Genomic DNA, 143,535 nt, shown 5'->3' with positions numbered 1-143,535 from the left:
TATGGTAAAATGAGAACATAAGCAATTTTTCAGTAATAGTGTGGCTGTGACACTTGTATTTTTATGTCTGATTTTGTAAGCAAGTAGTTTTGAAGTGAGGTGAAACTTGGGGTATACAACACAAGTCAGACTCCTGAAAGGGGTACAGTAGTCTGGAATGGTTGAGAGCCAATGAATTAGGGCATATCTTATAGAAACACTTCCAAACTGGCTTTAAAAATGGTCAGTGATGGAGAATCCACCACCCTTGGTAAGTTGTTCCGATGGTTAACTGCCTTCACTGTTAAAAATTAGGACATTAATTCTAGTCTGAATTCATCTAGCTTCAGCTTCCAGACATGGCTGCTGAGCTATAAACAATGTGCATTGTTTGTAACCGAATTGTCTCTTGCTTTTGCCCAGGATTTTTGTGCCTCTCTCTTTCACTGACGGTTATTAAACATGCAGAGTTGACACCTATTTAGTTAGTTATGTGTGTTCAAAATTCTGTGTATCCACCTCTGTGGTGAGTTGTAACTTTCGCTGGTTTGTGTGTGTGTGTCTGTAAGTCAGATAGCCTGAGAGAGGATTATTCCCTTGTATTTTCAATTTTTTAAATGCGCCAATCTGATGTACGTGTACTGACAGAATCCTGTTGAATAAATACATCACTGCTGGGATTCTAGTATGTGAGACTGGTTCACAGCTATAAATAGAGGTGGTTTATAACCTTGGCAAACCTTTCTGAAGTCTCCCTCCCTGTTTGGAGGAGCGGGAGGCTGTTTGTGCCACATTTACCCTGGGCAGACTTGTCAGCAGCACTTTCAGGTCATTCTGGCAAGAGTCCTGCCAATGGGCTGATGTACGGCCCATTGAACGACTGTAAAACAATTTCAAACTGTCCAATTCTATTGACAGCAGCAACTCCCCCACTGGGGACGAAACCCTATTAATGAAACCAAGAGCTCATTTCCTGCCAGCATGTCACATGAGCAAACAGTAGCAGGACACATTTTCTCTCTCTCACACAGTTTGTCTTTCTCTCATGCACAGACACAAACAAATCTATCTAATCTATCTATCTATCTATCTATCCCACCACTGCAGTGTCCAAGCAATAAACTGGTAAGATGCATCTGCCTGGCACTGTCCAATCAAATGTAGATTTGAGAGCAGATTCAGGTCTTTGCCCTTCCTGGGTTCTGAGGTAGGTCTGGTTTTCTTCTTTTCTCACTTGCTCACTCACAACTTGCACTAAGGGCCATCTCCAAAAGGCCACACCCTTAGGAAGCTTTTAGCTGAAGATACCAGCCTCTCAAAGGCAATATTAGTAGTAGTAGCAGAAGTAGTATCACTCTTTCAAGGATATAATTTTTCTGGGGAACTAGACTTTTTGCCACAGTCACTCGATGTAAAAACAGCCAAAAATGTGTGCCAGTGGGAGAGTGCCCTCCCAATAACAAAAAGTAAGGTTCAAAAAATTAAAAATGAGGGTCACGCCCCATTATTTTTCCTCCTTTACATCAAAAGGTTTGGATCTTCCTTGTCGCTCTTCCCTCAGGAGGAGGCAGTGTGTCTGATCTGTGATTGACAGGCATCATGTGTCCAATGTGTTACATTTTGATCTCTTTTGCTGTGTCTCTGTCTCTTCTTTGTTCTTCAGGTTCTGATACCACCATCATCACTGTGGCAGCTCAGATGGATTATTATTCCTCCTGTAATGTCTCTCCTCTCCACGTTGCATGGCCATTGTCCTCCTCATGTTTCCTCCCCAAATCTGCTATTCTTCCCCCCCTCCCCCCACTACCAGGGGCGGCTCTAGGCACCAGCAAAGCAAGCATGTGCTTGGGGCAGCCCATTTGCAGGGGCGGCAGGGATCCAGCATGGGAGCTGAGAGCCAACAGGGGGCCCTGGGAGCTGTAGTTCCTTGGTTAGCTCCCTGCCTATAGAGCCAGCCCTGGAGCAGGGAAAGAACTACATTTTCCAGCATTCCCCTGGCCACTACCAACAGGAAAGGGGGAGGGAGTGAGGAAGCTGAAACCTCATGCTGCAGGCTGCTATGAATGGAGAGCTGCACTGTGAGTAGGGATTCCATATTTTAACATTCAAAAAATAGGACACTCCACGGGGAGGGAGGGTAGCCCCACCCTGCCTCCATCCACTCCCTCCGACTGCCCCCCACAGAAACCCCAACCCATCCAACCCCCTTGCTCCCTGTCCCCTGATCACCCCCTCCTGGGACCCCTGCCCCTAACTGCCCCCCAGGACCCCACCCCCTAGCTAAGCCCCACTGGTCCTTGTCCCCTGATTGCCCCCTTCCAGGACCCCACCCCCTATCTAAGCCCCAATGGTCCTTGTCCCCAACTGCCCCCTCCTGAGACCCCCCCAACTTCCCCCCTAGGACCCCACCCCCTACCTGTCCCCTGACAAACCCCTGGAACTCCCATGCCTATCCAACTGCTCCCTGTCCCTTGACTGCCCCCCCCCGGAACCCCCTACCCCTTCTCCAACCCCCCAGCCCCCTTACCGTGCCACTCAGACCAGCTTGTCTGGCTTCGCGCAGCGCCAGACACGCTACTGCATACATGCTGCCGTGCTCCCCTGCGGAGCCACAGGCCCCCCTCCCCTCCCCCCCAGCACCTGCCTTCCAGATTTGAACACCTCAAAATTCAGGAGTGCTCAAGCTCAGTTTGGGCAGCTGTTACTTCATTTCTCCCAAATCAAATATACTGATCCACTGTAACTTGCTGTAGAAAAAGTAGGATAAAATTGAGCAAGAAATGCTTCCCAGTGGGTATTAGGACTGGAATTGCTATTTTCAACAGCCATTGCCCTTTTTGTTTGTTTGTTTAAAAGGAAGACAGTGATATTGCATTGGCAAATTCCCCATAGAAAGAAAGAGTGGAACAAAAGAATAATAAAGGCACCTCAACTTTTCCTCATTTATGTAGGACAGTCTTATAATATGCATCCAGATATCCTCCAATCACACAAGCTGAAAATTGTTCCACTTTACTGCAGTTCTGTAACCATATGGGAACCAATCCTGTCTGTGTTCTGTGCACATCTAAAATTCCTGCTGAATGACCTGCCCTGGGAGCGAGTTACCAGTGACCCAGGGCTGTGGCGGAAGGAGGGTGCAGGTGTGGGGGGGGGGTGAGCCCAGGGCTGGGGCGGCAGGAGGTGTGTGTGGGGGCAATGGTGGGGGGGTAGGGGGAACCCAGAGCTGGGGCAGCAGGGTGGGTGTGTGTTTGTGGGGGAGAGCCCAGGGCTGGGGCGGCAGGGGGGTGCGGGTCAGGGGGAGAGAGCACAGGGCTGGGGAGGCAGGGGGGTGCGGGTGGTAGAGAAGAGCCCAGGGCTGGGGCAGCAGGGGGGTGCGGCGAGGAGCCCAGTGCTGGGACGGGGGGCAGCCAAAATTTTTTTGCTTGGGGCGGCAAAAAACCTAGAGCCGGCCCTGCCCACTACTCCCCTCTCCCATCCTCTTTTCCCACATCCAAGTGCTCGCGAGGTTCGATTCCAACAGCCAGTGTTTCACATTCAGGCCTTCTCTACACTAGGAGGGTTTTGCCAGTGTGGTTATACCCAGGGAACCAACACAAGTTATACCAGTGGTTCTCAAACTTTTGTACTGGTGACCCCTTTCACATAGCAAGCCTCTGAGTGCAACCCCCCTTATTAATTGCATATGCTTTATCTATTTAACACCATTATAAATGCTGGAGGCAAAGCAGGGTTTGGGGTGGAGGCTGACAGTTCGCGACCCCCCATGTAATAACCTCACGACACCCTGAGGGGTCCTGACCTGCAGATTGAGAACCCCTGAATTATACCAATATAACCATGCTTATACCAGTAAAACAGCATCTTTGCTAGAGCTTTTATCAGCATAGTTACATTGGTAACAAAAATCACATCCCATCCTGGCATAGCTGACATGGCAAAACTTTTAAGTGCAGACAAGTGTAGGGCGGTTCGGCCGGGGCTTGTCCCTCTCCGGGGCAGCAGGGAGCCAGTCCGCCTCGCTACTTGGGTCAGGTGTGTCGGGGAATTAGCTTGGCTTTGCGGCAAACAGTCAGCAGCTCCGGCCCACTGGCAGGGGCTGAGCAACCAGTTCAATAGTACCAAGCCCTGGCCCTGGGTCAGGGCGGGACAACAAATAGTCAGTAGCTCAGGCCCTCAGGCAGGGGCTGAGCAAACAGGTTCAATATTAGCAGGCCCAGGTCCTGGGTCAGGGCAGGGCGACAAACAGTCAATAGCTCAGGCCCTCAGGCAGGGTTTGAGCAAACAGGTTCAATATTGTCAGGGTGGGGCAACAAACAGTCAGTAGCTCAGGCCCTCAGGCAGGGGCTGAGCAAACAGGTTCAAGAGCAAATCCCCAGGCTCCTGGCTTTGAGCAGCCAGGGAGAGGGGGAGACTGCCACCCGCGAGTTGGGTGGCAGGGGGGATGTAGGCCCTCCCACTCCACTGTGTCCCAGCCCGGGGCCCTAGCAGCTGCAGAAGACCCTGACAATGCGGCTGCTATGTCAGTGCGGATCCTGACCACAACACACTGACATTGGCTCCGGCAGTGTTGCAGCCAGACTCGGGTGGGCTGCCCCCGGGCTACTTCCCACCTCCCCCTCTAGAGGTACCTGGGTCCGGACGGCGTCCTCCATGGCGTCACACACCATGGGCTCCTCGTGGTAGCTGGCAAGCATTTGGTTTGGCAGTTCCTCAGGGTAATGGGCGAGCAGTAGGCTTGGTAGCGTCTCTGGGTTCGGGCTAGCATCAGGCGTTGGCTTGTCTGGCCAGTCCGCCGTTCGGCCGCCGATCGCCGTGGTCTCCGCACTGGGAGCTACACCACAGGCGTCTGGTCTCTCCGGTGGCTGAGCTTCAAGTGAGCTCTGGGCTTTTATACTTCCTGTCCTGTGCCTTGACCTCTGAGGGTCGGGCGCAGGGTTTGCTGGCTCCGCCCACTTTGGTGTCCAGGGAGGCTCATCCACCTCCCAGGAGGCGGGGAGCCCAGACCGCCTCGCTACACACACACCCCCTTAAGTCTGGCTCCCGCTCGTTGGGGCCAGACTCTTCCATACCTCCCAGGCGGGACAGGAAGTCAGCATTAGCGTGGTCCTTGCCTGCCTTATGGTGAACTGTAAAGGCATAGGGCTGGAGCGCTAGGTACCACCACTGTATTCTCATATTATTGTCTTTCATTTTATTCATCCACTGAAGCGGGGCATGGTCGGTGACTAGGGTGAACGGGGCTCCAAGAAGGTAGTAACGTAGGGCATCACAAGCCCATTTCACTGCCAGGGCCTCCTTCTCCACCAGCGCATAGTTCTTCTCCTGCGGAAACAATTTCCAGCTGATATATAAGACCGGATGGTCTTCCCCATCAATCTCTTGGGACATGACGGTGCCTAGTCCTACCTCCGAGGCATCAGTTTGGAGGATGAAGTCTCTGTTGAAATTTGGGCTGTAGAGGACCGGTTCACGGCAAAGACTCTTTTTGAGTTCCTGAAAAGCATCTTTGCATTCCGGGGTCCAAACCACACGCCGAGGGCTGTCCTTGGTTAAAAGGCTGGTCAAAGGAGCAGCGATAGATGCAAAATGGGGAATGAAACACCGATAATAGCCAGCGAGGCCCAAGAACTGTCGTACCTGACGCTTTGTGGTGGGAGGCGGGCAGGCCGCCAGGGCCTGGACTTTTCCCACGAGGGGCTTCACTTGTCCGTTCCCTATGGTGTAGCCCAGATAAGTAGTCTCTTGCCATCCAATGCGGCATTTTTTTGGGTGGGCTGTCAACCCGGAAGCCCGCAGGGATCTCAGGACTGCCGCTACCCATACCAAATGATCCCCCCAGTGGCGGCTGTAGATGACCACATCGTCCAGGTAGGTGGCCGCAAAGTCTCAATGGGGTTGGAGGACATGGTCCATCAGCCACTGAAATGTGGCTGGGGCCCCATGGAGGCCGAAGGGCATCTGGGTGAATTGATACAGACCTGTTGGGGTGGCAAACGCGGTCTTCTCCCTCGAAGCGGGGTCAAGGGGGATCTGCCAGTAGCCCTTGCTGAGGTCAAGTGTGGTGAGGAAACAAGCCTCCCCTAACCGGCCAAGCAGCTCATCTACGCCCGGCATAGGATATGCGTCAAATTTGGAAATGGCGTTGATGCGTCGGAAGTCGATGCAGAAGCCCCGCATCCCATCGGGCTTGGGTACTAGCACTATCGGACTACGCCATTCACTCTGTGAGAGTTCAATTATGCCTGGCTCTAGCATGGCTTGTACCTCTTCTCAACAATCTGCTCCATGTGGTGTGGCAAGGGCCTGGTCGTTTCTCGGATCACTACCTCAGGTTCTGTCTGAATGGTATGATAAATCAGGGTTGTGTAACCCGGCTGGCCGGTGAAGGTTCGTGGGAATGCCTGTAGGAGACACCGGGCTTGCTTGCGTTGTTCGTCCGTGAGGGTCTCCGTGAGCTGGGGCCCCTCGTTGTCTTGGGTTAGGGCGGCATGGGGGTCCAGTTCTGGCTCCGGCGGGTAAGGGTTCATTAATAAGCCCTCGCATTCCTGCCAGGGCTTCAGGAGGTTGACATGGTACCGCTAGGTTTTCTTACGTCGGTCTGGTTGGTTAACCTCATAGGTGACGGGTCCCACCTTCCGTACCACCTCATAGGGGCCCTGCCAGCTGGGACTCGCTCGAGGGCAGGAGAAGCAGGACCCGGTCCCCAGGTTTAAAATGGTGGCTCTGTGTGTCTCGGTTATAGGTTTGTGCTTGAGCCTCCTGGGCAACCCTTAAGTTTTCCCGGGCGAGCGCCCCGGCCTGAGTGAGGCGTTCCTGGAGCTGGAGGACATACTTCAAGAGGCTCTGGGTTGGTGATGGAGCTTGTTCCCAGTTTTTGCGCTTCAGGTCAAGCAACCCCCGTGGGTGGCGGCCTGTCATAACTATAAAGGGAAGGGTAACAGTTCTCCTGTGTACAGTACTATAAAATCCCTCCTGGCCAGAGACTCCAAAATCCTTTTACCTGTAAAGGGTTAAGAAGCTCGGGTAACCTGGCTGACACCTGACCCAAAGGACCAATAAGGGGACAAGATACTTTCAAATCTTGGGGGGGGGGGGAAGGCTTTTGTTTGTGCTCTTTGTTTAAGGGGTCGTTCGCTCTTGGGACTGAGAGGGACCAGACATCAATCCAGGTTCTCCCCATCTTTCTAAACAAGTCTCTCATATTTCAAACTTGTAAGTAAAAAGCCAGGCAAGGCGTCTTAGTTTTACTTTGTTTTCTCAACTTGTAAATGTACCTTTTACTAGAGTGTTTATCTTTGTTTGCTGTACTTTGAACCTGAGACTAGAGGGGGGTCCTCTGAGCTCTTTAAGTTTGATTACCCTGTAAAGTTATTTTCCATCCTGATTTTACAGAGATGATTTTTACCTTTTTCTTTAATTAAAAGCCTTCTTTTTAAGAACCTGATTGATTTTTCCTTGTTTTTAGATCCAAGGGAGTTGGATCTGTATTCACCAGGGAATTGGTGAAAGGTTTCTCAAAGCTTCCCAGGGAAGGGAATTAGCTTGTGGGAATGGTGGCAGCGGACCAGATCTAAGCTGGTAGTTAAGCTTAGAAGTCTTCATGCAGGCCCCCACACTTGTACCCTAAAGTTCAAAGTGGGGATACATCCTTGACATGGTGGCATAGCGGTGGGAAACATTTTAAACCCAAAAGCCAGTAAGATTTTTTTTTCCTTCTAGCTGCTTGGAAAGCAGAGCTGAAGGTAGATGCATATCTTATCTCTTCTTGCCTGAAGGCAGAGGTGTTAAGTTTTTTTAACAAGAGCCTTTGTTAAGAGAAGGGTTCAATTAATGAGCAAACGACTGGTAAAAGGAATTTACAAGCTGAATTGTTTTTTTTCTTTTTTCTTTTTACATCCTCGGGAGTAGCTAGTTAGAAAGTCTCTGTTAACTCAGCAGCACTCAGCAGCAGCCTGAGCTAAGTGCATCCCAGTTTCAGTCAACTGCAGAGGGGTGTGACCCAGCACAAGAAAACAGGAAAATGACTACCAAAGAAGTAGCTAACAAAATAGAACTGGCCAAACTAGAAGCAGAAGAAAATGAAAGAAAACATCAGAGACTGCTTCAATTAAAAAAACTCGAGACAGAGCAGAAAGAAAGAGAAGAGAAAGCCAAAGAGGGGGCCCACAAGAGAGAGATGGAGCTGGAAAAAGCCAAAGAGGAGGCGAGAGAAAAAGAGATGGAGGAGAGAGAAAAAGAAAGGAAGCATGAACTGGAAGTAGCAAGGGCTAGGCAGGATGCACCAGCCCATCCTAGCAACTCCTCTCCAGGTACCACTTCCCATCCCAGAAAATTCCCCACCTACAAGGCAGGCGATGATACTGAGGCCTTCTTAGAAAATTTTGAAAGGGCCTGCCTTGGATACAGCATCACTCCAGACCAGTACATGGTAGAGCTGAGGCCGCAGCTCAGTGGACCCTTAGCAGAGGTGGTGGCTGAAATGCCTAAGGAACACATGAACAGTTATGAACTTTTTAAAAACAAGGCCAGACTCAGAATGGGGCTAACACCCGAGCATGCCCGTCGGCGGTTCAGAGCCCTAAGTTGGAAACCAGACGTGTCATTTACCCAGCATGCCTACCAGTTTGACAAAAATTGTGATGCCTGGGTATCAGGAGCAAATGTTAAATCTCTGGAAGATCTGGTTTCCCTAGTAAAAATGGAGCAGTTTTTAGAGGGTGTTCCTGAGGAAATAGAAAGGTACATCCTAGATGGGAAGCCCAAAACTGTAACCGAGGCGGGGGAGATTGGAGCCAAATGGGTGGAGGTGGCAGAAAAGAAAAAAACTAGTAGCAGTTGGAGCGAATACCAGAAGGGGCAAGCCGAAACAAAACCTTACCACCGGGGACAACCCAAGGCCCCACCCACATCCCAAGGGAAACCCCAGACGCCTTCTCACCCCACCACACCAGTCTCCATCAACCAACATCGCCCCGGTGATACCTTAGCAGGGCGATGTTTTAAATGTAATGAACTGGGGCATATAAAGGCTCACTGCCCCAAGAACCCCAACCGATTACAGTTCATTACACCCCAATCACACCAAAGATCCCCAGACCCAGATGCCTCTCTCATACCCTCGGAGCGAAGGGAAACCTTGAGAGTGGGCGGAAAGAAGGTTATCGCTTGGAGGGACACTGGGGCACAAGTGTCAACTATCCACCAATCCCTAGTGGACCCCAAACTCATCAACCCGGAGGCTCCAGTGACCATTCAACCCTTCGTGTCACAGTCTGTAACCTTGCCTACAGCCAAGTTGCATGTCCAGTACAAGGGCTGGTCAGGAATGTGGACTTTTGCAGTCTATGACAATTATCCCATCCCCATGCTGCTGGGGGAAGACTTGGCCAACCATGTGAAGCTAGCCAAGAGGGTGGGAATAGTCACCCGCAGCCAGGCTAAGCAAGCTTTCACCCCCATCCCTGTTCCTGAGCCGTCCACCAGGGCCCCGTCTGTGTTACCAGAGACCCAAACAAAGGTGGTGGAACCGGATCCCCTGCCAACGACTGCAACAGCCGTAGTGGATCCAATCCCAGAGACCCAGCCAAAGCCAGTCCCAGAACCGGAACTGGCAACGCAGCCAGCACCAGAACCATTGCCAGCACTGAATCCAGCACTTACAAACCCGTCTACAACTCCAACGCCAGAGGGCACCAGTGAGCCTGAACTGGCGGAAGCAGCAGATAACCCTACCCAAGAGGCTCAGCCAGAGCCTGAAATACCACATAGTGCACCAGCGGACAGCGGTTCACAGTCAATGGAAACAGCCCCAGCACCTGCATCGCTTCCAGAGGGGCCAAGCCCCAGTCCACAGTCCAAGGAGGAACTGATGTCTCCAGCATCAAGGGAACAGTTCCAGGCCGAGCAGGAAGAAGATGACAGCCTTCAGAAAGCTTGGGCGGTGGCACGGAGCACCAAACTGCCTCTCAGCTCTTCTAACCGATCCCGGTTTGTTGTAGAACAAGGACTTTTATACAAGGAGACTCTTTCTGGTGGGCACCAGGAAGACTGGCATCCTCAAAGACAGTTGGTAGTTCCCACTAAGTATCGGGTAAAGCTCTTGAGCTTAGCCCATGATCATCCCAGTGGCCATTCTGGGGTGAACAGAACCAAAGACCGGTTGGGGAAGTCCTTCCACTGGGAGGGAATGGGCAAGGACGTTGCTAATTATGTCCGGTCTTGTGAGGTGTGCCAACGAGTGGGAAAGCCCCAAAACCAGGTTAAAGCCCCTCTCCAGCCACTACCCATAATTGAGGTCCCATTTCAGCGAGTAGCTGTGGATATTCTGGGTCTTTTCCCAAAGAAGACACCCAGAGGAAAGCAGTACGTACTGACTTTCATGGATTTTGCTACCCGATGGACGGAAGTTGTACCCTTAAGCAACACCAGGGCTAAAAGTGTGTGCCAGGCATTAGCAGACATTTTTGCCAGGGTAGGGTGGCCCTCCGACATCCTTACAGATTCGGGAACTAATTTCCTGGCAGGGACCATGAAAAACCTGTGGGAAGCTCATGGGGTGAATCACTTGGTTGCCAACCCTCATCACCATCAAACCAATGGTCTGGTGGAGAGGTTTAATGGAACTTTGGGGGCCATGATACGTAAATTCGTAAATGAACACTCCAATGATTCGGACCTAGTGTTGCAGCAGTTGCTTTTTGCCTACAGGGCTGTACCACATCCCAATTTAGGGTTTTCACCATTTGAACTTGTGTATGGCCGCGAGGTTAAGGGGCCATTACAGTTGGTGAAGCAGCAATGGGAGGGGTTTACGCCTTCTCCAGGAACTAACATTCTAGACTTTGTAAGCAACCTACAAAGCACCCTCCGACACTCTTTAGCCCTTGCTAAAGAAAACCTAAAGGATGCTCAGGAAGAGCAAAAGGCCTGGTATAATAAACATTCCAGAGAACGGTCCTTCAAAGTAGGAGACCAAGTCATGGTCTTAAAGGCGCTCCAGGCCCATAAAATGGAAGCGTCGTGGGAAGGACCATTCACGGTCCAGGAGCGCCTAGGAGCTGTTAACTATCTCATAGCCTCCCCCACCTCCAACATAAAGCCTAAGGTATGCCATGTTAATTCTCTTAAGCCCTTTTATTCCAGAGAATTAAACGTTTGCCAGTTTACAGCCCAGGAAACAGATGACGCGGAGTGGCCTGAAGGTGTCTACTACGAAGGAAAAAAGGATGGTGGCGTGGAAGAGGTGAACCTCTCCACGACACTTGGACGTCTGCAGCGACAGCAGATCAAGGAGCTGTGCACAAGCTTTGCACCAATTTTCTCAGCCACTCCAGGACGGACCGAACGGGCATACCACTCCATTGACACAGGTAATGCTCACCCAATTAGAACCCCACCCTACCGGGAGTCACCTCATGCCCAAACTGCTATACAAAGGGAGATCCAGGACATGCTACAGATGGGTATAATCCGCCCCTCTAATAGTGCATGGGCATCTCCAGTGGTTCTAGTTCCCAAACCAGATGGGGAAATACGCTTTTGCGTGGACTACCGTAAGCTAAATGCTGTAACTCGTCCTGACAACTATCCAATGCCATGCACAGATGAGCAATTGGAAAAATTGGGACATGCCCAATTCATCTCTACTTTAGACTTAACAAAAGGGTACTGGCAAGTACCACTAGATGAACCCGCTAAGGAAAGGTCAGCCTTCGTCACCCAGGCAGGGGTGTATGAATTCAATGTACTCCCTTTCGGGTTGCGAAATGCACCCGCCACCTTCCAAAGACTTGTAGATGGTCTCCTAGCGGGATTGGGAGAATCTGCAGTTGCCTACCTCGATGATGTGGCCATTTTTTCTGATTCATGGACAGAACACCTGGAGCACCTGGAAAAAGTCTTCGAGCGCATCCGGCAGGCAGGACTAACTGTTAAGGCTAAAAAGTGTCAAATAGGCCAAAACAGAGTGACGTACCTGGGGCACCAGGTGGGTCAAGGAACTATAAATCCCCTACAGGCCAAAGTGGATGCTAACCAAAAGTGGCCGGTTCCAAAGTCCGGTATGTCTACACCCAGCCGCTAGTTCAGCGGCTGGCAATCGAAGTTCTGGGTTCGACTTATCGCGTCTTGTCTGGACACGATAAGTCGAACCAGGAAGTGCTCGCCGTCGACTGCGGTACTCCAGCTAGACGAGAGGAGTACCGCGGAGTCGACGGGGGAGCCTGCCTGCCGCGTGTGGACCGAGGTAAGTTCGAACTAAGGTACTTCGAACTTCAGCTATGTTATTCACGTAGCTGAAGTTGCATACCTTAGTTCGATTTGGGGGTTTAGTGTAGACCAAGCCTCTAAGGCCTGGTCTACACTACGAGTTTAGGTCGACTTTAGCCGCGTTAAATCGAATTAAGCCTGGACACGTTCACACGACGAAGCCCTTTCTTTTGACTTAAAGGGCCCTTTAAACCGGTTTCTTTACTCCACCTCCGACGAGGGGATTAGCGATAAAATCGGCCTTAGGGGGTCGGAATTGGGGTAGTGTGGACGGAATTCGACGTTATTGGCCTCCGGGAGCTATCCCACAGTGCTTCATTGTGACCGCTCTGGACAGCACTCTCAACTCAGATGCACTGGCCAGGTAGACAGGAAAAGCCCCGGGAACGTTTGAATTTCATTTCCTGTTTGCTCAGCGTGGAGAGCACAGGTGACCACGCAGAGCTCATCAGCACAGGTAACCATGATGGAGTCCCAGGATCGCAAAAGAGCTCCAGCATGGACAGAACGGGAGGTAGGGGATCTGCTCGCCATATGGGGAGACGAATCACTGCTGGCTGAACTCCGAAGCAGTAAACGAAATGGCAAAATATTAGAAAAGGTCTCCAAGGCCATGAAGGACAGAGGCCATAACAGGGACGCACAGCAGTGCCGCGTGAAAATTAAGGAGCTAAGGCAAGCCTACCACAAAGCCAGAGAAGCAAACAGAAGGTCCGGGGCAGAGCCGCAAACATGCCGCTTCTACGCGGAGCTGCATGCCATTCTGGGGGTGCAGCCACCACTACCCCAACCGTGTGCTATGACTCCCTCACTGGAGAAACACACAGGGAAGCGGGTTCGGGGTACGAGGAAGATGAGGATGGAGAAAATGTAGATAGCTCACAGCCGCAAGGAAGCGGAGAAACCGGTTTCCCCAACAGCCAGGATATGTTTATCACCCTGGACCTGGAACCAGTAACCCCCGAACTCACCCAAGGCGTGCTCCCAGACCCTGAGGGCACACAGGGGACCTGTGGTGAGTGTACCTTTGTAAATATTACACATGGTTTAAAAGCAAGCATGTTTAATGATTAATGATTAATTTGCCCTGGCAATCGCGGCCAGTACAGCTACTGGAAAAGTCTGTAAACGTGTATGGGGATGGAGCGGAAATCCTCCAGGGACATCTCCAGAAAAGTCTCCTGGATGTACTCCCAAAGCCTTTGCAAAAGGTTTCTGGGGAGGGCTGCCTTATCCCGTCCGCCATGTTAGGACACTTTACCACGCCAGGCCAGTAGCCCGTAGTCTGGAATCATTGCATAACAAAGCATGGCAGCGTATGGTCCCAGTGTTTGCTGGCATGCAGACAACATCCATTCCTTATCGCTCTTTGTTATCCTCAGGAGAGTGATATCATTCACGGTCACCTGGTTGAAATGGGTCAATTTTATTAAGGGGACATTCAGAGGTGCCCCTTCCTGCTCTGCTGAACAGAAATATTCCCCGCTGTTAGCCACGCGGTGGGGGGGGGAGGGGTGAAGTGATCATCCCAGAGAATTGGGTGTGTGGGGGAGGGGAGTTAGTTGGGTTTGTGCTGCATGTTAATCCTGAAACCGCAGCCCCTCCTTTTACATTGCAAACCCATTTTAAATGGCCAACCCAACGGGTGCTTGGTATGGGAAATGAGAGCACTACTGTTTGAAACCATTCCCACATGTTAAGAAGGTTAAAAAAGCCAAAAGACTGTCTTACCATGGCTGCCTGCAAGCTGAAATCTGTGGCCTGGCACTGCGTGAGTGATCTCTTACACCAAACCGGCAGGCCCTCAATATAAGAGGAAAAATGCGACCTTGTAAAGAAAGCACATGTGCTGTGTAATGTGAACAGCAAAATTTAACGTGAAAGAGTGTACCCATTGTTCTCTAAAATGTGTCTTTTTTAACCACCTTTCCCTTCTCCTCCACCAGCTGCAAATGTTTCTCCTTCACAGAGGCTAGTGAAGATTAGAAAGAGAAAACGTAGGACGCGTGATGACATGTTCACAGAGCTATAGATGTCCTCCCACGCTGACAGAGCACAGCAGAATGCGTGGAGGCAGTCAATGACTGATTACAGAAAAGCACAATATGAACGAGAGGAGAGGTGGCGTGCTGAATCGCGGGATGAACAGAGCAAGTTGCGGGCTGAAGATGATAGGTGGCGTCAGCTTGCAGACAGAAGGCAAGAGTCGATGCTCCGGCTGCTGGAGCATCAAACTGATATGCTCCAGCGTATGGTTGAGCTGCAGGAAAGGCAGCAGGAGCAGAGACCGCTGCTACAGCCCCTGTGTAACCAACAGCCCTCCTCCCCAAGTTCCATAGCCTCCTCACCCAGACGCCCAAGAACACGGTGGGGGGGCCTCCGGCCACCCAGTCACTCCACCCCAGATGATTGCCCTAGCATCAGAAGGCTGGCCTTCAATAAGAGTTAAAGTTTTAAACTGCAGTGTGTCCTTTTCCTTCCCTCCTCCCCCATGCATCCCAGGCTACCTTTGCAATTATCCCCCTAGTTGTGTGATGAATTAATAAAGAATGCATGAATGTGAAGTAACAATGACTTTATTGCCTCTGCAAGCGGTGCTCGAAGGGGGAAGGGGAGGGTGGGGTGGTTGGCTTACAGGGAAGTAGAGTGAACCGGGTGGGGGGGGGTGGAGGGTTCATCAAGGAGAAAAAAACAGAAGTTTCACACCGTAGCCTGGCCAGTCACAAAACTCGTTTTCAAAGCTTCTCTGATGCGCACCGCGCCATGCTGTGCTCCTCTAACCGCCCTGGTGTCTGGCTGCGCGTAATCAGCGGCCAGGCGATTTGCCTCAACCTCCCACCCCGCCATAAATGTCTCCCCCTTACTCTCACAGATATTGTGGATCGCACAGCAAGCAGCAATAACAATGGGGATATTCTTTTTGCTAAGGTCTGAGCGAGTCAGTAAGCTGCGCCAGCGCACTTTTAAATGTCCAAATGCACATTCCACCACCATTCGGCACTTGCTCAGCCTGTAGTTGAACAGCTCCTGACTACTGTCCAGGCTGCCTGTGTACGGCTTCATGAGCCATGGCATTAAGGGGTAGGCTGGGTCCCCAAGGATCATGATAGGCATTTCAACATCCCCAATGGTTATTTTCTGGTCCGGGAAGAAAGTCCCTTCCTCCAGCTTTCGAAACAGAGCAGAGTGCCTGAAGACGCGAGCATCATGTACCTTTCCCGGCCATCCCACGTTGATGTTGGTGAAACGTCCCTTGTGATCCACCAGGGCTTGCAGCAGCATTGAAAAGTACCCCTTGCAGTTTATGTACTCGGTGGCTTGGTGCTCCGGTGCCACGATAGGGATATGGGTTCCGTCTATGGCCCCACCACAGTTTGGGAATCCCATTGCAGCAAAGCCATCCACTATGTCCTGCACGTTTCCCAGAGTCACTACCCTTGATATCACCAGGTCTTTCATTGCCCTGGCAACTTGGATCACAGCAGCCCCCACAGTAGATTTGCCCACTCCAAATTGATTCCCGACTGACCGGTAGCTGTCTGGCGTTGCAAGCTTCCACAGGGCTATCGCCACTCGCTTCTCAACTGTGAGGGCTGCTCTCATCCTGGTATTCTGGCGCTTCAGGGCAGGGGAAAGCAAGTCACAAAGTTCCATGAAAGTGCCCTTACACATGCGAAAGTTTCGCAGCCACTGGGAATCGTCCCACACCTGCAGCACGATGCGGTCCCACCAGTCTGTGCTTGTTTCCCGGGCCCAGAATCGGCATTCCACGCCATGAACCTGCCCCAGTAACACCATGATTACCACATTGCTGGGGCCTGTGCCTTGTGAGAGGTCTACGTCCATGTCAATTTCCTCATCACTCTCATCGCCGCGCTGCAATCGCCTCCTCGGCTGGTTTTGCTTTGGCATGTTCTGGCTCTGCATATACTCCAGGACAATGCGCGTGGTGTTCATAGTGCTCATAATTGCCGCGGTGATCTGAGCGGGCTCCATGATCCCAGTGCTAGCTATGGCGTCTGGTCTGAAAAAAGGCGCGAAACTAGTATCTGACGGACCAGGGGAAGGAGGGAGGGAGGGAGGGAGGGGCGAGTGACGACATGGCGTACAGGTACAGGGAATTAAAATCAACAAAGGTGGCTGTGCATCAGGGAGAAACACAAACAACTGTCAACCCAGAATTCCAATGTGCGGCGGAGACTGCGGGAACTGTGGGATAGCTACCCATAGTGCAATGCTCCGGAAGTCGACGCTAGCCTCGGTACTGTGGACGCGGTCCGCCGACTAGAGCACTTAGAGCATTTTATGTGGGGACACACACAATCGGCTGTATACAACCGATTTCTATAAAACCGGCTTCTATTAATTCGACCTAATTTCGTAGTGTAGACATACCCAAAGAAACAGGTCCAATCCTTCTTAGGCTTGGCCGGATATTATAGGCGATTTGTACCACACTACAGCCAAATCGCCACCCCGCTGACAGACCTAACCAGAAAGAAACAGCCAAATGCAGTTCAGTGGACTGATGAGTGTCAAAAGGCCTTTAACCAGCTTAAGGCAACACTCATGTCTGACCCTGTGCTAAGGGCCCCAGACTTTGACAAACCGTTCCTAGTAACCACAGATGCGTCCGAGCGAGGCGTGGGAGCAGTTTTAATGCAGGAAGGACCGGATCAAGAATTCCATCCTGTCGTGTTTCTCAGCAAGAAACTGTCTGAGAGGGAAAGCCACTGGTCAATCAGCGAAAAGGAATGCTACGCCATTGTGTACGCGCTGGAAAAGCTACGCCCATATGTTTGGGGACGGCGTTTCCAACTACAAACAGACCATGCTGCGCTACAGTGGCTTCATACCACCAAGGGGAATAACAAAAAACTTCTTTGGTGGAGTTTAGGTCTCCAAGATTTTGATTTTGAAATACAACACATTTCAGGAGCTTCTAACAAAGTGGCTGATGCACTCTCCCGGGAAAGTTTCCCAGAGTCAACTGGTTAAAAATTGTTCTTGGACTGGAACATATTGTTAGTTTTTATATAATCAGTAGTATGTCTAAAGGTACATGTGTCTTATTAACTCTCTTTTCTCCTAGAGCTCCAGGAAGAAATCACAGCCAGTGTGGAACCGGACGTCCAACACTATCTGTGATTTGGGGGGCGTGTCATAACTATAAAGGGAAGGGTAACAGTTCTCCTGTGTACAGTACTATAAAATCCCTCCTGGCCAGAGACTCCAAAATCCTTTTACCTGTAAAGGGTTAAGAAGCTCGGGTAACCTGGCTGACGCCTGACCCAAAGGACCAATAAGGGGACAAGATACTTTCAAATCTTGGGGGGGGGGGGAAGGCTTTTGTTTGTGCTCTTTGTTTAAGGGGTCGTTCGCTCTTGGGACTGAGAGGGACCAGACATCAATCCAGGTTCTCCCCATCTTTCTAAACAAGTCTCTCATATTTCAAACTTGTAAGTAAAAAGCCAGGCAAGGCGTCTTAGTTTTACTTTGTTTTCTCAACTTGTAAATGTACCTTTTACTAGAGTGTTTATCTTTGTTTGCTGTACTTTGAACCTGAGACTAGAGGGGGGTCCTCTGAGCTCTTTAAGTTTGATTACCCTGTAAAGTTATTTTCCATCCTGATTTTACAGAGATGATTTTTACCTTTTTCTTTAATTAAAAGCCTTCTTTTTAAGAACCTGATTGATTTTTCCTTGTTTTTAGATCCAAGGGAGTTGGATCTGTACTCACCAGGAGTTGGTGAAAGGAAGGAGGGGGGAAGGGTCAATTTCTCCTTGTTTTAAGATCCAAGGGCTTTGGATCTGTATTCACCAGGGAATTGGTGAAAGGTTTCTCAAAGCTTCCCAGGGAAGGGAATTAGCTTGTGGGAATGGTGGCAGCGGACCAGATCTAAGCTGGTAGTTAAGCTTAGAAGTCTTCATGCAGGCCCCCACACTTGTACCCTAAAGTTCAAAGTGGGGATATAGCCTTGACACGGCCATACAACAACTCAAAAGGGGAAAACTTCGTAGAGGCCTGGGGCACCTCCCGGATCTCCAGGAGCAAAGGCGGGAGTAGCTGGTCCCATTGGCTTAGTTCATCTGGGGGAAATTTGCGCAACATGTCTTTTAGAGTACGGTTAAACCATTCAACCAAACCGTGGATGGTAGATAGAGGTGCGCAACTGCTTGGTCCCCAGGAGCCTACACACCTGCCGCAGCAGTTGGGAGGTAAAGTTGGTGCCCTGGTCCGTGAGGATCTCCCGGGGCAGGCCTACATGAGCAAAGACTTTTACGAGCTCGCCCGCAAAGGTTTGGGCGGTGATGCTCCGCAGCGGTACTGCCTCCGGGAAACGGGTAGCATAATCTACTAGGACCAACACCTACTGAAACCCTGCGGTGCTTTTCGGGAGGGGCCCCACCAGGTCCATGGCCACGCGTTCGAAGGACTATGGGCTTGGGGACCAACAGGGCCTTGGGTGTCCGCGGGGGTGCGGCTGGCTGGCACTCTGGACAGGAGTTACAATAGCTCCTTACTTCCTGATGCATGCCGGGCCAGAAGAAGCGTGTCAGTATCCGGGCTAGAGTCTTCTTGTGGCCCAAGTGCCCAGCAGCAGGGATGTCATGAGCGAGTTTCATTACTGCCCGCCAGTGACAACGAGGCATGAGTAGTTGGCTCTGGGGTTCTCCAGTGCGCGGGTCCCGTTCTACCCGATAGAGCCGGTCCTGTCGCAGTTCGAAGTGTGGCCACTGCTTCGCCCGGTGCGGGTCAATTATGGCCCCATCGACCGTGGCTAGTTGCTCGTAAGCATGACTGAGAGTGGGATCTGCCCTTTGGTCATGACAAAAGTCAGTGTGAAGCAGGGGTTCAGCAGCAGCTTCTGGAGGGGAGTCCTCTGGCTCTTCTTCCGGTCCGTTGGGGTCTGGTGCCTCCTCCCCCTCTGACTGGGTCTCAGGGAGGCTTCCTTCCAGTACTGGGGTAGTGGTGGGCCTCTCGTCGGCATTGAAGCGGAGGACTTCCGGAAAGTCTGGCCAGTCCCGCCCCAGGATCACCGGGTAGGCGAGCCGAGGAGCCAGGCCGACCACCATCGATCGTGTGACCCCATCCACGGGGAGATGGACTTGGGCACTGGGGTAGGTTCGTACGTCACCGTGAATGCATTGTAGACAGATCGTTCCCAGGCGTGGGGCAGCCTGGAGGCCTAGGCTTTGGCGAACCAGCGTCTGGCCACAGCCTGAATCAATTAGGGCCAAGGTTGGGCAATCCCCGACAACCACTGGCACCGTAATCTTGGCAGCTTGTGGGCGTCGGGCGGGGGCTTCTCCCATGCAGACCTGGCCGAAGCTGCAATCCATCTCGGCGCAGTCTCGCTGTAAATGGCCATATTTCCCACAGGAAAAACAGGGTCCAATATCCGAGCGCCCAGGCCGGGACAGTGTTCCCACCTGGCCCCTGGGAAGGCTTCGGTTGGCCCCTCGGCAGGTTGGGGTCAGGGCTCCAGGCCCCGTGACGGATTTTGTGGCTCGCTCCGGGTGGCCCCCTTTTCTCTGGGTTAGGGCGCCCCGGTCCTGGCGGGGCAGCTCGAGTGATCGGTCCCACTGTTTCTTCGGCAGCGAGGAAATCCTCCATCAGTGTGATGGCAGCAGTTAAGGTCGTAGGCTGATGGCGGAGGATCCAGGCCCTCCCTCGCGATGGGAGTATATGGACGAATTGCTCCAGAATAATCTGTTTAACGAGCTCATCTGGGGATCGCGTTTTGGGTTGTAGCCACCGCTTGCAGGCTTCCCTTAACTCTTGGGCCACCACCCGGATCGGGCCCCCGTAGGGTAGACCAAGCTCTGGAACTGCTGTCGGAAGGTCTCCGGGTTAACGTCCAAGGCATCTAAGATTGCCGTCTTTACCCGGGTGTAGTCCCAAGCGCGTCCGTGGACAGGCCCCGATATACGGTTTGGGCGGTCCCGGTCAGATATGGGGCCAAAATAGTAGGCCATTGGTCTTGGGCCCAGCCTGCGACTAATGCCACCCTTTCAAAAATTACCAGAAAAGCTTCTGGGTTGTCGTGGGGGCCCATCTTTGTCAACCGGATGGGAGGGGCTAGGCTGGGTGGTCCAGTGGCACCCGCAGGCTGGGGCTCCGCAGGACGGCGCAGCAAAGTCGCCAACTGCTGCAGGCATTGCTGCTGGTGGTCCCAGTTCTGGCATCCCAGCTCCAAAATCAGCTGTTGCTGTTGGGTCCCGAGCTGCTGGACCAGCAGCTGCTGCTGCTGGAGCAAAGTGGCCTGCTGCTGTTGTTGGCTTTCGGCTAAGAACTTAATAAGCTTGTCCATATCCGTGGTCGCTCAGGCACGCTCCACCGCAGATCCCTTCTCACAAGGATCGAGGGATCAGGGCCCCCATTCTCCACCACGTGTAGTGCGGTTCGGCTGGGGCTCGTCCCCCTCCGGGGAGGCAGGGAGCCAGACTGCCTCGCTACTTGGGTCAGGTGTGTCGGGGAATTAGCTTGGCTGTGCGGCAAACAGTCAGCAGCTCCGGCCCTCAGGCAGGGGTTGAGCAAACAGGTTCAATATTAGCAAGCCCAGGCCCTGGGTCAGGGCGGGGCGACAAACAGTCAGTAGCTCAGGCCTGTTGCCCGCCTAAGGGGCTCGAGGGGACATCAAAGGTCCGTGGCCCGGTGTGCTTAGCACCAATAAAGACACCGAGGGGAGAAAGCAAGCCAAGTTTATTTCAGAGCTCTGAAATGGCACTAGGAGACCAGCATGTCTCAAATCCAGTGCAACAAATACAAATAACTTTTACCTTTTATACCCCAAACTGTTTCTGTGTAAGCCTTTGTCTGGCTATTCCCCCACCCCTCCCTTCCAGACAACTGTTACAATAAGCTCTACATAAGCTTGTGAGAAAACTTTCCCAGTCTCTGCGACCTTGAGTTAGACACCTGTAAACTAACTACCCCTCTGTTCCCTCCTCCTTATCTCTATTATTTCTGCTAGTGTGAGTGAAACTGCAGCCATCTGCTAGAAATGCTGACCAATACATTTCTGCTTCAGCCTGCTACAGAGCATGTAAAGCAGTAAACACAGAAGTAGGTGAGAGTTCACAAGATGGAGTTTGGGGGTTCAGATAGGCCCAGAGCAAGAGAGTTTCATCGACACTTTGGTCTTCCGCTCTCCCGAGTTACCTGGTAGCTATGCCTAGTGGACCCCAACAATCCCTCCTTTGAGAACACTCAGCAAACCTTTGTCAGAGTTTTCTCATACTCTAAAGACAAAATGCGATTAAGCTCCATGCAATCAGGATTATCAATAAGAGGGTATAAAGGAACCTCTGGGGAGGGGGAGGTACAAATCTTACATATGAGCACTTTACAGCAAATGAGCAAAAGAACAAGAACAAAACATATCACCACACCTGTGAGCAAGATGCGAACAATGCTTCCCCCTATATCCTCTAGTTCCCCTAAACCAGGTATCCAACCCCAAAGGGAATCCAAAATAGTGGGTTCCCCTTCCTGGGCCTTCCACTGGTTAAAGGCCCGTTCAGCTGACAAGATGTGCTTGTTAATGTCCTGTGAAAACTCTGGGACATAGGTATAACACTCTTCTCCAATAAGGGCACAGACCCCGCCTCGTGAGGCTAACACATAATCTAGGGCCTGACGGTTCTGCAAAGCCAGCAGTCGAAGCTGGTACAGCTCAGAACTTATGCTTTTCTCTATGGCTAGGGTATCATTGGCAAACTGGGTGAGAAATTTAGACAGTCTTCTGTAAAGTTGGGTTAGTCGTCCCACCCCATAGGAAGGGAGGGCTATCATCCCAAACCTGTCTCCTTCACTGATGGGTTCTAAGGTAGCTCTCAAGGACCGATAGTACCTGGGACGACCTGAGGGAGCCTTGGGTAGAATGCGGAGGGGAGGAGCAAGATAGCCTTTGTAACAGCTACCATGTCGACCATTAGGAAGCCATTTGTAGGCACTAGTACCACAAACCCAGATACCCAGAAGACAAAAAGAATTATTGACACTAAACAAGTCAAAAAATAACAAGACCAAATACATAGGCCAGGTCGGCCTTCTGTGAGAAAATAAAACCAATGCTCAGGGTTTTCGCGGGGAGTATGCTGTGACTGTTCAGAAAGATCACAACGCATTTCCAGTGACCCTTACTGTCTTTTGAATAGCAGCTTAAGTCCCAAATCGTTGTTAGCAGTCTTCTCCGCAGGCTGGACAGTCCACTGTTTAGGAGCGGGCACTGCTTTCAGTCGGGAGTGATGAATCCAGTTCTTGTGTCCTTCGACCTTTGCCACTGTATGGGTGACAAGCAGGACGGTGTGGGGTCCCTTCCACTTCTCTTGGAGAGGCTCGTCCTTCCAGGTCCGCACGAGAACGGAGTCACCAGGCTGCAGGGAGTGGACCCGGACATCCAGCAGAAGAGGCTGTGAATCTTTGATGTACCTGTGAAGAAAAGAAAGAACAGCAGACAGAGGGCACATGTACTGAGACAAGAAACCATACCCCACTTCCCATTCCCCTGCCAGAACTGGGGTACCATTCATAGGCCATGCCCTTCCAAACATAATCTCGAAGGGACTAAGCCCTATCCTACCCTTAGGGAGAGCACGAATGCGAAGTAACACAAGGGGCAAGGCATCAGGCCACTTAAGAGAGGCCTCCTGACAGACCTTTGAGAGGTGTCGCTTGAGCATCTGATTTGTGCGTTCCACTACTCCACTGGCTTGTGGTCGCCAGGGTGTGTGGAGTTTCCAGGGGATTTGCAGAGCACTTGATATCTTTTGAACAATTTGAGATGTGAAGTGTGTTCCATTATCAGATTCCATCCACTGGGGAAGGCCGAAGCGAGGAATGATTTCCTTGACAAACTTAAGAGCCACTGTTTTGGCAGTGTTGTTGCAACATGGGAAGGCTTCAGGCCATCCGCTGAATCGATCCACTAAGACAAGAAGGTACCTGTACCCTTGGGTCCTGGGAAACTCAGTAAAGTCTCAGAGTAGCAGCCGTGTTAGTCTGTATCCGCAAAAATAACAGGAGTACTTGTGGCACCTTAGAGACTAACAAATTTATTAGAGCATAAGCTTTCGTGGGCTACAACCCACTTCTTCGGATGCATATAGAGTGAAACCTTTTCACTCTATATGCATCCGAAGAAGTGGGTTGTAGCCCACGAAAGCTTATGCTCTAATAAATTTGTTAGTCTCTAAGGTGCCACAAGTACTCCTGTTATTTTTTCAGTAAAGTCTATTTGCCACACCAATCCTGGGCCTGGGGTAGGTTCCAGGGTGGCTGGTGGCACTGCTACTCCTGGTCGTGGGTTATTCTTTTGGCAGATTAAACATTCAGCCTGTACCTGTGATGCTAGGGGTTTAAGTCCAGAGGTTAGAAAATATTTATTCATGAGCTGGGTAAGAGCCTCTCTGCCTGCGTGTGTGGTTTGATGCAGTTCCTGCAACACTGGTCGAATCAAGCCCTTGGGCAGGAGGATTTTTCCCTCTGTGGAATAAAGCCATCCCTCCTTTTCTTGGAGACCGAGACTGTCAGCCAGGTTTCTGTCCTCTTGGGAGTACTGAGGGGCTGCAAGTTCACCCACTGATGGGATGAGGGCATGCATTTGGGCATTCTCCTCTGTTGGTGATTTCAGGGTAGCAGCTCGCTTAGCTTCCCTGTCTGCTCTGGCATTGCCCCTGGTTACATCTTGATCTTCCCTTTGATGGGCTTTGCAATGCACCACTGCTACTGCTGAGGGGAATTGTACTGCTTCTAAAAGCCAGAGAATTTGAGACCCATGCTTGACCGGAGAGCCTTGGGCTGTTAGCATTCCCCTTTGCTTCCACAAACCAGCGTGAGCATGCAATACCCCAAAAGCATACTTTGAATCAGTAAAGATATTAACCCGTTTGTCTTTTGCCAGCTCGAGGGCACGGGTTAGGGCCACTAGTTCAGCAAGCTGGGCAGATGTTCCTGCCGGTAAACTCTCAGCTTCCACGGTATCATGAAGAGACACAATAGCATAACCAGCCCTCCTTTGCCCATCCACAACAGTACTACTTCCATCTGTATACCATTCCAAGTCAGCATTTGGGAGTGGCTGATCTTTTAGATCTGGGCGGCTAGAATACTGAACATCTATGATTTCTAGACAGTCATGTTCCTGCTTTTCTCTCTCTGGTAGCAGTGTAGCTGGATTAAGGGAGGGACAGATCTGCAGGGTGACTTCAGGATTCTCTAACAGCTTCGCCTGGTACCGAGCAACCCGAGCCTGTGTGAGCCAAAGACCACCCTTAGTGTCCAGCAAGGCTCGGACCATATGGGGAACATACACTTGCACAGTTCCTCCCAGTGTCAGTTTTCAGCTTCCTCAAGCACAAGAGCAGTAGCTGCGACCGCCCTCAAACAGACTGGCCATCCCTTTGAAACTTGATCCAGTTGTTTAGAAAAGTATGCCACAGGACGCTTCCAGGCACCTAATAGCTGGGTAAGCATTCCCAAAGCTACCCCTTTTCGTTCATGCACATACAGTTGGAACGGTTTAGATATATCGGGCAAGCCAAGGGCTGGAGCTTCCATTAGCTTCCTTTTCAAGATCTTAAATGCCCTGTCCGCTTCTGGGGACCAGTGAAAGGGGTCTTGATCCGCTCCCTTAACACATTCATACAGAGGTTTAGCCCACAGTCCAAACTCTGGAATCCATATTCTGCAAAAACCTGCCATGCCCAGGAATGCCCTAAGCCGTTTACGGTTGCTGGGGATGGGAACTTGGCAGATAGCCTCCTTTCTTTCGTTTGAGAGCTGTCTCTCCCTGCCTGATGTGAGATCCCAGATTCAGTCTTCACGGCTGAGGATGTTAGGGAGATTCCCAAACCTGAGCTGGCTTTTGTAGGTGACAAATCTGAGGAACTGTCACAGATTGAAGTATCACTAGAGGAGGTTTTGGAATTAATTGATAAACTCAACATTAACAAGTCACCGGGACCAGATGGCATTCACCCAAGAGTTCTGAAAGAACTCAAATGTGAAGTTGCGGAACTATTAACTAAGGTTTGTAACCTGTCCTTTAAATCGGCTTCGGTACCCAATGACTGGAAGTTAGCTAATGTAACGCCAATATTTAAAAAGGGCTCTAGGGGTGATCCCGGCAATTACAGACCGGTAAGTCTAACGTTGGTACCGGGCAAATTAGTTGAAACAATAGTAAAGAACAAAATTGTCAGACACATAGAAAAACATAAACTCTTGAGCAATAGTCAACATGGTTTCTGTAAAGGGAAATCGTGTCTTACTAATCTATTAGAGTTCTTTGAAGGGGTCAACAAACATGTGGACAAGGGGGATCCGGTGGACATAGTGTACTTAGATTTCCAGAAAGCCTTTGACAAGGTCCCTCACCAAAGGCTCTTACGTAAATTAAGCTGTCATGGGATAAAAGGGAAGGTCCTTTCATGGATTGAGAACTGGTTAAAGGACAGGGAACAAAGGGTAGGAATTAATGGTAAATTCTCAGAATGGAGAGGGGTAACTAGTGGTGTTCCCCAAGGGTCAGTCCTAGGACCTATCCTATTCAATTTATTCATAAATGATCTGGAGAAAGGGGTAAACAGTGAGGTGGCAAAGTTTGCAGATGATACTAAACTACTCAAGATAGTTAAGACCAAAGCAGATTGTGAAGAACTTCAAAAAGATCTCACAAAACTAAGTGATTGGGCAACAAAATGGCAAATGAAATTTAATGTGGATAAATGTAAAGTAATGCACATTGGAAAAAATAACCCCAACTATACATACAACATGATGGGGGCTAATTTAGCTACAACGAGTCAGGAAAAAGATCTTGGCGTCATCGTGGATAGTTCTCTAAAGATGTCCACGCAGTGTGCAGAGGCGGTCAAAAAAGCAAACAGGATGTTAGGAATCATTAAAAAGGGGATAGAGAATAAGACTGAGAATATATTATTGCCCTTATATAAATCCATGGTTCGCCCACATCTCGAATACTGTGTACAGATGTGGTCTCCTCACCTCAAAAAAGATATTCTAGCACTAGAAAAGGTTCAGAAAAGAGCAACTAAAATGATTAAGGGTTTAGAGAGGGTCCCATATGAGGAAAGATTAAAGAGGCTAGGACTCTTCAGTTTGGAAAAGAGAAGACTAAGGGGGGACATGATAGAGGTATATAAAATCATGAGTGATGTTGAGAAAGTGGATAAGGAAAAGTTATTTACTTATTCCCATAACACAAGAACTAGGGGTCACCAAAAGAAATTAATAGGCAGCAGGTTTAAAACAAATAAAAGGAAGTTCTTCTTCACGCAGCGCACAGTCAACTTGTGGAACTCCTTACCTGAGGAGGTTGTGAAGGCTAGGACTATAACAATGTTTAAAAGGGGACTGGATAAATTCATGGTGGCTAAGTCCATAAATGGCTATTAGCCAGGATGGGTAAGAATGGTGTCCCTAGCCTCTGTTCGTCAGAGGATGGAGATGGATGGCAGGAGAGAGATCACTTGATCATTGCCTGTTAGGTTCACTCCCTCTGGGGCACCTGGCATTGGCCACTGTCGGTAGACAGATACTGGGCTAGATGGACCTTTGGTCTGACCCAGTACGGCCTTTCTTATGTTCTTATGTTCTTATGTTCTTATTGAACCTCTGTAAGAGCAATTTGGGCTTTGCTTTGAGATACCCTGTATCCTCGCAGTCCAATAAAGTTTAGGAGACTCACAGTAGCTCTGAGACAAGGGATTAGACCCACAGCAGCAATTAACAAGTCATCTACATATTGCAGCAGGAGGGCTCTGTCTGAATTATCCCACTCCTCCAAGTCTCTGGCCAAAGCCTGGCCGAACAGAGTGGGGGAATTTTTAAATCCTTGAGCCAATACTGTTCAGCAAAGCTGCTTTTTAACCCTTCTGTTGTCTTCATTATGCCTTGCAGTATTTTGCTGATCTCACAGTTGCTTGGGCACATTCAGGCCCCCCTTTCTCTTGGTTGTCAGCCAAGTCTTAGCTGTGTACACTGTCCTTGGATGAGCCTGCTAGCTGTATTTTCCTCTCAGTTAACTCATTCTGTGCTTTTTCCTCTTCTCCCTTTCTCAGCTTCTTCTAACTTCCAAAGGAACCTTCCACTCTTCACTTATACACCTTTCCTCCAACCATTAACACATACACATTGCCATCATACACCTTTCCAGTAACATAACTGCTGTGCAGAGCTTTGAAGCAACAAACCAGGATGAGCACACTCACTTCTGAGGATTCCACTCTGTACAACCTCTGGAGTCCAATAGCTTTCCCTTTTAAACCTTAAATGCCTTCCCCGTGCCTTCTCCTTAGCCTTAGCTATAACCTGATTCCGCTCCACTTCAGACAACAGGGTTCTCATAAGTATATTGCAGTCATCCCAGTCAGGCTTATGGCTAGCTAGACAACCTTCAAAGATTTCTTGTGTTCCTGGATGGGCTACCACACTCTCAGTAATCAACGGATACAATCCCACGGGGGGGGGGGGTACTCTCTAAAGCCTGTGGGGGTGGAGGAGCCGAAGGGGACACCGATTCTGGCATTACAACAGTGGGAGGGTTCTGGGGTTTAGCAGCCAATACTACCGAGCCTGTCGGAGTCAAATGGCACTTGAGCAAAATATCAGTCCTATTTCTTAACACCATAAACGTATATGCATAGAGATGTTCATTCCATTTACCTGTTCTCTGACAAAACAAAAGCAACTGAAGGATCGTGTTGTAATTAAGTGATCCTTCCGGTGGCCACCTTTCTTGGCACTCCAGCTGGTACTGAGGCCAATCAACTGTACAGAACCTTTTCAATTTACTTTTAATCAACTGATCAGATCCAAACACTTTCCAGTTCACCAGAATGCATTCTAAGGGTGTACACTGTACCCTGCCGGCTGTACTCTGTCCCTGCCCCATACTGAGGGAGACTCTGGGCGTCCCCAAGTCACAACAGGCAGACACTGGGCGTCCCCAGGTCAAGACAGATAAAGTCCCCACTGGACTGTTCCTACCTTATCCAAGGGTCCGGTTCTGTACCGTCGCCCTATCCACGGGACCGGTTCCACACCGTCGCCCGCAGCTGCTTCTCCACTGTCTGTGTGCGTTGCACCGTTGTGCCCTCCGGGGTCGAACAAACCACGTCTCTGCTGAGGCCCCCGATGAAGTCACCGGTGAGCGCTCTGGGCGTCGGTCGTCGTCGTAATCCGTCGGCCACCAGGAGGAATCCGGGCAAGGCTAAATTTCAGCCTCGAGCCCACCCAGGGACGCCAAAACTGTTGCCCGCCTAAGGGGCTCGAGGGGACATCAAAGGTCCATGGCCCGGTGTGCTTAGCACCAATAAAGACAACGAGGGGAGAAAGCAAGCCAAGTTTATTTCAGAGCTCTGAAATGGCACTAGGAGACCAGCATGTCTCAAATCCAGTGCAACAAATACAAATAACTTTTACCTTTTATACCCCAAACTGTTTCTGTGTAAGCCTTTGTCTGGCTATTCCCCCACCCCTCCCTTCCAGACAACTGTTACAATAAGCTCTACATAAGCTTGTGAGAAAACTTTCCCAGTCTCTGCGACCTTGAGTTAGACGCCTGTAAACTAACTACCCCTCTGTTCCCTCCTCCTTATCTCTATTATTTCTGCTAGTGTGAGTGAAACTGCAGCCATCTGCTAGAAACGCTGACCAATACATTTCTGCTTCAGCCTGCTACAGAGCATGTAAAGCAGTAAACACAGAAGTAGGTGAGAGTTCACAAGATGGAGTTTGGGGGTTCAGATAGGCCCAGAGCAAGAGAGTTTCATCGACACTTTGGTCTTCCGCTCTCCCGAGTTACCTGGTAGCTATGCCTAGTGGACCCCAACAATCCCTCCTTTGAGAACACTCAGCAAACCTTTGTCAAGAATGCCCCAGAAATACCCAGCATCCCATTGCAAACCATGCTTTCTGTAATGCCATTGTCCGACGGAAGCTGTGATATCTTTAGTGGGATACAATAGGGGTTGTGCCAACTGAACTGTATCACTTTTAATTCATGTAAAACCTGTATGTATACCAGCCTGAAATTCAGTTTGGCTTAAATCTGATCCTGATCAACCTAAATTAAACTGAAATTAGCCTGGTTTAAACCAAAATAAGAGTGACCACACACCCTTCTGCAGCCGCTTAACTAGACCTCTTTAAAATTACTCTTAGGGCTTGGCTACACTTGCAAGTTAGAGCGCGTTAAAGCAGCCCCAAGCACCCTAACTCCCGACGCGTCCACACTGGCAAGGCACGTAGAGTGCCCGGACTCTGCAGCTGGAGCGTTCCTGGTAATCCACCTCCACGAGAAGCATAAAGCTTGCTGCGCCCTGGCTGAAACGCCCGGGCGTCAGTGTGAATGAGGTGTTGCATGACTGCGCTGTGATTGGCCTCCAGAAATGTCCCATAATCCCCCGAAGTCAAGTGGCCACTCTTGTCATTGTTTTGGAATCGGCCTTTCACTTTGCTCCGCTCTGTTTGTGCTGCTGGCAGTGGCGTGAAGGTGCTTAAGAACTCCCACTCTTTGACACAGATAATTTCCTGGGAGAATTGTTCCCCAGGGCTCAGAGGAGCTGTGGGGGCAAATAGCATCAATTGTGTGTTGAGAATAGTGGGTGACTGAAGATAAAATTGCTGGCTGCTGATCTTTTTGACAGGCTTTTGTTTTAAAGCTCTGTGTGGGGCCTTGCAGTGTGGCTGGGAATTTGTGAGTGACTGAAAATGAGAGGGCAGAACCTGGCCATGAGCTGTATTAACCCCTGAGGCCAAGTACATAGGTGAAGATTATAGGAGATGTCCTGTGGTAGGGATAGGAAGGAACCCAGACTCTGAGAGTCTCTGAAGAGAAGCAACAGAGGGTCCTGTGGCACCTTTAAGACTAACAGAAGTATTGGGAGCATAAGCTTTCGTGGGTAAGAACCTCACTTCTTCAGATGCAAGTAATGGAAATCTCCAGAGGCAGGTATAAATCAGTGTGGAGATAACGAGGTTAGTTCAATCAGGGAGGGTGAGGTGCTCTGCTAGCAGTAGAGGTGTGAACACCAAGGGAGGAGAAACTGCTTCTGTAGTTGGATAGCCATTCACAGTCTTTGTTTAATCCTGATCTGATGGTGTCAAATTTGCAAATGAACTGGAGCTCAGCAGTTTCTCTTTGGAGTCTGGTCCTGAAGTTTTTTTGCTGTAAGATGGCTACCTTAACATCTGCTATTGTGTGGCCAGGGAGGTTAAAGTGTTCTCCTACAGGTTTTTGTATATTGCCATTCCTGATATCTGACTTGTGTCCATTTATCCTCTTGCGTAGTGACTGTCCAGTTTGGCCAATGTACATAGCAGAGGGGCAATGGACACAAGTCAGATATCAGGAATGGCAATATACAAAAACCTGTAGGAGAACACTTTAACCTCCCTGGCCACACAATAGCAGATGTTAAGGTAGCCATCTTACAGCAAAAAAACTTCAGGACCAGACTCCAAAGAGAAACTGCTGAGCTCCAGTTCATTTGCAAATTTGACACCATCAGATCAGGATTAAACAAAGACTGTGAATGGCTATCCAACTACAGAAGCAGTTTCTCCTCCCTTGGTGTTCACACCTCTACTGCTAGCAGAGCACCTCACCCTCCCTGATTGAACTAACCTCGTTATCTCCACACTGATTTATACCTGCCTCTGGAGATTTCCATTACTTGCATCTGAAGAAGTGAGGTTCTTACCCACGAAAGCTTATGCTCCCAATACTTCTGTTAGTCTTAAAGGTGCCACAGGACCCTCTGTTGCTTTTTACAGATTCAGACTAACACGGCTACCCCTCTGATATCTGAAGAGAAGAGGACAGCAGGGTCCAGTGGAAATTAGGAGCCTGACAGTAGCTTACTGTGTGACTTCAGGCAAGACTGTCTCTGTGCCTAAATGTTCCTGTCTGTAAACTGGTATTAATGATTCTTGTCCACCTTTGTGAAGGGCATTAAGATCTATGGACAAAATAAGCACTAAGTGTTAGTAGAGCTGAGACCCAGATTCCTGTCGACTGCCAACCACTGAACAGCACAGCTCAGGAGAGCAGAGGCAAGGAGGCACAAGAAGCTGAAGCCTGGTTTACACCTAAAACTAAGGTTGCTTTAGCTATGTCGCTCGGGTGTGAAAAATCCCCCTGCTGAGAGACGCAGTTCCGGTGACCTAACCCCCAGTTTAGACACTGCTAGTTTGAGGGAAGAATTCTTCCATTGACCTTGCTACCGCCCATAGATGTGGATTCTGTGGGTGCTCAGGGGCTCAAGTACCCAGAGAGAAAAAATAGGGGTGCTCAGCACCCCCAGGGCTGTATGGAGCTGCTAATCTGGTGGCCCTGGAGCTGGCCACCAATCAGCTGTTCAGAAGCTGGCCCTGTGCCCCCATCAGCTCTTCAGTGGCTGCCCCACCCATCAGGTGTTGAGCAGGGCTGCCCCGCTACTCGCTCCTTACTGCCCCCTCCTCCCCTCACTGCCCTTAAGGCAGGATGGGGCAGAAAGGAGTGAGCTGCGGGTGGGAGGTGCTTGGGGAGGAGGAGGGAAGTCTTGGGGAAGTGTGCAGAGCTGGGGCGGGAAGAGGTGGAGTGGGGGTCTTGGGGGAGGGGGCAGAGCTGGTGTGGGGCATCCACCCGCAAAACCAGAAGTCAGCACCTATGCTACTGCCTCCTGAGGGGGTGGACTAACTACAGCTCTGGAAAAACCTCTTCTGTCACTGTAGCAACAGTGGCGTAGCTAGGGTTGCAGCTGAGGAGGAGCGGCGGAGAAAAAAAGTGCCGGTCCTTCGGTGGCATTTCGGCGGCCCTGCAGATGCGCCAAAATGCCGCCGAAAGACGGAGCGGCACATGCGCAGGGCCGCCCCGCTTCCCCATCCGGAGCGCAGTCTGGGGCACCAAGACCCCCGGACAAGTTCTCAGGGCAAGAGTCCCGGCCGGAGCGCGGGGATCACGCGGCCCCGCTGCGCCGGCTGGAGCGCCGGGAGCCCACGGCCCCATTCCGCCGGCCGCCCAGAGCGCCGGGAGCCAGCAGGCCAGCCTGCGGCCCCATTTGTGGCCGCCCGGCATGGCGGGAGCCAGCCCACGGCCCCGTTCTGCCAGCCGCCTGGAGCGCCAGGAGGCAGGAGCCAGCAGGCCAGCCTGCGAAAAAAAGAAAAGAAAAACCTGGAAGCAGCCGAGGAGGAGGGGGGGTGCCCAGGTGGGCGGGGGTCAGTGCACCGCTGCTGTTGCTACTCACTTCATCAACAACAAAAGAAGTCTCCTCCCCCGACTGGAACTCGTCCATCTTTCCTGCGGCTCGGACCGCAGCCGCTCACGCCGCCAGCCTGTAGCGAACGCCCCGTCCCCGTCCCCGTCCCCTGATAATGGCGGAGGAGTTATCAGGGGACGGGGACGGGGCATTCGCTACAGGCTGGCGGCGTGAGCGGCTGCGGTCCGAGCTGGAGGAAAGATGGACGAGTTCCAGTCGGGGGAGGAGACTTCTTTTGTTGTTGATGCAGTGAGTAGCAAGAGGGAGGAGACAGCGGAAGGACCCAGAAGTGGCGCCGAGTAAGTATGAAAATTAAAAAGGCGCCACTTTTGGGGAATTTGGTCAGGGGAAGCGGCCGCTTCACCTGAACCTCCCTAGCCACGCTACTACAAGTGTCTATGCTACAGCAGTGCAGCTGCAGTGCTTGTAGAGGAGGCATACGCTGATAGCTCTGAGACTTCTCTAATTTATGCGTATGGCTGGGCAAACTCCAAGAACGAGAGAAACACACAGGTTGGCACAAACCCACCCTGGGCCCCCACCTCCATTCTTGTGCTGAGCAGAGCTTGGGATGAGCTGATAATCAAGCCCAGCTGGTCTAATCATGGTGAAAAATGTAGGCAGCTTGGCTCAGAGCTGAGCTGAAAACCTTAGAAAGTCTTTAGTCTGAGGCAATTGCTGCCAGGTGTGTGGTGCTTAGTATCCCAGCCTCTGAAGTTTGTGGGATATGTCTGCACTTAAAATGCTACAGCGACACAGCTGCAGCGCTTCAGTGTTGATACTACCTATGCCGACGGGAGGGATTCTCCTGTCCCCTCTCACCTCCCCGAGAGGCAATAGCTTGGTGGATGGAAGAATTCTTCCATTGACCTAGCACTGTGTATTCGGGGATTTACTTCGGGTTAATTTAGTCACTCAGGGGTGTGGGTTCTTCATACCCCTGAGTTGACATAGTTATGCTGACCTAATTTTCTAGTGTAGACCAGGCCTTGGGGTGTGTGGATTTTTCACACCCCTGAGAGATGTAGCTATGTCAAAGCAAATTTTCTGTGTACATCAGCTCTAGAGCTGGTCATGCTAACAGCAGCAGCAACCAATTCATTCAAGGCACATGACCCTTTCTGTTGTTCACAAATTATCCATGACGAGGCTTAAGTTTGTATGCCTTTTTATTATTTTAAAATCATTTAACTAATTGTTTATGCAAATCAGTTTCAAACTAATAGGTTGTTCACAAGCTCTTTTACCATTATTACTGCATCGAATGTCGATTTATTCATAACTTGCTCTCTGCACTGTGTGACTGTTCACCCAGGTCATGTGGTATGTTATTGCTCCCTGGTTGGGTAACACCCCAATCCACAAAGAGCTTTGCAGGTGGCTACCTGAGCACGTCTGTTGCAAATACACGCTTGCATGAGTATTTGAAACACTTTTGGCAAGCGCTTTAGTGAATGAAAATTCACTCACATGAATGTCTGTGGAGGACAACTAATAAAGGGGTTCCAAATGCCATCCATCAAAGTAAATTCTTACACTCAGGCATGTTCCCCAATGCATTCTGTATTATTGGTGCTGGCCTAGTCAGAACCAGGCACGGCACATTCCTCCCCTGCCCTCTTCTCTTCTCGATCCCACTTTCCTTTGGGTTGGACAATATAGATTTACCCAGTTTGACACCATGTTGTGGAGAGTCCTTGCTGCCCTGGAATCCAGTGTCCTGGACATCCACAGTGTGTTAATTTTTGTTATAACACAGGTGTTCCTCTCCAGCTCCTTTCTCATTCCTTCAGCAAGAGCAGCTGCTTTGTGCTCTGCTTTCTCTGCACATCTGTGAAGAATATCACTTGGGCAGATGCCTGTGCCGTTCCCAGTAAAGGGACTGCCTCTCACATGAAGTTTGCACAGCGCACGTCATTGCCATTTCTGTTACCGTTATTTAATATTTATATTGTGGTAGCACCCAGAGGCCCCAATCAGGATTGTGCAAGGAGCTGTACAAATACATAGAAAGACGTAGGCCATGCCCCAAAGCGTTTACAATCTACAGCCTCAGTTCACCAAGGTACTTAAGCACCTGCCTACCTTGAAACATGTGAGTACTCACATTGACTTCAGTGGGACTACCTGTGTGCTTAAAGTTAGACACATGCTTAAACACCTTGCTGAACTAGGGCTTGAGAGGGCAAGTGACATGGGTCAGGAGAGAGGGGGCCAATAAATACATACAGTTTATATATGATTTCATTGTTGTAGGGGTCATGTCAGAGATGGGTCTTGAGGAGGGATCTGAAGACCCATAGGGAACTGCAATGAACTGTCCTATGGAATGGAGTATTCATGAAGTCGGTGAGCCTGAAGCCTCGCTGCAGAACTGGCTTTATGTTAATTTTTGATTTGAGAGCTGGAGGACTAGGGGCTGGGTACAGGCTTCCCACCAAACATGCTATTTGCACGCACTGTGAACTACCACCGTTGGCCACTTCTCGTCCAACCTGGTTTTGCCCATGGAAGTAAACCTTGCCTACCTAACACAGTATCACCTCCCAGGCGACTAGGGATCTCCTTAAATCAAGACACTGAGACTCAACAGCAAGGTGTATAAGTGATGAGATTCAAAGGTAATAACAGCACCTAGCTCTTACATCAAGCTTTTCAGCCCTACGTCCCTGTAATGAGGCTGAGTGGCCTCCCTCCGAGCAGGAGAGTGAGGCACTATTACACGCCCCTTGGAGGGCAAGGCCTAGACCACCCCGCCCCCCTTGCCGGAAGGACCGGGGCGGGGCCGGAAGTATAAAAGGCCGGCCCTACAGTTCAGTTGGGGGAGAGCCTGCTCCGGAGGAGGACGCTTGGCCTGTTCTCCAGAGGCCCCGAGAGGAACAGGCGCGTGGCTGTTCCCGATCCCCAGACGTAGTCGACAATTGGCACGGAGTACCTGCTGCGGTTTACCCTGAAGAGCCGGAAGAGGCCTGGAGCCCGCAGGTACCAAACCCCGGGGAGGCAGAAAGTAGCCCGGGGCAGCCACGTAGCAGCCGGCTGTGGAGCCCGGCGTGGCTCAGTTGGCGTGTTGCGGCTGGATCGCTGCCGACACAGGTGCAGCCAATCCTGCCCCTGCCAGGGCCCTGGGCTGGGAGGCGGTGGAGTAGGGTGGGCCCGCGTCCCTCAGCCATCCCACCCCGGGTGTCTGACCCCCTACACGGTGCAAGGAGGCTCTAGCTCAGGACCGGAGCTCCCTTACCACTCTCCTTTAAAGACTGATTGTTTGCTGGCTGCCTGAGCTCCACTCAGGCTAAAGCCAGCCCCTTAGAGACTGTTTGTTTGCTGGCTGCCTGAGCCCCACCCAGGCCAAAGCCAACCCCTTAGAGACTGTGTTTCAGGGCTGCCTACTTGAGCTACTTAAGCCCAGGCTAAAGCCTGGTAGGGACTGTTAATCACGCAGCCCTATTGGGAGGCTCTTGCTGGTCTGACAAACTCTGGCCCCGACCCGACAGGACGAGCCTGAGTGGCCTCCCTTGAACCAGGAGAGCGAGGCACCATTACAGACCCCAAGCACTTTACAAATGGGGTTAGCCTTATTATCACCACTTTACAGATGGGGAAATCGAGGTACAGGGAACGATGTGACTTGCTCAAAGTCACTCAGCAGAGCCGGGACTAGAACCCAGTTGTCCTGAGTCCCAGTCTAGTGGGGCCAAATTCTGATCTCCCCTATGCCAGTACAAACTAGGAATAATTCCAGCGGAGTTATCCCAGTGTGAGAGAAGAACTATTCCCCTTTTCTGCTCTGCTTGTATCCACACTGTACTAACTAAACGCCCACAGTTCAGAGCCAGCCTGCGCTGGGCTGACTCTAAAACTTGGGATGGATTCCTTTGACTGTAGGGAACACAGATTCCTTGTTGGTTGTTTAAAGTCCTGGTTGGAGTAGAGAGGAGAGATCCCCAGGACATTACGTGTAGTATTCTTTTCCTTTAATCTTATCAAATGCCAATCTAATTAAGGGGTTGGTATGTCCCATCCCAAACCAACATAGCGACTATTGGCAGGTCTTGTAGAGCAAACTCTCCAGTGCATGTGTGTCTGTGCATGTGTTTTAAAGAGTCCTCTCTGAAATAACTATTTACATTTCAGATTGGCTTTCTGCAGTGCTGGTCCATCTCCATTTCCTGGTTGAAAGGAAGAGTTGGTGTCACTCCTCTGATCACACCACGAGCAGTACAGAGCAGTCAGTATCCCTGTTGCTCGGCTGGGACACCCTGCACAAGGTAAAAGAAATGGTTCTTGACTTCCCCTATCCCTATAAAGAGGCCAGGAGGGTGGACGAGTGACTGATGCAGGGACTCCATGCCAGAGGGAGAGGGGCTGTGTGTCTGGGGTAGCCAGAGCAGGTGGCTGAGGGAATTGCTTAGGCAAGGCAGGAAGAGCCGATGAGGGAAGGACGAGGACGACTGGTTGGGCAACTGCTTTTAGAGCCGCTCAAACCAGGGAGATGGCGTCTAATCCCCTGAATGACCCTGGGATGGGCTGATTGGCAGGAGCCTGTCAGCAGAAGCAGTTTGCTGTCATACCCGCTCCACCTCTCTCCTTACGTGTGAGGCTGGTGGTAGGAGAGGAGCTGGTAAGGAGGCATGATGCCGCTCCCGGGCAGGGAAAGGAGACGATCAGCATCCGGGGAGAAAACCAGGCAGTGCCCTAAGGGAGGCCAGGCTGGCGAGCAGAGACATGACGCTCACCTGCCTACTCCTGGCAGGAAGCCCTGGCGAACTCCTGCTGGTTTGTGAGTGTTTGGGGAGAGAGCCGGAGGAGTGGGGCCAGTGAGTCTCTGACAGTCTGCACAGCTCGGAGTCTCACCCTCTCAGGGCCTACCTCAGCTCAGATCAAGTGCCCTTCCCTCAGGATGCACTGCGGGGGAGCCAGGGCCTCAGATCCAGCCTTCTGCTTCAACAGCAAATGCTGCACATTAAGGTTTAGCATTTGGCTGGCAGAGGCCGGGCCTTACCAGCACATCTGTGGGCTCTTCTCCCCTTTCCCATTCTCTGCACAGGCAGGCAGAGGGTTCCCTGTCTTCAGCCTGGCCAGCTCCTTATATCAGCTCTGGCACTGGCATCTGTCTCCTTTGCCCAGTGGCCAAGAATGGCCTGTTGTCTCTCCTGCACTCCCCTGACCCCACTTAGTCTCTCATCTGATTTAATAAAACACTTATTTATATGGATGGGCCCTTCTGGGCATGAATTGTCATTCAACATAGCTCAGTGGAAAAGGGCTAGCACAGCTCTCCTTTAAAGAAGGAGGTGCTAAGGAGGTTCTCATAGACTTTGACATTCTCCTCTCAGTTATGTAGTGGTGTGGGTTCCAGTGTGGTTCGGCTCTGAAAATAGCACTTGAAACAGCATCCTGGGGCTCCATGTTTGTGTCCCAGTGACTCCAGAATAGAGGTGCTGTGCTCACCTGGGGAAAGATTTCCCCCCCTGGCTATCAGCTCTGCAAACTCAACCTGAGATCTTAGTGCAAAGCCCAGTTCTTTCCTTCTCGGGTATCATCAGCAGTTATAAAGTGTCTCAAAGCCCTGGTATGCCCTCAGCAGCACCAGTCCAGTCCCATTGCCTCCAGTGGGTTTGCCCAGGTGTAACTGATTGGAACTAAGCCAACCATTCTGTTGACGATGCACCAGAAAGAATCGAATCCAGGTCAATTTTGGCCATGTCTATTGCAGGGCAAGAGCTGTTAAGAGCTGTATTTTTGTCACTAATTTGAGCCCATACAGCTCTGCATTCACACAAGGAGCAGTTCTGCTAAGTTTACAGGCATTTTCTGAGTAGAATCATATGTTCACTCCCTTGAGTGCATCTGTGTCTCTGAAAATACCATCCCTCATGAGGAGGAGACACTTGCTTACAATTCCTTTGAAAGACATCCCAGCATTCCCAGTAGATGCCAATTGTTGCAGGTCCTGAAAAAGGAAAAACCAGGACTTCTAGCTATCCCCACTGGGAGAAACATTGGATTTGTAATATCAGACAACTGGTCCTTTACATCCACCAGTCCTGCCTCTGGCAGTGGCCAATACATGATGCTTCAGCGAAAAGCAATTCTCTCCCTCTCCTCCCCCAATACAAAATCAAACCAACAGCCAACAATGCCATTGGCAATCTGCAATGCTGTACATTGGGGCACACTGCTTCTCAACCCTGCAGTGATCAGTTTATGTCCCAAAGCCCGAGATGTGTCCACTGTCACAAAACAGGAGTGACAATCCAGAGCAGGGGAAGGCTACTGAGCAGAGAACAGCCCTCTTCTGTGCTCCGTGCTGGGCATTGCATCGTCCACAAAACCATGAGAACTACACCCACCTTGAGCGCCACATCCTCTGAGGGCCCCTGGGATCTGGAGAGCACCACTCCAACCATGGGGCATGCAAGTGCCTAGAGCCAGCACTAGCTACAGTGCCTGCATTGTTGACCTCACCCCCACCTCCTCTTCGGCTATGCTACAGCCAGCCCAACGGGACTGCACCAGCCCCAGTGTCTTTAGGGAACCCTCTGCATCCCATTCATCCACCCCCCCCTTCTTATCATGGACCTGCCTGCTCCCTGCCTGTTAGAATGATGAGCCCTGGCTTGCTCTCCCGCCCCACCCCCATCCCATGTGTCCATGTCCTTGAATCCTTTTCTCTCCAGGCTACTTCCATAGGAACATGTGTTTTTTTCCAGCGGAGTCTGAGCCCCCCGACGTGCGGAGCGTTGATTTGATCAGACATGAGCTCAAAGCTCATTAGCCACTTGTCAATATTGGTAATGAGAAACTGTGTGGGGCAAGTCATAGGGAGGAGGGCATGTGGCAGGAGGGGCTCAAAGCTCTCCTGTCAGCGCCAGGGCTTTCCAGTATGTGCTCCTCTGGCCCGGAGTTCCCTTGAGCTGCTCCGAGGGTCGCAGCCATCGTTAAGGACCTTGAGCAAGAAGCTCCATGAGATAGGTTTCTCTTCTGGTATGTGAGTCCCAGCAACCTCCTGGTGTGGTGATGGCCTATAGCAGGGGTGCAAACCTCTGGGATCTGGCAGCAAAGAGGGCATTTTAGCAGAGAAGAGGGAACAGCTGCCTGTCCAAGAAGAGCTAAAGAGCAGTAAAACAAATCTGGGCTGGGGCCATGTGGGCCCAGTGCTGCCGGGTACTGAGCAGCCTTAACTCTTGTTGAACTTGATGGGAGCTGAAAGCGCTCTGCACCCATGGGACCAGGAAGGAAGGGACGGACTCTGGTCTCCAACAGTGTTCAGTCGACTTTTCCTCACCCATTTCTCATTCTGACTGTGAGTGTTCCCTGGGGAAAGGAAGGAGGCAACCAGCTGGTCTCACTGGAAAGAAAGCACTCTCCCAAACTGATATCACCCCATCGCCCCAATCGTCCTCGGCAAACGGCAGCTGAAGGCAGTGAGAAAAAAAATCCCTGCTGTAGAGAAGAACTATAATGAAACGGATACCTGGCGAGAAGTGGGATAATACAGCAGAAGGGTTGGGAGGGGGGAGTTGGGCAGAGAGCAGGGGCAAATATTTGGAAAGGTTTGGTGGGAGATCTAGGGTCCTTATTCAGGGATTAGGGTCCAGGCCTTTCCTCAACTGTTTTGGGGTCCCAGATCCCTGCCCTCCTGTGCCTTTTCCTCAACTGCCTTTCCCCCTACCGCTTGGTCTGGTCACGGGTTTCATTGGATCTCTGGGTCCTGGACATAGTGACTCGGGGCAATACCCTGCAGTTCATGGCCGCCCTCCCTTCCCGCCCCCCCCCCACCCCTCATTTTCTCGTCCCTCTTCAGGGACCCTTCTCACGAGCAGCTCCTCATTCAGGAAGTAGAGAAGCTCCTAGGCTTGGAGGCTGTGGAGGAGTTCGTTGGGACATGGAAGGAAGATGATTCTACTTCCGCTACTTCCTAATCCCGAAGGCCAAAGGAGGCCTCGGGCCCACCCTGGACCTGTGTGGCCTCAACAAGTCTTTCAAGAAGTTGAAGTTCCGTATGGGCTCCCTGGCCTCCATCATCCCCTCCCTGGATCCGTGGGACTGGTATGCCGCTCTCGACTTAAAGGACGCTTACTTTCATGTCTCCATATTCCCGGGCCACAGGCACTTCCCGCGCTTCAGAGTGGCCGGGTGTTACTTCAAGTTCATGGTGTTACCCTTTGGCCTGTCCTTAGCCCCCCGGGTGTTCATGAAATGTGTGGTGCCGGTAGAAACTTCCCTGAGACGTCAGGGGGTCCAGATCTTCCTGTATCTCGACAACTGGCTCATCAAGGGCAGGTCTCTGGGGTAGGTCCAATGGAGCCTCGACCTGGTGCGATCCATCTGCGACGATCTGGGCTTGTTAATAAACATAGAAAAGTCCATGTTAACGCCAGTCCAACACATATTGTTTATCGGAGCAGTTCTCGACTTCACGCGAGCCAGGGCCTTCCTTCCAGAGGCATGCTTCCAGGCCATGTCGGACTTGATTGCCCACATTTAGAGCCATCCGCTTACCACAGCCCACATGTGCCTGAAATTGATGGGCCACATGGGCATGTGCACATGCGTGGTCCACCATGCCCATCTTCATCTACAACCTCTGCAGGCATGGCTGGCCTCAGTCTATATTCCCAGCACACACGCCCTGGACCGAGTGGTCACGGTGCAGAGCCACGTCCTTCGTCCTTGGACTGGTGGCTGGATCGGGAGTTGGTGTTGCAGACTTTGTGTCCCCATCTCCGTCGCTTACCTTGGTTTCAGACGCGTCAGACCTGGGCTGGGGAGCCCATCTGGGTGAGCTCAGCACCCAGGGCCACTGGCTTCACAGCGATCTGGCCCTTCATATCAACATCAGGGAGCTGAAAGTGGTTTGACTGGCCTGCCAGGCATTCTTGCCCCACCTGAAGGGCAGGGTGATGCAGGTCCTGACGGACAATACAGCCGCAATGTACTACATCAACAGGCAGGGCGGAGCCATCCACCTGCCTGGAGCCAAGAACTTCCTGGCAGATCGCCTCAGCAGGACTTTCTTGTCTAGTCACGAATGGTTGCTTCATCCAGGGGTGGTCAGTCTGATCTTCTGCAGGTGGGAGACTCCCCAGGTGGACCTGTTCGCATTCAGACAGAACTGGAAGTGCCATGTGTTCTGTTCTCTGCAGGGCAGGGACAAGGGCTCCCTGTCAGACATCTTTGACCAGATCTGCTTCACAGAACTACGGCAACCTGCTGCATCCGAACCTGGAGTCGCTGCACTTGATGGCTTGGCTGCTGCATGGCTGAGTGTGGATGAATGGGGGTGTTCCGCTGGTGTCCAGCAGGTCTTGCTGGGCAGCAGAAAACCATCCACCAGGGCTAAATATGTGGCAAAGTGGAAGCAGTTCATGTGTTGGGCCACGGACCAACACATTTGTGCAGATGAGGCCCCACTGCAGGACATCCTGGACTATTTACTGCACCAGAGACTGTCGCTAACTTCGATCAAGGTACACTTGGTGGCCATTTTGGCTTTCCACCCTCTGCTTCGAGGCGGATCAGTCTTCACCCATCCCATGACGGGGAGCTTCCTGAAGGGGTTGTAGAGCCTTTACCCGCATGTAGGAGACCCGGTTCCCCCCTTGGGACCTGAATCTTGTGCTGTCCAGGCTCTTGTGCCCCCAACTTCGAACCCTTGGCTTCCTGCCCCCTCCTGCTAGGTCTCTTTCTTGGTTGTTATAACTTCGGCCTGTAGGGTGTCCGAGATCAGGACGATCACATTGGAGCCACCCTAGACGCATAGGTGCCACTTTTCCTGTCGCCGGTGGGTGCTCGGCCACCTCCGGCCCCGCCCTGAGTCCACCCCTGCCCCGCCCCCATTCCATCCCCCATTGGACTCCTTCCCCAAATCCCCTCCCGGGCCCTACAGGTACCGCTAAGGCAAAAATCTCTGACGTCCGCGCACATGGGCACATGCACACCTAGAATGGGATGGACATGAGCAACACATCTCGAAGAACAACAGTTATGAAAGGTAGGTAATCATTTTTTTCTCTTGTTATTGAGGGAGACTTAGGTCAAAGGAGTGTGTTTACATTCTGCTCCCATGACATGCTATGATGTAAAAAGCTTTGTTGGCTAGTGGGTCAAAAAATAGTAATTCAGGACTCCTGGCAATGTCTGGAAATAGGACAATAGGATTTTCCATACTTGTTTAGACACTTGATCCAGCAAATTCACTATCCTGCCTCTGACAGTGGCCAGTATCAGATATGTTACTCGAGAGGAAGGCAAACACCCTGTAATTCACCTGGTCAATTGTACAATATTGCGCACTCTGAGGGAATTCTTCCTGATCCCCATAGATGTTTTGATCAATGTATCTCCCCACAGCATTTACTTTGATTGCTTTTCCCTTTCCTGGAATTATTGGTCATAAAATTATATCCGGAGATTTTAAAAAGGTTTTGTCATCAGTGACAGGGAGGCTATTGGGAATAAGAGGATGGGGATGAGGTGGGTCTAGTCAAAGGGAGGTGGAGATGAAGGTGGGGCCAGGATTCCGTTTCAGCTGATGACTCAATTTGCTTCCATCTTCTAAGAAACAGCCCCTTCCATGGTGCAGCTAGTTCTCAGATGGAGTTTCCCTGGACTATGCTGGGAATTGCCCTGAGCTGAGGCTTCTGTCACAACAATACGAATGTGTCCAGTTGGGTGGCTGAGTCCCTTCCAGGCTCATTTCACCTGTGTGTCCTGTAACAGCTTCTTACAGTCTGTGTTCTGTTTTCCCTCCCAGTTTCCCCTGCTCTGTTGGGCCTTGGAAAGTAAAGCAGCTGTGGAGGCTGAGCCCCATGGGGGCATGGTGCGGCTCGAAAAGGAGAAGCCAGAAATGGAGCCAAGAGACCAGTGGAATAATAAAATGGAGTTTATGCTCTCCATGTCTGGGAAGATCATTGGCCTGGGCAATGTCTGGAGATTCCCTTATCTCTGTTACAAAAATGGAGGTGGTAAGTCCATAAAAGCCCAGTCTGTGTGAGATGTTGGCCCAGGAGGACCCAGTTTGGATACAATAAGATTTCCTCTTATCTTCCCAAACCTTTGCTCATACCAGTTTTAAGGGCTGAAAAGTATAGTCAACGTTTATTTTCTGTGTCTTTTTTTGTCTTCTTGCCATTCTGCTCTTCCAGGTTCTGGCCAGGACCAGACGCAGAAGTGCTGAAATAGCACGAGGACGGGGGTGCTTGTGGTATTTCCAGGACAAGAAGAAGAAAGCCGAGAGGCTGTTCTCTTGCAAGATCCAGGGCCGCCCAGAGGGGCAATTTTCCCCAGGCCCTGGGCCCCGCAGGGGCCCCCAAAAGAATATAGTATTCTATAGTATTGCAACTTTTTTTTATGGAAGGGGCCCCCGAAATTGCTTTGCCCCAGGCCCCCTGAATCCTCTGGGCGGCCCTGGCAAGATCTGCACAGTTTTGCAGGCCCACCAGGTCCATTTAGTTCAGATAGACATTTACATTCAAGGGTGTTTACCTGAGCCTTGATGGTACATCTCGCTTGTTAGTGTACCTGGTAATGGGTGATTATGATAATGTCGAGTAGTAAAGATTCCTCCATTTGCTACCCACTCTCTCTCTCTCTCTCTCTCTCTCTCTGCAGGTGCCTTTTTTATCCCCTACCTCATCTTCGTCTTCACCTGTGGGATCCCCATGTTCTTCCTGGAGACAGCACTAGGACAGTACACCAGCCACGGAGGGGTCACCGCCTGGAGGAAGATCTGCCCTCTCTTTGAAGGTGAGTCAATGAATGGCTTTCTCGGGTCCACGATGGTAATTTCTGGGTCTCATGGGTTTTTGTGTGAAAAGTTTCAAAAGGTCTAGTTTTTGTTCTGAAGCAGAACAAAAACAAATGATAAAACCTGGACTTTTTTGTGAAATGGAATTCTTGTTTTCTGAACAGCTCTACTTTAAAACCGCAGAGAATTAACCTCACAACTATCCTGAAGTTTTATGATCCCCATTTTACAGACGGGGAAACTGAAGTACAGAATGATTAAGTGATTTGCTCAGATTGGCATTTGCTGATATTCGCAGGGCCAGGATTAGAAGCTACCTCCTAGAATCATAGAAGATTAGAGTTGGAAGAGACCACAGGAGGTCATCTAGTCCTACCCCCTGCTCAAAACAGGACCAACCACAACTAAATCATCCCAGCCAGGGCTTTGTCAAGCTGGGCTTTAAAAACCAATAAGGATGGAGATTCCACCACCTTCCTGACCCTATGCTTTTGCTCTGGCCCCATTCTTTGGGCATGGGATGTAGTTAGCAGTGAAAACCCTTTTTATTTCTGATTTCTCCACCATGATGAACCACATCTGGATCTCCCACCCTCAACCTGAGTCTTACAGGATTCTTTGGTGAACCATATTGCTCATTAATCTGCCCTGCCCACAACTCCAGTGGGATGTGGCCTATGGCACTATTTGAAGCTAAAGTCTGATATATTTGGGGCTAGCCTGGGGGGCCATTTCCTAACCCCTGTCACTTTCCCTCTTAGGAACTGGTTATGCCTCACAAGTCATCGAATCCTATCTGAATATCTACTACATTGTCATCCTATCTTGGGTTATCTTCTACCTGTTCAGCTCCTTTACTGCTGTGCTTCCCTGGGCCACCTGTAATAATCCTTGGAACTCAGGTACAACTTCAGCTAGTCTGCTTCTGGAAAGAGGATCTGGGTTTGAAAACTTTCCATCAAAACTGCTTTTAGACAGAAATTGGGTATTTGATTAAACACATTTTTTTGCATTGTTTGCTTTATGTGGAAAATTTTGAATTTTCATTGAAATATTCAGCTGAAAACTAAAATATTTTGATTTCAATATGCAGTTGTGGGCCAAATGGGTTTCCTCATGTGCAGGGCTGGATTTACACCTTGCATGCTCCTAGGCAGGGTCCGCACACCTTCCCTGGTGTCTGGGTAGCTGCAGGGCCCTCTGGCTCGGAGCTCCCCACCCCCGCCCGCAGGGGCTCGGAGCTCCAGAGTCTCCTGCCACCCGTGACTTGGCGCTCCGGGGCCCCCCACTGCCTACGGAGGCTGGGATAAGTGGGGGCCTCCCCCCACGGCAGCCAGGAGCAGCAGGGTCCCCCCACCATTTGTGGCAGCTCGGATCCGGGGCCCCCGTTGCCAGGCAGCATCTGGGAGCTGTGGGGTGATCCCCAGCCACCCGCAGCAGCTGGGAGCTGTGGCAGATTAGCCACTGGGCCAACAGGGCCCATGCCCAGGGGTCCTGGTCAACTGGGGGCTCCCGGAAAAATGGGCACTCCGGTGCCCTGACCTGTTCCACTGCCCGCCCCGCACTCCTGCCCGGGAGCGGGGTCAGGGTGCGGGGGCTTGTCCCACTCCCCCCCCCCCACCCGGCGCTCTTGATGGGGAGCGAGAGAAGCCCCCCGCACCCTGACCCCTCTCCCCAGCATGAGTAGCGGGGTGAGGGGGAGGCAGAGCAAGCCCCTGTGCTCTGACCCCATTTCCCCAGCAGGAGTGGGGGTGGGAGGGACTGCAGGTGTAAGGGGTGGGGAGTGTCCCCCACTTGCTCTGGCCCAGAGCCCCACAAACCCCTTATCCGCCCCTGGACGGGAGCTCCAGGGGTCCCCGCTGCCTGGCAGCAGACGGGAACTGTGGGGTATCCCCACAGTGGCTCGGAGCACCTAACCATTGCGGGCAGTGGGGGTACTGCCACTTTTAACTTTTAGGCATCCCGCCATCCAACCCCCTCCACCACAGACAGGGCCGGCTCCAGGGTTTTTGCCGCCACAAGCGGTGGGGAAAAAAAAGCCGCGATCGAGAACGGCGGCACTTCGGCACTTCAGCGGCAGCTCCACCGCGCCGCTTTCTTCTTTGGGGGCACTTCGGTGGCAGGTCCTTCCCTCTGAGTGGGACCGAGGAACCCACTGCCGAATTGCCGCCGAAGAGCTGGACGTGCCTCCCCTTCCCCTTGGCCGCCCCAAGCACCTGCTTGCTGCGCTGGTGCCTGGAGCCGGCCCTGACCACAGACCCCGCACTGCCCCAACACACATATACCTCCCGCACCCCCCACTGCCCAGCGCCCCTCCACAAACCCCCCACTACCCAGAGCCTCTCCACAACCCTGCCAGAGACCTGCTCTGCCCCCCGACTGCACTCACCAGCCCCACTGGGAGGTGACTGTGTCTGCTGGGCTGAGCGAGGAGCGATCCAGCAGGGCTGCATGGGGCCATCTCTCGCTCAGCTGACTCTGGCCCCACCCCTGCTGGGACCTGGCAAAAATTGAATTTTTAGGTGCCCCTAGTCACATGCCTACTGTGCCTAATGGGAAATCCAGCTCTGCTCATGTGTCCATTCTTCGATATGGGCTGGGCTCCCCAGCTAGACTACTTCTCCCATGATGCACCATGGCCAGGATGCAACAGCCTCCTGACACCATGAGGAGAGACCATGGTGCATCATGGGTTAGGTAGTCTGACCAGGGAACTCAGCTCATAGCGGTAGCATGCAACATCCAAACTACAACTCTATGGCAGCATTTCTGAATCAAAATGTTTTGGTTTTCGATTTTTCATGGGAAATTCAAAATTTTCAGCAGCAAAAAAAGCCCATGTTCAGACCAGCTTTAGTCTGGAGTCCTCACCCCACTCTAAGCCATGGAAGGAGCTTTTCACTGGAGCTGGCACTGCCCTTATCTAGTGTAACGGGGTACAGCACAACCCACTCACTGCACCTCAGACCCTCAAGCATCTGGGCCAGCCTCTGTCACAGCAGAGAACTGTTTGTTCAGTCAGTCTTTGGCTCACTCAGGCCAGGTCTCTGCTAGGAGTTCACTGTCGAGATAGCTGCACCATGTACTGTACAGGTAAAGCACGTCTCATGTGGTTGCAGCTTATACTGGCAAAATTGTGCTTTTTCCAGTATAGCTTATTCCAGCTCACCCCCCCCCCCCTCGTTCCCTGAGTAAAATAAGCTTTCCTGGCAAAACTCTTAAAGTCTCAAATCAAGGTTGGATGTTTTTCTGAAAGATTTGCTCTGGGGATTATTTTGGGGAAGGTCTATGGCCTGTGTCATCCAGGAGGCCAGACTGGCTGGTCGCAGTGGTCCCTTCTGGCCGTGGAATCTGCGGATCTATGAAAGTTCCCCTCTCCATGTTCAGTCGACTCACAGTCCTTCCCTGGCCATACCCCTGACAGGGGTCACTGCCTTCCCCAAAGGGAGATCCAACTCCTGTAGCTCCAGAAGCAGAGCTTTATTTGTGGGGAAAGCCAGGGAAATTCCTCTCTGAGCTATCTCTTAACATTAAGTAACTTCCCAGCCTGGGTAACCATAGTCGCTGCCCCACAGTACCCTGCATTCCACAGCCATCTGGGTTCTATTCAGTAGGGAGCTTCCACTTCCCTCATCCCTCTGGCTGTTCCTGGACTAGGATTCTGGCAGTGGTGGGGGGAGAGTGATGTTTTACAGGGCAGCGTGAAGTGTTTGTGTGCAGCTGGAGTGAACAGGGAGGAGGCGGGAGAGAGCACAAAGGCTGAGAAACATGAGAATTCTCCGGGCTCACCGACTTGCTTCCTCCTTTGTAGATCGCTGCGTGGACTTTCTGAATCACTGTAACGTGGAGAACTGGACAGCGCCTGCTAATGCCACGTCCCCAGTAACTGAGTTCTGGGAGTACGTACCCCGGTTTCACACTCTTCTCTCCTCAAGCGGTCACAGCAGTGTGAATACTCCAAATGGAGTCTCTGTAAGGCCAAAAAAGATGTGCAAGTGCCACATCTCAGAACCCAGACCTATGGCACATTGCACATCATGGGGCACATGAGCACACTCACTGCACATGCAAACTTGCATACTGACTGGGCACACTGACTGACAGAAATCCATGGGGCACGTGGGCACTCCCAAGACACACGCTGTCTCACCCCATGCACCACACAGCCCCAGAGGTCAGACATAGACCCTTACCGAGAACATATGCACATACGCACATGGACACATTCTTTCTGACATGGCAGATGCACTCAGCACCCGCAGGTTGTGGATACACAGGGCCTGAACACATGTTGGCAGGGCCGCCCTGACAGACACCCAGCGGGCACGCGTGTATGCACACCAAGTGTGATGATCTATCTAGAGCAGGAGGCCAGGTGGGAGGGGGCTGGAAGAGATTCTGCAAAGATGCTCTGCAGTGAAGCAGGAAGAGACAAAGTAGCTTTTTCCCTTATTCTAATTGAGTTCTTTGTTCTTTGTTAGAGGAAAGCAACTTTTTCTGTGATTCTTTACGTCTGGGTACCTAATGCACCCCGTGAAACCACCCAGAGGGCAAACAGACGTAGCACCCGAGAGGAGTCCTGAAAGGAGAAATGCTGCAGAATACACTGTAGGGAATCATCCAGCACTGGCCCTCAAGGGGCGTGAACAATATGGGAGTTGTAATTGTAAGGACTCGCACTCACAACCGTGCCCCCCTCCCAATCTAGGGAAGTCACGGGAAGCAAGTGGGAATCAGGGGCTCAATCACAATAGCACGTTTTCATCCATCACTTTCAAAGTGCTTTGCAAAGGTGATCAGTATCCATTATCCCACTTAGCCTGTCTGGGTATGTCTACACAGCAACTAGACACTCACGGCTGGCCTGTGCCAGGCGACTCGGGCTTGCGGGGCTGTTTCATTGCTGTGTAGACGTCCAGGCTTGGGCTGGAGCCTGGGTTCTAGAACCCTGCCGGGTGGGAGGGTCCCTGATTCTGGGCTCCAGCCCGAGCTCAGGAATCTACATTGCAGTGAAACAGCCCCACAGCCCAACCCCCACGAGCCTGAGTCAGCTGGCATGGGCCAGCTGCTGGTTTTTCTTTGCTGTGTCTCAGCTTCCCCATTGGTGAAGTGACTTGTCGAATGCAAAAGGATGAGCCAGAGGAAGAGTTGGAACTTCAGTGTCAGGCTCCTGTGCCCTGGGACCATCCACCAATAGCTACAAAAACCATTGTGATTTCAGTACAACGTTGCCAGCTACAAGGGAGCCCCTAGAGTTTGGGGTGGGGGGGGGGGTTGGCCGGGAGGACATAGAGTTGTCATAGCTATTAGGGTAGTGAGAGGCTGCAGGGGAACTGTCTGGACATGGTGGTCAGTTCTCACATGGTCCCCGTTATGCTATGTCTACACTATGAACGGGGGTGTAGATATACTGATGCCAGCTCTCATCTGAGCTAACATGCGTAAAAGAGTAGAAATAGTAGTGTAGCCATGGTAGCATGGGCAGAGACAGCACCGTGCTAGATGCCCTGAGTACAAACCTCCTGAACTCCATGGGTACATAGTGGGGGCTGCTAGCACAAGCCACCCCTGCCCATGCTACCACGGCTACACTGCTATTGTCAGTGTGCTAACTCAGGTGAGTGTGAGGGCGAGTATGGCTGGGTGAAGTGGGAATCACCCCGCTCCCCCGCTCATCATGTAGACATAGCCTTAGGGAGCCTGGGTGCTGAGGGGAACCTGTAGGGATGAATGAGGGCCATAACCATAAGGGTTCCTGGAGAGAGCCATAGAACATGGGGTGGTTGGAGGAAAGAAAGTAGCCAGCAGGTGATTAGGAGCCATGGATGATACCAGGGGGCTGCAGGGGAGGCTGCTGATGGAGTGTGGCCTGAGAGGCAGCCAAAGGGATGGCAGTGATGTGAGATCGGGAGTGACTGTGCTGTGAATGGTTGGGGGCTGCAGTGGGGCTATTGAGGGCTTTGGGAGAGTTGGAGAGCCCAGGCTGACTAAAGGGTGAGGTGGAACTGCAGGGGCCAGGCTGCGAGGGGATTCCAGAGACACCTAAGGCATTGTGGTGACCAAGAATACAGTAATGCTGTCAGGGCTAGGGTGACTGGAAGCAGGAGTGATGGGGGAGATTGGGCAGCTGCGCTATGGGATGTGTATGAAAACTCTGGGCGGGGGGCTGCTGGAAGAGTCAAGTCTGGGATGTTAACCTTTCTCCCTCCTCCTGCACTGGCAGGAAGCGAGCCCTGGGGTTCACAGACGGTATTCACAATCTGGGCACTGTGCGCTGGGAGCTGGCTCTCTGCCTCCTGCTCGCCTGGGTCATCTGCTACTTCTGCATCTGGAAAGGAGTCAAGTCCACAGGCAAAGTAAGAGCAAACTCTGTCCCCTTAGTCCCTAAACCTCCTCCTAGCTACCATTATATCTCTTTCCCCCCTTCTTAGCCTTCTCCAGGATACAGAGAGAAGAAGAAAGGAGGCAGGGAACACACAAGACATAGGGCCATACTCGGATTGGCATGGGTGGGAGCAACTGCATTGAGGTCACAGCTGCTTACGCTGGGTCTGAATTTAGTCCATTATGAGAAGAGCAAAGAAAGTCAGTCAATCAGAGGGGAGACAAGGGAAAGATCTTAGAAGAAACGGTGAAGTCCTAGACCAGCATGGTCCACTGTAATGGGGAAACCTTGTGAAAGACGCTGCTTCACCATTAGCAACACACAATCTGGGCTGATGCACAGTCCCCAAGTGGTCTGGTGGCTTTTGCACCATTAACCTGTTTTAATGTCAAATCTCCAATCACCAATAATAATTAAACACCAGAGCTGAGTGAATATCCCACTAGAAATAATCTCCTTAGGGGGTTCATTGCGGTTACCTCCCACTTCCTCATTATTTCTAATTGCTCAGTTTGGGGGTTTCTGTCTTTTTTCTTTAACCCAATGGATTGCTCACAAACAGGGCGCTGCTGTGAGCATTCCACACTTGATACTGAAAATTTGAGCTGGGCTGGCTGGTTGTGATTGCATAAGTCACATGGTATTGTTTCTATTCCTGGATTGGATGAGCATAACATATTTCACATGGGAGGCTTAAAGAAGCCACTCAGGCTTCAATGGTGCAGGGCTGAAGTATAACCTCCTGAGCAGCAGTGAGGGTGGGTTATACTACTCAGGGTTGGTCTTGCACATTCTAGAGGACCTGTGACAATCGCTGAGGGGTGAGTGGCCAGTTTCTTCAATCCCCTTCTTCCATAAAAGATGTTTCCCACTATTTGCTCTCTCTCCATCCATGAAGCTCCCACTACTCTCAGCTTTTCCTGGTACAGGTATCGGGACGCATCCTTCACAATAGACACATCTCTTTAGTTCTGCGTCAATGAGCTGCTGAGTCCACAGGGCTGTCTTCATCTCCCATATTTACAACCTTTTTACCACTGTGCTCCTTGGTTCAACTCTCAGATGGGGATGTGTGGAGCCTGCAAGACTCTTTCCATTTAATGGAAATGTACTGAGTTGCTCTCTCCTGCTTGCTGCATATGTGTGGAGACCCAGGGGACTCAATTAAAACCCATGTCTCCTCCCCACTCTTCTCTCTTTGCACTTCAGAAAACAATCAAATACTGAAGTGTAAACATGCGGATTTAAAAAGATACTTTAAAATGATGTTGAAAAATTGGAAAGGATTCAGAAGAGCTACAAGAATGATCTGATGCCTGGAAAATCTGTCTTGCAGTTAAAGCCAACCTGGAAACGGTTTTCCTGTCCTGTGGAAACTTTTGAGATTTCAGAAAACTTTCCCATCTTGAATCAGGACAAAAGGTCAAAATATTAAAAATTTTCACAAACTGAAAATAAAAAAAAAATAATAATTCAATTTGGGTCAATTGAAACTTCTAGTTTCAATAATTTTGCAATGTTTCATTTCTCTTACAAGATTTCAACTTTTTTTTTTTTTTTACTTCCATTAGTTTAGTTTTCTAAACCTAAAATTGTTTTGAACTGGTAAGCCAGAATTTGTCATGTTGGCAATTGTAAAACTTTATATACAAAACATTTTGAGTACCAATTTGTGGAAACTGACCCTTTTCCATTAAAAATTTTGGTTTTGACAAATCAGCATATTTTGATGGGCAAAAATAGTTTGATCAAAATTTTTCCAACCATAACTACTGACAGTGAGAGACTAAAGAAAGTTCAATCTATTTATCTTAACAAAGAGAATGTTAAGAGGTGACTTGATCAGTCATAAGTATTTACATGGGCAGAATATTTCTGACAGTAGATGGCTCCTTAATCTAGCAAAGTCCCACAGTTGGCAGCTGAAGTTTGACCAATTCAGGCTAGAAATAAGGTGCAAATGTTTAACAGTGAGAGTAATTAACCATTGGAGCAATTTACCTAGGAATGTGGTGGATTCTCCATCATTCCAAGTCTTTAAACAAGCCTAGATGTTTTTCTACAATAAATTTTCTAGCTCAGTCAGAAGTTATGGGCTTAATGCAGAAATTGCTGTGTGAAATTCTATGGCCTGTGCTAACCATGAGGTCAGATTAGATGATCATAATGGTCCTTTCTGCCTTTAAAATCTAATAATCTGATGGGATGCTGTCAAGTAATTTAACTGTTCTGCTCTGTTTCTTACTGCCAGAAAAAGTTGTGCTTTGACATATTATGAACAAGCAGTAGAGAGATCACAGAATCTCTTAAGAAGTACATACCTTGGTTTAATATTTGCAGTGGTGTAAGATTATTTTCAGAGATCGTCTACAGAACTTTGTAGTCAACAGGAAGTCAACTCTTGACTGAAAGTTAATTTTTCATAGTCAATACTTAAAGGCCCGGTACCAGATACTAGAGCTGGGAGAATAATTCATATGAAAAGTCTGAATGAGTGGTTTTTCAAAACCAGTTCACTTTGGCCACATTTGTGTTCCTTTTGTGTTTACTTTCCTCATACTTCGAATAAATCTGGTTTACTAGCATAAATGTTCACAAAATGTGAATTTCAGAGACAAATTTCAGTGTCAGCAGTGCTTGTGTGCTCCTCCAATCAGGGAACAGAAACAGCACCATCTGACTTATTTGACCAATCACAGTCAATAACACAGTTAGACGTTTGAATATTTACGATCGATCCATAGTGTGAACAAAAATTCAAAAGGATATTATTTGAATGAATCTGAATAATGAATACATTTAGGGAAATTGCAGCTTGCTCACTGATATTCAATTCCAGAAGCAGAAAAAGGGGCTTGACGAATGATTCATTCTGCTCAAACCGTTCCCTAAACCAATGCATTTCATTTCCCACACAAAAGAGAGGACAGGAGGGCTTTACAAAACTGTGGTCAAGGCTTTCAAAAATACATCAAGATTTTGGGGGCTCTCAGATTAAAGTTGAGATGCCTTAAGGAGGCTAAATTTTTCAGTGTGGTAAGCAATCACGCTTTGAAAATTGCTGCCTTGTCCCCCTCAAATTCACTGCTCACTTTTGGAAATCTTGGCCATGAATAGAAATATTTTCATGACCTTTAATTAGAATTCAGTGAAAGCAGAGGCTTTGGGGATTTAAAGACTCAGGTGTTGTTAATAATAGAGTTAGGGGATTTGCTTTTGATGTATAATCTATAGGGTGACAACAGCTCGTTTTTATCCTTCTCTCTGCTTCCAGGTTGTTTACTTCACTGCCACATTTCCCTGCTTGATGCTTTTTGTCTTGCTGATTCGAGGGGTTACCCTGCCTGGTGCTGCTGAGGGGATCATGTTCTACCTGAGGCCAGACATTTCCAGGCTTGCAGACCCACAGGTGAGTGAATACAGCCTGATACTGTGAGGTGTGGAGAGACTCCAACAAAGTGGTGATGGGAAAAGCAGGGGTTCAGCACCTCGCAGGATCAGGCCTTAACTGACTGCTATCTAGATCAGGTTGGACTTCCCTCCCCTAAGAGACCGACACAATACTGAGGCCTCTTTAAAAGGGTTGATGGGGGAATCTCAGCCCAGCACAAATATAACCTTTTTGTCAGTGTATTTTAAACATATGGATGTGTTAGGTCATTCCCATTTAGGGGCTTGGCAAATGCAGAAGCATCTATGAAATATTCAGTATATGACAGATGGTTTTGTTGAGCCTTAAGTGAAATGATGATGAACAAACGGAGAAAAAAACCTCTCTCTGCATGCTCTCTGGCCCAGCTTGAGCTTTTCTTGGAAGAGGCTGGAGCTTCCTCAGGGAGACAAGCTTCCTAGTATAAGACAAACTGCAGTAGGTGTGTAGGTAACTATTGGAGCTACAAATGGTCAGTTTTTATAAACAGGAGCCCGTTTATTCTGAGATTCGCCATTTCTGGCATTTGCTGTGAAATCAGCACCTTCTTGCAGAATTGTGCTCCAGAATCTTGGCTTTAATTTAAAAAACATTATGTTTCTAGCCCTTATCCGTATGGGGGGGAAAAGCTGAGTTTGCAGATCTCCAAACTATTGTTCCATGCATCCCAATGGGGTGTTAATTCTGAGACCTAACGGAGGGTATTTAAACGTTAATTATTTCACTGCTGATTATTGTAGCAGAAGCAATCAGCTAATGTGCTTTTCCCACATCTCAAACTGTCTCCCGCATCTTCCCAGATGGCAAAAGGCCCAACTGCTCCTTACCCAGTTGCTAACACCTCCAGCTTCCCCCGATGACTTTCAGATGCAGTTATGTCTTGTCAACACAAAAATCGGTGACATGTTGAAAACATGGAGACAGCCTAAATTAAATGGAATTTTAATATGAAAATAAACAACACGGGTTGAGTGTTCTTTCGTGTTCAGTTAATTCATTAAAAACCTCCATTTTCTAATCTAAATGAAGTTGATATGAAATTTCTGGTCTGCCACGTGGGAGAGCTGCAGGAGCCAGACACCTTGCTGCAGAATTTGAGTCCAAATTCTGTGGAGAAGGTTGGACCTTGATTATAATGGGGGTAGGGGGGACAAGAGGGGGAAGGAGACAAGCGGGGAAGGTTCCTGGGTGAATCTGTAGGTCTGAATCCATGAGGGATCTCCGTTAACTCAAAACAGCAGTGGCTGGCTGCCTGTATTTGAAGGCCTGCCAATTTGCAGCCACTTGGAAGCCTGCTGGGCACCGTTTAGGGTACAGCAAGGATACTGGACAAGGTGTTCCTTCCTGGCTGTTAACTTGCTACTAATATCCTTCCCTGGCTGTGTGGAAGATTCTGAGCACTGCAGCCCATCTTTGTGGCTCTGTACACTAGCATCACACTGTGTGAGAGAAAGTGCTATCAATACAGTGAAGTGGAGGAGGAGCCAGCGGCTGAAGGCTGAAATAAACAACAAACTCTGCTGCTCTCGATGGGTGCTGGGATGAGTTAATGAAAACCATGGTGGTGATGAGATACTATGAACCCAACATCTCCTGGCTGCTCCCATTGTCCTGATCTTCCTCCACCCTCATGTGTAGGGAATACCAGGTGGTGTGGTGTCATATAAAGGTTTTATTGGCACTTGTTTGGGATGGCTTTGTGAGATACTATTGGTTTTTTCACTCCCAAGCAGCTAAGTGATCTCCAACTTGTGCTGGTACAGTCTTTAAACCATGCCACATCCCCATGCACCCTCTCTGTACATTCTCCGGGCCCTTTAGCTTAGAAAAAATGAATGGTGTTTGGGATTGATCTAGCCCCCTGAATCACTGCCTCGGGGGAACGGATGATGACAGCCCTCTTAGAATATGCCCTCCATCAGGGTAGCTGGTGAAGGACAGATTATGCAACAGACACCCTAGGGCAGGGATAGTCAATTATTTTTTGTCAAGGTCCAAATTTCCGGGTCAAGGTATAGTCCAGGTCCAGACTCCAGAGAAATATTTTCACACCCCAATAACAATAATGATGATAATAAGCAAATACAAAGATTTTGCGGTCCGTTCAGAAGTGTCTGGCAGTCCAGATTTGGCCCACGGTCTGCCTATTGACTGCCCCTGTCTGAGGGCTAAAAATCACTCTCCCTTCCCCACTCAGATCCGTTCTTCCTTGGATTATTTGAGAGAAGCCGTTGGGGTCCAGAAGGAAAATCCTCCCTTTTCATGGTGGAATCTTCACTCCAGTCCCCCAAGCTGGGACAATCAATCCAGAGACACGTCACACCCTGTATGGATTCTTCCCTTCTCTGCCTGATGTGGATTTCTCCATGTCTGACAGACTGCTGCCCTGAAGTGCGTGTACCCTGACAGGACTTCATCATTTATTTCCTTAGCCGTGGCTGGAAATCTCTGTCCTTTTCTGTTCTAGGTGTGGATGGATGCAGGCACTCAGATCTTCTTCTCTTATGCTATCTGCCAGGGGTGCCTGACAGCCTTGGGCAGCTACAACAAGTACAATAACAACTGTTACAGGTAGGAGCAGCCTGTGCCTCTCTCTCCCTCTCACATCCGGCTGAGGGCCGTGTGAGCAGCCGAGCAGAATGTGGTTGGAGCTGTGGCACTCACTGCTTCGAAATCAGGAGTGGGGCCCACGCCATTTCGTCCTATGCTCTTGTCAGCTCTTACAAGCTAAGCAGGGCTCAGCGACTGGATAGGAGACTACCCAGGAAAACCCAGGGACTACAAGAAATGCCTTTGGTGGCTCTGCCGGTGGCACTCTTCCATCTGGGCAGGGAGAGGGGGCACGGGAGTCCTGGAGGTGCCATTGTTGAGTTGATATGGGTATTGTAAAATGTTATCTGATGTGGAAATAAGATTTAGTAATGCATGTGGCCAAATTCAGTTCAGTTACCTGGGTCTGATCTTGGGGGAATTACACCAGATTCCCAGTGGTCTAAAGAAGAGGAGAATCTGCCCCATGGCATCAAATGCCTTATTAAAATCCCAGCCCCTTTAGTGCACCCTGTGTGTGTTTTAATTCGATCAGAAAGAGCAACAGAAAGGTTTGTCTGGCATGTCAGGTTCTTTTTCATCCAGTGCTTATTGCTTCTAGTTCCCTTTTCCTCTCAGGCCTGATCCCCAGCCCATTCAAGTCAATGGGAGTCTTTCTATTGGTTTCAGAGGGCTTTGGATCCCTTGTTATTTAAGGATCCTTTTTCTCTCAATATTTGTTCCATTGCTCTACCCTCATATGATTATTCCTGCTGCCCCTTGTTGTGCCAAGTCCCTAGTGACTTCACTGGGGCATCCTGCTTACAATATATGGCTGTAGCCCTCCGTCATTTTTATTGCCAAGTATAATCATGTAGTTCTTGTAGTGCCATGGGTCAAGGCTGTAGGCTGCCGAGTTCTGTTTTGGGCTGCTGGCCTCTGGAGGAGTCTCAGGCTAATGTTAGTGTAAGCAAGTGCATGGATTCATGTCCCATTCAGAAAGCTGAGCACAAAAGCAATTGCCCAAAGTGGTAAATTTGCAGAGGAAAACAATGGCGTCTCTCTCTTCTCTCTTTTTGGTTCTGCCCCAACAGGGACTGCTTCATACTATGTTTCCTGAATAGTGCCACCAGCTTTGTGGCCGGCTTTGCTATCTTCTCTGTGCTGGGCTTCATGGCACAAGAACAGGGCGTGCCCATTTCAGAAGTGGCCGAGTCAGGTAGGTGCTTTCTAAATGTGGCAGGGCCAAAAGGAAAACTTAAAACATGGGTGGACTTTTTAGGAATTGACACCTTTGAATATGAAGCCAACCCATGAGGTTAGCAGTGCTGCTACCTTGAACCAATCCTACATCCTCTGTAATTGCTAGTGTCCCCAGTCCAGTTGCCCAGAACAGCCTCTGCCTATTCTGCGGACTCAGAGGCCCTGTCATCCAGAACCACTGCTTTATTCTCTGCTATCCTGATGCACTTAGTGCCACTGTCCAGAAGCAGAGCTGCATTCCCTGTTGTTTTGAAATCCCTGATTCTTCTTTCCAAAACCAGCCGCTCAGCCCATGTCAGCAGTTATTATCCCGTGTGTCAGTGACCATTGCACGATACATTCTGGGGAAGTGAGGTCTTGGCAGGCTAAGTTTTTTAAACAGCACATCAAACCGGTCTCTGTGTTGCTGGGTCGTGTTGTTGGGGAAACCTCATCCTTACTCAGCTATCTGATTGGCAGGTCCGGGCCTAGCATTCATTGTGTATCCAAAGGCTGTAATGATGATGCCTGTGTCTCAGCTCTGGTCCTGCCTATTCTTCCTTATGCTGATCTTCCTGGGACTGGACAGCCAGGTACAGTAAATAACCCTCCTCTTTCCCTCTAACTCCAAGGTGTCTGTCACATGTTTGAGAGCCTCATGTAGATCATAACTCGTGGTTGGGAAATGGTGATGTGTCTCTCAGCCACCTGGAACACCTGTCACACATCCATGTTACTACTTCAGAATGATAATACTTAGAGCTGGCCAGTACATCCCAGCAGTCAGCTGGTGTTAGGTGTTATTCCTTAACAGTGACCTGCAGCACCTGTACCTTCCAGCATAAGTCTCTGACAATCCAGTGACAACCAGCAGCCACACTTCTTTGTCCTTCCCGCCAAGTCTGCCCTTAGGGGCTAGCAGTCATCCCTCAGGAACCAGGCACTTTACTACACATTTTGTGTCAATCTCCTCTAAGTTCACTAGGACTCCCTTTGTATTGTGACAAGCCCCATCTGTAACTGTAGTTTGATGGCAGCTCTGACTGTACTACGAGTGTTCTTGATTCCAGGTGTGACTTGTGACCTGCAGTACCCTCACTGTCTCCTGGCTCCAGAGTAGCTGCTTCCTGGCAGTAACTTCTTTTATACCACAGTGGTTCCTTGTGACACACAATTTATTTCTTGATAATTCTTTGTGGTGAGGTGCAATTCCCTTATTGTCTCCATGTTCCGTGTGTCATTTCTGTTGTACCTGAACATCCTCCCTACTCCATGTGCAAGGCTTGTGATAATCTCACTCAGTTCCAGATGTGGTTCCAGTCACTCCTCCAGGGTGCTCAATTCCTGATGTTGCACCAGTGGTAACTCCACTTCCTTTGGGACTCAGATGCAGCTATACCTCCCTGTTTCCAAGCCGTTCATGCTTTAGGTGTAGGAAAAAGGAGAGAGGCTACCTGAGTGGAAGAATGGAATAGGGAAAGAGGATAGGTAGGGAAAGAGAGACATTAGGTTCTTGGTTTCTTGACATGAATTCTTCTGCAGTTCGTCTGCGTTGAGAGCCTGGTGATGGCCATTGTCGACATGTACCCAGAAGTTCTCCAGAAGAAAGGGCACCGGGAGCTGCTGATCCTGGCCATTGCAGTCATATGCTACCTGCTTGGCCTGATGCTAGTCACTGAGGTAAGAAGGGAAGTACATGGTGGGGGAGAGGGATATGGACTTGTTTGGAGCAGTATTATCTGCAGCAAGTTTGTATTTCACACTGTTAGTTATTCTCTCTCTCTTTAGCTTAGTTTATTAGCTGGTGCATATCAGAACCAGTAGTTCTTCTTTCTTATATAGTGCCAGTTGAGATGTTGTCATACTGTATAGCTGAGCCTTCCTCTGGGATATGTCTCAGAGATAACCTAGCACAGGGGTCAGCAACCTTTCAGAAGTGGTGTGCCGAGTCTTTATGTATTCACTCTAATGTAAGGTTTCGCGTGCCAGTAATACAATTTAATGTTTTTAGAAGGTCTCTTTCTATAAGTCTATAATATATAACTAAACTATTGCTGTATGTAAAGTAAATAAGGTTTTTAAAATGTTTAAGAAGCTTCATTTAAAATTAAATTAAAATGCAGAGCCCCCCAGACCGGTGGCCAGGACCCAGGCAGTGTGAGTGCCACTGAAAATCAGGTCGCGTGCCGCCTTTGGCACACGTGCCATAGGTTGCCTATCCCTGAACCTAGCACCAGGGAAGGGCCACCTGAAAGGAACTTTATATCCAAACTCCAGTCCTGATGGCTCTCAGGTCAAAAGTAGAGGAGCTACACGTGAGATGTGAATGCTGCCACTCTTTGCCATGGTGGAGACCTTCCAAGGGAAGGCACAGTTGGCTGGCTGTCATCCATGGAAAACAGGACTGGAGGTATGAAGGCTGTTGATAGCAGGTCCTAGACTAAGTTAGAGCAGTGGCTTTCAACTTTTCCAGACTACTGTACCCTTTTCAGAAATCTGATTTGTCTTGTGTACCCCCAAGTTTCACCTCACTTAAAAACTACTTGCTTACAAAATCAGACATAAAAATACACAAGTGTCGCAGCACGCTGTTACTGAAAAATGGCTTACCTTCTTATTTTTACCATATAATTATAAAATAAATCAATTGGAATATAAATATTGTTCTTAAATTTCAGTGTATAGTATATAGAGCACTATAAACAAGTCATTGTATGTATGAAATTTTAGTTTGTACTGACTTCACTAGTGCATTTTATGTAGCCTGTTGTAAAACTAGGCAAATATCTAGATGAGTTGATGTACCCCCGGGAAAACCTCAGAGTATCCCCAGAGGTACGTGTACCCTTGGTTGAGAACCACTGATTTAGAGGAAAGAAGTCATTGATAGCTGCTCCCCACACTCTGGAGACAGCAGGATCTTGCTATCTGATACAACCCTTAACCTCTCTTAGATGGCATTCCTGCAGTCTTCTGAAAAGTCAGAGGTCCTTGTTGAGATTTTACTTGGGAGAATTCCCGCAGAAGGCAATAGGAGTTTTGCCTGAGTAAGGACTGGGTGAAAACTGCATCAGGACTTCAGGACCTATCTAACTTCCCTGGGGCTTTTACACATTGCCCATCACTGTGGGATAATCTAAACACTGCACAAAGCTGGCTCAGTGTTTGGTGGGATTAATAGGAAAGCTTTTCTTCTGTCTCAGTGGCCATTCAAGGAGTTGAATAATTTTCCAATGTATCTACTCCACTTTTTTCTTTTCTTGGAGGTGCTATTTTCTTGTCAAGACAAGTTGTGAGAACACAAGAGAGAGTCAGATTGTACAAATAGCTTTCCTGACAGTAGAACAAATGCTCAGTCCATTGTTATCGCACAACAGAGAGCCAAAGGCCGTTGCCTCCATAAGGCTTCCAACTGTGCTTGGGATCCTTGCAACATGTAGAGATGGGCTTGAACTAGAAACCTGGCATCTAAACATACTGAACTTCAGGGTAGTTCACACCTAGATCTAAACTTTACGGCTTATGCCCAAAGCTCAACATAGCCAAGGACCACATTCAGAAACAGTGCGAGAAACTTGCCAGGGAGAATGGTCTATAGCAGCGTTTAAAAAAAACCCAAATCCCTGTTCTCTGTGGACACTGAAATCATGCTATGAAATGATTGTGAAACATCATCCTGGCCCCATGCCTGACCATCATTTTAGTGCCTGGTGGTACCTAGTATAATTTCCTAGTGTGGACAGGCCTAGAGAGAGATCCCTCCTCCTACGCCCCTTTGCAGTTCCCCTGTCCCTCAGCCTTGTTTTGTATTTGTCCAAATTCCATTTTCTCTTGCACATACCCTTCTGCTGAGCCCTCCACGTCTCCCCTTTCTCTGCTTGACACAGGGTGGAATGTACATCTTCCAGCTGTTTGATTATTATGCTGCCAGCGGTACGTGCCTACTGTTCCTGGCCATTTTTGAAGTCATCTGTGTTGGCTGGGTGTATGGTAAGTGGAACACAAGGACCCAGGCTGCTATGGGAGGGATGGGAATAGCCTGTCATGCGATCTCCCTCTGTCTCTCTGTTAATTTAATCCTGACAATTTATTTAACCTAAAATTCCACATACATACACACTGTGAATTAGCATGCATAAAACTCATTTGCATAGTGTCTGGCCACAGTTACAAATGAAATTAAATGGTTACACTGCTCTACAGCCAAAATGCTTCTGAAACAAATGTAGTCAAACTTTACTAATTCTGGGTCACTGAGAACGAAAATGATGCTTAAAATTGTTGATTGGCTCTAGTTTTCAAGATATGCTATTCGGTCAGTATATACGACCCTTGACATGGGAATGGCAGAGGATAAGTGAGTTATAAAGGGAAGGGATCTCAATTTAAACCAAAAATGACTAAAATACATCTTTGACTGGACCTATGAATAAATCTATGACTGGGTTTGGACAGTACTTGCTTTTTAGGCAAAACAATGAATGATGCAATCTGAAGCTGGTATTGCGTCATACATGATATGAATTGCATCATGTTATTCCTAGAAGTCATGGATGATGCAATCATAACGAAGCTTACATCACTCTGCTGAACAAATTGCCCTATATCAGCTCTAGAAATCATACAGTGTCATGCTCTCTTATTTGTCAGTGTTTGATTTTGCAAAGGGACACATTTCTGTTTAGCCAAAGTGAGCAGAGATGCCTCGTACTTGTGTGAACAGTGCAGATAACTTCTGCTATGTTTGTGGTGAAGTGACTTTTGCATCACAAAAGCGCAGTATAACCTCTATGGTTAAGAAAGCCTATCACCTTTATTTTGGCTGCAAAATTGGAGATCAGGACAAGAGGTGGGCCCCACACATATACTGCAACACTTGTGCAACAAATCTTCGCCAGTGGTTGAACAGGAAAAGGAAATCTATGCCTTTTGCAGTGCCAATGATTTGGAGAGAGCCAACAGATCATACCAGCAATTGTTACTTCTGCATGGTGCCTCCAGTTGGGAAAGGTGTGTCAAAGAAGAAAAAGTGGACTGTGCATTATCCAAACATTCCCTCAGCTATACGCCCAGTACCCCCCGGAGAAGGACTGCCGGTTCCTGATGCACCAGAATCATTCTCACTTGAGTCAGACGAGGAAGAGGAAGAGGATGAAACTTCTGGTCCTGAACCATCAATGTCACAGGACCCACATTTTCTCCCATCCTCCTCCTCTGAACCACACCTCATAACACAAGGTGAACTGAATGACCTTGTCAGGGATTTGGAACTACCCAAGAGTAAGGCAGAGCTGTTGGGCTCCAGACTACAGCAGTGGAATCTCCTGGCAGGTGATGTTAGGGTTTCCATGTTCCGTGACCGTCAAAAGGATCTTGTCCCATTCTTCTTCATGGAAGGTGATCTTGTAGCCTGCAACAACATGGATGGTGTGATGGCAGCCCTCAACATCGTTCACAATCCAGATGAGTGGAGACTGTTCATTGATTCATCGAAGACGAGTCTTAAAGCTGTTTTACTGCATAATGGCAATGTTTTGCCATCAATTCAAGTTGGTCATGCAGTCCATATGAAGGAAACCTATGACAACATGAAACAACTTTTGAGGTGCATAAACTATGACCAACATCAGTGGCAGCTTTGTGGCGATTTGAAGGTTGTTGCTCTCTTGCTTGGTCTGCAGACTGGATACACAAAGTACTGCTGTTTTCTCTGCGAATGGGCTAGTCGTGCAAGAGATTCCCACTACATCAAGAAAGATTGGCCACTCCGACAGTCATTGGAGCCTGGGAGGAAAAGTGTTCAGCATCCACCACTTGTTGAATCAAGGAAGATTTTGTTACCACCCTTACACATCAAGCTGGGTCTGATGAAGAACTTTGTCAAGGCCATTGACAAAACACAAGCAGCTTTCAAGTACCTCCATGGAAAATTTCCAAGGTTAAGTGAAGCTAAGATAAAGGAAGGTGTCTTTGTTGGTCCTCAGATTCGTGAACTTCTTCGAGATGATGCATTTGACCATGCACTGCGTAGCAAGGAAAAGATGGCATGGAAAGCCTTCCAGTTAGTGGCAATAAATTTTCTCGGAAACAACAACAAGGCAGACAACTACAGGTTGTTGGTGGAAAACCTCCTCAAGGCATACAAAAGCCTTGGTTGCAACATGTCACTAAAGATACATTTTTTGCACTCTCATCTAGATTTTTTTCCACTGAACTGCGGAGCACTGAGCGACGAGCACGGCGAGCGATTTCACCAGGACATTGCAACAATGGAGAAACGCTATCAGGGCAAATGGAGCCCATCAATGCTTGCAGACTATTGCTGGACAGTGACAAGAGATGCTCCATTTAATGAATACAAGAGACAAGCCAAGAAGCTCCAAGTAGACACTGAATAGGACTAAACTATGTACATAATAGTTTTTTGCCTTTTGTTTCATAATAAATTTTATTTATATAACCCTTTTGCTGATGTTTAAAGTGTTACATAAACAGGACAGGTGAAATATTATCATGTAAAGCAACCATAAACACATGAAAAGACCTAGGTTTACAATTTATGATTAAAACTCTACTATCTACACAATATACATAGACATAAAATGTAAAAACTTAAATATCTTAGAAACAGTAGCCAATCAGTTGTTTTAATTGTCATATTTGAATTCAGCACATCAAAATACATAATAAATAGCACATTTTATCACTGAAGCAGACGACTTCTCAAAAATTGTAGACCAGTGTTACCTGTTCTGTTCGTTCCCTCTGGGTCACATGGCATTGGTCACTGTCAGAAGACAGGATACTGGACTAGATGGACCTTTGGTCTGACCCAGTATGGCTGTTCTTATGTTATGTTCATGATACTCTATTGACTTCAGCAGATTTACACCAGGGATGAATTTGCCCAGGCTGTATTTAACATCACAATGCGTTCCTGTGGAAAGATTGTGCAATGTCACACAGACTATTCCATGGTCCTGTTTGAACCTGGAAAGTGATATCAGTAAAGCTGGTCCAAAAAACGCTTTTTCCCCCGTATGGAAAATTTCAAATTTTCAGAAGAAAAAAGAAACCCACCACACTGAATATTTGTGGCCAAAATCAGAAATTCAGAAATGCTGCCTCCGTGACTCATGGGAGTTTTCCGGTGCCTCATGTCCAAATTAGTCTAGGGGTGGACAGTGGGCTCCCTGGCCAGACTATCTATCCCTTGATATGCCCCAATCTCCTGTCTTTACTGAGCCACTGCAGTGTATCATGGGAATCACATGGACGTTGTGCACCATGGAAGATGTAATAGAGCTGGGGAACCCAGCCACAGACAATGAGGGCATGAGCCATCCACTTCAACTCCCATTAAGCACCATGTCAACATTTGCAAATAGATTTTTTTTTTTATTTCAGCAAAAAGTTTTCAGATTTTAAACAAAAAAGATCAAATTTTTCTATGGAAAGTTGACACTTCATGGAAAATTTTGCTTTGTCAAAAACCCAATTTGCCTTAAAAAACATTTTGAGGGAAAATATTGGACCAGCCCTAGAAACCAGCTAGGACAATTAAGCTGAAAGCCCCAGATGTATCCATCTGGTTACTAGGGCAGAATATTCTTCAGAGAGCCCCATCACCCACAGCCACACAGTTAATCTAACAGAACTGTCTCCTGTTGACCTACGGGGCACATTACAAAGCCTGTGTATACCCACAGGTCTATTCTGCGGGGGCGGGGGTTCAGCTAGGTTAGGGAGTTCTTTTAGGCCCAAATTGTTAAGAGTCGGTGCCTAAAGTGAGACACCTAGCCATAGGGGTCATTTCAGAAAAATTCAGGTGGGCAAAATTTGCTTTCCTGATGACCACATTCCAAGGGGGGGTGGGGGTGGGAGAAGGGGAGGGCAAAAAGTGGAAGACATAATGGAGCATGGGTGAGGGTGAAAACCAAGGTCTAACAAGGGACAACTGCCCCTCTTGCCCAATAGGTGCAGGGGCGTTATTTGCTATCTCCATATTTAGGCATCTAAATAAGTGGCCTGAATTCCAGAAATTCTGAACACCTGGAGGACCAAATAAACCCCTGCTGTATGGAATTAGAGCTTCCATTTTAGTAAAGCATAACTAAACCTGGATTTGGCATGAGTAATTTCTGAAAAACAAAAATTCTCACCCCCCTTACCTCTCTCTTTCTCTGTCCTTTCCTCTGGTGGTCAAGGTGCAGACCGTTTCTATGACAACATCGAGGACATGATTGGTTATCGGCCATGGCCGCTGATTAAGATGTGCTGGCAGGTTGTCACCCCTGGTGTTTGCCTGGTAGGTACAAACTATGGTGAGGCAAGTTTGTACAGGGATCCTGGAATCTGAGTGAAGAAGACAATTTGAGGGTCCACTATTGTATCATAGAATTGCTGTGGAGGAACAGTAGCTTCTCCGTAGTTGAAGCTGGAATCAATTTCCATTGTAAAGCCTTGTCTTAGGTCTGGAAATTTCATTTAGCCTGAAAATTGGCGTATTTATTCTGCAGGCAAAGGAGAATGTATCTGCAAAGCCTGAAGGGAATTGATCAAATCATTTTTGAATTTCAGCCCATTAAAGAATTACCTTGTTCTGAAATGTTCTCTTCTGTTTACATTTCTATGACTCCCGCTAGTTCAAAAACATCTTGCTCCTGCACCTTGCTTTCCATAAAGTCAAATCACCTTGAAAATGCACCCACCAACTATGTTTGAAGAAAACAGTTTATAATTAAGGAAAGATTAACTATTTTTGTCTCGTGCCCAGTTCTGTTTCCATTGATTTCAGCAGATGGTATGGGCCTAATTCTGCTCCCATAAACGTCGTGCATTTGTTTGCCATTGACCTCAGTGGGATCAGGCACTATGGCCAAAATCTTCAACAGCTTGGATAGGCACAAATAGCTTTTGGAGCTGCCACCTGAGGGCTCCAATGGGAGTTGAAAACAATCAGGGAGTTTTCAGAGCTGCTGCTTGGTCATGCATGAGTTGCTGAGAGCTCAGTGGTTTGAGTGCTCTATAGGGCTGGGTGCTGGCTGAGAGATCATCTTTCAACGAGTATTTTCAGAGAGGGCCTTGGGTGCCCCAGGGCTGTTCTCAGAACTCAAAAGTCAGTCCTGTCAGAGGCATGACTAAGCCAGGAGTCACCAGAGAAGGTACCCAAACTGCAGCCCGATTGGCTGCTCCAGAGTTTCTGCACCCTGACTACAGAGAGCTTACAAATAAGGACCTTCCTCCTACACATACAAAAATTCTTGTTATTAATCCCTAAATGCATGACCTTGCACTTTTCACTATTAAAATTCATCCTATTTGTATTACTCCAGTTTACGAGTACTTGTGGCACCTTAGAGACTAACAAATTTGTTAGAGCATAAGCTTTCGTGGGCTACAGCCCACTTCTTCGGATGCATATAGAGTGAAACATATATTGAGGAGATATATATACACAAATACAGAGAGCATGAACAGGTGGGAGTTGTCTTACCAACTCTGAGAGGCCACCTAGAATCCTACTTTCGACGTCTCCGACTCAAAGAATATTTCCAACATACCTCTGAACAGCATACTAACCCACAGAATCCTCCCTACCAGCACTACAAAAAAAAAGGATTCTGCGTGGACTCCTCCGGACGGTCGAAACAACAGACTGGATTTCTACATAGATTGCTTCCGTCAACGTGCAAAGGCTGAAATTGTGGAAAAGCAACATCACTTGCCCCATAACCTCAGCCATGCTGAACACAACGCCATCTACAGCCTCAGAAACAACCCTGACATCATAATCAAAAAGGCTGACAAAGGAGGTGCTGTCGTCATCATGAATAAATTGGAATATGACCAAGAGGCTGCTAGACAGCTCTCTAACACCACATTCTACAGGCCATTATCCTCTGATCCCACTGAGGATTACCTAAAGAAACTACACCATTGGCTAAAAAAACTCCCTGACAAAGCACAGGAACAAATCTGTACAGACACATGCCTAGAACCCCGACCAGGGGTATTCTATTTGCTACCCAAGATCCATAAACCTGGAAATCCTGGACGCCCCATCATCTCAGGCATTGGCACCCTAACATCAGGCGTGTCTGGTTATGTGGACTCTCTCCTCAGACCCTACGCTACCAGCACTCCCAGCTATCTTCGAGACACCACTGACTTCCTGAGGAAACTACAATCCATCGGTGATCTTCCAGAAAACACCATCCTGGCCACTATGGATGTAGAAGCCCTCTACACCAATATTCCACACAAAGATGGACTACAAGCTATCAGGAACAGTATCCCCGATAATGTCACAGCTAACCTGGTGGCTGAACTTTGTGACTTTGTCCTCACCCACAACTATTTCACATTTGGGGACAATATATACCTTCAAGTCAGCGGCACTGCTATGGGTACCCGCATGGCCCCACAGTATGCCAACATTTTTATGGCTGACTTAGAACAACGCTTCCTTAGCTCTTGTCCCCTAACGCCCCTACTCCACTTGCGCTACATTGATGACATCTTCATCATCTGGACCCATGGAAAAGAAGCCCTTGAGGAATTCCACCATGATTTCAATAATTTCCATCCCACCATCAACCTTAGCCTACATCAATCCACACAAGCGGTCCATTTCCTGGACACTACTGTGCTAATAAGCGATGGTCACATAAATACCACCCTATACCAGAAACCTACTGACCGCTACACTTACCTACATGCCTCCAGCATCCAGGACACACCACACGATCCATTGTCTACAGCCAAGCTCTAAGATATAACCGCATTTGCTCCAATCCCTCAGATAGAGACAAGCACCTACAAGATCTCTATCAAGCATTCTTAATACTACAATACCCACCTGCTGAAGTGAAAAAACAGATTGACAGAGCCAGACGAGTACCCAGAAGTCACCTCCTACAAGACAGGCCCAACAAAGAAAATAACAGAACACCACTAGCTGTCACCTTCAGCCCCCAACTAAAACCTCTCCAGCGCATCATCAGAGATCTACAACCTAGCCTGAAAGATGATCCTTTACTCTCACAGATCTTGGGAGACAAACCTGTCCTCGCTTACAGACAACCCCCCAACCTAAAGCAAATACTCACCAGCAACCACACATCACTGAACAAAAACACTGACCCAGGAACCTATCCTTGTAACAAAGCCCGATGCCAACTCTGTCCACATATCTATTCAAGTGACATCATCATAGGGCCTAATCACATCAGCCATACCATCAGGGGCTCGTTCATCTGCACATCTACCAATGTGATATATGCCATCATGTGCCAGCAATGCCCCTCTGCCATGTACATTGGCCAAACCGGACAGTCTATACGCAAAAGAATTAATGGACACAAATCTGACATCGGGAATCATAATACTCAAAAACCAGTGGGAGAACACTTTAACCTGTCTGGCCATTCAATGACAGACCTGCGGGTGGCTATCTTACAAGAGAAAAACTTCAAAAACAGACTCCAACGAGACACTGCTGAGCTGGAATTGATATGCAAACTAGATACAATCAACTCAGGATTGAATAAGGACTGGGAATGGCTGAGCCATTACAAACATTGAATCTATCTCCCCTTGTAAGTATTCTCACACTTCTTATCAAACTGTCTGTACTGAGCTATCTTGATTATCACTTCAAAAGTTTTTTTCTCTTACTTAATTGGCCTCTCAGAGTTGGTAAGACAACTCCCACCTGTTCATGCTCTCTGTATTTGTGTATATATATCTCCTCAATATATGTTTCACTCTATATGCATCCGAAGAAGTGGGCTGTAGCCCACGAAAGCTTATGCTCTAACAAATTTGTTAGTCTCTAAGGTGCCACAAGTACTCGTAAACTGGAGTAATACTAATAGGATGAATTTTAATAGTGAAAAGTGCAAGGTCATGCATTTAGGGATTAATAACAAGAATTTTTGTATGTGTAGGAGGAAGGTCCTTATTTGTAAGCTCTCTGTAGTCAGGGTGCAGAAACTCTGGAGCAGCCAATCGGGCTGCAGTTTGGGTACCTTCTCTGGTGACTCCTGGCTTAGTCATGCCTCTGACAGGACTGACTTTTGAGTTCTGAGAACAGCCCTGGGGCACCCAAGGCCCTCTCTGAAAATACTTGTTGAAAGATGATCTCTCAGCCAGCACCCAGCCCTATAGAGCACTCAAACCACTGAGCTCTCAGCAACTCATGCATGACCAAGCAGCAGCTCTGAAAACTCCCTGATTGTTTTCAACTCCCATTGGAGCCCTCAGGTGGCAGCTCCAAAAGCTATTTGTGCCTATCCAAGCTGTTGAAGATTTTGGCCATAGTGCCTGATCCCACTGAGGTCAATGGCAAACAAATGCACGACGTTTATGGGAGCAGAATTAGGCCCATACCATCTGCTGAAATCAATGGAAACAGAACTGGGCACGAGACAAAAATAGTTAATCTTTCCTTAATTATAAACTGTTTTCTTCAAACATAGTTGGTGGGTGCATTTTCAAGGTGATTTGACTTTATGGAAAGCAAGGTGCAGGAGCAAGATGTTTTTGAACTAGCGGGAGTCATAGAAATGTAAACAGAAGAGAACATTTCAGAACAAGGTAATTCTTTAATGGGCTGAAATTCAAAAATGATTTGATCAATTCCCTTCAGGCTTTGCAGATACATTCTCCTTTGCCTGCAGAATAAATACGCCAATTTTCAGGCTAAATGAAATTTCCAGACCTAAGACAAAGCTTTACAATGGAAATTGATTCCAGCTTCAACTACGGAGAAGCTACTGTTCCTCCACAAAAATAACAGGAGTACTTGTGGCACCTTAGAGACTAACAAATTTATTAGAGCATAAGCTTTCGTGGGCTACAACCCACTTCTTCGGATGCATATAGAGTGAACCATATATTGAGGAGATATATATACACACACATACAGAGAGCATGAACAGGTGGGAGTTGTCTTACCAACTCTGAGAGGCCAATTAAGTAAGAGAAAAAAAACTTTTGAAGTGATAATCAAGATGGTTCAGTACAGACAGTTTGATAAGAAGCAAGTGTGAAAATACTTACAAGGGGAGATAGATTCAATGTTTGTAATGGCTCAGCCATTCCCAATCCCTATTTAGCCCTGAGTTGATTGTGTCTAGTTTGCATATCAATTCCAGCTCAGCAGTCTCTCGTTCCTCCACAGCAATTCTATGATACAATAGTGGACCCTCAAATTGTCTTCTTCACTCAGATTCCAGGATCCCTGTACAAACTTGCCTCACCATAGTTTGTACCTACCAGGCAAACACCAGGGGTGACAACCTGCCAGCACATCTTAATCAGCGGCCATGGCCGATAACCAATCATGTCCTCGATGTTGTCATAGAAACGGTCTGCACCTTGACCACCAGAGGAAAGGACAGAGAAAGAGAGAGGTAAGGGGGGTGAGAATTTTTGTTTTTCAGAAATTACTCATGCCAAATCCAGGTTTAGTTATGCTTTACTAAAATGGAAGCTCTAATTCCATACAGCAGGGGTTTATTTGGTCCTCCAGGTGTTCAGAATTTCTGGAATTCAGGCCACTTATTTAGATGCCTAAATATGGAGATAGCAAATAACGCCCCTGCACCTATTGGGCAAGAGGGGGCAGTTGTCCCTTGTTAGACCTGGGTTTTCACCCTCACCCATGCTCCATTATGTCTTCCACTTTTTGCCCTCCCCTTCTCCCACCCCCACCCCCCCTTGGAATGTGGTCATCAGGAAAGCAAATTTTGCCCACCTGAATTTTTCTGAAATGACCCCTATGGCTAGGTGTCTCACTTTAGGCACCGACTCTTAACAATTTGGGCCTAAAAGAACTCCCTAACCTAGCTGAACCCCCGCCCCCGCAGAATAGACCTGTGGGTATACACAGGCTTTGTAATGTGCCCCGTAGGTCAACAGGAGACAGTTCTGTTAGATTAACTGTGTGGCTGTGGGTGATGGGGCTCTCTGAAGAATATTCTGCCCTAGTAACCAGATGGATACATCTCGGGCTTTCAGCTTAATTGTCCTAGCTGGTTTCTAGGGCTGGTCCAATATTTTCCCTCAAAATGTTTTTTAAGGCAAATTGGGTTTTTGACAAAGCAAAATTTTCCATGAAGTGTCAACTTTCCATAGAAAAATTTGATCTTTTTTGTTTAAAATCTGAAAACTTTTTGCTGAAATAAAAAAAAATCTATTTGCAAATGTTGACATGGTGCTTAATGGGAGTTGAAGTGGATGGCTCATGCCCTCATTCTCTGTGGCTGGGTTCCCCAGCTGTATTACATCTTCCATGGTGCACCACGTCCATGTGATTCCCATGATACACTGCAGTGGCTCAGTAAAGACAGGAGATTGGGGCATATCAAGTGATAGATAGTCTGGCCAGGGAGCCCACTGTCCACCCCTAGACTAATTTGGACATGAGGCACCGGAAAACTCCCATGAGTCACGGAGGCAGCATTTCTGAATTTCTGATTTTGGCCACAAATATTCAGTGTGGTGGGTTTCTTTTTTCTTCTGAAAATTTGAAATTTTCCATACGGGGGAAAAAGCGTTTTTTGGACCAGCTTTACTGATATCACTTTCCAGGTTCAAACAGGACCATGGAATAGTCTGTGTGACATTGCACAATCTTTCCACAGGAACGCATTGTGATGTTAAATACAGCCTGGGCAAATTCATCCCTGGTGTAAATCTGCTGAAGTCAATAGAGTATCATGAACATAACATAAGAACAGCCATACTGGGTCAGACCAAAGGTCCATCTAGTCCAGTATCCTGTCTTCTGACAGTGACCAATGCCATGTGACCCAGAGGGAACGAACAGAACAGGTAACACTGGTCTACAATTTTTGAGAAGTCGTCTGCTTCAGTGATAAAAAGTGCTATTTATTATGTATTTTGATGTGCTGAATTCAAATATGACAATTAAAACAACTGATTGGCTACTGTTTCTAAGATATTTAAGTTTTTACATTTTATGTCTATGTATATTGTGTAGATAGTAGAGTTTTAATCATAAATTGTAAACCTAGGTCTTTTCATGTGTTTATGGTTGCTTTACATGATAATATTTCACCTGTCCTGTTTATGTAACACTTTAAACATCAGCAAAAGGGTTATATAAATAAAATTTATTATGAAACAAAAGGCAAAAAACTATTATGTACATAGTTTAGTCCTATTCAGTGTCTATTTGGCGCTTCTTGGCTTGTCTCTTGTATTCATTAAATGGAGCATCTCTTGTCACTGTCCAGCAGTAGTCTGCAAGCATTTATGCTCTAATAAATTTGTTAGTCTCTAAGGTGCCACAAGTACTCCTGTTCTTTTTGTGGATACAGACTAACACGGCTGCTACTCTGAATCCAGTTTATGAGGTCATCCAGATCTTCCTGTAGGATATCCCGGTCCTTCTCTGTATTGGCAATACCTCCCAGCTTTGTGTCATCCGCAAACTTTATTAGCACATTCCCACTTTTTGTGCCAAGGTCAGTAATAAAAAGATTAAATAAGATTGGTCCCAAAACCGATCCCTGAGGAACTCCACTAGTAACCTCCCTCCAGCCTGACAGTTCACCTTTCAGTATGACTCATTGTAGTCTCCCCTTTAACCAGGTCCTTATCCACCTTTCAATTTTCATATTGATTCCCACCTTTTCCAATTTAGCTAATAATTCCCCATGTGGAACCGTATCAGATGCCTTACTGAAATCTAGGTAAATTAGATCCACTGTGTTTCCTTTGTCTAAAAAATCTGTTACTTTCTCAAAGAAGGAGATCAGGTTGGTTTGCACGATCTACCTTTTGTAAAACCATGTTGTAATTTGTCCCAATTGATGTTCGTCCATCGTTATCGATGAAGACCTCAACAACTCATTCTTTCGATGACCGGGCTTTGTGCGTCCGAAGATGACTGATCAGTCCGATTCGGGCGTGGAACGTCCTGTCACACGTCGGGCAAACATGTAATGGCACTGTCGATGATGTACGAGCAGCTCTGGACTTGCGCAGCTCACGCTTTTTTTCAGCCTCAGCAATACGCCTCACCTCAGAGGTATTACTGCCTGTGTGACTGAGGCTGTGCCATGCTGAACGGTTCAGTGCGAAGGTTTCCCATGTGGCGGTGTTGATCTCGAAGGACTTCAAAGAGGTCTTCAGCGTGTCCTTGAATCGCTTCTTTTGTCCTGCATGGGAGCGCTTTCCCTGAGTGAGTTCTCCGTAGAAGAGCTGTTTAGGAATGCGTTCATCTGACATTCTCACAACATGTCCGGCCCACCTGGTCTGGGCTCTCATCAGCAATGTGTGAACTGACGGCAGACTGGCTCTAGTAAGGTCATCAGTATCGGGCACTTTGTCCTGCCATCTGATTTTTAGAAGCTTTCGCAGACAGGAAATGTGGAAGTGATTGAGCCTTCGTGCATGACTCCGATAGACAGTCCACGTCTCGCAGGCGTACAGCAGAGTTGGAAGCACCACTGCTCGGTAGACCTTCAGCTTCGTTGATAGGCTGATCTCTCGACGTTCCCAAACACTGAAGCACAATCAGCCAAATGCAGAGCTGGCTTTAGCAATTCTGCAGTTTACTTCATCATCGATTGACACTGCTCGGGAAAGAGTACTGCCCAGGTACGTGAAGTGGTCCACTGTCTGAAGTCTCTGTCCATTTACAGTGATGGACGGTTCTGAGTACGGAGTGTGGGGAGCTGGCTGGTGCATGACCTCAGTCTTCTTGATGTTAATAGTGAGACCGAAGTTATTGCATGCAGTTGAAAACTTGTCCATACTGGCTTGCATTTCTGGCTCAGTATTAGCATTCAGAGCACAATCATCGGCAAAGAGAAAGTCTCGAAGTTTCCTTCACCTTGGTGATAGCACGCAGTCGCCTCAGACTGAATAATTTCCCATCAGTTCTATACTTCAGGCCTACTCCTTCAGTGCAGTGTTGAAAGGCATCAGTCAGAGTGGCAGAGAATATCATGCTGAACAAAGTGGGTGCTAAAACACACCCTTGCTTGACGCCGTTGGTGACTGGGAAGGCCTCAGATGTTTCACCGTCATCCAGGACACGAGCCATCATACCGTGATGAAATTGACGTACCATTCGTATAAATCTGTCTGGACAGCCAAATTTCGACATGATCCTCCACAGGCCCTGGCGACTGACAGAGTCAAATGCTTTCGTGAGGTCCACAAAATTTGTTCACGATTCTGCTCTTGACATTTCTCCTGTAGCTGACGCACAGCAAAGATCATGTCAATAGTCCCACGACCTTTGCGGAAGCCACACTGTGATTCTGGCAGTAAGCCCTTCTCCAGGTGAGTAATCAATCGGTTCAACAGAACCCGTGCAAGAACTTTCCCCGCTGTAGAAAGCAGCGAGATTCCACGGTGATTGTCGCATACCTGGCGATTGCCCTTCCTCTTATAGAGGTGCAAGATGGACGCGTCTCTAAATTCCTGTGGAATGGTTCCCTGCCCCCAGAAGGACTGAAACAGCTCAGTGAGTTTCCGTAGCAGCACGGGTCCACTGACTTTGTACACCTCTGCTGGTATGGCATCTGACCCTGTGGCTTTGCCACTTGACAGCTGATTGATAGCTTTCTTCACTTCGTTCTCTTCTAGTGAAGCATCCATGGAGTCATTGACTGCAACTTGGGGCATCTTGTCAATGGCTTCATCATTGATGACTGAGGGGCGATTGAGAATTGCTTCAAAGTGATCAGCCCATCTCTGGAGAATCTGCGTCTTCTCTGTAAGGAGCACAGTACCATCAGAGTTCAGGAGGGGAAAGCTCCCAGAAGACTGTGGACCATAGAATGTGTTAAGGGCTTCATAAAACTGCTTAAAGTCGTTCCTGTCCGCATATGCCTGTATTTCATCTGCTTTGGCGCTCAACCACAAGTCCCGCATTTTGTGCAATCGGTTCTGTACTGTTCTGCGAACGTTGATAAAGGCGGTCTTCTTTGCCACCAAGGATGGATCGTTTTGATATGCACGATGCAGGCGGTGCTTCTCAGCAAGTAAGGCCTGGATTTCTGCATCATTTTCGTCAAACCAGTCTTGCCGCCTGCATGTGGAGGGCCCCAATACCTTTGATGCAGCTGTATGGACAGTGTTGCGGAATTGCTCCCAGTCTTTCTCAGCGTCATCCTCAATACGAAGATCAGCAAGCTCATTCTCTAGGTCTTCCACTAGATTTTCAGTGATGCGGCTGTTCTTCAGCTTCGACACGTTGATCCTTTTGAAAGCCTTACAGCCTTGTGGTCATCTCTTTGGCATGATACGGAGCTTCATTTTGGATACTATGAGCCTATGATCCGTCCAACAGTCAGCGCCACACATAGCTTTTGTAACCCTGACATCTTGTCTGTCCCTTCTCCTGATGATGACATAATCGATCAAATGCCAGTGCTTGGAACAGGGATGCATCCACGAAGTCCTGTTGCGGGTAGGAAGGCGGAAGACCGTATTGCTGATCAGAAGGCCATGTGCTGCACAAGTTTTCAGCAGTAACAGGCCATTGCTGTTGCACTTTCCCACTCCATTTTTCCCAATGACTACTTCCCAGGCTGCGGCATCGCATCCGACTCTTGCGTTAAAATTGCCAAGCAGAATCAGCTTGTCTGTGCGGTGCACTGACGATAGCAGAGTATCTAGTTCTTCGTAGAATTTATCCTTCACATCCTCTGGGTTGGTCATTGTAGGAGCATATGCGCTGATCAAAGTAGCTTGTTTTCCTTTTTGAAGTGGAAGCTGCGTTGTCATGAGCCGGTCATTCATACCCTTGGGGGACCTGGCAAGTTTCCAAACAAGATGATTCTTGATGGCGAAGCCAACTCCAGATTCGCGACGCTCATCACTGCTGCGGCCACTCCAGAAGAATGTATAGCCACCACCTGACTCGGATAGCTGTCCTTCATTAGCAAGGCGAGTTTCGCTAAGGGCTGCAATGTCAATGTTGGGTTGTATGGGGTTGTCAGGGAGGGGTAGTACCTCTGATGGGGGAGCAGTCGTACTCCTAGGAGTAGCTCATCCACTTTGGTCCCCACTTGACACCCAGCTCTCACCTGTGGCTCCAAGTAGCTGTCAGCATGCGACAGCGGCCACACTCCGGAGACCATCTCGACTGGCGGGCTAAACCAGGTGAGGGTAGCTGATGAGTATGAGACTCTCGGTGAGTCAGGGCCTGTCTACCCATTGCATGTGAAGGCTGGATCCGGCTGACTGGGGCAACCTGGTTCAACCTGGTTCAATGGCATGACAATATTGTCTGCAAAATCTAAGTCTGCAGCCTATTTCTTGCCTAAACAATACCACTGTTCTCGTCAGTAGCGGTCAGTCTTACCATCACAAAATCTATGACAGTACAGAAGACATGTGGAGAAATATGCAACCTTGCCTTATGCCAGTAACACTCTTAAACCATGCTGTGTCTCTACTTTTGGTCCTGATGCAACCTCGTCATACAAAGCTTTTATCAAATTAACAGTCTTTGCTGGGATTCCATAGTGTCTCAAGATCTTCCAGAGGGCATCTCTGTGCATGCTATCAAATACTTTAATAAAATCAAGGATGTTAAAAACTATATTCTTCTGGTATTCTAAGCCTCTCTCAATGTGTCTTCTCAAGGTGAAAATCTGTTCCGAACATGACCTACCAGATGGAAATCCAGCCTGTTCTTCCCTGAGTACTTTATCAATAGCAGTTTTCATCCCATTCAAAATGATAATACAAAACACTTTCCCAGGTACAGCTAGGAGTATCACCCTTCTCTAGTAATCACAAATAAGCTGTTCTACCTTTTCAGGGACTTTGCAGATAACACCTCTTCTCCAATCTTTGGACGGGTGTCCCTTCTCCAGACCACTCTTCAACTGCCTGCACATGTAATTCACCATCACTTCCTCCCCAGCTTTTAACATTTCAGCATTTGTTTTATCATAGCCTGGTGCTTTAAAACTCTTCAGCTGGTTTATAGCCTTAGTTCCTTCCTCCAAGGCGATTACTTGTAGTGATATAGATAAGACCGCTATGTCGTCACATTTCTAAGTATGTGTTAATGGTTCTGGCTGGTTTAGCACAGCCTGGAAATGTACCATCCAATGGGCACTCTGTCCATCCTTTATGGTTGAAATTGTACAGTCTTGAGCTTTTCTACACAATTCTACAAAGGTTAGAGCATTGTGATGTCAGTTGTTTAGATACTAGAGAAAACTTTTTAGAATCCTCTCTCCTATGTGCCTCCTCAGTGTCTCTTGCTTTATTTTTCATCCATTCTCTATGATCTCTTCTGGCTAATCTTTTAACTTCCTTGTCTCTATCCGCATATTCTTGTTGCAGAATAGTTCTTTTACTGCTGTCTCATTCTTGTTGTTTTCTCCTCTTTAATTCTTTCCTCTATTCAACTAGCTTCCATGTATTTGGTTGGAGCCATTCTTCTTTCTTCTCATCCCACATGGTAGTCTTGGATGCATCCTCACTTGCTTCTTTGAAAAACTCCCATTGTTTTTCTGTCATCCCTGTGTGTCTTTAACTCTTCAAATCTATTGCTAAATTGCATCTTGAAATGTGCCTTCACTGTTGGATCTACTAACTTTCTAGTATCATACATTCCTTCTGCCTTGAGTGTTATTTTTTGGGGGTTTTATTTTGATTGTCCCAATAACAAGATGGTGGTCACTTCTAATACTAGCACTCCTATACAGCCTGGTGTTCAACTGAGATCTACTAAAGGCAACATGATCAAGCTGTTTCTGGGTGAAGCCATCATTTCATCTCCACGTCAGTTTGTCTTTCCTTGTGTGAAAATGCATAGATTGCATAGGACACAGAATTATAAAAACATTTTCCATTGTCAGTCTGTTCTAATATGCCATTTCTGCCCATAATGTGCTCAGATCCAGTATTATCATAGCCAACCTGTGTATTTAGATCTCCCATAGAGATAATAATATCATATTTATTGATCTTGCCGAAGACGCTCTGCAACCTTTCATAGAAACAATCTTTGCCTTGTTCATTGCAATCATTCGTTAGGTGCATAACACTGAACAAGTGTGACTTTTGCTTGGTTTGTCATAAAGCGAGCAGTCAGTATTCTTGATTGTGCAGGTACCCATTCCTTCAGTGCTGTAGTAGCTTCCTTGCTAAACTTAACCTTCCCAATGTTTATCATCTTCTCTTCAACCATGCCTTCCAACTATAATTAGATGGGTCCAGTCCACCTCATCTCAGTCAGTCCAAGTATACTTAGGACAAAGATTTTCATTTCTCTGATAACCTGGGTCAGTCTACCTGTGCTCTTGTCACAACCCAGTGGCCCCCTTCCTGAAGGGGTCCCCTGCGGAGGCAGATCAGCATTGTATGTTGCTAATGCTGTTGCAAGCATTGCCAGGGCCGGCTCCAGGCACCAGGCAACCAAGCACATGCTTGGGGCGGCACCTGGTAAGGGGCGGCCAATCTTGGGGTGGCGGGGGGCATCGCGGCGCGGCATTCCGCGGGAGGGGGGCGCTCCAGCGGCGCGGCGCTCGGCGGGGGGGGCGGCGCGGGGCGCGGTGCTCGGGGGGGGGGGTTCCGGCGGCGCGGCACTTGGCGGGGGGGGCTCGGGGGGCGGCGCTTTTTTTTGCTGCTTGGGGCAGCAAAAAAGTTAGAGCTGGCCCTGAGCATTGCAAGGCATTTTGGGAAGGGTTAAAGGTGTGAGTGTGGAGTGGAAGATTCCTTTTCGGGTTGTGAGATGCCGAAGGGGGAGGAAGGGAGAAGAGAACGGGTTAACTCAACGTCTCAGCTCTCAGCTCAGCCCGAAGATAAGATGCTGGCTCCAGTCCAAGGTCACGGCGCTCGAACAGACTCTATGGAGCCAAAAAACCTGTAGCCACATCTGCTTCTTACCCAACCCCAGCCAACCGTGGGAAAGGGGGGGTCAGCTGGGCAGGGGATCTAACATTCCAACTCCCAATTCTTGACTTACTTTTAGCTGTGAAGATACCCCATTTCCTTGTGGATTTGATTCTCCAGCATCAGAATGTCAGCTGGATTTGCTGGTTGATCAGTACCATCTTGTCTTACATCGAGCACATCATGGTTCTCCACAGTTGATATTTGTATTTGCAAATCTGTGACAGATTCATCTTGTCTCCGGGCTGTTTCTGTAACAGAGAGCATTTTTGTAAGACATGTGGACTGCCTTTATTTTGGCTCCTACCCTTTGAACTTTCTGTCTTGGGTGACCCTACCAGGAGTTCTACACCTGCCAACATAGCTCTCAGGGTACCTGGAGTACACAAGCATACGCACCACATCAAGGTGCAGTCCCTGAGGAAACTATAACTGTCCTCACACTGGAGGGGTGGTTATTGTATTAACGAGACCAATATAATTAAAGTGGTAAAACTTGTGTGTAGACAAGACTTCAGCTACCTAGTCTACAACACAACCAGCTTACACAGCTGAAAGATGTTAAACTGTCTAATATTAAAGGTAGATGGGGGCCTTTGTGACTTAACTTTCCCAGCTGTAAAATGGGAATGATACTTATCCACCTTTGGTAAGCATTTGGAGATCTACAGCCAAAAAGTTCCTGTAGGTGCCAAATATTTTATTATGATGCGTTAGTGCTAATTTATAAGTGTGCTCAAGTGACTGATTTAGTCAAGTTACAGATAAGAGATTTTTTTTGTTTACCTCTCACTTTATATAGTGTCAGATATAACTTCCATGGACTTTTTAACTGCCTCTTTATAAAGAAGCTTCCGGGGACATGGATTAGAAATGCAGGAAGGGGTCTGTCTACCTCCCCCCACCCCAAAGAAAAATCCTCAATGAATATTTGTTCTGATTTTGAAATGGCGTCTCCCTGACTGTGCTTGTGCCCCTCTTTCATTCACTGCCTATGAATATTTTAAGCAATGCATGTACTGGCAGCAAAGCTCCAAGGACCAGCATACTGTATTTCAAGTGACTATTGCAGTATATTCATGGAAAGCACATTTCTAATTGGTAATTGTGACTATTCACACCAGCAAGCTAACTCCCAGAGTTCCACTGGGCCAATCAGGAAACACAAACATTGTTACCTTATGTGTCCAGCTAAAAACAGCTCAAATTCCAAACATGGAATCACAAACAAGCTACAGGCCAAGAACTATACCAGAAATTACTGGATGAATATTTTTGAATAAATTAGAGAAAATAATCTGTTCGCAGGCAATTCCCAAACAGAGAGAGTGTGTCAAAATTAGTTATATAAATGAGCTAATTGCTCAGCCCTGTTTGTGATATGGTCTGTAAGCATGTGATCAGATGAGTGATGTGTGCTGAACCAGACAGTCTGAGTAGAAAGATATATCTAGCTATGAATATAAATGTCTGTTAGAGAAGTGTTTTGATGCTCAGTGAGTCTGAAAACCACTGAGAAACACTTCTTTGTGGTAGTCCCAGGGAGTGCAGGGTCTCAGGAGGGTATAGGGTGTGAGACGAATGCTAGAAACATGGAGGGGGGGGGAGATCTATAGCTAAAAGCATATCTATCTCTGGCACTGCTCTGTGGGTAGGTGTGTGAAGTGGGATAATAATATTACCTAGCGTTTTTCATCCAATGATTGCAAAGCGTGACACAGCCTCTAATGAAAGCCTCCCAGGACCCCTGTAAGGAGGGCAGTATTAGTAACCCGTTTGCATGTTTACAGTTGATGACATGGGTACAAAGAGCTGAAGATGCTGATTTTTCTATTGACGTGAACTGGATCTGTGACTGAGCATCACTTCTTTATTATCAGCCCTTCGAATCGGATGAGTTCTGGGATGTAGCATTACTGATAATACCCCTGCAGTACTGGGAGACCATCCTGAGAAAATGTCATACCAATGGTAGGCTGTTATGTCTTTCTATAGTGGCAATTCTTAACATGTCCCCGTTTGCATGTATAATATGAATGGTTCGGTTTTCCACATTACCTTTTTGTTTGTTCTAGGAACTATGTTACCTTTTTACCTTTAACAGATGATTGGTAACTTTCTGCCATTCAGTGCCAAGATTGATAGAGAACTCAGCTAAATCAGTGCTCACAGTAAGCTGAGACTTTTCTGTAGTACATGTGATTATTGGTAAACACAGTACTTACATTCCATTTACATTTGTCTATTGGAAGGTTGCTAACACTTCCATCCTTTCAAAACACTTCTTTCCAAGAGTTAACACATTCACATTGCCCATTATACAGTACTTTGGTCTCATTATCCATTTTATCCCACATATAGGATCCTAGTGAAATGTCTTTACTACAGGGCTTTGGAGCAACAGGCATGGATAAGCATACCCACTTTTGAGGGGTCCACTCGGTACAACCTCTGGTGTCCAATAGCTTCCCTCCCTCCCCAGCCCACTGGCTAGAGGTCCGGGGCAGCCAGAATGATCCCATGTGCACTATGGGCTAACCTTCCATATCTTTGCTTCCAGAGCCTGTTGGTGTGTGATTTTAACAACAATTTTCCAATTAAAAGGTCTGGCCATACTATGCTAGATACATACTGCATCCATTCATGTTTATATGTATTAAACAAAGATCTTTTTTGTTGTTTTAGCAAGTGTATCAAAACCTTAGTGTTTCCTGATATTACCCAAAACATTTTGTGTTCCAAGGTGGACAAAGCAAGTATTTACATTTCAGTACATCCCATATCTATAGCGGTATGGTTTTTCATTTCCATTTGTTTCTGTATTAGGTTGTCCTGTAGCTGGTATTCGCTTTTTCTGATTTTCTGAAAGACAAAAATAACATTTTTCTACCCCTCTTGGGGTAGCATTGATTATTGCTTAAAATATTTCTTTCTTTTACAAATACCCTTGCGGTTTGCAGGCAAAACAGAGGAATTACCCGCATATTTTCCTGTGTTTTTGTTCTATAGGCAGGCCAGGTTTTAATGGCTTCTACCTTTAAGGGTTATGGGGAAATTATCCCACTGTTTAGTCATTAAATCCATGAGGTGGTGTATCTCAGTTTTTCTTCTCATGCAGCAGACCAAGTTTGTAATATTTTTCCTGCTGTGTTAAGCTTTAAGTTTATTTACAGGTAATAGCCGAGAAGCATCATTACCATATTACCTTAAAGGATTTTTCCAAAAATCATACACACTATACATTGTTACAGGGGTACTTATTAGTATTACATTTTAACAATAACATTATCATTGAATCTATTAAAGGTATTCTGTTATACCATGCCTTTTATTTAGACAATTTGTTTGCTGACCAGGTATGTCCTTTATCTGCAACTTCTTTTGTGCTGGCACTTCTTTTCTTCCTTTATCAGTTAGGTAATTTGCATCAATACAGGCTTGGCTTTTGGATTCAAAGCCATCAGCAGCTCAGAGACTCTGTCTTGAAAGGAACACAATTAACTTTTACCAGAGTTTTGATAACTTTTAACTCTTGCTTCTAAAACACACACAGATCTGAAAAAGAAAACACAGCCTATTGTCAGGGCCTGCTCTAGGTTTTTTGCTGCCCCAAGCAAAAAAAATTTTGGCTGCCCCCCCCCCACTGCACCCTCCTGCCGCCCCAGCCCTGGGTCACTGGTAACTCGCTCCCAGGGCGGGTCATTCAGCAGGAATTTTGGATGTGCACAGAACACAGACAGGATTGGTTCCCATATGGTTACAGAACTGCAGTGAAGTGGAACAATTTTCATTTTGTGTGATTGGAGGATATCTGGATGCATATTATAAGACTGTCCTACATAAATGAGGAAAAGTTGAGGTACCTTTATTATTCTTTTGTTCCATTCTTTGTTTCTATGGGGAATTTGCCAATGCAATATCACTGTCTTCCTTTTAAACAAATAAAACTAAAACTTAAATAATAATAATAATAATAATAATAATAAAAAAGCAATGGCTGTTGAAAATAGCAATTCCAGTCCTAATAACCACTGGGAAGCATTTCTTGCTCAATTTATTCTACTTTTTCTACAGCAAGTTACAGTGGATCAGTATATTTGATTTGGGAGAAATGAAGTAACAGCTGCCCAAATTGAGCTTGAGCACTCCTGAATTTTGAGGGTGTTCAAATCTGGAAGGCAGGTGCTGGATTCCCTTTCTGAATATTAGCTAAATCTGGAAAAGAAAAGTCAATTTCTGCTTCCACGGCTCAGAAGTGTAAATCCTCCTATGTGCCTGGTACTGTATCTAAAACTGCCCAGTCTAGTAGAGCCTCCCCTCCCTTACTTTTCATTTTAAATTCTAGTGGGATCCACGTACCTGCCTTGCTAGGCTTCGGATAGAGAGGTGCAATGTCCATTTAGTCCACCCAGTTCTTTCTTTGGGGGAGAGCCCAGGGCTGGGGCGGCAGGAAGTGCGGGTGCGGGGGGGGGGGGAGAGCCCAGGGCTGGGGCGGCAGGAGGTGCAGGTGCGGGCCAGAGCTGGGGCAGCAGGGAGTGCGGGTGCAGGGGGGGGGAGAAGAGCCCAGGGCTGGGGTGGCAGGAGATGCGGGTGGGGGGAGAGCCCAGGGCTGGGGCGGCAGGAGATGCGGGTGGGGGGAGAGCCCAGGGCTGGGGCAGCAGGGGATGGGGGCCAGGGCTGGGGTGGCAGGAGATGCGGGTGGGGGGAGAGTCCAGGGCTGGGGCAACAACAGGGGTGCGGGGGGGGCCCAGGGCTGGGGTGGGGGGGCGGCAAAAAACCTAGAGGTGGCTCTGTCCCTACCATTTACAGCAAGCTGCAGCATGAGGTTTCAGTTCCACACTCCTTTCCCCTCCCTTTCCTGTTAATTGCGGCCAAGGGAATGCTGGGAAATGTAGTTCTTTCCCTGCTCCAGGGCTGGCTCTATAGGCAGGGAGCTAACCAAGGAACTACAGCTCCCAGGGCTTCCTGTTGGTTCTCAGCTCCCATGCTGGATTCTTGCACCCCTGCAAATTTGCTGCCCCAAGCACCTGCTTGCTTTGCTGGTGCCTAGAGCCAGCCCTGTCTATTGTGGCTTTTTTGGAGCCCTAATAGGATTTTAATTAAGTAGCATGTTTTGTTTGCATTTCTTTTACCCCTTCCAGAATATACACTGCACATGTCCTGGGGAAAATGCACATTCCTTCTATACTTTAACTTTTAAAACATTAGCCATATCAATTTTTACATAAGGTGTAACTTTTTCTTTTGTTCTTACAGAGTTTTTATGTACCCTTATCAAAGTGACAGTCTGATTACACCGAGCCATCTCATAGCTCAGTGTTTCTAATATTGCTTCTTTTTGTTTTGTGCACCTCACCCCTGCTGTTGTTTCAGAGGGGCACTGTTTTTTTTTTATTATTTCTTATTCTTTTACTACAGTTCTGACCTGCTATTTTATTACAAAAAACAAACAAACAAAAAGAATCCAGAATCTTTTCCCATTCTCCTGATTTTCACTGCCATGCTGCAGCCACGACTTTGGTCTTTATTTAAAAACATTTTAAATTTTGTAAAGAATCAAGTTACCCCTTAAGGGTTAATTGCCAAATCCCAAAGCCAAACAAGAGTGAAATGGATTTTTAGTGGCATTAAAAAACAAAACAAAACCAATTTATCTTAAACCTACAAAACAGGAATTTTACAAACCAGATGTGTTTGTTTAGGTTCTTAGAACCTCACATATTTCCACAGACAAATAGATACATACACTTTTCTTTTCCTTAACATCCCTTTCACACTGTTTTGTTTTTACATAGCTATACATAGATTACACTCCCTTTATACATTTGTGGCAGTTAAGTTCCAATAGAACCCCCTTATGTTCTTTTAGCAAATTTGACTAAATTGTTCATAGTCAAATGATTTTAATCAGATAGTCTCTTTACCTGGATTATTTACAGACACTCCTTTGGAAAAGGGCCCATTTTTCCTTCAGAATGGCTGCAAAGAAACCAAGAATTCTTTTTTTTTTCTTTAACATGGTCCTTTTTAACATTTTCACCAAGTTTAACTGCTTAATTCTCTCCAGCCTCTGTAGAGTTAACTTTTTACTTTCTTTCCTTAAATCACTTATCTCCCAAAATGACATCTTTATCAACTCAGATTTCACCATTTTAAGTATTGTCCCAGGGATTCATGCCTGCACTTGCTGCTTTTCTTATTCCTGCCACTATACCCTTAGGGCTTCCAACCTATTTTCCAATTTCTCTATCTGTTGCTTGCCTGCTTGTCTGGGCCCGATCCTGCTTTTTCCAATGAACCTTTCCTTTCCATAAGCACAAGCTTTGTTCCACTACCAATTTAGCAAGGAGGGTGGGCATCTCAACTAGCCCCCACCCTTCCTGGTTCCTTTCCTTAAACATTTCTTTCAGAATTGTGAAATGACCACAATATCACTCACAAAAAATACTACACTGCCCAAACTCCTATATCCTTCAGAGTTTGGTTTAACAGAATAAGATCTGGATCTTATGTTTGCCCGTGCCAGTGTTGGGGCTTATGATTTTAACCCACTCTGGGCCAGAGGGAGAGATGCTAAGCTTCCCTCTGTATTGCTCGGCCTTCTACCACCGAGGATTCATACACCAAATATAAAAAAAAAACCCTCCCAGGGGCAGAGCGAGAAACCCTAAGTTCTCCTCTTATGCTCAGTCATGCTACGACCGAGGGTGTATACACCTATAGTTTTCTTTCTTTCAGTTTGGAGCGAGGATCTCTAAGTCCTCCTCCTACTGCCCGACCATACTACAACCGGGGGTATGCCCACCTTCTCTTGAACATTTTTAAAAGCTTGTTCAAACTTTCCTGTCGCTCCTGACACCGTTCAGTGAGTGACACAGTGTAGATTCTGAAATCGTAGCTTATCAAATTTCCCCGTCACACCTGACGCAGGTCAGTGAGTGACACAGCCTAGATTCTCTGACCCTGCTACTCCTTGTTTCAGCGAGCAGTACTGCCTGGCCCTTAGGCCTTCTTGTTGCCCCTGATACTTCAGTGAACAATAGGACGTGGATTCTGTAATCATAGCTTAGAATTATATTATGAGTTTGTTATTTTCCTGCTACCTATCCGGAGGCCAGCAGGTTTGGTTAACCAGATTGTATTGTGCCAAGTTTACTTGGTGGTGTGCACACCAATCTTTACAATAACTGAGGCCTTTTACCAATATTCCCCCTTTCGCAATTCTTCACCAATTATGTTACATTAATAAAATAATACCAACAGGATCTTCTAAGAGAGATGAGGCAAAACACCAGATTTATTGTAAATACAGAGAAAGAGCGAGAAATCAGGATATGCAATTCAATATTATTTCACTACCATTCCTTATTCATTCACACACTCATTCATACAAGTTCTGCAGAGTTGTTCTAGTTACCAGCCTAGAGGCTGCTCGTGGCAGAGTACTGGCCAGGTAGCCAGGATTTCGGCTTGCCCTCCAGGGGTCATCCAGTTATCTTGGTGCTACGCATTCTTCGGCCATGGGAGATCACAGTTATAACTCTTAGGCTGGCACCTTTGATTTGCTACTTATTTATTTGCATCACACACATTCATTCACATTCATCCTTTATCTTTAAGTCACATCTTACACTTTTGTTTTATTACCTCCTCTTCCTTTTACAATTCTATTTTCCAGCTGTGACAGACTTTAATCAGCCTATTTAACCTTTTTGATACAATAGAAGAAGACAAGCAGGATAATAAATGAAGGGGGCAGGGCCGGCTTTAGGCCGATTCAGCCGATTCGGCTGAATTGGGCCCCGCGCTAAGAGGGCCCCACGCCGCAGCTCTCCACCCCGCCCCCAGCTCACTTCCCCCTCCTCCCCTCCCCTGAACGCTCCGCCCCCTGCTCCTCCCCCTCCCCTGCTTCCCGCGAATCAGAGGTTCGCGGGAATTCTGAAAAGAAGCAGGGGCGGGCAGGCAGCACCAGGTAAGCTGGGGTGGCAGGGGGCGCAAGAAGGGCTCCGGGGAGGCGCGTCCCAGTCCGGCCCCAGTTCCGGCCAAGCGCGCCGGCCCCAGCGGGGCCGGCCCGGCTCGGCTCCAGCCTGGCCCCCGCGGCACGGCTCGGGTCCGGCACGGCCCCCTCGGCTCGGGTCCGGCCCGGCACGGCCCCTGCAGCTCGGGTCCGGCTCGGGTCCACCCCTAGCCCCCGCGGCTCGGCTCGGGTCCGGCGCGGCTCGGGTCCGGCCCGGTCCCCGCGGCTTGGGTCCGGCCTGGCCCGGCCCCCGCAGCGCGGCTCGTGTCCGGCCCGGCCCCCACAGCGCGGCTCGGGTCCGGCCCGGCCCCCACGGCGCGGCTCAGGTCCAGCCCGGCCCGGCCCCTGCGGCTCGGCTCCTGCGGCAAGCCCCGCCCCCAGGAATTGGGCCCCGCTCTTCCTAGAGCCGGCCCTGGAAGGGGGTAAGGGATTTCTGCAAGACCAATTTCAGAGCACAGTTGTTTTTACAACAACTCTTATCACCTCCTCGAACAGACTCTTTGTCTGTGGATGTGTAACTTTTCACATAGAGATACAAGGAGGATAGTTTTAATTAGCTTGTCCTTGGTGCTCGAGCTTCTATATTCCTTTCTGTTGGCTTCATTTGGTTTGGGGCCTAAAAGGGGATATATCTATACCTATGAAATTACAAAACCATATATATATATATATATATATAAAACTATCAATATCTCAACAGCGGAAGTTGTGACTACTCAGCACCACAGAAAAATTAAGTCGCAAGGGGCTTGTCTGAGGCCACTGGAGATGTGAGGCAGAACCAGGAATAGAACCCTGGTGTACTGATTCCCACTCCTGTGCTGTAAACAGAAAACCGTCCCTCCTCCCATAAATACATCTCTAGTGCGCCTTGTGATATATGTGTCCCAAAATGTAAACAAATAGCAACATTGTAAGCCTGGAGGTTGAATAATCATGGGTGAGAACTGGTTAAAGATCAGAAAAGTAAAGTGTGTGTGTGTGTGTGTGTGAGAGAGAGAGAGAGAGAGAGAGAGAGAGAGAGAGAGAGAGAGAGAAGACGGAGGAGAGGAATGGAAAGTGGAGAGGATTAGGTCTCTGAAATGCCTTTGCCCACAGCAAATAGTGGATTGCTATTGGGTGTCAGTTTGTTTATCAGTTTAATTAACAGAGATTCCCTCTGTCTGCCTGTCTCTCTGCAGAGGCTAAAGCAACTCACTTCCCCAGCAGAGGACTTGCTTCAGCCAAAGAAGCACCTGGCTAGCGTGTCTGAACCATTGGAGAGCTCCAAAGCAGAATAAAGGATCTCATCCCCATCAGCCAAGGAATGCTCATAACTACAGAGAAGGAAACCCACTTGTAAAGCATATGGGAAAGGATTTCGCCTTTGCATTCTGGAGTGATTCCCCTTCTTGTTCCTGAGGTGGCTTCTCTTCACACCTGGGACAATGCACTCTTCATTTCTCCCCTGCACACCTGAAGCAGAGCCTCCTAGTCAGTGACTCTGGGATAGCCTTCTCCCTCCCCAAGTTGATCAGGTAGTTAACTATACCGACGGGATGGCAGTTCTTTTGACACCGCTGGGACAGCTCTCTCCTTCTGCACCTGGGAAAGAGCACTGTGACTTCACCAGAGGCGCTTTAGAGCCCTGACACTGAAAAAAGGAACTGGTGCCCCTCTGCCTGACTTGGGGCACAGCCACCACCCCAGCCCACAGACCCCCAGAACACACCCTCTTCCGCCATTGCTGTCACACACCGAGCTTCATACGCAGCAGATGCTGCAGCAGCCTGGGCTCGCAGCCTGGGGGGGGAGGGACGAGGCAGCAAAGGATACCGAGCGGCCTGGCCCGCCTCACGGCGGCGGAGAGTCACAGTTCCGCACCCTGTACCTCTCCCTCACATTTGGCTCTGTGAATATGGCCCCTGCCTAAGGAGACTGCAGCGCGCGCTGGGTGTGCGGGAGCCGACCCGCTTTTACCTGCTGTCCCGGTGGTACCCCAAATTTTCGGGTGCCCTGCGCAGCCACCTATGCCTAAGGATGGCCCTGAGGAGACTGGAGGTATTTCAACTTGAATAAGGCATTAGATAGAGTTTCACATGACAGTCTCTTATGGAGACTGAATTCAAATGGAACAGCTATAAACTGAAATGCCAAAAACTACATCGATGTATATCAAGGCTGCACAGTTAAAATCACAGGAAAAGCTGAAGTTAAGGGCCCATCAGCCGCATTACCTCAGCTCCGTGGCACGTATATTGGTATATAGACTGTGTGACATAATAGCAGCCTATTAAACTGAAACACACACTGAACCAGAAAAAGAAGAGGAGAAAATACTACACACTGTGGGACTGGTTCTCCATTGCACTGCACTTTGTGGGTATGTCTACACTGCAGCTGGGAGCGAGGCTCACAGCCCAAGGGGAGAGACCTGGTGTTGCTGAGGCTGAAGCTAGTGCGCTAAAAATAGCAGTGTGGACATTGCTGTGCTGGCGAAGGCTCAGGCTAGCCAGCCAAGCTTGGATCCTGTGTCATTCCTGTCCAAGCTTGGCTGGCTAGCCTGAGTCTCTACCCGTGCAGCAACATCCACACTGCTATTTTTAATGCTCTACCTTGAGTCCCACTAGCGTGAGGTCTGTCTGGGAGGTTCACTCCCAGCAACAATGTAGACATAACCTGTGTGGTCATTGACACCTGTGCTGAGTGGGCGTAAAACACTAACACTGATGAATGTGAGTGGAAAATCCGTGCCTCTTGTGTGCAGTGCAGTAGCATTTATATTGCTATTGGGGCCTTAGCTTTTGCTCTTCTTGTGAATGTCACTGTGCAGCCTTATTGCTGAATTAGCACAGGTTTTTTTGTGTTTAGTTTCCTTTCCTTTAAGAAAGAAAGAAAGAAAGAAAGAGAAAGAAAGAAAGAAAGATTGCTGGTGCAAGGAATATTTAAATGGCCCCAGTTAAGTGTCAACATTCACACTTCATGGAGGGGAATGGTTGGAAGATGTGGAAATTTGGTTGGAGACAATTTTTGGCGAGTCTGGGTGGATAGCAGGCCAGCACCACATCTGGTTCATTGTGATGGGTGTACTTTTGCAATGAAAACAGGGTTTTTTAAAAAAAGAAACTTTAGAATGTGCAGACAGCAGGAAAGTTGTGGAATGGCCTGAAAATTATGAGATCAATTGTTTCCTGTGTTCATTATTTTCTCCTTCCCTTGTGTTAATACTGATGTGGCTTTTACTTGGAGGGTTGCTGTATGAGTTTCAATAAGACAAATGTTGCCTCAGACAATGTTGCTTGTACAGATTGCCCTAGCAACAGTCTGAGTGCAGCAGCTGTGGCCAGCCTGGAAAACTGTGCAAATGTGCAATAAGACTGCTAAAATTTGAGCAGATGCCCACTAAGCATGCTCAGAAGTAAACTTTTCAATTGCTTATAACTGCTCTATTGTTATTTCACTACCACCTCTTCCCCCCCAACACACTCCCCAGCAAGCGGAGCACAAGTGCTCGCAGGATTATGCCTAGGCCAATTTTGTTTTTTAATTCCAATTTTTAGGCTTCAGCAGTTTTTCTCGCATCCTTGCTCGAAAGAGTGTGGTACAGTATTAGAGGGGGAGTGTGTATTTTAATCTCTCTCCAATAATTCAAGTGGCAGAAGGAGAATGTTGGTTTTGTAGCTCAGGCACTGGAGTGAGACTCAGGTTATTGGAGTTCACTTACAGACTGTGACAGATTCATTCTATGTCCAGGGGCAAGTCACTTAAAGTCTCAGTGCTTCATTTTGTAAAATACTAGGGATAATAATACTTACAACTGCCCTGATATGATGGGAGGATAAATTCATTCATGTTTGTGAAGTGCTCAGATCTGATGGTGAGGAGGCTGTGGAAACACTTGATAAATGATAATTTTTGCACAGAGATCAAGGGTCAGATTCTGATCTGAGACTTGTTGGCATAAGTGTGGAGTTGTATTAAAAGAAATATCACCTACAAGGAAATGTTTCTCCTCTACTCACCAGTGGGCAGACCTTGTTGCGCCACTTTCACGTTTGGGCGGCTCCAGTTTAAGACGTCAGAGGGTGAAATGAAAATTGTGAAAATGATCTCTTTTGTGTTTAAATAAAATGTTGATTTTTTTTAATTAAAATCAAAAAGTGTTCAGTTTTTCCTTTTCCCCTTTTCTTCCTTTTTCACCCTTTGTTTCTTTTCCCCTCCTCCCTTTCCAGTGGCAAAATGGAAAAGAGGGAGGAAAGGAGGTGAAAAAGGGGGTTAAAAGAGAGAAACTGAGAAGCCAAACCCCACAAATTTTTGCTTAAAGAAATTCACCAACATTTTCAAGAAATAAATAAATAAACCAAAACAAAACAAACCAAAACAGTTCTTCTAAAAACCAAACCAACCCCACAAACAACACGCCCAACTTCTAAACTAAAATGGTAGTGAAATTTTCAAAAGTGTTGTAGATTTTTTTTTTTCGGTGACCAGATCTACTTTGTGGCAGTGCTGGAAGGAGTTAACACCCCATTTCTCCTGCCCACCCCGTGCATTAGTAGAGGTGGGTACTGAATCAGAAAAGGAGATGGGCTTTTATAGGATTGGAAAAACTTCCCTCAGCCAGCATCCTCGCACACTCATCTGTTCATGGGAGATCTGTTATGAGGTTACATCTGGGATCTTCTCTTCACCATGAGAAAAAGATGTGTTCTTAACTTGAGTGAACTAAATCAAGGTAAAATCCTAGTGTGGACAAAGAAGTCTGTGGTATTCCCATGAGCTAGCAGGTTAAGTTAAAAACTAACCTCCCCCATAGTCTTTACCTAGACCTGCTGACTCGTGTGAAAACTGCAAACTGGCTTGCGTTCACTAGGCTATTACCGTGTGTTAGTTATCAGCTGCTAGCTAACTTGAGTTAACACCCCTTTCTTCCTACTGTAAAGATGGAGCCTGTAAGTCTAAGGACCCAGCAAACAGGGTATTCTGCAGCAGAAGGCAAGAATCCATTGGCAGGGGCAGCAGAGGGAGAAGTGGGCATTGCTATACATTTGACATGTCCTCTGCTGAATGTAGGGAGTTCTGGGTCCATAAGCACAAATACCATGCTCTGCTGTCAGAGGGGACCATGGGAAGAGAGGAACCCAGTGACAGAGCAGGCTGTTTGGTAGGGATCCACCTGTCAGGAGGCTGGCTACTCCTCATTTCCATCCAGTTACTCCAGAAGTGCTGGGGAAAGGGCCCTAATTTCGGAGTTTGGAGGGGAGGGGTGTTTGTTAGCAGTAAATTCCCTCCTTAAAAGTTGGTTTACAGCACTTGTATGCACAGAATATGCCCCCATGTACAATATTTGTACTTGTTTTTCATAGACTTGTGTATATTTTGGAAGACTTTGTACTGAACAATACTCTTAAAAATAAAGGTGTTTCGTCAAACTGTTCTTGTCTGTGCAAATAGGTAGGTGAGTGGGAGGGTTTAATCTCCAGCTAGTGGTGCTCCTGTTCAGTAACCCAGCTGGATGCCCTGGTGATAGAACTGGATGGAGATGGGTGGAGAGCTGACTTTAGTCCCGAGGCCTGGGCTCAATACCCGTAGTTGGTGAAACCCCTGAATGACAATCCTAGGGGTTAAGGTTAATCAGGTGAAATGCTTGACTGGTTGAGTTTTAAGTTAGTTTTTATTAGCCACTCTTCACTGGCCATAGGACACAACCTATAGATGAGACTTCTCTCCTCAGCCTATGAAGAAAACTGCAGTTCATTGTCCTGGGCACTGGAAGGAGGTGTGACCTTCTACTAATTCCTGTTACTGGTTTCCTACTGAATTTTGCTGTCATTTTATGCTTCATTTGCCATAGTGACAGTTGTCAAGGAAGCAGAATTCACCCTGGGGAGAAGCAGGGGCGGCTCTATGATTCTTGCTACCCCAAGCACGACAGTCAGGCGGCTTTCAGTGGTGCGCCTGTGGGTGGTCCGCTGGTCACGCCAATTTGCTGCCGAAGCCACGGGACCGGCGGACCTCCCGCAGGCATGCTGCGGAAGGCAGCCTTTCTGCCACCCTCACAGGGACCAGGAGGCCGCCCCCCCGCAGCTTGCCGCCCCAGGCACGCACTTGCTGCACTGGTGCCTGGAGCTGCCGCTGGAGAGAAGGGGGCAGCAGGACCGATTCTTGCAACACTTTTAAAAAAAATAAACCAATAGATCCTAAACCCTCAATTGCTTTGGAGTACCAGCACCATTCTGTATCCCCTACCTGTGAGCCTTTTCTGCAAAGGAGGACATTTATTTTTGGAGCTGTCTGTTCTGGCTTGTCAAGCCTCAGCGTGGAGAGTCATGTAGAAAGGAAAGGAATTCCCCCAGAGAAATGGATGCAGTTCCCATGCAAAGTCAGCCATGGGCTGTTCAGTGTTACCCTCCCTTGTGACATGCTGTAGAACAGTGGTCTCCAACCTTTTTACGCACAAGATCACTTTTTGAATTTAAGTGCAACCCAGGATCTACCCCACCCCTTCCCTGAGGCTCGTCCCTTCCCTGAGGGCCCAACCCGGTCACTCAATTCCCTCACCTCCATTGCTCACTCGTCTCCCTCATTCACTTTCACTGGGCTGGGGCAAGGGGTTGGGGTTTGGGAGTGTGTGCAGGCTCAGGGCTGGGGCCGAGGGGGTTGGAGTGTGGGAGGGGGTTCTGGGCTGAGCCTGGGGTTGGAGTGCAGGAGTGGCTGAGGGGTGCAAGCTCTGGGAGGGAGTTTGGGTGCAGGAGCGGGCTCCGGGCTGGGGCAGCGTTTTGGGACGAAGGAGGGGGTATGGGATGCGGGACCTGGGAGGGGGCTCAGGGCTGGGACAAGGGGTTGGGGTGCAGGAGGGGGTTTGGGATGATGGCTCCGGGCGGGGCTGGGGGTTGGGGTGCAGGAAGGGTGCGGGCTCCCGCCAGGTGGCATTTACCTCGGGTGGCTCCCGATCAGGGGTGCAATGGGGCTAAGGCAGGCTCCCTGCTTGCCCTGGCCCCACACCACTCCTGGAAGTGGCCAGCAAGCCCGTGCGGCCCCTGGGATGGGGGCATGTGGCTCAGTGCGTTACTCCTGCCTGCAAGCACCACTCCCACAGCTCCCATTTGCCACAGTTCCCCGTTCCCAGCCAATGGGAGCTGCAGGGGTGGTGCTTGCAGGCAGAAGCAGCATGCGGAGGCCCCTGCCCTCCCAGGGGCAGCAGGGACGTGCTGACCACTTCCTGGAGCGGCATGGGGCCGGGGCTGCCTTAGCCCCACTGCACTGCCTGACTTTTAGTGGTTGGAGATTGCAATCAACTGTCAGAGGCTCCAGGATCGACCAGTTGATCGCGATCTACCGGTTGGTGACCACTGCTGTAGAAGCTATGAGCGCGCTTATGAAATGCAGTCACTGTACTTTCCCCTCCTGCAGACTCTCAGAACTACAGTAGTTTCCACTATAAGGCTTGGTTGCATCCAATGCAGGGGGGGAGGGGGACTACCACCTTTTAGGAACCGAGAAATTGCCAGGCTGGAGCGGAACAGTGGTCCATCTATTCCATGAGCCAGTCTCTGGCAGTGACCAGCACCAGATGCTACAGAGAAGACATATTGCAGTACGTGAGAGCGTGGCGCACCACTCAGTGCCACTGGCTGCAATGGTCAGCGAGCTTCTGAGTAGATTGAGTTTGCTCGTGTTCACAAACTCACGTTTTATTAGTAGCTGACACAAAGTTTTAGCTCTCGCAGTGAAATGTCCAAAAATCCTAACTGCCATGCTTTGTTGAAGGTGCCAGTTAGGCTCTCGTTGGTCTCTTCTGAGGCTACCTCTCCTTTCTGTGTTCCAGGCCTGGTCTGTATTACAAAGATGGGTTGATGTAAGTTGTCTTGCATTGACCTCTTTGTACATGTGTCTATGCTCAAATTTGTCTCTGGTCGATGTACGTGCTTCCTGATGGTGATACAGTAAAACCACCTCCCCCAAGAGCGTGCAGCCATGGTTGACCTGCTGAGGTCAATGCGGTGCAAGTGTAAACACTGTGTGATCTGTGTCAACCCTAACAGTCCCCCAGCAACCATCCCACAATGCCCCTCTGTGACAGTGGCCATTCTGATCACAATTTTAAACTCCAATGCTCCCCACCTGAAAGTCCCCTGGGTGTTTTTGAAATGCCTTTTCCTGCTTGCCCACCTTGGTGAACACACCTAGCAGATCCCCCTGGTTGTGTGCAATGGCACAGCCAACCATGCTGGCTCCAGACACTAGACGCAATCCTGCCTGGAGTAGACAAGAGATGGTGGATCTCCTGGGCCTGTAGGAAGAAGAGGCTGTGCAAGCACAGCCATAGCACAATGGACCTCTACAAGCAGATTGCACAGGGGATGAAGGTGTATGACAGGGATCAGCAGCAGTGCCACATGAGAACAAAGGAACTTCGCCAGGAATACCAAAAGGCCAGGGAGGCCTCTAATAGATCTGGTGGTGCCCTGCAGATCTGCTACTTTTTTATTGAACTGCCTGGCATACTTGAAATAGACCCCACCAGAAACCCATAGGCCACTGTGGATACCTCGGAGGAGCCTGAGCTAGAGACCCCGGCCATGAAAAGTGAGGAGAAGGAGCGGAGAGACTTAGCGAGGAACTCCAGCGAGGCTGTGAGCCAGGACCTGTTCGAGACTCCATCACAGAAGACAGTCCTGCCAGGTAATCACGAATGAGCCTGAGAACAGGGAAGAGAATTTGGGGATGTGTGTATGTGCATTTTACTGCTGCATCAGCCCATCTCTTGATTAAAGCCAAGAGCTTTGACAGTGGCTGGCATGCTCAGGTTTAATACTGGAACTAGGCCCCTGATCCTTAGATCTGGCCATGTTTTGTTTGGCCACAAGGGCACCTTCATGGTAGGGTTGCCACCCGTCCAGTTTTCACCCGAACAGTCTGGATTTCGGCTTGTGTGTCTGGGTGCCATTTGACGAGCCCTGATGTCCATTCTTTTTTAATCTGTGGCAACCCTAAGCAGAGGGAAGGAGGCAGCGCAGCAGCTGCAGCCGCCTCCAGGGCCAGGCTGCTTGTGCAGCTGGCGGGGTGCAGAGGTGGGACCTTGTGGGGAAGAGGCTGGGCAGGGGGCGGGGCTTCAGTGGTCCAGTTACTATCCATTAGAAAGGTGGCAACCCCCAAGTCCCAAGGGTGCTGTAGGCCAGTTTGGTTCCCAGTGTAACTTCTTTAACTTATACTGGCTGTAATAGCTCCAAGGGATTGTTCTACCAGCCAGAGATCAACAGAACACAGCAGCCCTCTGGCCCCAGCCTGGATCTGTCCCCTATACTTGGAGCACTGGGGCTGGGAAGGGGCAGCACGCAGCTTTCCCCCAAGCTGGAGGAATTCCCAGCAGCCCGATTAGAGCAGCTTTAAAGTCTCTTTATGTGGCACTGGCAGCCCAGAGGACTGGTAGAGTGGATCAGGCTCTGGCCCTACTGTTCAGTGGTTGTGTGGAAACAAATGCACTCCAAAATAGAACATAGGCTCTTTCCCCCTGTTTCATAAAACACAATCCTGTATTATGGCTTATGCTGATGGAACTACCATTCACAGGTGAACATCTAAACACTGCCCAGACTTCTCTGCGCTCCTTGCCTCCATCAGGAGTCATTGAGTATTTTTAGATATGACCTCGCCAGCTCCTTTTAGAGTCTAAGCAGGATTTTGTTGGGAAATGATATAAAAGAACCTATAGAGTCCCTCAGAAGGCCCAGCACAGCCAGGGGCTGGGTGCTTCCTGCTGCTCCCCAAGTGCCCTCAACTTCCACCTGATGGGCTACCGTTGATGGCAATTGAAGGTGCTCAGCACCCAGTAGTGTCCAACCCAGATAAATGGATCAGGAAATGTGCTTGATCCCTGTGTGAATGTATAGGCCCCAATCCTGCAAACACTTAGCTTTAGCACATGGGTCTGTGTCTGCAGGATGGGAGCCAAAGAAAGGGGAAGATACTGAATGCTAATGAGAAAACTGGAGGCACTGGTACCCTAGGTCCTGCTACTGACCATGTGAGTATCTCTGCCGAAATCACTACAGAGCGAGATATAAATATAGATACAGAGAAGTTGCTCTAAAGAGGAAATCGGAGCATTTATGAAACACACACAGGGAGTGTTCCTTTAAATAAGACATGGCATCACGTGAAAACAACCCAGTGGGCATGTGTCAGAACAAAGGCTTGGGGCATGCTGATCCTGGCCAACAACAATAGTGTTACACAAGCCGTGAACTCAGACTGGGTGTACGTGTGTGTGCGTGGTAGAATCGCAGACATTTCAATATGTTGCCTTGAGTGCAGTAGAATAAATATACATCCTCCTTGCACAGCTCCCAGTTCCCCCATTGCATTTTGCAGGTTGACAGCTGGATTCTTCATTCTTTTTATTCATGCTGAGCTCCAGCACTGAAAAAGGTTGAGCATAATCATTCCTGGTGGAGTTTGAGGCGATTCATTCCATGTCCACAGTTCCCAGGGCACTGTAAGGGGATTCCACAGTTTAAAGAGCTGGGAATGTGAGGCAGTCTGGTTAGGCTTTATCAAACTGTGTGTGAGAGGAGAGCTTGCTTCGTTCCAATGACCGTAAAGGGACTTGGAGTAGGCCGTGGCTACACTCGAAACTTCAAAGCACTCCCGCAGCAGCACTTTGAAGTGTGAGTCTGGTCGCGCGCCAGCGCTGGGAAAGAGCTCTCCCAGCGCTGCAGGTACTCCACCTCCACGAGGGGATTAGCTTACAGCGCTGGGGCACTGTTTACACTAACGCTTTACAGCGCTGTAACTTGCTGCGCTCAGGGGGGTGTTTTTTCACACCCCTGAGCGAGAAAGTTGCAGCGCTGTAAATTGCCAATGTAGCCAAGCCCTTAATTCCACTGAATGTTGTAACTGCTGCCTGCAAATTTCTGGCCTTAGTTCTGCCTGGCATGGCCTCTATTTCCCGTGTTCTCTCTCTACCAGTGCTTCCTATTACAGTTAAAGGTCTGGAGAGGGAAGTATTGTAAGGGAGGTGAGGAGAAATTTCCATTGTTCACACACACTCCCCCTCTCTCTCACTCCTCCCACAAGTGAACTTGATAATAATTTAACAGGGAGATCTGATGGAGGGGGGAGAGAGGGAGGAGAGAAGGAGGAGAGAGGGAGGGATCTTTTCCCCAATCCCCTTTCTCCCAGAGTTGTAGGCACCTTGACTTGCCTGTTCTTGCATATAATGAGTTGCCTGTTGGCCACCCGGTGACTCAGTGGGATAGTACTGCGCTGCCTGTGGAGACTTGAGGTGGATTCAGGTGAGCTGGGTAATTGTTCTGTCCATGTGTCTGTCTGAGTCTGTACGTCATGTTGCCTGTGCTGGGGCCTTAGGGAACTCCACAGCCCCTGACTGTCACTTAGGCAGTGACCCTGCAGACTTCATGAACATTTCAACAGAACTGCTTGCTGGAGTCCAGGGGTGCATGAAGTATTTTGATGGGCGGGCAAAGGAGTCTGTGAGAGGGAGAAGCCCCCACTGCTGTTAGGCTAGGAAGAGGGACCTGAAGAAAGTAAAGGAATTAATTTTGAGGGACCAACTGAAGGGAACTTTTCTTATTGATTTCCAATGGAAATTCTGAGGCGAGAAGGTAGGGACACCAGAGGGGGAAATGGGTGTGAGGGGACTTGGCAGCAAGGGATGCTAGAGAGATTGGCAGAGAGGTGGATGGATAGCAAAGGGAATGGGCACCGAGGGATTTCTAGTGGGGTGGAGAGGACAGGGCTGTGAGAGGGACAGGCAATAGGTACCATTAGGGTTAGGGAGTACATGGGCCAGGTAACAAAAGGGATGGGCAAAGACAGTTACAGGCTGTGAGAAGGACATGCACTGAGGGGAGCAGGCAGTGACGGGATTGTAAAGCAGGGATGGGTAGAGAGGGTGTATGGGGAGTGGGAGGGAGGACTCAGTGGGACAGGCTGCAGGAATTTCATTTGGTGTAAGCAAAGTATAGAAATTCCTTCTCTTCAAATGCCATCTCCCCGGGGAGATCAGTGTCCTGACGTGTACTTGGGTGCCTACAGGCTGCTGCTCTGTGAGAAGAACTTTACTGGTTCCTGGGGTGCGTGTTTGCTGGGGAATGTTCTGATCCAAGGATTCTGCTGGGGAGGGGGGAACGCTGTGAATAGGGTAGTGTGAAGAACTGCACTTTTTTTTGGTTTGCTGGTACTGCAAAAAATATTGGTTTTGGTTGACCCGGATCTGAACATTGTGGAAAATATCAGTGAGTTGAAGAAGTCTGTGCTGGGTTGAATGAAGGTGGTGGCCCCCTTGTAACTTTTAGGCCATGTCTACACTAGAGACCTTACTGCGGCACAGCTGTACCGATGCCGGTGCGCTGCTGTAAGGTCTCCTGTGTAGCTGCTCTATGCTGACAGAAGAGACCTCCCTGCTTGGCACAATTAAACCACCCCCAACAAGTGGCATTAGGTATGTTGGTGGGAGAATCTCTCCCACCAAAATAGCACTGTCCACGTTGACACTTCTGTCAGTGTAACTTATGTTGGTCGGGGGTTTGTCTTTTCACCCCCGTGACTGACAAAAGTTTTATTGACAAAACTGCTGGTGTAGACATAGCCTTAGACCGGTGTTTAGGGCATTAAATGTTCATTGGCACGGGGACTTGAAGTTGGATCTGCCACATTCCAGGGGAGTGCCCTAATCTCCAGACTATAGAGTTATTCTCATTGTGTCTCACTCTCCGGCCCAATGACTATTCAAGTATTTTATACAAAGCACAACAATTTCAACAGGAGAGATGGAGAGAGAGCCCCACCCCAGAAGAGCTAAGAGCCTGCTGGTTAGGGCAGAGGTGGGTTCAAATCCCTGTTCCAGAGCTTGTGGGACCCTTGGGTTTAAGTCCCTGCTCCAGAGCAGGAATTCAGACCTAGGTCTCCACATCCCTGATGAGTGCACTGGGCTAAAAGCTATAAAGTCCCCAACCTCTGCCTCCTCTGGCTGTTTTGTGAATCTAGGCTGGAAATTTCTCTCTGGCTGAAACTATTCAGCAAATTTGTATTAGGTTCAGGAATAGTTCCAGGTTGACTGAATAGTGTTCATCAGAAAAACTCTTCACCTAAAAAAATGTGCCAAGTTCTAATTGTAAATCCCTTGCTGAGAGCGAGAGAGAATGTGTGGCGCTAAGATGTCTTTAGGAAGAAGGAGTTTTGTCTGCGCACTGGTGAGAGTGGTCAAGTAACATGCCTATGGATAAACAGGCATATCTCTGGGCCAGATCCTCAGCTGGTCCAACTCCAGTGACTTCACAGGAGTTGCTCCCATTTATAGGTGGCGTGGTCCTGGAGGGCACTGGTCTGTGTGTCTGTGCCTGTATGCTAGTCTGTCTGCAAGTACACATCTACGCACACATGAACATTCATGTGGATCACTATGTTCGCACAGGCCTGTTGGATGAGTGTACATGCAACAGGTCATATTAAACATTCATGAAAGATATTCCATATCTTCTTTGAATGAGCAGAGTTTTCAGTGGAGTCCTTGATGGTCACTGCCAATCCCATTGGAAATATCTTTGCTCCAATTCTCCAGTCAGCAGCTGCTGACACCGGATGAGTAAGCCTTGGACTTTAGCATAACCTTGGATGTAAGAGCCAACTTTTCCTGAACTGGCAGGGACACAGTCCTAACCTGATGGCTGGGTGCAGGCTAAAGAGATGCTCTGGGGGAAAGCTTGCAATTGAAAGCCGCTGTTGGTTTGTGTGCGTCTGTACTTTGGAAGGGAATTTCAGTACTTTGTGAGAGTGAATAGAGCTGTAACCTTGGCAGAGCTGAGCTCAGCTTATGACTATTTACAGTGTAGGTTCCTTGTGAAAGGGAATGTCTTTGACTGTTTGTACAGTGCCCAGTGCAATGTATCCCTGATCCTCACTTTGGATGCTACTGTGATACAAATAAAAAGTGATGCTGAGGAACCGTGATCCAGCTGTCCACAGGGCCAACTAGATTACTTTGCTGTAAGATTAAAGCAGTAGTATAACCTCGATAGTATCCATCACCATGAATTTTTGACAGGTTTCCATGCCCCATTTAGGGCTTATGTCCCACCTTCCCACCCCATTTCCATTGGCGCCAAAGTTTGGCACGGTTGGCCATTTAAAAAAATTTTGTGTGGTTGTGTTTGACTAGGGGAAGTGTTGTGTGTGTTTGTGCTTGGGTACATTTAGAGAAAAAACTTGAAAGAATAGAGTGAGAGAGTTTAAAGATGAAAAAAATTAGCTGTTTTTTACCAGAGATATGGAGCCTTCCTCACCCCCGCTCTCCACACACAGTCTCACACACACACTGCCCCCCCCTTTTTTTACTTTAAATTGCTTCCAAATGATAAATGCTTGCCCATGCTAAAGCATAACAGCTAATACAAACAGGCTGCCTACAAAACTGTTTCACTAAAAGCGTGATCAACATTGTCCCCTAAAACTCAGGACAGCTTTCTTACCCCCATGGCCTGATCTCTGTGGCTCTGGCTTTTATTTTTTAATTTGTTTGTCCTTGGTTTAGATTTAAAAAAAATTAAAAAGGAGAAGAAAAATAGGGGCGGGGGGGGGGGGGGGGAGGTGAGAAAAGTAAGTGTGTGTGTGTGTGTGGGGAGAGAGCCAGGGTGAGGAAGGCTCCATATCTCTGGTAAAAAACAGATAACTTTTTTACATAAGCTATTTTTTTCTTGTGTTTTTTGTATAAATACAAACCTTAAAAAGCAATCTTGTTTTCTTTAATTAAAACACGTATGTAAACTCCCCTCAATTGCCAGTTTTCATATTCTTACCCAGTTGTTGTTTTGGTACTTTAAAAACACTATTTTTTAAAGGACAGGCTAGTATCTTAAGCCTTTTTACTTCACTAAACTTCTACAAAATATCCCTAAGAGGGGCCTTGTTTTGTTACAGCTCAGTCAATACTGCTTTTTCATAATAAACTTTAAAAAAACATAATGCTTCAAATAGGCCCCACTACATACAGAATATCCTTTAAAAAGGTCTTCTTTTTTTTTAAATGGAGATATCCTATCTCCTAGAACTAGAAGGGACCTTGAAAGGTCATCGAGTCCAGCCCCCTCCTTTCACTAGCAGGACCAAGTACTGATTTTGCCCCACATCCCTAAGTAGCCCCCTCAAGAATTGGGCTCACAACCCTAGGTTTAGCAGGCTAATGCTCAAACCACTGAGCTATCCCAGTCAATTCTGTATTTTCATGTTAAATGTTAAAAACCTTTATATAATGAAACACTGCATATTTAGCAAGTTATAAAAGTATGGGGGGAAAGTCAAGGGGTGAGGATATTCTTTAGATAGGGTATCTCTAAGCTTCATGCAGTCATAAAGTGGTGGGTTTTGTCTTTTAGAATCAGTAAATGGAAAAAATACTTGTTATAACTTTCATAAAGTATCTTTCAATGCAACCTCACCATTTTTTAAAACTTTAACAGCATTTAAAAAGTTAGGAAAGAAGTCTGTGTAAAAAAACAAGCAAACTGAAGAAGTGACCCCTAGAGCCTTCTTAAAGCAGCCTATAGCGCATGGAGCACTGGCTAGCCTAATTAGTTTTCTCTGTTTTGAAATGTAAAGAAAGCTCCAGCTCCAGCCTGTGTTGTATTATTTTAATAAAATCTATGGACCCAAAACAAACACAGGAGCTTGTACCGGTGTCTCAGCACACGGGTTGCAAACATTTAAAAACAAAGACATTCTAATAATGCAACCAAAAAAAATCATACTTAAATCTAAAAGCCCTAGGAAAATAACAGCTTACTATAACTTGCACATGAATTTGTTAAAAAGTGGGGAGGAAAATAAACTTCTCTCTGATCCACTGGATTACAAAATAAGGGGAATATGAACTAGCTGTAACTAAGGTTCTGTGGTTTTCACTCTGGCATATTTTCTGCATGCTCTTTTTTTTTTAAATGGAAACACACATGTAAAAACGTTAAATAAAGGGCTCTGTCTTCATATAGGCTTGTCTTTTAAAGTGTTTATTCCTTTACGAAACTTCATAACTTTCACTTGTATTTGTTAAAAAGCAGGCAAAGAAGCAGCCTTCTTATCTCTGATCTACTGGTTTACAGAGGCTGTTTTTGCTGACCGCTGCTTTGCTGCAAAAGCCTGCTGTTTCAAACTCTCCTTACTAAAAAAAATGACCAGTGCGAGCCTAAAACCTAGAGGAAAACTTTTTTATCACTATACATTACTTTTATAAACAAGTTTTCTGTGTTTTTAACCCTGGATTGTTTCTGCATTTTATTGAAACACTTATGCCCATGGGGCTAAATAAAAAAAGTGTCTTCAGGCAGCCTGTTTTTCAAAGGGGTCTTCTTTTCTAATCCACTACCTTCAAAAGGCTGTTTCAAATGGTTCTCACTAAAAACCTTGGGGGGAAATTTTTTCTTAGTAAGGGTTTTGTGGGTTTAGGTCTGGGGTGCTTCTGCCTGCTCTATTTCATTAAAACATATGCAAAAGGAATGTGTCTTCAGATAGGTTTGTTTTTTCATGTGTTTATTTAATAAGTTAAAAAAGGGGGGTTAGATATTACTTTAAAAAACACATTTTAAAATGGTTTATCATATGTGTTGGTCAGCTTTTGTTACAGGGTCCTTGTTGTTTAGATAAGAACAGAGCAGGGGGCCTTTTCCTGGGGAAAAAAACTCGGGAGGGCCTCTGGCTACATACTTTAGCTTTTTTAAACTTTTATTGTAAAAAGTTTTTATTTTATATAGTAAGCTTATTTACAGTTAAAGTTACTATTCTTTTTAGTACAAGTTTTTGGTATAATTTTGTTTTAAAAGCAGGCCTAGGGCTTTCTTGTTATGTTCTGGCCTTCTTCTCTCTAATCACAGAGGCTGTTTTTGCTAACAAGGGCTTTGCTGCAGCTTCACGGTTTTTACTAAAAAAATAACCCATTTTAGTCTAGAACCTAGGGAAAAACTGTTTTATCATTATACATTACTTTTATAAACAGGTTTTCTGTGTTTTTAAACCCCGAACTGTTTCTGCGTACTTACATTTTATTAAAACACTTATGCCTCAGGGGCTAAATGAAAACATGTGTCTTCATATAGGCTTGTCTTTTTCAAGTGTTTATACCTTTACAAGACTTTCACCTCTCTCTTTTTTAAAAAGTGGGGGAAGAAACAAACTTCTTCTCTCTAATCCACTGGTTTACAGAATAAGGGGAATATAAACGGGCTGTTACTAAGGACCCGTTGTTTTAAACCTGGGGTGTTTCTGCCTGCTCTATTTTATTGAAACACTCCTGTAAATAAAAGGGATGTGCCGTCATATAGGTTTGTCTTTTAAAGTGTTTATCCCTTTACAAGACTTAACATAACGTTCACCTCTATTTGTTAAAAAGTGGGGGAAGAAACAAACTTCTTCTTCTCTCTGATCCACTGGTTTACAAAATAAGGGGAATATAAACTGTCCGTTACTAAGAATCTGTGGTTTTAAACCTGGGGTGTTTCTGCATGCTCTATTTCAGGGGTAAGCAACCTGTGGCACGTGTGCTGAAGGCGGCGCGCAAGATGATTTTCAGTGGCACTCATGCTACCTGGGTCCTGGCCATCGGTCCGGGGGGCTCTGCATTTTAATTTAATTTTAAATGAAGCTTCTTAAACATTTTAAAAACCTTATTTACTTTACATACAACAATTGTTTAGTTATGTATTATAGACTTATAGAAAGAGACCTTCTAAAAACGTTAAAATGTATTACTGGCACACAAAACCTTAAATCAGAGTGAATAAATGAAGACTCGGCACACCACTTCTGAAAGGTTGCCGACCCCTGCTCTATTTTATTAAAACACATCTGTAAATAAAGGAATGTAACTTCATATAGTTTTGTCTTTTAAAGTGTTTATCCCTTTACAAGACTTAATATAACTTTTACTTACATTTGTTAAAAAGTTTGGGGAAGAAGCAGCCTTCTTATCTCTGATCCACTGGCTCACAGACGCTGTTTTTGCTAACAATGGCTTTGCTGAAAAAGCATGCTGTTTCAAATTGTGCTTACTAAAAAATAACCCATGTTAGTCTAAAACTTTTTTGTCACTATACATTACTTTTATAACCAGGGTTGTTTCTGCATACTCTTTTTTTTTTATTAAAACACTTATGCCAAGGGGGCTAAATAAAGAAATGTGTCTTTAGATAGACTTGTCTTTTCAAGTGTTTATTCCTTTACAAGCCTTTCACCTCTTTTTGTTAAAAAGTTAAAAAGAAACAAACTTTTTCTCTCTGATCCACTGGTTTACAAAATAAGGGGTCTATAATCTGTCTGTTACTAAAAAAACTGGGGTTTTAAACCTGGGGTGCTTCTGCCTGCTCTTTTTTATTGAAACACTCCTGTAAATAAAGGACTGGGTCTTCATTAGGCATGTTTTTTCAAGTGTTTATTCCCTTAAAAGCCTTAATATAACTTATAAGCAATATAAGCAATCTTCTTCTTCTCTCTAATCCAATGGTTTATGAAATAAGGGGTTTATAAACTGGCTGTTACTAAAAACCTGGGGTTTTAAACCTAGGGCACTTCTGCCTGCTCTTTTTTTTTAATTACAACACATACAAAAGGGATGTGTCTTAGGTTTGTCTTTTCAAGTCATTATACCTTTGCAAAACTTAATGTAACTTTTACTTGTGTTTGTTAAAAAGCAGGTGAAGAAGCAAACTCCTTCTCTATGATCCACTGACTCACAGAGGCTGCTTTGCTAACAGGAGCTTTGCTGCAGCTTCACATTATTTTTACTAAAAAAAATAAATGAATAACCCCTGTTAGTTTAAAACCTAGGGAAAAACTTTTAAAAATTGTTTGTTAGTAAAAGCTTATGGTTTTAACTTTTATAAAAACCCCTATGCAAAAGGGCTACATGGTGGGGAAAATGCTGGGGGTCTGTTTCTTTAGATAAGAATAAGACAGTTAAAAGGGGGGGAAGAAGAGGGGTGCGGAAAGAGGAGGGAGATGGCTCTTGTTTAAAATCTTGGAACTCTAGAATTGGTTCAGGAAAATAAATTCTATGATGCTGTTGTAGAACAAACTCTGATTGGTCCGATCCAAAGGTCATGCTAACAAGTCTGAGAGGGTCTGAACCAGGGAAGTTGCCTCATTCTACAGAAAGACTTGAAAGATGAGATTTTTCTCTCTCTCTCTCTCCTTCGCTCTCTCTCTCTGTGATTCAATCATGTGCTGTCTATCTTGCGCGTTGCAAAGGGGGCTCTCTTTTCTTGCTCTGTTCTTTCTTTTAACCTCTCTTTTTTCTTAACCTACACTGGTATTGAATAATTTAAATGCTTTTTAATTCACTTTTTTACCATGTGCTTACCAAACAGGCTTTGCCGTAGTAAATTCCCTTTTTAAACCTAGTTTTTAATGTTTTAAAACGCTTTTTTCTTAACCTACACTGGTATTGAATAGTTTAATGTTTTTTATTCACTTTTTTTTATCATGGGCTTACTAAACAGGCCCTGCCTTAGTAAATTCCCTTTTTAAACCTAGTTTTTAATATTATTTAATGATTTTAAATGCTTTTTTCTTAGTACTCCTTTATAGTTTTTGGCCATGTGCTTACTAAACAGGCCCTGCCTTAGTAAATTCCCTTTTTAAACCTAGTTTTATTGTTTTTAATATTATTTAATGATTTTAAAGGCTCTTTTCTTAACCTACCCTGATAGTGAGTAGCTTAAATGCTTTCCTATTCACTTTTTTACCACATGCTTACCAAACAGGCTTTGCCTTAGTAAATGCCCTTTTTAAATCTAGCTTTTAATGTTTTTAAAGGCTCTTTTTTTAAACCTACCCTGATAGTAAATAGTTTAATTGTCTTTTTCTTAGCAATCCTCTTACCATGGGCTTACTAAACAGGCTCTGCCTTAGTAAATTCCCTTTTTTGCCTATATGCGTTCTTTTTAAAACTAGTTTTTAATATTATTTAACTCTTTTCTTAAACTAACCCCTTAAAAACAAAAATTTACTTTTTTCTTTAACTTCTATTTTTCTATTCTTGAATAACCTACCAAACTAGGTCTTTACCATCCTCTCTCCTGACTCAACCTCCCCAAATAATCTTTCTTTCCTTTTTTCTCTAAACCTTACTCAAACTTTCTTTTTTCATCTTTAAACTCTCTCATTCTATTCTTTCAACCTTTTTCTCTAAATGTATCCAAGCACAAACACACACAGCACTTCCCCTAGTCAAACACACACACACAATTTTTTTCAAAATGGCCGATGGTGCCAAACTTTGGCACCAATGGAAACGGGGTGGGAAGGCGGGACATAAGCCCTAAATGGGGTGTGGAAACCTGTCAAAAATGCATGGTGATGAATACTATCAAGGTTATACTACTTACAGCTCATTCAGAATTGACAGTGGGCAGGAGGGTGCTTTAAATGGCTCCTTCCAATAAGAATTACCTTGTACTTTTCAATGGTAAGTTTCATCTGCCATTTCATTTAGATCAGTTCCTCCTGATTTACCCTGGTCTATGTGAGAGCAGAATCTGGCTCTCTCTCTGTACAGTAGATACAATGTGAACCTTGCCTGACTAGTGTGCAATAATGAAGCAAAAGGGGCCGGGCAGAAGAAGTTCTTTTCTGAACTCAGAAGGGTGCTCATTCCCTGTAATTAAAATCCTAGTTACTGTGTTTGCAGGTGCAGTGTCAGATTTTGATCTCACCCACACATGTGTAAATCCAGAACCACTAAACTGATTTCAGTAGAGTTACTCTGTTTAACACTGGTGACTATGAGAGCAACATCTGGTCCATTGGTAAACTTCTCATTCCTGCCACTGGCCTCCATGAATCTCACTGAGCATACACCTTGAAGATACCCTGCAGCAGCAAGTATCATGAGTCAATTATAAGAGGAGTAAAAGAAAAAAATCCCCTTTTCAGTTTCAAACGAGCAGCTCTTTATTTTAAGTGCTGTCTTGTAGGCCAGGGTAAATAGGTATGTTGAGCACATACTCTCCCCGCCCCCTCCCCATCCCCTTTGCCATTCTCCTTTCTACACTGGGAGCTGGTCTGCACACAGTTTGGTACTGCTCGTAATACATTGCTTTAGGAACAGATATAGTTAAAGCAGTACAACCCCCTAATGTGGATGTAGTTATATGGGTACAAAGACACTTCCATTGCTATAGCTTTCCTGTAAATTTACAGGCATAAACAGTACCAGTAGAGGCACTTTTGTACTGCTTTAACTATACCTCTTTCTAAACCAATACAGTACTAGTGGTGCAAAATCTGTGTGTCGGCCAGCACTAAATAATCCTGGTTTTTAATATTTCCTTCTATGGATTTCCTTCCCCCAGTATCTGTCCCCATTGTTGTTGCCCTTGTGATGCTGGCCAATCAGGTGCCAGCTTATGCTAAGGACCCCATGCCTCAGTGGAACACTGACAAATCCATGGGTGGAACCAGTCTGGCTAACCTGGGTATTACTATTGGTCAAATTGGTATTAGATTAATAAAAATGTGCTTTGTGTTTAGGCTGTATTGAATGCTTGTAAGTTCCTGCAGGCATCAATCTCATGTCTAACATCTCTATCCCATATCGTAAGGTGATAATTGAACATTTGCATTGTAAGCCTTTGTAACTGCATAAATCACCAGCCAGGAGAGAAGCATTAACTAGTGTGAAATACTAGTCTCCAACAGAAGGGGCGATGTTCTGCCAGACAAAGAAGTCCCATTGATACCAGGCAAATCATTATGGAACATCAGATGACAAAAAATATTGCTGATGGCTCTCCTCCCACCCTGCACCCCCAGTAAAGAGCAGACATGCAAGTGAATTCTACCCATCAGCTAAATTTGAAACTTGAAGCAGAAGGGGGTAGGGATAAAAACCCCTAACAAGGAAGAACTGTATTATTATGCTGCTTGGACAGTGAGGGGCAAGAAGTGCTAAGGATAAGCAAAAGAGCCCCAGTGCTCAGCCTGGGTCAGCCCTAAAGGACCTATAGTGAGCAAACTCTAGATAAGCTTCTATTCATAGGTGGCATGTGACTCTTGTGTTTGGCTGGGCGTGAGCGCCGGAAGATCTCTAGAAATATATGTGTGAGTTGGGGGCCACCAGCAGCTGGACTGTGGCTCTGGCCCCCGCTCTGCTCTAGACACCACCCTTTCTTGACCTCCTCCCCCTGAGGCCCTGCCCGTGCTCCACTTCCACTCCGCCAAGAGCCCCCGCTCCAGCTTGACCTTTTCCCCTGAGACCCCCCCGACCGCTGCTCGCTCCTCTCCAACCCTTTTTTCTGCCCTCCCCCTTTTTTCCTGCATTAAGGTTAAGGAATGGGAGGCGGGGGAAGGGGCAGAAAAGAGTGAGTGTGGGTGGGGAGAGCCTCGGGTCGGGGGTGGAGAGGAGGGGTTGGGGAAGGCCTCGGGGGGGAGCGGGGGGGGAGGGCCTTGGGGGAGCGAGGGTGCGGTGTCAGGGAGAAGAGGCGCAGCATGGGCACGGCCATGGGGGAAGAGGCCAAATGGGGGTGAGGCCTCAGTCTGGGCTCTGGCGCCCCCCCCCCCTTCTCAGGAGTTTCTAGTGGTGGCGCTCCAAAGGCCCTGGGCCGGCATGCCTCCAAAGGGAACTGTCGCATCTGGCATTTCTTGCCTCATTTGGGGAGGCTCAGCCTCCCCAAGCCTCTTCTACCCACTGCCCCTGCTTCAATTATTTTTTTGAAACTTAACATTGGAACTCATTTGTGTGTATGTATGTTTACCTGCTTTAACCTTGTAAATAACTCTTGTGTCATTTTTCCTGTATGATGAATAGCAAGATATTTTATTACAGGATTGGCTACAAGCGTTGTCTTTGGTGTGAGATCTAATGTGCAATTGACCTAACTAGTCCTTTGGGACTGGGAGTAACCTGAATTGTAAGGGACCATCTATTACAAAGACAAGCTTACCTGGGTAGCAAGACAGATTGGAGTATCCAAGGGAACTACCATGGCCTCCATGTTAAGGCTGTTGTACACTTGATAACTGGTTGGTGAAAGCTCACAACCAATTTGGGGGTTGTGCCCTGCTTCCTAACAGTCTGCCCTGAGCGTGGTACCCAGGCTTTTGAACCATTAAAGGATGGCTTGACTGCCCCTTCCACACTGTTTTTTTTGTGTCAGTGATCAAAACATAATGCAGTATTTTAGCTGACCATATATTGCCACTTTATATAACAGTACTGTAGCATTTTCCAGGTTATTCTATTCCCTTCTTATAGGCCAACATCCTATTCACTCTTTGACTCCTCCCTTGCCCCATTCAATTGTGTTTTACACTCCCTGTTCCTCTTGTGCCTATTTAGAGTGTAGGTTCCTTGTGAAAGGGAATGTCTTTGACTGTTTGTACAGCGCCCAGTGCAATGTATCCCTGATCCTCACTTTGGATGCTACTGTGATACAAATAAAAAGTGATGCTGAGAAACCATGATCCAGATGTTCACACTGCCAACTAGATTATTTGCAGTAAGATTACAGCTCATTCAGAATTGACAGTGGGCAGGAGGGTGCTTTAAATGGCTCCTTCCAATAAGAATTACCTTGTATTTTTCAATGGTAAATTTCATCTGCCATTTTGTTGCTCAGTGTTAAGATTTGTCAGGGTCTCAGGTACTTCAAGATAATGTGGCTGAAATGGTCAAATGTAGATGTGAACTTTAAGACAGCAGAATCCCCCTCGTCCTGCAGCATTCACAAAAACAATCACCTTGTTTGCTGGAGGGTGGGGGAGAAAATATATGGAAGAGCATCTTCCTTTTTTGGTTGTTCAGTAGAGGATTTGGATGCCCTCTCTTGGGCTCTCAGGTTCTGATGTTCAGTGGAGATAGCACCCATAGCTCCAATTGAAGTCAATGGGAGCTGCAGGTGCTCAGCGCCTTTGGAAATCTGACCCTCAACCAACAAGGGTGATATTCAAAAGAGAGAGTGGGTGGCGCTTGTCCTTTGAAAATCTGCTTTCGGGACTGGTTGCTCAAGCTGTCCTGGTGCTCGGGCTCAGCAGGGCATACTGCCACTCGGATTTTCAAACCCTCGTGGTCACTACCACGTGACACTTTCTCCCTGTGCCTTGCTCAACCCAACTGAAAAGTCACTGAAGATACTTCTGCAAACATCTCATGGCAACCTGCTGGGACAGTACAACCATTTTGTCAGCACTTGAACTGATAGAAAAGCTTTAGAAACATATTGAGGAGAAGAAGGGGAGAAATGAACACAAGTTTATGGAGATGATGATAAAACAGTTTTCCACATTGTGTCTCTTTGGTACTTATGAATGATCTTCCCACTTCCCCATTATCCTATAAGTCAATCTAATGAAGGGTTTGTTAAATAGTGTGATATCAAATGCTACAACAATAGGCACCGTTATCAATGTATGTAATAATTTCCTACTTCTTTTCAGATGCACCCTGCAGTGTCTGGTCTGGGAGAGGTAAGCTCTGTTTAGTTCTGCGTGGGGTTATTCTTGTTAATTATTGCAATAGTGCCTAGGACTAGGGCTCCATTGTGCTAGGGCCTGTACACATACCGAACAAAAATGTGGTTAGTGAGAGACCAGAATAGCTCATTCTAGTACAGGACTTTGAAGAAGAGAAGCTTTATAGAAGTGCCATGTGCTGAATGGTGTAGCCTGTACTTACTGCAACCTCCAGGTTGTGGTTGTTTGTTTTAGTGGCTGTCTGAATTTCAATCCCCATGTGGTTCCCTATTTCTCCCACAATAAGTCCCTCCCATGAAAAGTGGCCACCTGCAAAGAGTGTTTCAGGCCGCGTGCTGACCCACCCAGCTGCAGTTCTTTTGTGCAGTGTCATGTGTTAAAGCAGCCAGATAGGAAACCGCCCACCTGCCCTGGAAGCTGACAAACTGGTTGTTGCACACAGACAAGCTGCCTACAGATGCAGATAAAGGCACCAGATAGAGGTGTTGAGTTTGGAAAGCTGCAATAAAAGGCATCAGTGAGCGTGGTCAGAGAATCAGGAACAGAACAGAAACAGAAGAGGTGGCTTTAACACAGGTCCAGGATATTTTTACGGAGCATAGAATCTTTTTAATGTAAATGGGAGGAAAACTTTACTGGTGAAGGCGCTTTCTGAAGGAGGAAAGAGACTGAGAATGATGGTCTCCGAGAAGTACTGACTGGAAGCATCTTTATGTTACTAGACTGCAGAATGCTCCTATCAAGTGACTTTTACTCCAGTTCGAGGTATTTGAGCAGTGGTGCAAGTACGGTGGTCCGGTCCGGTACGCTGTACCAGTAAGCTAGGTATAGCTGGTACGGTGTACCGGAAAGACACAGGAGGCACCCGCCACCAGCCCCATGCCCAGCCCTTCCATGCAGCTGCATCTCCTGAGTCCTCCTGCCTTAGGTCTGTACAGCAGCACTAGCAGAGGACAGGTCGAGGGGAGTGGGGGGGGCGAGGCTGAGGGTGGTACAGCAGCCACGCCAGAGGAGCTGCTGGTGCGGGGCTGCCTCGTGGCTCCATATTCTGCTCCTTTCCCCACTGTGGTTCCGGAGAGCCCTGATCTTCTGGGAGCTGCAGCGGCAAAAGGAGCAGAACATGGGACTGCCAGGACCCACACCGGTGGCTCCTCTGGTGTGGCTGTAGCGCCCCCAGCCCTTCCATGCAGCTGCATCTCCTGAATCCTCCAGCGCAGTGGGAGGAGGACAGAGCCCCCCTAGCTAATGTGGGACCGATGTGGATCATGGGAAGGGGACAGACAGGGAGACCGTGGGGGCCCCGGGCTGGGGGTAGGGCAGGGAGGGGTCACTTGGGGAGGTCATGTGCCACCCCTTTGTGTCCCTCCCATGAGTGCAGCATACTAGCAAGACATGATTTCTACTTGCACCACTGTATTTGAGATAGAAAACAGGTGAAGATGGGAAAAACTAGCCAATTAGGAGATGCAGAATGCATTACGCTTTGTGTCTGAAAATGATGTGGCGAGGCTGCTGCTGGTCCCTGAGAGTGGACAGTGTTAAAAGGAAACAAGAAACCATCCAGGGTCTCCTCTGACCTGAAAACACAAGGGAAAGGAATGAAATAGGGCCTCACGTCTGTGGGTTGTGCAGAGATTTTTTCTTAGAAGCAACAGGCAAAACAAAGGTGGTGAACTGACAAAAGGCAGCATAACTTGTGCTGCGTGATAGTGACTGGTGAGAGAGAGAGAGAAGCTGTTGCTAACTGAGTAAGCCACAAAACTTTGAGCATCTGTGTCACTTGCAGCCCTGCCAGTTACTTGGGGACCCAAGAAGAGAGCTTGGATGCCATCTGACATAACGGGTATATTTTTAATCTCATCTTTTTTTATAAGAAAATTAGGCTACAAAGGCACTGCGGCTTCCTGTAAGTAGACAACACTCCTTGCCATCTGTCTGCCTAGGTGTTTATCCCATGCTTGCTATTGTATACACTACCTCAGAGTCACTGCAATTTGGTTTGGCCTATTATAGAGAGAAGGGCCATCTGCAAAGTCCAGCTTCATGTCCTGATGTCTCTGAAGTTCAGGGTAGTTTGTGGTCAGGGAATGGGCATAGGGGCAGGAATTATGGGTATGGTGGTGCTGCAGCACCCCCAGGTTTTACGTGGGGCTCTGCTCCCTGCCCCGCATGTGGGGTCCTGGATCCCAGCCACGCGCCTGGCCTCTGCTACTGCCCCCCCCACAGGGTTTTGGCCCCGCATCTGGATGTCCCAGCTGCCGGCCCCGTGCCCGGGGTCTTGGCTGCTGGCCCCAGACTCAGCCCCCTTATCCCTGTCTGGTTCCCCCCCTCCTGGAGAGACAGCCCTGCTCCCAGACCCAGTTCTGGGGGGCAGGACGCAGACGGGGTAAGGGGGCTGGCTTTTTGCACCACCACTATTTAAAATGTTCCAGCGCCACTGGGAGAGGGACCAGAACTAACTGAAACTAGAGAACCACTTTGAACCGCTATTTTTATTTGAACTGGAACTGAACCTGACCCATCATTTTGTCCTATCTATTGAACTAGGGTGACCAGATAGCAAGTGTGAAAAATTGGGATGGGAGCTAGGTGGGGAATAGGTGTGATGAACCCCTGGGATGCAGCTTGGGAATGTGGGATCGCTGTGCCCCCTTAACTCTCCAGCCTGGGCTGTCTCTCACAATGCTTTGCTAGTGATAAGCAGCAAACCCCTTCAAGCGCTGTGATCACTTAGTCAACAACATGCATGGACGCACCCAGCTAAATTGCATGAATGCTCTCTATGCCATTCATGAACCATACCCAGGGAAAAACCAGTAAATCTCCCCCGCCCCAGTGCAAGCTAATTAATTAGTTCGCCATTCCTTCAAAGGGTGGTGGACATGCCTCAGCCTGTAATCTGAGCAGATTCCCCAAGCTCTTCAGACAAACTCCCTGGTTAAGATAAAACATTAAAATAAGTTTATTAACTACAGAAAGATAGGTTTTAAGTGATGATAAGTGGTAGGCATAAAGGTCAAAAATAGTTACCTAAGAAATAAAAAGAAACACGCATTCCAAATCCTACACGTTATCAGACTCAGTAAGTTTTGAGTCAAGCATCTTTTCTTGTCCCACTGGATATTACAGGCAGGTTATAGTTCTTAATACACAGGCTGAATTCCCAGCTCAGCCTGATACCAATCTCCCCAGTTCAAAGTCTTTATCTTTCCAGCATTCCTGTTGCCTTCAGTGCAGGTGGGGGAGGAGAGAGGAGATCCCATGATGCCACCGTCCTGTATTTTATCTTCTCAATTCATGTCCCAGGGAAGATACTGGCCCAGGCATGTCCCGGTGGGCCTTGCTGAGTCACAGAGTTGACTAATCCCCATTGTGTGGTGCTTGTGCGACTGTGTCTTATTGAATTGTAAATCCCTTGTTTACAGTTCCCCTGCTGGTGAATGGCTGGTGATGATCATTTAATGCTCGCCTGGGTGTCGGTCCCCTCTTTTGTTGCCACTGGGGAGCTAGCTGTAGGTGCCTCCCAGCCTCACAACTTATTTCAATAACAACCATATGGCAAAATCTTATAACTTCCTACTCACTACAGATATATATATTTTGACAGAACAATGAGTTTCAGCAGATCATGACCTCTCATATGATACCTTACAAGGCATGCTGTGTATGAAATATCACAACCAGCTACAAATGATGAGTATTGGGGTTACAGGGTGCTATTTTAAGGTACAGTGCCTCACAATAGGGTCCTATCAGGGGACAATAGGCTCCTATATAAGACAAAGCTCCTCATATCGGAATGGTCCCAATAATATCAGGACATCTGGTCACCCTAAACTGAACTGGAAAAAAAATTGGGTGACTGGTTAAAATAAAGGTCCGGCATTTTTTAAGCCCAGTGTGTTTAAACTACTGTGATCTTATTTTCAAACAAGACAACACAATAACAAATAGGCTTGTGATTGCTACAGCAAGGCCGGTGCCAGTAGAATGAGATGAGAATACAAAGATGCCAGCCCACAAGAGTAGGGAGGGAAAGAGAAGCTTAGGAGCTGCCTGCCCAACCATGAACCATGTCTGAGATTCCCCCTGGGGAGAGAAGATGTGGAATGTTACCTTGTCCCAGAAGTTAACAATAACTCTTCAAGCCCACAGGCAAAGGTATTGGCACCCCAACCCTTCTCCCCCCTTAGGCAGGCCACCTCCCCCCGATCCCCAATCCCTGGGGCAGCCCCTCCCTCCCTCCAGTTGCACTCCCCGAGCTAAGGCCCATGCCCCAAACTCAAATGTATCCTGTCACTGCAGAGATCCAATATTATGCAGCAAATATTAGATGTTATTTTAGTTCGCGCAAAAAAATTGTTCATAAAGACGTGTTTATTTGACAACACAAAACCAAAGTTAAATGGTGAAAAATAAAAATAGTTTCAATTTTAAGTTTCAACTCTTTTAATTTACCTCACTAAGATTGAAATTTGATCTGAACTGGTGTTTAATTTTTTTTTTTTTCTTGAGTGGCTGGAACCTGAACACACAGAATACAATTGGACCCGAACCTGAACCAAACCGAAATAAATACCAGTTTGACTCCCTGCCAGGTTAAGGTACTGGGCTGTGAGTCAGGAGATCTGAGTTCCAGTCCTGGTTCTACCACAGATTTCTTGTGTGACCCTCAGCAAGTGACTGAATCTCTCTCTGCCTCAGTTCACTATCTGTAGAATGGAGATAAGCCTTCTTTTCTCCCACCCATGGCCTTGTCCATGTAGGGACACTCTCTTTCTATGGTGTACGTGCAGCATCTAGCATAATGGGGCCCTCATTTAACTAGAGTCCCCTAGGGGCTTCCATAATACAAAGAGATATGAATAAAAGGAGGCTGACTCTGTGGTTTTGCTTCAGGTCCATCTCAAATAAATGAAGTTAAGCCGCCTGCTCCCAGCATCGAACAACATCTCCAATCAGCACAGACAAAAGCATCATCCTGCGTGATGATGTGCACTGGGCTACAGCAAATTGGAGCGTAGTGAAGACTGTGACAGATCAAACGAGAGGCCTCTAAACTTTCTCTCTCCTTCCTTGCTCTTGTGCAGAAGCATTGCGATGAAATTATTAGCTGGGTGGCCTATCTGCTGCAGATGAAGTGGCAGTGAAAGACGCTTTGCGCGCTTGGGAAGCTTAGGGAAGGCTGTCAGGAGAAAGCTCTCAGAAATGGCTAGACTTCAGAATGACATGTTGGTAGGAAATCTGGCTGACGGTGACAGTGTGGGGGTCTGACAGGTTCCCCACCCCACTGAGCCAGAGGGAAACGCACTTGTGCTTCAGCAGTCAACAACCTGGGACAGTTTAGGGATTTCTGTAGATAACAAAAGTTTAAGGGACATCTGTGCCTAATAATAATAATACCAAGATTTTATATAGTACTTTTCATCAGCTGATCTCAAAACACATTATAAAGGAGGTCAATATCATTATCCACATTTCACAGATGGGGAAACTGAGGTACAGGGCAGGAAGTGACTTACCCAAGATCACCCAGCAGGTCAATGGCCTGGAGTGGAAACCAGGTCTCCTGTCCACTAGGCAGCACTGTTCTATAGAACTGTGGGGCTGGATCCTGTATGTTGCTAGAAATAAGAGCCCCGATCCAGCATAGCACATAAACCATGGGACCTCTAACAAGCTTAAAGTTAAGCACATGCTTAAGTGCTGCACTCAGTACCTTGCAGGATCAAGCCCTTAATAGACGTCTACAGGAATTCTAAGTTACTCTAGAATTCAACAGGGAGTGAGAGCCACACGAAGGGTTTTTTTAAACCATCCTAAAGAATTCTACAGTAGGGTAGAATTCTCTTAAACTCTACCACCCATGCTTTTACTCTTGTTGCTACAATCTCTCTTAGAAAAGACAGAATCAACTGCTTTGCTCAGGGCCCAATCCTCTTTGCATTTAAGTCAATGGGAGTTTTGCATACTGTTGTCAAAGAGAGCAGGTCAGGATGGGGCCCTCTAGCCCCCAGTCAGTTGCAGAAGTGAACTCCATCCTTGCTTTGCTATGCATGCCCATAGGAGAAAGCACATTGCCCCACAATTTATGTTGTGATTTCTTTATTTGTTTGAAATGTAGAGGAAAGATGCATTATCCCAAGTACTGAGAGCTTTGTTATGAAACTTAGATAAAAGTTACCTTCTCAGCTGTCTGCTCCTTTCTTTGCCCTGGGCCTATTATGTACAGAGAGTTAGCGTTTATCAGATCATTTTATTTGCATTGCGCAACCTGCAGACACAGTGATGATAATGTTCTCTACGGTACAGTACTGTGTCAGCTTCCCCTCTTCCCCTGCCCATTTCCCATCTCCCTTCCTTTTCCAAGCAAAATTCTGCTTCATCTTTACCCTGGTGTGCATTTCACCGTTAAAATGCATGGAGAATGATTGATGTTTGTCGCGTTACCCGGTTAACACACTATTAAGGCACCACCTGTTAGAGCAGCCAAAAAAAATAATGAAGTCCATAGTTATCCAATTTCACTGTGCTCTATAATTAGTCTTGCCAGGGTAATGAAGACCATGGGTGAAATTCAGCCTTGCTGTAAGCAAGAATTTACACCAGGGCTTGATTTGGCTCAGAAAGTAGGTACAAAGTAGAGAGGACCCCTCACCAGAGCCTCTCTTACCTTTGGGGATGTTGGGATCCAGCTGTAGGTCTGAGCTTTCTGGCTCAGGCCTGTCTTTAGTGGGCTGAACCGTGACACATGTTTTCTAACCCCCCATGATTTTCTCATGAGTCTCATGATATTTGTTGTTTTTCTGACCGCCCCTGGAGGCGTTGTGATTGTAAAAAATAAATACATAACTAAGAGAGCGAGAAAGAAAGAAAGAGCTTAATTCTCACGTAATTCTCTAATTCTCATAGTTGTGGAGAAAAGCTTGAAAATGTGACCTGAGTGCATCCTAAAGACTCACAAACCAAAAAGTAAATACAAAAAATCCCCAAATGTATTTTTCAAAAAATCATGTTTTTTATGCTAATATCACGAGTGTTTGCCTTGGCCGGACTCCTGATTTTTGGGCCCTTGGGGTTGGCAATAGTGGAAACCCTAGAGCTGATTCCTGATCCTCACTTTGCAACTTGGACCCGTCTTTGGTGCCGAGAGACCAGGACTCTGGGCAAAGTCTGTTCCATGATTCCACAAATGAGCTTTAGCCATGACTAGGATTTCACTGGGATAATTCATTAGCTGAAACTTTTCCCGTGAGCCAGTCGCAGCTGAATCTCTGTCTAGAAATCTGCGCTTAATGCAAATCATGTAAGGATCCCCCCACCCCTGGGGCCATCCTTAGGATTTATGGGGCCCTACACAGTATTATTAAACTGGTGCCCCTATGCCCGACTTGGTTCAAGCCCTGTTCGGATTGCAGCAGGCCTATGCCTGTGAGTGACCCCCACAGCAGCTGCCTTAAGTGCCTGGGAGAGTCAGGTGTTAAGGAGCAGTGCCGCATCTGCAAAAACTTTCGACCCCGCACCCAGAAGGAGCGGGACGTCCTCCTCAGGGCTCTCCTGATGGAGTCCGCCCTCCACCCAGCTTCCAAGCCGTCTGGGCAGGTTGCACCAAGTGCCTTGGCCTCTGTGCACAGCGCACCACCAGCACCCGACTCCTCCCGGCACCGTTCACCATCGCCAGTGCCAAAGAAGAAGACCAGGAAGTGCTCCCCGGCACCGAGCAAGAAGGCCTGGGGTCATCTATCAAGGGACTCGGACCTGCCCACCAGACTGCTCCAGAGCCACATGATTGTCCCTCCCTGACTGGGGCGCCCAGCCCCCTGAAAGGTCCATCACTGACTCTTGGGAGTGATATGGGACCCGCACTCCTGCCTGCACCTTTGTCAGCTCAGGCTCCCACGGCATAGAGATCGCCCAGGTCTCCATCTGCTCCGCTGACTACCCTGGTGCTGCAGGACCCGGCTCAGGCTCCCCAAGAGGGCAAACCCACCGTTAAGACCCCTCAGGGAACACGGGACCAAAGTTGGTCGCAGGACAGAAGGTGTCGATCTTTGCTGCTGTGTCAAGAGTCCCGAGGCAGATACCAATTGTGTCGCTGGTTGTCCAGGCGAGCTTCCAGATCCCCGCGGCGCTACTTTCCGGCATGGGGCCGACGCTCCCTTTACTTTTCCCGGCACCGTTCGCTGTCTCGATAGTTGTCCTCTAGACGTTGATCCTGATCACTGGCATGGTGGGAACGTTCCCCATCCCAGCACCAGTTCCCCTCTCCACGCTGCAGTTACTGTTCAGTTACGCCCATGTAACGGTCACCGGTAGGCACGACCAGCAAACAAACTCAGGCGTTGACGGCTCCTCCCTGGTCGCTGGAAGGTGTTTCCTCCGGTACAGAGGGCCAGTTCAGCCCATCGCTACGGTCTCATCAATGTGGCTGGGCACAGGAGCCCGCTCCCTCGTTGGCAGCACCGCAATGGCAGCATGGCCAGTGGCAAGCGCAGTGGCTGTATTGGAGCCGGTGGGGCGTACAGGGTGTGACGATGCCTCCTTTACATCACTCCTCGGTGGCTGCGCCAGAACAGCGGGCAGCAGCCCCACCCGCACTGCACCCAGTACCGAAAGGCCGTTCTGAGGTTGGGGCAGATGAACCTGAGCCCACCCTAAAGCCTCTTTCTCCAAAGGTGGTTGAGACCCCAGTACCCCCACTGGCAGTCCAGTCTTCCTCATTGTCCTCAGATGAGGCGCTGTTGGGACTTTCTAAAGCTAGCTCGCCAAATGATTTTCGGGAGCATCAAGCCCTTCTCTGGCGTGTGGCCGAGAACTTGGGGCTTGAGGTGCAAGAGATGGCGGAGCAGGAGTACACCATCCTCAATGTCCTCTCGGCCTCTACGCCCGGCCGAGTCGCACTGCCTGTGCATGAGGGGGTCCTCAAGATAGCCAAGTCTTTGTGGCAGACCCCCTCCTCCATTCCACCCACCTTGAAATGAGCCGGGAAAAAATACTTTGTGCTGGCCAAAGGTTTTGAATACCTTTATTCTCCCCCGCCCCTTGGCTCGCTGGTTGTTTCTACGGCCAATGAAAAGGACAAGCAGGTTCCCCCTCACCCTCAATTCCCAAAAATAAGGACACTAAAAAACTTGATTTATTTGGGAGAAAGATTTATTCTACCGCCAGCCTGCAATTTTGGGTGGCGAATCATCAGGCCCTGCTGGGCCGAAACAATTTTAATCTCTGGGACGGTCTCAAAATGTTTCAGGAATCCCTCCCTCAGGGATTGGCCCAAGAGTTTGGCACTCTGGTGGAAGAGGGCACCGTGGTGGCCAGATGCTCCCTGAAAATGGCCTGGGACGCGGTGGATTCGGTGGCAAGGGTGGTCACATCGACGGTGGTCATGTGATGTAGTTCCTGGCTCCAGACGGCAGGCCTCTCCCAGGAGATGCAGGCTGCGATCCAGGACCTCCCCTTTGATGGAGTTGGTCTGTTCTTGGATCAGACAGACACCAGACTGCACAGGCTGAAGGACGCCAGGGCTACCCTTCGCCCTGGGTATGCACCCGCCTCAAGCCATCCGCTTACCACAGCCTACATGTGCCTGCAACTGATGGGCCACATGGCCGTGTGCACATACGTGGTCCACCATGCCCATCTTCATCTACGACCTCTGTAGGCATGGCTCGCCTCAGTCTATATTTCCAGAACTCACACCCTGGACCGAGTGGTCATGTTGCAGAGCCACGTCCTTCGTCCTTGGACTGGTGGCTGGATCGGGAGTTGGTGTTGCAGGGGGTTTCCTTTGTGTCCCCATCTCTGTCGCTTACCTTGGTTTCAGACGCGTCAGACCTGGGCTGGGGAGCCCAACTGGGTGAGCTCAGCACCCAGCGCTGCTGGCTTCACAGAGAATTGGCCCTTCATATCAATGTGAGGGAGCTCAAAGTGGTTTGCCTGGCCTGTCAGGCATTCTTGCCCCACCTGAAGGGCAGGGTGATGCAGGTCCTGAGGGACAATACAGCCGTGATGTACTACATCAACAGGCAGGGCGGACCCAGGTCTTCGGCCCTTTGTCAGGAAGCTCTCAGCCTCTGGGACTTGTGTGCGACATGCCATTCATCTGGCAGCCACCCACCTGCCCGGAGCCAAGAACGTCCTGGCAGATCGCCTCAGCAGGACCTTCTCATCTCGCCATGAATGGTCACTTCATCCACAGGTGGTCAGTCTGATCTTCTGCAGGTGGGAGACTCCCCAGGTGGACCTGTTCGTGTCCAGACAGAACAGGAAGTGCAACGTGTTCTGTTCTCTGCTGGGCAGGGACAAGGGCTCCCTGTCGGATGTTATCTTGATTCTGTGGTCGGGAGCGCTCATGTACGCCTTCCCACCAGTGCTGCAAATACACAGAGTCCTGCTCAAGGTAAAGCAAGACAAAGGATTGATCATTCTCATAGCCCTGGCGTGGTCTCGTCATCACTGGTTCAGCATGCTGCTGAGTCTCTCGGCAGCCACCCGGCTGCAGCTGCCTCTTCGACCGGATCTCCTGTCACAGAACTATGGCAACCTGCTGCACCTGAACCTGGTGTTGCTGCACTTGACGGCTTCGCTGCTGCATGGTTAAGTGTGGACGAATGGGGGTATTCTGCTGGTGTCCAGCAGGTCTTGCTGGGCAGCAGAAAACCGTCCACCAGGGCCACATATGTGGCAAAGTGGAAGTGGTTCATGTGTTGGGCCACGGACCAACACATTCGTGCAGATGAGGCTGTGCTGTAGGACATCCTGGACTATTTACTGCACCTTAAGCACCAGGGTCTGTCTCTATCTTCGATCAAGGTACACCTGGTGGCCATTTTGGTGTTCCACCCTCTGCTTCGAGGCGGGTCAGTCTTCACCCATCCCATATCGGGGAGCTTCCTGAAGGGGTTGTAGCGCCTTTACCCGCATGTACGAGACCCGGTCCCCCCTTGGGACCTGAATCTTGTGCTGTCCAGGCTCATGTGCCCCCAACTTCAAATCCTTGGCTTCCTGCTCCCTCCTGTTTCTCTCCTGGAAGGTCTCTTTTTTGGTTGCTATAACTTCGGCCTATAGGGTGTCCGAGATCAGGATGCTCACGTCGGAGCCGCCCTAGACGCATAGGTGCCAACTTTTCCCGGTGTGGGTGGGTGCTCGGGCCCCCTGGCCACGCCCCGACTCCACCCCTGGCCCGCCCATGCCCCGCCCCCATTCCAACCCCTTCCCCAAAGTCCCCGCCCTAAGTCCGCCCCCTCCCTGCCCCTATTGGACTTATTCCCCAAATCCTCACCCCGTCCCCGCCTCTTCCCCGAGTGCGCTGCGTTTCCCCTCCTCCCCCCTCCCTCCCAGCACTTGCCGCCATGACACAGCTGTTTTGCGGCGGCAAGTGCTGGAGCTAGGGGGAGAAGCGGCGCGCTCAGGGGAGGAGGCAGAGCGGAGGTGGAGGTGAGCTGGGGCAGGGCGGGGAGCTGCTGGTGGGTGCAGAGCACCCACCAATTTTTCCCCGTGGGTGCTCCGGGGCTGGAGCACCCACGGAGTTGGTGCCCTATACCTGGATGGTCTTCTACAAGGACAAGGTCCAGCTGCGTTCACACCTGGCCTTTCTGCCCAAGGTTGTCTCCCAGTTCCACACTGGTCAGGACATTTACTTACCAGTTCTTTGTCCAAAGCCTCATGCAAAGGATGAGGAGAGCAGGCTGCATACCTTGGACATCAGAAGGGCGCTGGGCTTCTACATTGATAGATCAAGGCCGTTCTGTAAGTCAACACAGTTGTTTGTTGCTGTCGCTGACAGGATGAAAGGTTGCCCAGTGTCAGCCCAGAAAATCTCATCTTGGATCACGGCCTGCATCCGCTATTGCTACGAGCTGGCAAGGGTGCTCCCGCCAGTGATCATGATGGCTCATTTGACTAGGGTGCATACGTCATAAACTGCCTTCCTGGAGCATGTGCCGATCCAAGAGATCCAAGAGACCTGGTCGTCTGTCCACATGTTCGCGTCACATTATGTGTTGATCCAGCCGGCGCGAGATGACACTGGCTTTGGCAAAGCAGTGCTGCAAGCTGTGAGACTGTGAGACAGGGGCAAAGCAATTTTGGGGGCCCCTTCTGTAAAAAAAAGTTGCAATACCATAGAATACTATATTCTCGTGGGGGCCCCTGTGGGGTCCGGGGCCTGTGGCAAATTGCCCCACTTGCCCCCCCCTCTGGGCAGCCCTGACGTTTAAAAAAGGTTTTGTCATCAGCGACAGGGAGGCTATTGGGAATAAGAGGATGGGGATGAGGTAGGTCTAGTCAAAGGGAGGTGGAGATGAAGGTGGGGCCAGGATTCCATTTCAGCTGACGAATCAATTTGCTTCCAACTTTTAAGGAACAGCCCTTCCATGGTGCAGCTAGTTCTCAGATGGAGTTTCCCTGGACTACGCTGGGAGCTGCCCTGAGCTGAGGCTTCTGTCACAACAATACAAATGTGTCCAATTGGGTGGCTGAGTCCCTTCCAGGCTCATTTCACCTGTGTGTCCTGTAACAGCTTCTTACAGTCTGTGTTCTGTTTTCCCTCCCAGTTTCCCCTGCTCTGTTGGGCCTTGGAGAGTAAAGCATCTGTGGAGGCTGAGCCCCATGGGGGCATGGTGCTGCTCGAAAGGAGAAGCCAGAAATGGAGCCAAGAGGCCAGTGGAATAATAAAATGGAGTTTATGCTCTCCATGGCTGGGAAGATCATCGGCCTGGGCAATGTCTGGAGATTCCCTTATCTCTGTTACAAAAATGGAGGTGGTAAGTCCATAAAAGCCCAGTTTATGTGAGATGTTGGCCCAGGAATATGAGCACCAGAGCAGACACTTTCATCCGTTCATATATACACGCCCATACATAGAGAGCACGCCCACCCCCCGTACCTCCAGTGAAGCAATCTCACAGCGAGGTAAGCTGAGCTGTGGGAGACAAATCTCACTCCACAGGTGGATGCTCAGAGTAGCTCTGCCAGATGGAGAGGAGCAATCCAGCTTTCAGTAGGCTCCCCGTTTTAATAATGGATGAACCTCTAGGTTTGCCATTTGTAGAGGCAGCCAACAGGTGAGATGCTTATCTAAAATACAGCTGAATTATCAGAACCTTTGGGGGCTCCATCCGCCCGGGAACCCACCCTGTCAGTTCCCCCACCCAACAGTCCCTGGGACCCTTCCTTCCCAGCTCCCATGCATTCTCCCTCCTCCCAGCTATTCCCAAGCTCTCTCTGATCACAGCTGATCTTCTGGCAGGGGAAAACACTTTGTTGCTGTTATCTCCTTCGGGGCCTGGGCTCCTCCTCAAGGGCACTTGGGCAACTGCCCCCCTATCCTGTATGTTCTGTGAGCCAGGTGATGCTCCCGTCCCCACTAAACCCACCCTTCAGGCCTGACTGGCCCATGATTTCACAGTACTTTGGTATTTCTGGTAAACCTGACAGGAAAAAACACTTATCCAAACAGAGGTGTGTTGTCCCCAGAGAATTCTAAAACTGAGTAAGGTCACCGGATTTTCAAAGCCAAAGGGCAAGGCACTTGTCCCAGGGGTAAAGATAAATTTGAGGAGCTTCAGGAGGGTGTGCCTGGGAGGATGAGAAAGGAAAGGACACTTCTACCTCTTCCCCGGTAATAGATCGATAAGTAGGTAACCCCTGGCCAGGGGAAACATTCCCATAGAAAGAGTTCATCCCCCTTCACTGCTGCTTCTTGTGTGACTTGTTTAATTCCTTAGTCCAGTAAAACTGCAGTAAGATCTTTTACATGGTTAAAAATGAGATTCTCTAGTGACCGTAAAATGAAAGAGAGTGGGTGGGGGGGGGAGGGGAAGATAATTGAACATCACCAGTTTATAAAAATGGTTGGACTTTGGTTTATTGAGGAAACCTAAAATAATATAGTCCTGTAAGGTATTAAGAACACACCTTTTGCTCCCATTCCACGGTCAGGTCCTGAGATAATGTTTACAGTCATATATACCACTCCCGCTTTGACTTCCCAGTCAGTAAAGGCCAGGTCACAGTGACCTTGCATTTGGGTCTCTTCTGCCAGGTGAAACAGGAGTATCAGGATTGATAATCCTTGCAGTGTCTATCCTGACCAGTGTCACTGAAAAGGCTACTTGCATACTTTCTGTTGCATTATTTGCCTCAATGATTATTTCTAATGTAGCTGTAACATATCAGGCTGTGATCTTGTTAGGTCTCTCAAACTGACCACAATTAGGTCTGGGCAAAACTTGGCTGGGAGACTACCACAGAAAATTCAAGATGCTGCAGAAAGTGGTTTTCACGTTCTAGTACAAAGCACCCTTCCCGTTGAGACCCAATGGTTCAGAATTGTATTGGGGGTCGGCTGACCACTTGTACAGTCATGAAAGCGTCCATGTCATTTTTTGCAAAAATAGATGTTAACCCTGGTATCCTGGCTAGCACTTTGGGAACTTCAGAACAGAAAGAAGCTTTATAAATGTACGGTGGCACTCTTATAAATGATTATTGATTACACTGATCAGCCACTAGGACGATCAGAATCAGAAAACAGGGTATGGGATCTCCCTAAGGATTCATCTAATCAAGTACTGGATAATACTGTTGTCTCAGAAGAACTCTGACAGAAGGTCTTTTATGTGGCTGTGAAAGGAGTAGCTGCCTTTAGCTGAATACGTACAGGATCTATGTTTCCTACTTCATGAACTTGGACTGATCCTGTCTAGATGTGAAGGGTCTGCTGGCCTTACGTCCCCTGCAACTATAATACATCCGTGTTTAGGATGTATTATTTTGATGTTGCTCTTTATTTTAACATTATTGGCATAAGAACAAGGAGAAATGTTCTTTATTTAGACCCAATTGTTAATTATCCATCATGGGAAGGAATGTGGGTCTGCATGACTGATTCTGGCAAGGGAGAAACAGATCTAAGAAGAACCAGATTTGCTTTTGAGAGAAGGAGCCCAAATCTTTCTTCCAAACATCTGTGTTTTTATCAGAGGACTGGGGCAAAGGATGGGAATATATTCACTTATCATTTGTTCCTTGTGTCTGATGAGGCCCTGAGGGCTGTTGTTTCAACCAGGAGAATGGTATTTGCCTGCCTTATGTCTGCCATTAGACTGGGGTGGGTGGGTTCTGAAGTGTGGAGTCCAGCTGCTCTCTTTGGAAAGGCAAATTAGGAGATGGGAGAAGGAAAGGCTGGAGACTAAACCAAGACCCTGGCAGCAGTTTAGAATCAACTGGAGAGAGCTGTCCTGTGACTGTTGGGTAAGGTGGACCCAGTTTGCATACAATAAGATTTCCTTTTATTGTCCCAAACCTTTGCTCAAACCGGTTTTAAGGGCTGGAAAAGTGTAGTCAACTTTTATTTTCTGTGGCTTTTTTTGTCTTCTTGCCATTCTGCTCTTCCAGGTTCTGGCCAGGACCAGACGCAGAAGTGCTGAAATAGCACGAGGACGGGGGTGCTTGTGGTATTTCCAGGACAAGAAGAAGAAAGCTGAGAGGCTGTTCTCTTGCAAGATCTGCACAGTTTTGCAGGCCCACCAGGTCCATTTAGTTCAGTTAGACATTTACATTCAAGGGTGTTTACCTGAGCCTTGATGGTACATCTCGCTTGTTAGTGTACCTGGTAATGGGTGATGATGATAATGTCGAGTAGTAAAGATTCTTCCATTTGCTGCTTCTCTCTCTCTCTCTCTGCAGGTGCCTTCTTTATCCCCTACCTCATCTTCCTCTTCACCTGTGGGATCCCAATGTTCTTCCTGGAGACAGCGTTAGGACAGTACACCAGCCAGGGAGGGGTCACCGCCTGGAGGAAGATCTGCCCTCTCTTTGAAGGTGAGTCAATGAATGGGTTTCTTGGGTCCACGATGGAATTTCTGCGTCTCATGGGTTTTTGTGTGAAAAATTTCAAAAGGTCTAGTTCTTGTTCTGAAGCAGAACAAAAAGAAATGATAAAACCTGGACTTTTTTTGTGAAATGGAATTCTTGTTTTCTGGACAGCTCTACTTTAAAACCGCAGAGAATTAATCTCAGAACTATCCTGAAGTTTTATAAAAACAAGAAGAAGTCTGGTGGCACCTTAAAGACTAAGAGATTTATTTGGGCATAAGCTTTCATGGGTAAAAATGCATCCGAAGAAGTGAGGTTTTTACCCACGAAAGCTTATGCCCAAATAAATCTGTTAGTTGTTAAGGTGCCACCAGACTCCTTGTTGTTTTTGTAGATACAGACTAACACGGCTACCCCCTGATACCTGAAGTTTTATGATCTCCATTTTACAGAGGGGGAAACTGAGGCACAGAACGATTAAGTGATTTGCTCAGAGTGGCATTTGCTAATATTGGCAGAGCCAGGATTAGAAGCTACCTCCTAGAATCATAGAAGATTAGGGTTGGAAGAGACCTCGGGAGGTCATCTAGTCCAACCCCCTGCTCAAAGCAGGACCAACCACAACTAAATCATCCCAGCCAGGGCTTTGTCAAGCTGGGCTTTAATAACCAATAAGGATGGCGATTCCACCACCTTCCTGACCCTATGCTTTTGCTCTGGCCCCATTCTTTGGGTGTGGGATGTAATTAGCAGTGAAAACCCTTTTTATTTCTGATTTCTCCACCATGATGAACCACATCTGGATCTCCCACCCTCAACCTGAGTCTTACAGGATTCTTTGGTGAACCAAATTGCTCATTAATCTGCCCTGCCCGCAACTCCTGCGGGACGGCCTATGGCACTATTTGAAGCTAAAGTCTGATATATTTGGGGCTAGCCTGGGGCCATTTTGTAACTCCTGTCACTTTCCCTCTTAGGAATTGGATACGCCTCACAAGTCATCGAATCCTATCTGAATATCTACTACATCGTCATCCTATCTTGGGCTATCTTCTACCTGTTCAGCTCCGTTACTGCTGTGCTTCCCTGGGCCACCTGTAATAATCCTTGGAACTCAGGTACAACTTCAGCTAGTCTGCTTCTGGAAAGAGGATCTGGGTTTGAAAACTTTCCATCAAAACTGCTTTTTGACAGAAAATTGGGTATTTGATTAAACACATTTTTCTTTGCACTGTTTGCTTTATGTGGAAAATTTTGAATTTTCATTGAAATATTCAGCTGAAAACTAAAATATTTTGATTTCAAAATGCAGTTGTGGGCCAAATGGATGTTGTTTGGTTTCCTCATGTGCAGGGCTGGATTTACACCTTGCATGCCCCTAGGCAGGGTCCGCACACCTTCCCTGGTGTATGGGCAGCTGCGGGGCCCCCTGGCTCTGAGCCCCACCCCCTTCACAGGGGCTCAGAGCTCCAGAGTCTCCTGCCACCCATGACTTGGCGCTCCTGGGCCCCCACTGCCTATGGAGGCTGTGAGCAGCGGGGCTTTCCCCCCCCCCCACGGCAGCCAGGAGCAGCAGGGTCCCCCCACCGTATGTGGCAGCTCGGAGATCCGGGCAGTTGGGAGCTGTGGCAGATTAGTCACTGGGCCAACGGGGCTCATGCCCAGGGGTCCTGGTCAACTAGGGGCCCCTGGAAAAATGGGTGCTCTGGTGCCCTGACCTGTTCTGCTGTCCACCCCGGCACTCCTGCTTGGGTGCGGGCTCAGGGCGCGGGGGCTTGCCCCACTCCTCCCACCCACCCGGAGCACTTGATGGGGAGCGAGAGAAGCCCCCTGCACCCTGACCCCTCTCCCCAGCAGGAGTAGTGGGGGGGGGGGGAGGCGGGGCAAACCCCCGTGCTCTGACCCCATTTCCCCAGCAGGGCTGGGAGGGACTGCAGGTGTAAGGGGTGGGGAGTGTCCCCCACTTGCTCTGGCCCAGAGCCCCACAAACCCCTTATCCACCTCTGGCGGGGAGCACCAGGGGTCTCCGCTGCCTGGCAGCAGACGGGAACTGTGGGGTACCCTCACAGTGGCTCGGAGCTCCTAACCATTGCGGGCAGTGGGGGTACTGCCATTTTTAACTTTTAGGCATCCCTCCACGCATACCTCCCGCACCCCCCACTGCCCAGTGCCCCTCCACAATCCCTCCCACTACCCAGAGCCTCTCCACAACCCCCCAGAGACCTGCTCTGCACCCCGACTCCACTCACCAGCCCCACTGGGAGGTGACTGTGTCTGCTGGGCTGAGCGAGGAGCGATCCAGCAGAGCTGCATGGGGCTGTCTCTCACTCAGCCGACTCTGGCCCCACTCGTACTGGGACCTGGCAAAAATTGAATTTTTAGGTGCCCCTAGTCACGTGCCTACTGTGCCCAATGGGAAATCCAGCCCTGCTCATGTGCCCATTCTTCTTTATGGCCTGGGCTCCTCAGCTAGACTACTTCTCCCATGATGCACCATGGCCAGGATGCAACAGCCTCCTGACACCATGAGGAGAGACCATGGTGCATCATGGGTTAGGTAGTCTGACCAGGGAACTCAGCTCATAGCAGGAGCATGCGGCATCCAAACTACAACTCTATGGCAGCATTTCCAAATCAAAATGTTTTGGTTTTTGATTTTTCACGGGAAATTGAAAATTTTCAGCAGCAAAAAAAGCCCATTTTCAGACCAGCTTTAGTCTGGAGTCATCACCCCACTCCAAGCCATGGAAGGAGCTTTTCACTGGAGCTGGCACTGCCCTTATCTAGTGTGACAGGGTACAGCACAACCCACTCACTGCACCTCAGACCCTCAAGCATCTGGGCCAGCCTCCGTCACAGCAGAGAACTGTTTGTTCAGTCAGTCTTTGGCTCACTCAGGCCAGGTCTCTGCTAGGAGTGCACTGTCGGGATAGCTGCACCAGTGTACTGTACAGGCAAAGCACGTCTCATGTGTTTGCAGCTTATACTGGCAAAATTGTGCTTTTTCCAGTATAGCTTATTCCAGCTCACCCCCACCCCTCCTCGTTCCCTGAGTAAAATAAGCTTTCCTGGCTAAACTCTTATAGTCTCAAATCAAGGTTGGATGTTTTTCTGAAAGATTTGCTCTGGGGATTATTTTGGGGAAGGTCTATGGCCTGTGTCATCCAGGAAGCCAGACTGGCTGGTCGCAGTGGTCCCTTCTGGCCGTGGAATCTGCGGATCTATGAAAGTTCCCCTCTCCATGTGCAGTCGACTCACAGTCCTTCCCTGGCCATACCCCTGACAGGGGTCACTGCCTTCCCCAAAGGGGGAATCCGACTCTCACAGCTCCAGAAGCAGAGCTTTATTTGTGGGGAAAGCCAGGGAAATGCCTCTCTGAGCTATCTGTTAACATTAAGTAACTTCCCAGCCTGGGTAACCATAGTCGCTGCCCCACAGTACCCTGCATTCCACAGCCACCTGGGTTCTATTCAGTAAGGAGCTTCCACTTCCCTCATCCCTCTGGCTGTTCCTGGACTAGGATTCTGGCAGGGGTGGGGGGAGAGTGAAGTTTTACAGGGCAGCATGCAGCTGCAGTGAACAGGGAGGAGGCGGGAGGGAGCACAAAGGCTGAGAAACATGAGAATTCTCCAGGCTCACCGACTTGCTTCCTCCTTTGTAGATCGCTGCGTGGACTTTCTGAATCACTCTAACGTGGAGAACTGGACAGCGCCTGCTAATGCCACCTCCCCAGTTACTGAGTTCTGGGAGTACGTACCCCGGTTTCACACTCTTCTCTCCTCAAGCGGTCACAGCAGTGTGAATACTCCAAATGGAGTCTCTGTAAGGCCAAAAAAGATGTGCAAGTGCCACATCTCGGAGCCCAGACCTATGGCACATCGCACATCATGGGGCACATGAGCACACTCATTGCACATGCAAACTTGCATACTGACTGGGCACACTGACTGACAGAAATCCATGGGGCACGTGGGCACTCCCAAGACACACGCTGTCTCACCCCATGCACCACACAGCCCCAAAGGTCAGACATTGACCCTTACCGAGAACACATGCACATACGCACACGGACACATTCTTTCTGACATGGCAGATGCACTCAGCACCCGCAGGTTGCGGATACACAGGGCCTGAACACTTGTTGGCAGGGCCGCCCTGACAGACACCCAGCGGGCACGCATGTACGCACACCAAGTATGATGATCTATCTAGAGCAGGAGGCCAGGTGGGAGGGGGCTGGAAGAGATTCTGCAAAGATGCTCTGCAGTGAAGCAGGAAGAGACAATGTAGCTTTTCCCCTTATTCTAATTGAGTTCCTTGTTCAGTGTTAGAGGAAAGCAACTTTTTCTGTGATTCTTTACTGCTGGGTACCTAGTGCACCCCGTGAAAACACCCAGAGGGCAAACAGACGTAGCACCCGAGAGGAGTCCTGAAAGGAGAAATGCTGCAGAATACACTGTAGGGAATCATCCAGCACTGGCCCTCAGGGGGGTGTGAACAGTATGGGAGTTGTAATTCTAAGGACTCGCACTCACAACCGTGCCCCCACCCAATCTAGGGAAGTCACGGGAAGCAAGTGGGAATCAGGGGCTCAATCACAATAGCACGTTTTCATCCATCGCTTTCAAAGTGCTTTGCAAAGATGATCAGTATCCATTATCCCACTTAGCCTGTCTGGGTATGTCTACACAGCAACTAGACACTCACGGCTGGCCTGTGCCAGGCGACTCGGGCTTGTGGGGCTGTTTCATTGCTGTGTAGATGTCCAGGCTTGGGCTGGAGCCTGGGTTCTAGAACCCTGCCGGGTGGGAGGGTCCCTGATTCTGGGCTCCAGCCCGAGCTCAGGAATCTACATTGCAGTGAAACAGCCCCGCAGCCCTTCCTCCCCCTCCCCCCCGCCCCGTGAGCCTGAGTCAGCTGGCACGGGCCAGCTGCGGGTTTTTCTTTGCTGTGTCTCAGCTTCCCCATTGGTGAAGTGACTTGTCGAATGCCACAGGATGAGCCAGAGGAAGAGCTGGGACTTCAGTGTCAGGCTCCTGTGCCCTGGGACCATCCACCAATAGCTACAAAAACCATTGTGATTTCAGTACAACATTAGGGGCTCCCCTGTAGCTGGCAGAGTTCTGGGGTGGGGGTGGGGGTTGTCTGGGAGGACATAGAGTTGTCAGCTATTAGGGTAGTGAGAGGCTGCAGGGGAACTGTCTGGACATGGTGGTCAGTTCTCACATGGTCCCCGTTATGCTATGTCTACACTATGAACGGGGGTGTGTGGTCCCAGCTCTTGTAGATATACTGATGCCAGCTCTCATCTGAGCTAGTGTGTGTAAAAGAGTAGAAATAGTAGTGTAGCCATGGTAGCATGGGCAGAGACAGCACCGTGCTAGCTGCCCTGAGTACAAACCTCCTGAACTCCATGGGTACGTAGTGGGGGCTGCTAGCACAAGCCACCCCTGCCCATGCTACCACGACTACACTGCTATTGTCAGTGTGCTAACTCAGGTGAGTGTGAGGGCGAGTATGGCTGGGTGAAGTGGGACTCACTCCGCTTCCCTCCCCCCCCCCCCCCCCCGCTCATCGTGTAGACATAACCTTAGGGAGCCTGGGTGCTGAGGGGAACCTGTAGGGATGAATGAGGGCCATAACCATAAGGGTTCCTGGAGAGAGCCATAGAACATGTGGTGTTTGGAGGAAACAAAGTAGCCAGCAGGTGATTAGGAGCCATTGATGATACCGGGGGGCTGTAGGGGAGGCTGCTGATTGAGTGTGGCCTGTGAGGCAGCCAAAGGGATGGCAGTGATGTGAGATCGGGAGTGACTGTGCTGTGAATGGTTGGGGGCTGCAGTGGGGCTATTGAGGGCTTTGGGAGAGTTGGAGAGCCCAGGCTGACTAAAGGGTGAGGTGGAACTGCAGGGGCCAGGCTGCGAGGGGATCCCAGAGACACCTAAGGCATTGTGGTGACCAAGAATACAGTAATGCTGTCAGGGCTAGGGTGACTGGAAGGAGGAGTGATGGGGGAGATTGGGCAGCTGCGCTATGGGATGTGTATGAAAACTCTGGGCGGGGGGCTGCTGGAAGAGTCAAGTCTGGGATGTTAACCTTTCTCCCTCCTCCTGCACTGGCAGGAAGCGAGCCCTGGGGCTCACAGACGGTATTCACAATCTGGGCACTGTGCGCTGGGAGCTGGCTCTCTGCCTCCTGCTCGCCTGGGTCATCTGCTACTTCTGCATCTGGAAAGGAGTCAAGTCCACAGGCAAAGTAAGAGAAAAGTCTGTCCCCTTAGTCCCTAAACCTCCTCCTAGCTGCCATTATATCTCTTTCCCCCCCTTTTTAGCCTTCTCCATGATACAGAGAAGAAGAAGAAAGGAGGCAGGGAACACACAAGACATAGGGCCATACTCGGATTGGCATGGGTGGGTGCAACTGCATTGAGGTCACAGCTGCTTACGCTGGGTCTAAATTTAGTCCATTATGAGAAGAGCAAAGAAAGTCAGTCAATCAGAGGGGAGACAAGGGAAAGATCTTAGAAGAAATGGTGAAGTCCTAGACCAGCATGGTCCACTGTAATGGGAAAACCTTGTGGAAGACGCTGCTTCACCATTAGCAACACACAATCATCCAGTTGCTGATGCACAGTCCCCACGTGGTCTGGTGGCTTTTGCAACATTAGCCTGTTTTAGTGTCAAATCTCCAATCACCAATCATAATTAAACACCAGAGCTGAGTGAATATCCCACTAGAAATAATCTCCTTAGGGGGTTCATCGCGGTTACCTTCCACTTCCTCATTATTTGTAATTGCTCAGTTTGGGGGTTTTCTGTCTCTCTTTTTTTCCCCCTTTAACTCAATGGATTGCTCACAAACAGGGCGCTGCTGTGAGCATTCCACACTCGATACTGAAAATTTGAGCTTGGCTGGCTGGTTGTGATTGCATAAGTCACATGGTATTGTTTCTATTCCTGGATTGGATGAGCATAACATATTTCACATGGGAGGCTTAAAGAAGCCACTCAGGCTTCAGTGGTGCAGGGCTGAAGTATAACCCCCTGAGCAGCAGTGAGGGTGGGTTATACTACTCAGGGTTGGTCTTGCACATTTCTAGAGGACCTGTGACAATCGCTGAGGGGTGAGTGGCCAGTTTCTTCAATCCCCTTCTTCCATAAAAGATGTTTCCCACTATTTGCTCTCTCTCCATCCATGAAGCTCCCATCACTCTCACGTTTTCCTGGTACAGGTATTGGGACGCGTCCTTCACAATAGACACATCTCTTTAGTTCTGCGTCAATGAGCTGCTGAGTCCACAGGGCTGTCTTCATCTCCCATATTTACAACCTTTTTACCACTGTGCTCCTTGGCTCAACTCTCAGATGGGAATGTGTGGAGCCTGCAAGACTCTTTGCCTTTAATGGAAATGTACTGAGTTGCTCTCTCCTGCTTGCTGCATATGTGTGGAGACCCAGGGGACTCAATTAAAATCCATGTCTCCTCCCCACTCTTCTCTCTTTGCACTTCAGAAAACAATCAAATACTGAAGTGTAAACATGCGGATTTAAAAAGATACTTTAAAATGATGTTGAAAAATTGGAAAGGATTTAGAAGAGCTACAAGAATGATCTGATGCCTGGAAAATCTGTCTTGCAGTTAAAGCCAACCTGGAAACGGTTTTCCTGTCCTGTGGAAACTTTTGAGATTTCAAAAAACGTTTCCCATCCTGAATCAGGACAAAAGATCAAAATATTAAAAAATTTCACAAACTGAAAATCCAAAAAAAATAAAATAAATCAATTTGGGTCAATTGAAACATCTAGTTTCAATAATTTTGCAATGTTTCATTTCTATTACAAGTTTTCAAATTTTTTTTTACTTCCATTAGTTTAGTTTTCTAAACCTAAAAATTATTTTGAACTGGTAAGCCAGAATTTGTCATGTTGGCAATTTTGAAACTTTATATACAAAACATTGAGTACCGATTTGTGGAAACCGACCCTGTTTCATGAAAAGTTTTGGTTTTTCACAAATCCACATATTTTGATGGGCAAAAATAGTTTGATCAAATTTTTTCCAACCATATCTACTGTGAGAGACTAAAAAAAGCTCAATCTATTTATCTTAACAAAGAGAATGTATTTACATGGGCAGAATATTTCTGACAGTAGATGGCTCCTTAATCTAGCAAAGTCATAACAAGAGCCTACGGTTGGCCGCTGAAGTTTGACCAATTTAGACTAGAAATAAGGTGCAAATGTTTAACAGTGAGACTAATTAACCATTGGAGCAATTTACCTAGGAATGTGGTGGATTCTCCATTATTCCAAATCTTTAAATCAAGCCTAGATGTTTTTCTACAATAAATGTTCTAGCTCAGTCAGATGTTATGGGCTTACTGCAGAAATTGCTGTGTGAAATTGTATGGCCGGTGCTACGCATAATGGTCCTCTCTGCCTTAAAATCTACTAATCTGATGGGATGCTATCAAGTCATTTAACTGTTCTGCTCTGTTTCTTACCACCTGAAAAAGTTGTGCTTTGACATATTATGAACAAGCAGTAGAGAGATCACAGAATCTCTTAAGAAGTACATACCTTGGTTTAATATTTGCAGTGGTGTAAGATTATTTTCAGAGATCATCTACAGACGTTTGTAGTCAACAGGAAGTCAACTCTTGACTGAAAGTTATTTTTTAATAGTCAATACTTAAAGGCCTGGTACCAGATCCTAGAGCTGGGAGAATAATTCATATGAAAAGTCTGAATGAGTAGTTTTTTAAAACCAGTTCACTTTAGCCACATTTGTGTTCCTTTTGTGTTTACTTTCCTCATACTTCGAATAAATCTGGTTTACTAGCATAAATGTTCACAAAATGTGAATTTCAGAGACAAATTTCAGTGTCAGCAGTGCTTGTGTGCTCCTCCAATCAGGGAACAGAAACAGTACCATCTGACTTATTTGACCAATCACAGTCAATAACACAGTTTGACGTTTGAATATTTACGATTGATCCATAGTGTGAACAAAAATTCAAAAGGATATTATTTGAATGAATCTGAATAATGAATACCTTTAGGGAAATTGCAGCTTGCTCACTGATATTCAATTCCAGAAGCAGAAAAATGAGCTTGACGAATGATTCATTCTGCTCAAACCGTTCCCTAAACCAATGCCTTTCATTTCCCACACAAAAGAGAGGATAGGAGGGCTTTACAAAACTGTGGTCAAGGCTTTCAAAAATACGTCAAGATTTGGGGGGCTCTCAGATTCAAGTTGAGATGCCTTAAAGAGTCTGAATTTTTCAGTGTGGTGAACAATCACTCTTGGGAAATCAGACCTCTGCCGGGTGTCTCAAATTGCTGCCTTGTCCCCCTCAAATTCACTGCTCACTTTTGGAAATCTTGGCCATGAATAGAAATATTTTCATGACCTTTAATTAGAATTCAGTGAAAGCAGAGGCTTTGGGGATTTAAAGACTCAGGTGTTGTTAATAATAGAGTTAGGGGATTTGCTTTGGATGTATAATCTATAGGGTGACAACATCCCCTTTTTATCCTTCTCTCTGCTTCCAGGTTGTTTACTTCACTGCCACATTTCCCTACTTGATGCTTTTTGTCTTGCTGATTCGAGGGGTCACCCTGCCTGGTGCTGCTGAGGGGATCATGTTCTACCTGAAGCCAGACATTTCCAGGCTTGCAGATGCACAGGTGAGTGAATACAGCCTGATACTGTGAGGTGTGGAGAGACTCCAACAAAGTGGTGATGGGAAAAGCAGGGGTTCAGCACCTCACAGGATCAGGCCTTAATTGACTGCTATCTAGATCAGGTTGGACTTCCCTCCCCTAAGAGACCGACAAAATATTGAGGCCTCTTTAAAAGGGTTGATGGGGGAATCTCAGCCCAGCACAAATATAGCCTTTTTGTCAGGATATTTTAAACAAATGGATGTGTTAGGTCATTGCCGTTTAGGGGCTTGGCAAATGCAGAAGCATCTATGAAATATTCAGTGTATGACAGATGGTTTTGTTGAGCCTTAAGTGAAATGATGTTGAACAAAAGAAGAAAAAAAACTCCCTCTTCACGCTCTCTGGCCCAGCTTGAGCTTTTCTTGGAAGAGGCTGGAGCTTCCTCGGGGAGACGAGCTTCCTAGTATAAGACAAACTGCAGTAGGTAACTATTGGAGCTACAACTGGTCAGTTTTTATAAACAGGAGCCCCTTTATTCTGAGATTCGGCATTTCTGGCATTTGCTGTGAAATCAGCACCTTCTTGCAGAATTGTGCTCCAGAATCTCGGCTTTAATTTAAAAAACATTGTTTCTAGCCCTTGTCCGTATGGGGGAAAAAAGCTTGAAACTGTGTAACTTGCATTCAGTGTTAGTTCCCTGAGTTTGCAGATCTCCAAACTATTGTTCCATGCATCCCAATGGGGTGTTAATTCTGAGACCTAATGGAGGGTATTTAAATGTTAATTATTTCACTGCTGATTATTGTAGCAGAAGCAATCAGCTAATGGGCTTTTCCCACAATCTCAAACTGTCTCCCACATCTTCCCAGATGGCAAAAGGCCCAACTGCTCCCTACCCAGCTGCTAACACCTCCAGCTTTCAGATGCAGTTATGTCTTGTCAACACAAAAATCGGTGACATGTTGAAAACATGGAGACAGCTTAAGTTAAATGGAATTTTAATATGAAAATAAACAACACAGGGGTTGAGTGTTTTATTCGTGTTCAGTTAATTCATGAAAAACCTCCATTTTCTAATCTAAATGAAGTTGATATGGAATTTCTGGTCTGCCACATGGGAGAGCGGCAGGAGCCAAACACCTTGCTGCAGAATTTGGGTCCAGTTTGTTGTGGAGAAGGTTGGACCTTGATTATAATGGGGCGGGGGGGGGGAGGGGAAGTGCGGGAAGGTTCCTGGGTGAATCAGTAGGTCTGGATCCATGAGGGATCTCCGTTAACTCAAAACAGCAGTGGCTGGCTGCCTGTATTTGAAGGCCTGCCAATTTGCAGCCACTTGGAAGCCTGCTGGGCACCGTTTAGGGGACAGCAAGGATACTGGACAAGGTGTTCCTTCCTGGCTGTTAACTTGCTACTAATATCCTTCCCTGGCTGTGTGGAAGATTCTGAGCACTGCAGCCCATCTTTGTGGCTCTGTACACTAGCATCACACGGTGTGAGAGAAAGTGCTATCAATACAGTGAAGTGGAGGAGGAACCAGCAGCTGAAGGCTGAAATAACAACAAACTCTGCTGCTCTGGATGGGTGCCGGGATGAGTTAATGGTGGTGATGAGATACTATGAACCCAACATCTCCTGGCTGCTCCCGTTGTCCTGATCTTCTTCCACCCTCATGTGTAGGGAATACCGGGTGGTGTGGTGTCATATAAAGGATTTATTGGCACTTGTTTGGGATGGCTTTGTGAGATACTCATGGTTTTTTCACTCCCAAGCAGCTACGTGATCTCCAACTTGTGCTGGTACAGTCTTTATACCATGCCACATCCCCATGCACCCTCTCTGTACATTCTCCGGGCCCTTTAGCTTAGAAAAAATGAATGGTGTTTGGGATTGATCTAGCCCCCTGAATCACTGCCTCGGGGGAACGATGATGACAGCCCTCTTGGAATATGCCCTCCATCAGGGTAGCTGGTGAAGGACAGATTATGCAACAGACACCCTAGGGCAGGGATAGTCAATTACTTTTTGTCAAGGTCCAAATTTCTTGGTCAAGGTATAGTCCAGGTCCAGAGTCCAGAGAAATATTTTCACACCTCCATAACAATAATGATGATAATAAGCAAATACAAAGATTTTGCGGTCCGTTCGAAAGTGTCTGGCAGTCCAGATTTGGCAGTCAATAGGCACGGTCTGCATATTGACTGCCCCTGTCTGAGGGCTTAAAAATCACTCTACCTTCCCCACTCAAATCCATTCTTCCTTGGATTATTTGAGAGAAGCCATTGGGGTCCAGAAGGAAAATCCTCCCTTTTCATGGTGGAATCTTCACTCCAGTCCCCCAAGCTGGGACAATCAATCCAGAGACACGTCACACCCTGTATGGATTCTTCCCTTCTCTGCCTGATGTGGATTTCTCTATGTCTGACAGATTGCTTCCCGAAGTGTGTGTACCCTGACAGGACTTTACCATCTATTTCCTTAGCCATGGCTGGAAATCACTGTCCTTTTCTGTTCTAGGTGTGGATGGATGCAGGCACTCAGATCTTCTTCTCTTATGCTATCTGCCAGGGGTGCCTGACAGCCTTGGGCAGCTACAACAAGTACAATAACAACTGTTACAGGTAGGAGCAGCCTGTGCCTCTCTCTCCCTCTCACATCCGGCTGAGGGCCGTGTGGGCAGCCGAGCAGAATGTAGTTGGAGCTGTGGCACTCACTGCTTCGAAATCATGCGTGGGGCCCATGCCATTTCGTCCTATGCTCTTGTCAGCTCTTACAAGCTAAGCAGGGCTCAGCGACTGGGTAGGAGACTACCCAGGAAAACCCAGGGGCTACAAGAAATGCCTTTGGTGGCTCTGCCGGTGGCACTCTTCCATCTGGGCAGGGAGAGGGGGCACGGGACTCCTGGAGATGCCATTGTTGAGTTGATATGAGTATTGTAAAATGTTAACTGATATGGAAATAAGATTTAGTAATGCATGTGGCCAAATTCAGTTCAGTTACCTGGGTCTGATCTCGGGGGAATTACACCAGATTCACAGTGGTCTAAAGAAGAAGAGAATCTGCCCCACGGCATCAAATGCCTTATTAAAATCCCAGCCCCTTTAGTGCGCCCTGTGTGTGTTTTAATTCGATCAGAAAGAGCAACAGAAAGGTTTGTCTGGCATGACAGGTTCTTTTTCATCCAATGCTTTTTGCTTCTAGTTCCCTTTTCCTCTCAGGACTGATCCCCAGCCCATTCAAGTCAATGGGAGTCTTTCTATTGGTTTCAGAGGGCTTTGGATCAGGTCCCTTGTTATTTAAGGATCCTTTTTCTCTCAATATTTGTTCCATTGCTCTACCCTCATATGGTGATTCCTGTTGCCCCTTGTTATGCCAAGTCCCTAGTGACTTCACTGGGGCATCCTGCTTACAATATATGGCTGTAGCCCTCCGTCATTTTTATTGCCAAGTATAATCATGTAGTTCTTGTAGTGCCATGGGTCAAGGCTGTAGGCTGCCAAGTTCTGGGCTGCTGGCCTCTGGAGGCTGCTGGCCTCTGGAAGAGTCTCAGGCTAGTGTTAGTGTAAGCAAGTGCATGGATTCATGTCCCATTCAAAAAGTTGATCACAAAAGCAATTGCCCAAAGTGGTAAATTTGCAGAGGAAAACAATGCCGTCTCTCTCTCTCTCTCTTTGGTTCTTCCCCCACAGGGACTGCTTCATGCTATGTTTCCTGAATAGTGCCACCAGCTTTGTGGCCGGCTTTGCTATCTTCTCTGTGCTGGGCTTCATGGCACAAGAACAGGGCGTGCCCATTTCAGAAGTGGCCGAGTCAGGTAGGTGCTTTCTAAATGTGGCAGGGCCAAAAGGAAAACTTAAAACATGGGTGGACTTTTTAGGAATTGACACCTTTGAATATGAAGCCAACCCATGAGGTTAGCAGTGCTGCTACCTTGAACCAATCCTACATCCTCTGTAATTGCTAGTGTCCCCAGTCCAGTTGCCCAGAACAGCCTCTGCCTATTCTGCGGAGTCAGAGGCCCTGTCATCCAGAACCACTGCTTTATTCTCTGCTATCCTGATGCACTTAGTGCCACTGTCCAGAAGCAGAGCTGCATTCCCTGTTGTTTTGAAATCCCTGATTCTTCTTTCCAAAACCAGCCGCTCAGCCCATGTCAGCAGTTATTATCCCGTGTGTCAGTGACCATTGCACGATACATTCTGGGGAAGTGAGGTCTTGGCAGGCTAAGTTTTTTAAACAGCACATCAAACTGGTCTCTGTGTTGCTGGGTCGTGTTGTTGGGGAAACCTCATCCTTACTCAGCTATCTGATTGGCAGGTCCGGGCCTAGCATTCATTGTGTATCCAAAGGCTGTAATGATGATGCCTGTGTCTCAGCTCTGGTCCTGCCTATTCTTCCTTATGCTGATCTTCCTGGGACTGGACAGCCAGGTACAGTAAATAACCCTCCTCTTTCCCTCTAACTCCAAGGTGTCTGTCACATGTTTGAGAGCCTCATGTAGATCATAACTCGTGGTTGGGAAATGGTGATGTGTCTCTCAGCCACCTGGAACACCTGTCACACATCCATGTTACTACTTCACAATGATAATACTTAGAGCTGGCCAGTACATCCCAGCAGTCAGCTGGTGTTAGGTGTTACTCCTTAACAGTGATCTGCAGCACCTGTACCTTCCAGCATAAGTCTCTGACAATCCAGTGACAACCAGCAGCCACGCTTCTTTGTCCTTCCCACCAAGTCTGCCCTTAGGGGCTAGCAGTCATCTCTCATGAACCAGGCACTTTACTACACATTTTGTTTCAATCTCCTCTAAGTTCACTAGGACTCCCTTTGTATTGTGACAAGCCCCATCTGTAACTGTAGTTTAATGGCAGCTCCCACTGTACTACGAGTGTTCTTGATTCCAGGTGTGACTTGTGACCTGCAGCTCTCTCACTGTCTCCTGGCTCCAGAGTAGCTGCTTCCGGGCAGTAACTTCTTTTATACCACAGTGGTTCCTTGTGACACACAATTTATTTCTTGATAATCCTTTGTGGTGAGGTGCAATTCCCTTATTGTCTCCATGTTCCGTGTGTCATTTCTGTTGTACCTGAACATCCTCCCTACTCCAGGTGGAAGGCTTGGGATAATCTCACTCAGTTCCAGATGTGGTTCCAGTCACTAATAATAATAATAATAAATAATAATTAATGGAGATATCCCATCTCCTAGAACTGGAAGGGACTTTGAAAGGTCATCAAGTCCAGCCCCCTGCCTTCACTAGCAGGACCAAGTACTGATTTTGCCCCAGATCCCCAAGTGGCCCCCTCAAGGATTGAACTCACAACCCTGGGTTTAGCAGGCCAATGCTCAAACCACTGAGCTATCCCTCCCCCCTCCTCTATCCCACTCCTCCAGGGTGCTCAATTCCTGATGTTGCACCAGTGGTAACTCCACTTCCTTTGGGACTCAGATGCAGCTACACCTCCCTGTTTCCAAGCAGTTCATGCTTTAGGTGTAGGAAAAAGGAGAGAGACTAACTGAGTGGAAGAATGGAAGTGGGAAAGAGGATGGCTAGGGAAAGAGAGACATTAGGTCCTTGGTTTCTTGACATGAATTCTTCTGCAGTTCGTCTCTGTTGAGAGCGTGGTGACGGCCATTGTCGACATGTACCCAGAAGTTCTTCAGAAGAAAGGGCACCGGGAGCTGCTGATCCTGGCCGTTGCAGTCATATGCTACCTGCTTGGCCTGATGCTAGTCACTGAGGTAAGAAGGGAAGTACATGGTGGGGGAGAGGGATATGGACTTGTTTGGAGCAGTATTATCTGCTGCAAGTTTG

General features: G+C 47.9%; 2 protein-coding genes across 2 annotated transcripts; both read left to right on the top strand.

Annotated features, from left to right (window-relative positions):
- Positions 1–43,338: 43,338 nt before the first annotated feature.
- LOC135881381 (sodium- and chloride-dependent betaine transporter-like) lies at positions 43,339–121,211 on the top strand. Its single transcript, XM_065408066.1, has 14 exons — positions 43,339–43,486; positions 44,133–44,267; positions 45,030–45,170; positions 48,080–48,167; positions 50,492–50,624; positions 53,928–54,062; positions 56,551–56,654; positions 57,707–57,831; positions 58,335–58,447; positions 59,397–59,534; positions 61,742–61,844; positions 66,062–66,162; positions 96,291–96,438; positions 120,961–121,211. Exons 1-14 carry the CDS (start codon positions 43,339–43,341, stop codon positions 121,209–121,211), a joined length of 1,863 nt encoding a protein of 620 aa, XP_065264138.1.
- Positions 121,212–124,876: 3,665 nt separating this feature from the next.
- Positions 124,877–140,342, top strand: LOC135893550 (sodium- and chloride-dependent betaine transporter-like). The gene is made up of 7 exons (XM_065421393.1): positions 124,877–124,994; positions 127,921–128,055; positions 129,027–129,167; positions 131,711–131,798; positions 134,172–134,304; positions 137,607–137,741; positions 140,235–140,342. The coding sequence occupies exons 1-7, from the start codon at positions 124,877–124,879 to the stop codon at positions 140,340–140,342; spliced, it is 858 nt and encodes a 285-aa protein (XP_065277465.1).
- Positions 140,343–143,535: the final 3,193 nt, after the last annotated feature.

The sequence above is a fragment of the Emys orbicularis genome, chromosome 1 (assembly GCF_028017835.1).
Source record: "Emys orbicularis isolate rEmyOrb1 chromosome 1, rEmyOrb1.hap1, whole genome shotgun sequence".
In the NCBI taxonomy this organism is placed as follows: Eukaryota; Metazoa; Chordata; order Testudines; family Emydidae; genus Emys; species Emys orbicularis.
This window is presented reverse-complemented; position numbering and strand designations above follow the sequence as displayed.

Excerpts from the sequence above, each read along its gene's own strand:
- LOC135881381 (XM_065408066.1), top strand. The coding sequence starts at position 43,339 with ATGGTGCGGCTCGAAAAGGAGAAGCCAGAAATGGAGCCAAGAGACCAG. Across the intron at positions 56,655-57,706 it reads TACAATAACAACTGTTACAG|GGACTGCTTCATACTATGTT; the intron begins GTAGGAGCAGCC and ends CTGCCCCAACAG. Across the intron at positions 58,448-59,396 it reads TCCTGGGACTGGACAGCCAG|TTCGTCTGCGTTGAGAGCCT; the intron begins GTACAGTAAATA and ends ATTCTTCTGCAG.
- LOC135893550 (XM_065421393.1), top strand. The coding sequence starts at position 124,877 with ATGGAGCCAAGAGGCCAGTGGAATAATAAAATGGAGTTTATGCTCTCC. Across the intron at positions 124,995-127,920 it reads CTGTTACAAAAATGGAGGTG|GTGCCTTCTTTATCCCCTAC; the intron begins GTAAGTCCATAA and ends CTCTCTCTGCAG. Across the intron at positions 129,168-131,710 it reads TAATAATCCTTGGAACTCAG|ATCGCTGCGTGGACTTTCTG; the intron begins GTACAACTTCAG and ends CCTCCTTTGTAG.